Source organism: Hippoglossus stenolepis, chromosome 21, assembly GCF_022539355.2.
Source record: "Hippoglossus stenolepis isolate QCI-W04-F060 chromosome 21, HSTE1.2, whole genome shotgun sequence".
NCBI lineage: Eukaryota > Metazoa > Chordata > Actinopteri > Pleuronectiformes > Pleuronectidae > Hippoglossus > Hippoglossus stenolepis.
This window is the reverse complement of record NC_061503.1, coordinates 2295290-2439468: the sequence shown is the minus strand read 5'-3', so window position 1 is coordinate 2439468 and position 144179 is coordinate 2295290. Positions and strand designations below refer to the sequence as shown.

The following is a 144179-nucleotide window of genomic DNA, read 5'->3' as shown; positions in this document are numbered from 1 at the left end:
CTTCCTTTATATGTTACTCCAGATAAGGTCCGGACCAAATTCTGTGGAAATCCTCAGAAAACACCCCCGTTTACCTGATGGTAGTTTAGTGACCTCTAGTGGTCATTCACATTGTGTTTAATTTAAATATTACGATGCATGTGTAACCGAGTTGGATGTCTTAGAAAGAGATCTTACTTGACTACTACTAATACTACCAGGATAAACCTGACTGATCCCCACAATTAGACTAATCTCTTACAAGAGGGTCCCCCACAAACTCACAGATCAGCCCACAAGTGAATACAGAGACGTGTGTTTAAATGATAAAATAGAACAATTTCTATTTGGTCAGAAGTTCAATTTTAAGACAAATCTTTATTATTCCTTTTCTAGAAAAATAGACATTTCAATACCAGATATAAACAGTTGGAAAAATCAAAACCTTCTAGAGAAACATACACTACGTATTATTAAGTTGAGGTAGGTCAACAACAAGGGCTATTGCACGGCAAGTGGTCACAACCTCACTGCAAACCACACACACTGCAAACGGCAAAGGAAAAGGAGTAAAACATCTAAAGGAAGGTATAAATATAATATAATTAGGTCAGAATGTGGTTTTGTCAATGTAAAATAAAAGAACAAAGTTACAAATGATGTTAGTAATGGGTAAAAAGATGAAACACCGATATCATTATAATATAGTGGTCACAATTGAACATTATAACGTTTTCTATAGTCAACAGGTTACACTGAGAAATGCCAAAATGTCAGCCTGTGACTCCTGTTCTTTTTAACAACATTTTGGCATATAAATAAGATGTTTAGTTATGCTTACATGAGGCGGTTACCCATATCTCAGTTCAAACAAAAGGTGAAGGACGTCCTAGCCATCCTGACTTTTTTTTTACGTCCACGCCAGACTGACTTGATTCTCCTTTAATGTTAAACTCTATGTACTATAACTATGCACCTCACACTAAAGAAACAAATGCCTGACGGTTAAAGACACTGCTGCGTTTTTAAAAGAAGGTAGAAACCTCAGAGCCACATGAGAGGATTCGTCTCCCAGGACGGAATAGATGCCACGTGTAACAGAGAACATCAGAGAGATCAGAGTATTTACAGCTTTGATTAGAATAAACACTTTGTAGAATAACTGAAGGTCAATGAACTGATGGATTATTGTCAGTGATGGTCGAGTATCTGAGGAGACGTATTATATATCAAGCAGACACAACGGTGATTGGATAATTATTTACCTGACGCACACGAATAAGAAAAAGTGCATTTCCTTGTTACCAGCCGGTTACACATGAAATTCATGTTGTCATAGAAAAGAGAAAAACTGTGCAAATGTTGGCGTTGGAGTGTTAACATGCACAAAAAGAAATAAACACTCAAATCAGTTGTTCAACTTGGATTTATTTACTTATATATTTCTGTCAGAGATACTTGATGAAACTGCAAAACAATAACACAACTTCACCTTCAGGTTTTCCAAACATAAAAAGTTATAGAACACAAGCACAGATAAAACCAGCTGTGAGTAAAACACAGGTTCAAACCAAGCAAACTGACATTTGTTCCACTGTTTGTTTTATCATGTAATTCAGACATGAAACACATGTAAAGGCACAGATACGATATGGCCTACATCACACCAGTGAATTGACATTGTTGACATGGCTGTCATGTTAGCTCTCAGCTTTCGACTTTGACACAGAGCAACATTACTCTCACACAACGCGCTGTCATGCTGTGACTGAAAGTTGCATTTTGATGTGTAATTAAAATAAATACTTAATTGTTAATTAATCATCGCGCTGATGAAGAATCGTGAAGCAAAGAGGCAAAAAATGAAGGTGCAGGTGAATTTACGACCTCAAAATGAGCCTTTGCACTTAAAAGTGTAACTTGAGGCTTTGTGAGGGCGGTGGTGACGACCTGGTGGGCAGCCGACGGATGAGGTAGGAACTATTGTGGGGGGGTTGAAGTTTGTTGCCTCCCAGGCTGCGTCTTCATTCTGAAACACAGCCGCTCTGCTACAGTTTGGTCTGGTGTTCACACGAGTCACGAGTTTTAGAGACGTTAAAACAGACAAGTTTGGAAACACTGTTGGTCCCGTTTCAGTTTGAGAACTCCAGAAAACAACCTGCCTCAGCGTTCAACATTGCTGCTTTTCGTTTGTAGCTGAGCTCTTTTTTGCAACTAACAACAAATGCTTCCTGTTTACAACGGCACATGCATGTGTACGTGCATGGTCAGGTGATACGTGTTCACGTGCATGTTAGTATGGACGGGGATTAAAATGATATGGAGCCAAAACACTTGTAGACAGAGATGGTTTCGGTTTAAATGAAAATGTAGAAGTTTGGAAGACGCCTCAGTCCGTCTCTGTCGCAGGGTGAGCGACGTCTTGGTCTTGGTTGGCATCAGAATCGTCCTGGTCGTTGTTGGAATCAATGTCAGGGTCTGGGTCCTCAAAGCTTTGATTTGAATCCAGCTCCTGATCTTCATCTTGGTCCTGGTCTTCAGTGTTTACTTGGTCTTCGTCATTCTCATCTTGGTCCTGTTCGGCATCTCCCTTTTCATTGGTGGTATCAGTCGTGTCTTGGTCGGCACCGTCCTTCGTTGGACCTTGAAGAAAAGACTAGAAGTCACTGGATGAACTCTGGAGGAATTCTTCTCCTCTGTCCACTTTAGCCATGAACCTTTCTCTCATCTCTATCAGATAATGGACTCGTTTCATCCAGCCCGACTTGGCCTCAGCTTTCTCTCCTTCTATAAACATGTCGATGTACTCTGGGACAGTGGACAGAGGATTTGGCCTCAGTGTGATCGCTTTAAGTCTGTTTAGACACTTGGCAGATTCACCCATCACTTCCATCACCTCAGCCTGCATAATCTCATATTCCATTATGTACATCATTCTCTTCAAAGACCGCCCAGCCGTCTCTCTCCCCTCCAGCTTGTCAAACCCAATTTGAACCTGCTTCTGCAAACTCTGAACTGAGATCTCGAGCTGCTGTCTTTCTCTGAGGACGTCCATTGTCATCGACAAGCTTTTGGTCGTCATTACATTCAAAGCAGCGAAAAACCTCCTCATACTTTTTATCCCCATCTTCCAAAACATCTCATCTAAGTCTCCCTCGTCATCTTCCCCACTCGCGCTCTCTGCTGCACACAATTTGTTTTGGGCAAACAACGCTGAGTTATTGAACTTGAAGTGAGCCGGCAGTCCTTCTTTTGTTTTCGGACACGGGACACCTGCAGCGTTGATCGCCTCCAGAACTGGTGGACGTTGGCCGTCTGCAAATGTCACCAGAATCTGGATGTTTTCCGCCACGTCTTTGCCGAAGATGGAGAGCACTGAGTCAAACTGTGTTGGTGTGAGTCGTGCTAAAAAAGCCTGAGCTACGAAACACACAGCATCGATTTCACTGACACCAAACTTAGCAGAGAAGAGATTATGAAGCTGCTCTACGATCAACCTGTTTCTTACTATGACTCTTGTATCTCCTGGAATATCAACAATGGTCAGTGAGTAGTCGATTTTAAACCCCTCCTGATGGTTCAGTTTGTACACAGTGACTTGAGGAGTCTGGCTTTCAGCTTCTGATATTGACTGATCCTTGACTATTAATTTAAATCTGAAATTGTCGTCCCACTCTACACCTACAATGTAGTTGATCATTCCATTTATCAGAGTGGACTTTCCTGATCCAGACGCTCCAAAAAGAATCATGGTGCGATTTCTCTTCATGCTTTTTTTGCCAAAGTTAAACATCCGGCAGCCTCCTGTGTTCATGTCGCCTTGTGTCAGAGGCAGTTTGTAAACTGACAGGGGCTCAGAATTTATTCTTACGCTCGTACGAGTGAGGAATTCTGTGAGAGGTTTAAAATTCTTTGTGCAGACATTCACAGAGATGCTTTTCTTGCTTCTGCCAGCTACACCACAGTCACATCTGACCCTGACAACATACTCTGTCTCTGACCGAAGCTCTGCAATGATCACCTTTTCAGCTCCTGACATTGTTTGGTTCCACTGGAGATCTTCTCCTTTCACCACATTGTCTGCTTGGGTGTACTCCACGATGTAGCTCAGAACATGGACATCTTGTCCAAGCTCAGCAGGTCTCTGCCAGCTAACGGTTATCTCACTTGAGTTTGGTTCAACTCGAGGTTTTCCAGGAGGGCTGCAGGGCAGAGTTCTAATGGTTCCACTGACCTCGTTGACTGGTCCAACACCTACTGAGGTGACAGCTCTGCATCTGAACACATACTCTGTGTTAGGACTCAGGTCGCTCGCTGTGACGTCTCCATCCTTTGACGCCGTCTTTTGTTGCCATCCATCCTGTCCATGGACACAGTACTCAACAGAGTAGGAGGTGATGTTCTCGGCTCCAAATCTGGCTGGAGAGATCTTCAGTGTCACACTGTTGTGGTTTATGTCACTTGCTTTCACAGTTTCAGGCTTTGAAGGTGGTTCAAAGTTCTCACTGAGAGAAGAGCCTTCATCATAAAGGTAGATGCTTGAACCTTTTTGTGTCTCATTTGTCAAACCCGCTATGAGGAACTTTATGTTCATGTTCTCCTTGTTGGCCTCTGCAAAATCAATGAAGAGCTTTGCTTTTTTCCTCATTTCATAAGGAACTTTGTTTGAAAGGTACCACTGCTCCTTCTCTACATCATAGGTATGTGGATCTTGAGGGTCGTCAGGTGTTGTGGTTCCCTTTGAGTATTTTGATAAAGCTGAGAGGTACGACTCAGCATTTCCCAGTGAGGTGAAAACAAAACACATGACCTGCTCTGCACTGAGAATTTCCTCATGTAGACCATTCTGCGATGAGATGGTCTTTGTGTTTTTCATCATCTTGGTGAAAGACTTTAAAATGCAGATTTCTCTCTCTTTACAGTCCATCCACTCAGTCAGGTTTTTGCTGTTGAACGGAGATGAATGTCTCTTCATCAGTATCTCTGCAAGCACAGCCTCCTCTTCGCCTCCTCCTCGTATAGATGGAAGTTTCACTGATAAAGTTTGTTGGAATTCTAGTTTGAACACAGAGCACATTTCTTTAAAACGTGTAAGTTTTTTGCCAATCTGAGGAAACTGCTGTGCTGTTGTTGTTCTCATTGCATCGTTGCACCTCATTTCCAGCTCACTGAAGTCCTCCAGGACTTTCTGTGCCTCCTGAACTAATCCTATACTTATCTGACGAACAAGTTGAGCAGCAGAAGAATCTAAGATTGTCAATGGCAACAGCCAGACTTTCACTGGAACTGCTTTTTCTCCATTAGCTCCCAGCATCTTTGGCAGGCTTTGATAGACCTGTACGGCATCCTGAAAGGATGTTGGAGCTTTCTGAAGGGAAAAGTCTCCGTGGAACTTGCAGGAGAATTTCTCCACATTTGCGCTGTCCTGGGCATTCAGTTTCAGGGAACCTTCACCCTCTATAACGATGCTTGGGATCTTCTTGATCATCACTTTCAAGTTGCCTTGAACGTTCTGATGATCTTCAAATTCTGACATCTCACGATCAAACACAAAGAAGGCTTGTGCTCCATAAAGAATAGCTGTGACTACATGTGTTGCTATTCCTTTCTCAAAAACATACGGATGTTTCACGTTGCCTCTTCCGAGATGGTTCATGGACAGTTCCTGGACATTTGTGTTAGCCTTGTACTTCAGTGTTACTCTGGCCTGATTTCTGGATGTCTTATGATCATTCAGGTATTTGGCCGATCCCTCCAGCTCAACCAGTCCACTTAAGACACTGGCCTTCAGTGATGCTTCAACATTTAGTGCTGAAGATTTATCATCAATTGATTCAGATGCAACTATCTCAAAATCATTATAGTTCTGGGGTCTTTCTCCAATATGGTTTTTCAGGTCATCGTGGTCCCACAATGTCATTCCTACAAAAAGAAGCAAAAATCAAGTTGAGCTTCCAGAATCATCCAGAATGTGTTTTACTCATCTCAATTTAAAGGGAAAGGCTCAGCATCTATGGTTTATTAAGGCCATAAGGTGTAAACAAATTAGGAACCCAGGGGAAGGAGGACCTTTTCTGACATCAATCATTCATGAGAAACTCAGAAAGTCTGAGATTTAAGTCACAAATCTTCTAGAAAACACCTGAATTTTGGTCTGGACTTTCTCTGGAGTTTGTCTTTCGCACATTAACAACTCAGCAGGAGATTCTCCGCTCACACTCGTTCACAACAAGAACAAATCCTCCGGAGGATTCAGGTAAGAGGTGAGGCCGCCGGCAGAGACAGACGTGTGCGGCGCTGCTTTCTACCACGGCAATATTTGTTTTGTTTTTGTTTTTTAAGTTTTTGCATCTGTCACACGTTAGAAACCTCATCAACCCCCCCACTCTCTCGTGGCGATTCCTGCGGAGGATCCTCTGGACTTTCTGCTGACTTTATACCAGGGGGCCAGTTGGAGAAAGAGCACAGAAACTCCAGAGGCTGTCACTCGAACAGTTGCATGTGTGAACGCTGCTTTAGAGATTTCACGCAGATGCTGTGATATGCATCTGTCCACTGAGCAGATGCACAAAATCTCAAAAGAATTATGATTTTAATCCTGGAGTTTTTGTCATAGTTTCAGAGAAATGTTTAATTCTCATGAATTTATGACATTAATGTTAATGATGTTCACTATTGTCTAGTTGTATCTTTATCTATAAATCTGTGTATTTCATTGGTACCTGGTTTATATAGCAAAAAAAGACATGATAAATATTAACCTGTTCAACTGTTAAATATAATTTCTGTGTGTTTTGCTGCAGCACGAACCCGCGAGCTGAATTGCTTTCATGATTTGTTCCATGGATCATTGTTCCATGGACCACGGACAAACTTTAATTTCTTGTGTATTCGTCGTGTATCGTATCTTTATATGTGAGTCCTCACCGGGCACTAGTAAATCTCTGCGACAGTCGTACAGCATCCCCAGGCAGAAAGGCCGACCGAGCGCCGCCACCTCCATTGACCCGCCGAAGTCCATCGCTCAGCCTGAACTGGACAAAACAGCAAGTGAGTTCACTTCTCTGACGCGACCACGTTCAGGCATTTTATATGTTTATAAAACCTCCAGCTAGTCCTCTCTGCTACAGACGGACAACTGCAGCCACAAATGGAGGTCCTTCATCAGAGCACATTCTTATGCAGATGATAAACAATTATATGTTCTCATCAATCACACCGAGTTTGGCTTCACTCATGACTCTTTGATGAGGGTTAGTCTCACGTCATTATATTTAACAGGTGACACTAATGGAAAATGTCCCAGAACTATGGGAAGAATTAAATCAAATCTACATTTTGTAAACCAAATGTTTTACTTATTCTTCTTTTAATGTATTTTAAATATATTTAAATAAACAAATTGCAGCATCTCTATCTGCTGATGACTAAAGAAAATGACCTGTGTTTAAAAAAAACTATGAACGTTGTCATTTTCTGACCTTTTGATGACAAGGAATCATTTTCTGAATATAAACTTTACATTGTCTTTGTTATTAACACACACACACACACACACACACACACACACACACACACACACACACACACACACACACAGGGTGCGGTCTTCAGTCTGACAGGATGGTTGTTGGCATCTGAGTCAGAAACTATTTCCTCTGAATCTGACTGAAGCTGATAGACACACACACACATGCACCTGTACAGTAAATCATGTGTACAGTAGCTCACATGTGCAGTAAATCACATGTACAGTAAATCACATGTACAGTAAATCACATGAACAGTAAATCACATGAACGGTAAATCACCTGTACAGTAAATCACATGAACGGTAAATCACCTGTACAGTAAATCACATGAACGGTAAATCACATGAACAGTAAATCACATGTAAACTAACTCACATGTACAGTAACTCACATGTACAGTAAATCACCTGTACAGTAAATCACATGAACAGTAAATCACATGAACAGTAAATCATGTGTAAAGTAAATCGTGTGTACAGTAAATCGTGTGTACAGTAAATCGTGTGTACAGTAAATCACATGTACAGTAACTCACCTGTACAGTAAATCGCATGTACAGTAAATCATGTGCACAGTAAATCGCATGTACAGTAAATCACATGTACAGTAACTCACATGTACATTAAATCACCTGTACAGTAAATCACATGTACAGTAAATCACATGTACAGTAACTCACATGTACAGTAAATCACCTGTACAGTAAAGTTTCCTGACTGCTCCCTCGTGTTCAGAACAATGTTTCTGGCTCATGTTGTGTAGACTCATGAGTCTGTGAACTCTGGATTAAACTCAGTCTCTAAAGTTCCTGCTCATGTTGGTATTTCCTGTCGTCTCCGAGCAGCCGGTTGAAACTGCTGATGGGGAAGTGAGTTCACAAGTTACTCAAGTGTTGGGACATGGTTTTTCTGAGACCAAGGTTCGGCCTATATGGTAGTCAAAAGCCTGTCCCTTTGTCTGGAGAAAACCAGACCCTCCAGAACATCACACAGAGGTGTGAAAACCCCCCAGGGACACAAGTTTCATCTCCTATTGGTCACTCTGGGCCCCATGACCTGTGAGGTCACCGGGCCAATATAAGGCCTGTTCCCACTCTCTTCTACCTCTTTTCTACAATCCCTCCACGGAGAGAAGGCTGTCGAGCCTCTTTCTCTGCATCGCCGAGGGGGGAAGCCTGGTTTCTCCAGCTCACATCTTCTCTTTCCCTGCAACTTAATGGAGGAGAGTTGCAGCTTCCAGCTCATCTCACCAAGGAAACCTCCTCGCAATTCAAGCTCTACCAACCCTTCAAGCAGCGACGCAATGTCCTGCTGGAGAAACTGAGCCCAACAGAACCACAAAGGCAGGAGCCACAAACCAGCAAGACGACTTCACAAAACTGCGAACTGCACAGCAACTCTTTTTCCCCTTTCCACGGATGGGTAACACAACTGGGCTTAATAATTATACTAGGCTAAGCAAGACTGTTTATTCGATTCTGTGTGATGTTTATAAGTTTGATTTGTGGTGTTGTGATATTGTGGTTACAAGTTATGAGAAAGTCAATGTTAGTTATGCTCTTCAGTCTTTCGTGGCATCCAATCTAGTAACTTTCTCTAATTTGGCACACACACAGACACATGCATATCCCTTCACCTAATTATCTCTACATGTCGTAAACATTCCAATAGGGGGGTGAAGGGTGTTATCTCTTTGGCCAGCCGCACTTTGGAAGCACGCTGACTCACACAGACGCATACTCACATACCTATCTTTGAGTAAGTACACCGTTAGTAATTTGTGTTTTTTTTTATACTTTATTATATTCATAATAAATGTTTTTCTTTCACAAATGTTTTTTCATTAATGTTGCATAAGTGAATTTTGCCAACCTCTACACTGTCAAGAACTCCATATCCTTCAACTTAGCTAACTATCTATATGGTAATTTTGGTTATAGTTATTAATTAGTTTGTTTGTTGCCTGTTGTTTTTTAAATATGTGCAGATTAAACACAAACAAAAATCAACACACACACACACAGAACAACTGATTAGAACATTTAGAAGATTGTTAAACAATAAACAATAAGAATGAACAATACGACACAATATTCAAAAGCATCACGTCGCCACAGACACACACTTCTAATTATCATTATTATATTATAATTATTATAATAATTCAGAGAGAAACAGCTCAGAGCTTAGAAACTTACCGCTGGTCAGGAAGAGAGGTAGAGTGTGACTGCACACGCACACGCACGCACGGGTGCGGCTTCACTTGGTTGGGGAATGTAGAGACACACCTGTTAGACTTTATACTCCACTGGAAGTCACACCCTTTCCCAGAAACCTGCAAATCTGAAAGTGAAATTAAACCTCACATGACTCTGATAAATACTGCAAAGTACAAAATTATGGATAAATAACTGATGCAAACTAAATAAAAATAAATAACTGATGCAAAGGAAAAAGTAAAAGAAAGTAAATAACTGCTTTAAAATTCCAAACTGTGATTCATTCTAATAATCAGATTATATTTAAATTTACAGTCAGTATCTCTACATCTGATCAAAAGATAGAAACACCAAACAATTTGCTGAACCAATTTACAATAAATGAGACCATTTACCAGAATCACCTGAAGTGAAAGTGACATTATCTGTCAGGGTTTTGAACTTATCAATGTTTAGTTTCATAGGTTTCCAAAGTGTTTTCTGTTTATTAGTACATCCCTGTGTTTCATGTTTTCACACTCCGGGTTCTGTTTCCTGTCTTATTTTGTAGTCTGGGTTCTGGTGTCTCATATCTAGTTTTACTTCCTGTCTGTGATTGTCTGCACCAGTCCTCATGTGTTACACCTGTGTCGAATTGCCCCTGCCTTCCCTGTGTGTCTGTATTTAAGCCTCGGTTCTTCCCTTTGTCCTTGTCGGATCGTCGTCGTATGTCTCTTGTCGTATGTGTTCTCGTGTCTACCCGTATACCCGTCCTAATCTCCTGTCCTGTCCTCCTGTCCGGATCTCCTGCCCTGCTATCCCGGTACTTCTGTATCCCGTGTCTCCTGAGCCTCTGCACCTCTGCACCCCCCCGTGTAAGCTTCCTGTATTTTCTCCCTTTGTGCTCCCAGTTTTGTTTGTTAAAGACTCGTTTGGATTAAAATTATACCTTTTAAGTTTAAACTCTGTGTCTGGGTCCAACTGCCCCCCACACCGTGACATTATCTAGTATACGTACACACACACACACACACACACACACACACACACACACACACACACACACACACACACCCCAATATAAATGAAAAAAGTCTTAGGTCACACCTAACCTATTTAATGAATTAGCCTGATCCTGGTGAGACTAACCTTTCTCGTTCTGGGTTAAGTGTGGATAAAGGGACAGGGTGGCAGCCCTGTTGACCAGCTGATCGGTGTGTTAACCCTGGTAATCGTGCTGCGAAGGTTTCTCATCTCCTTCATCTGTGTGTGCGATCCATGTTTGAGAAAGAGGTCAGGAGAGTGAATGTAAATAGATGAGTATGGAGAGAACTATAGGCCCCAACGTACGTTCATCATGTACAAGTGAATGATGTTTATTCGCTTAAAGGGGACATAGCATGCCCATTTTACCACAAGTTGATATGGTTCCTTGGGGTCTTAATGAAATGTCTGTAACATACTTTGGTCAAAATACCACAAGGATCATTTAAAACAGCACCCTTTTTACCCTGTATAAAACAGCCCTCCACCGAGTGACCTGTTTTGAGTGCCTGTTCCTTTAAATGCTAGTGAGCCAGCTCCCCCCTCCCCCCTCTCCCCCCATGATTTTAAACGATATAAACTACATATTTTATATGATATAAATTATCAAATATGCTTCCCATACTTTATATTCCCCTTCTGTTGTCCTGGAGTTTTAATTTTCCCAATCACATAATTAAATGTCCCCCTCTGCCCATCCACTACAAGCACACAAGCAGATAGACAGAGAGAGAAAGAGAGGGTGGGGGGCTATGAAGACCATCATTTACCCCCGAACCCCGACATTCAACGGGTACAACAACAAGCGGAGAAAGCAGAATCGCGGGCTGACCAGCGGAGAAATGCGCGTCCCGTGTGAACAGCCAGGCGGCTGCGCGCCGAAGCAGCGCTGCGCTGCCTCGCAGCCTCGCTGCGTCCGGTGTAAACCCGGCGTAACGTGTGGTGAGGTGGGGTGGGCCAAGGCCATGTAGGGAGACTTCCAGTGTATTGTGACAACACAATACATAGGAAGCTCATTCCAGTCACTCAAGCATGACGTTTCTGACTTAGAGGAACCATAACAAAACGCGCAAGTGTTTTTTTTTCCAGAGTCTTTGGGTTGGTAGACATGCCAGATACCCAAATTAACGTGTAGAAGCACTAACAAAGTGGAATTTTCATGATATGTCCCCTTTAAAAGGTTCAGCACCAGTGCAAGTGTCAATAAATGTACATTATCGTCTGCTAATAACCATCACTCTGCCAGACTGCTGCAATGTGGCCGCTAACCACACAAACACCACAGCAGAATATTAGACAGGTTATGTAGCTTGGGACAAACAGCGCACTGAGACAAAGAAGGGGCTCTGAGTTATATTTACACCCTGCCTCACTGACGATGTGGGTTTAATGGCACTGCCTGACAAGATGTGCACTTAGCACACCATACCTTATAAGAAAGACAAAGACATGCAGTGTTCGATCTAAATGACTGGAGGTAATTCATTAGATTAATTCATCCCGGGCAACAAATTGCTGGGAGGATTGTTTAAACCCCTCAACAATCACCCATGTTGACTGAGGGAGCACTTGGAGCTTGTGGTTAAACTAAAACAAATATGCACAGAGAAATAGGCCGGCTGCTTTGAATAACGATGTGTATCATGCAAGCATCAGCCGCTTAGCTATGCTATAGTGTCTTAAATTAGGATACAGTTGCATTTACACTAACAAGCTGCAATTTAAACCCCCTGCAAGGAACTTTTCGTTGATTTTGGCACCTTGATTTTGGCTAAAAGCGTTAGTGTCTCCTGTCGTCAAAACATTGGTCTGGCCAGCATGTGCATTTGTTTCGAAAGGAGTGAAGAAAGACACAGCTGTTTGCAGGATGCATGAGGTAATGTATGTTTTTGTTGCTGTATGATTGATAATTGTAATAAGACAACGTTATAATTTTCACCGTTCAGACACTTTGGTTACATGTAAATCTACAATATGTGGTTGCTAGTTTATAGCAATTTCATCGTAAAGGCTAAAGTCAGCAACATTCCCTCGTAATAGTATGTCTTCACTAAGCCAACAGCAGATCGACATCGGTTGCAAGCCCGACGTAAATCGTTATATTACTACAAATTGCAACATAAAAGACCGGCTAGCGTGCTTCTCACTGTGAAAGTTTGCAGGCGAAAAGGTAAACATAGGCTTTTCCGGCCTAACTGCCATAAATTGTTTCATCTGACCTTGCCGGTTGTCCGACCCGGCCACAGACATTGAGAATAATTTATAGAAAAAAACTATTTTCTCCCTGATTGTCTCCTTTGCTGTTGTAGGTCATAAAGAGGCAGCAATATTGAAATGAGAACATTTCATAACCACTTAAAAACTCCTGGTGCAACATTTGAATCCAGAAACATTGCTCTGGAGGCTGATATTTTCTCATTTGTAGTATTGTGTGAAATACGCGGGTAGGAACCTTTTGTATGGAACACAGGGGACAAGGGGGAAGTAAATAAAAGAGGGAGGTAAATAAAATAGAGGGTGAACTGGTTAACAGTATAGTCATGTGCTTGAAGTCTCTCTGTTCCCTCTCCTCCTATGGTCAACTGAAGATGGTGGCAGAATGTGGAGAGAATGAAAAACTTGTAGACATAACATGTAGCGTGGCTAGCGGCTAGTCAATACGAGGCAGCTGCAATATGAATCAGGTTCAAGTCTCAACACCCGAGAAACCCAAGCAGTTTGTATAAGGTGGACTAAGACAAGGTGGATAAAGCGCTTTGAACGATTTTGCATTGCGATTGACTTGACGCGGATTCAAATCAGGTGCACTTGTTTATAGTATGGGAGGAGAAGGAAACTGGTTTCCCTGCACTTAAGCACAGAGGAAGCGAGTGATTATGAAACAGTTAAAAACAAAATTAGACGTTCACTTTGTAGCTCGGAGAAACTTGATTTTTGAGAGTTAAATCTAATCAGCGGCTACAAGAAGTAGGCGAGTCAGCCAACAGCTTTCATACAGCGCTGCATTGTCTCGCGGAGCCCTGCAGATTTGGTGTCCTGCACAATGCGATGGCGAGAGATAGACTTGTTGTGGGCCTGAGAGATAAACGATTGTCAGAACAATTGCAAACGGACCCCGAACTGACGTTTGAGAAGGCTATTACCGGAGCTCGACAAAGCGAGCAGGTGAAAAAGCAATTGGAACTGCTTAAGACTAACTTTAAAGCAGACGCTTGTAATGGCCAGCTCAATAGTGTGCACCGCGGCGCATGTTGAAAGCAAAGCAAAAGCACATGGCAAGGCACATGGCAAAGCAGACAGTTAAGAAAACACAGCAGGAAAGATAAACACAAACAAAATGCAGTAACACAAGACGGCATAATCTGCAACGATGTCCAGCGAGGGAGGCAGAGTCAAATCAAAACAAAAAAACATAATGAGTGACTGAGGACAGAGATGAGCATTCTTGTGCTCAGTGTCAGAAGATTCAGGGGACAAGGGGGAAGTAAGTGGTTAACAGTATGGTCATGTCCTTTAAGTCTCTCTGTTCCCACTACACCTGTGGCCAACTGAACATCATTGAATTAGTCACACTGTTCTGACCGTACAGGGACGTAGAACCCAATCTTTTATTCTGGGCCCTCTGAAATCAAGGCCCAATTCCAACAGCGACCCTTGCAGTGTGTGGACATTGTCAAGTGCCCACTTTGTATTTCTGCTGATTGCCACAATCCACAAGTACTCATCAAGAGTGTGGCATTCTATCCGAGCCCACAGGGACAGCTCAGCTAATGAGAACATCCAGTGGCTCTTCTCTTGCATGGCTTGATTTTATCCCACATGATGAACAAATAAGTAGGATTAACCACATGACATTACAATTACAGTGAGACGATGGTTTTATAAATGCAGATACAGAGCTAAGAGGACTAACACAGATAATAAAGCAGTCAAGTCAAGTTAAAATGATGTAGTGGTGAATTAAAGCGGTATTAGGAGAAGTCTGCATAAAGAATGGCTTTAGTGTAATGAGTGTTGGCATTTCTTCTAAAATTGGACTCCCCTGCCTACTGGTGCAGTTTTGGTTGCTCAAGACAAGATTTACAGTCGCTTGGGACAAACCCAGATTTCCTTGGAATGGGGGAAGAATGGATGTGTCAACAAAGCTTGATTTTCATAGAGGAGAATGCTGTTTGTTTCCTGTCTCCTAATGAGGATCACCACTTCTTTATGCACATTTTTACCCAAACCATAATCTTTTCTAGCTCTGGGCCCTGTACTCCAAGGCAAGATTTATGTTTGGTGAGGTCATGTCAGGATTAATTTATGTTTTTTTTTGTTTTGTTTCTTCAGTTTTTAACGACAGCCTTTCAATTCTTGCATTGCCATTCTAACTTATGCTGGAAATCTAACCTGCTGCAATGCAGGGTAGCATCATCAGACTCACCTGCCTGTTAATAGAGAAATGATCCACACACTGTTCAAAATTTCTCATCACTATAAATGAACATTTCAGTCAAACTGAGCTCATAACACACTATTACTTCATTTTGCTTAATTTATTTCAGTATAGCAGTTCTTAGAAAAAATCTTTTTTTCAATAGATGTACCTGCTATTCTTTGCAACATTTAACCCATCATTCCAGAACCGGCTTTGGTAACTGCAGGACCTGTCACTCCAATGAATTTACTGAAGAGGAGGCAGCTTTAGAACAGTCTTCAGCCGGAGAGACATACACTGCTGAAGCAGAGATGATAGTTAAGTTCGATGAGTTAAAGAGTGAGTCAAGGAAAAGGGGACTTCTAGCAGTTGTCAGTGCACATGCATGTTGTTTGTGGGATGTATCGGTTGCACAAAGTCTAGCCTGCTCACTAGATTTTCCAGGATTACCAACACCAGCTTTAATGTAGAGTTATTTAAACATAATGAAAGCAGTTTTGTGTTTCGTTGCACTAGTGCAGTGCCTGTTGGTCTGTGGTAAAGCTGGTTGCAGCTTTCTTTCTGATACTGTCAGAAAGACCTGCAGTAATTGAGCCGCGGCAAATAATGACAGCCTGCTGGACTCAGTCTGCAGAACCCTGAAGCTGGAACACCCCAGCTGCACAAAGAGCTGTTCACCTGTTTATTCAAGGTTTAGTGAAGCTCGACTCAGTCTGAAGAACCCTGAGCTGGTCAATCAGTTGTCATGATCAACAACATCACTCACATTAATGAGGCCCAGACACAGCGGCTACAGAGCACTTGTCACCTGTTTATTCAAATTTTACATTGTGTCCAAATATCACCAATACAATACACATGCAATGTGAGACGCTGATAAGATGAAGGGTTCCACAGATATGCATTTCAGATAAAGACAGACAGACAGAGATTTCTTGAAATATTAGATAGATAAGAATAGATCGACCCCAAAATTTGATGGGTTCTCTCTTGGCCTTTGTCCTTTTGTTTCACAAAGTTTCATGTTGTAGTTTTTGTTTAATCCAGATGACAAACAAACCAACTACTAGGGGTGAAAACATAACCTCCTGGGCGAAGGTAACTAAATCAAAACCTGCTAATAAAGTTAACACTTTCCACTATCGAGCATGACAGGTGCTGCAGGTGGAGGAGACATAAAAGGGCCTGTAATAGCAAACCAGGAAAAGGCCTGTTTAACTTGCAGTCACTTGAATATATTTGCTTGGGAAAGTATTGATGTCTCCCTCTCTGCCCCACATCTACAAATACCTCTAGTGGAGTGGTGGCAGTGCCAAGTGGGCGGGATTTAAATGCATCTGCTTTGCTTTCATCAACACTTTTCCTTTTTATCTTTCTGTCTACCTGCTGCTAGAAAAGAGCCCTCTTCCATTCTTTGTAAAATTATACTTCACACTATATATTTCTACAACATCATGAGAATGTATTCTACATTAACAGGCATCTAAACAGTGTCACTGTGCTTAGGTTAAATTATAAAAGTAAACAATATCACTGCAGCCCACACAACATATTCATTAACATGGCTCAGAGCGAACTGTAGTCTGTGCAACCTCAAATATGCATATCAACTATTTATGCAATTGCTGCATACATCTTGGTCCATGGTATTTATTATGCATGAGGACAGCTCTGTTGCTGGGAGTGTTGCAATGCAATGCTCTGGGAGAAGAAAATCACACTTACATTAAAAAGACATGCATGCAATGAAATAAAATTCCAATAAAATGTGTATTACAACAGTTGTGCAGACAGTGGGAGTTAAAAAAGGACAACACAGCTTGTTATGCGCGTGTCCATGCTGTGACCCGTTGACATTTACATTATCTCGTCTCCAGTGCCGCCTGCTGCACGAGCATCCGAGCGGATCGGCCTGTCACTCCTCTGGTGACAGGCCCTGCAGGGAGGCTTTATGGAGCTCACAGCAGCATGGTTTTGTGTACGTGTGTATGTGTTTCAGCCTATCTGGTAATCTAGTAAAGTCACGCCTCCTAACTAACACACACTAGCCTTACCAGCTTCAGCAAGCCCCACGAGGACATGGACAGCCCGATGCGGTTGTCAGTCTAACAGATGCAGACAATTACAAAGGCAGTATCATGATTAATTTAGTTAAAATGCTGATTATCAGTAGCTGTCACCTCTCACAAGTGATATTGTACTAACAATGTTTAAATGGATTAAAAAAGTTAAAATGTTGGTTTTACATGGATTTCGGAAATGTAATTATATATAAACATACATACATAATAAACATACATATATATACAGTATATACACACACACAGTATGTATACATATTCAGGGAAATAAAGCTTAAACCTTTGATACAATGTTGCCCTTAATTGTTCTAGCACTTTAGGTACTTAAAGTAAGTTTAAGACAGAAGCTAAGTTTAGAGCTAAAACGTGATTAAACACAATAGCCACCACTGCCTGTTATTATTAGAGAAGACATTAGCCAAGACCTCTGGTGTCCAACCCATCCGCCCTGAGCTTTACATCTTCTTTTACTGTTGCTAAATAAAAATCACACTAAAACTATATTGACTGTTGCGACTGAACGTAAATTGTGCACAGCAGAATCGTTCTCCCACAGCACACATAGGTGCTTTAATAAAGTCACTGCCCTGTAGGTATGAGCACCACAGGTCTGTTCTGAATGTGAGCTGCAACAGCAAGGTGATCAGAGAGGCGCCGTAAAAAAATTCTCATTCCCCCACAACAGCGTTGCATCACCAAGCAAACATTTTGATACAAAGTGCACCCCAGTGGAGTGTGGAGGGTCTGAGGCTCGGACCCAGTGCAAAGTCACTGAGTCCAATTCCAATTTGTCGTCCTAAAACAAAGGTTAAAGCCGAGCTGCTTGACATTTTGCCCTGACCTGGGATGAAACATGTCAGCATGAACAGATTCAACCCCCTCTTTATCCTCTTAATGGGTCAAATCCTCATCTAATTGCCTGTCAGGATTTTATAGCATGAAATCAAATATACGGCAGCATAAAGGGGGAGAAGAAAAGGATGGATGAAGGGATAAATGATGGAGGGAGAGTGGGAGGAGGGGAGATGGGTTAGAAATGGGCTGTAATGGTCCCATCTTGGTTGCAGATTAGGCGTACACACAGGCGCTCCTCTGATAGGCTGCCTAATAAAAGAGGACTAAATGGAGACACACTGTGAGGCTATATGGTGGATAATTGAAAATCAGTTACAGTCTCCTCTCTCTCCATATAACAACAGCTACTTCTAAAGATACTCATATGCACTTGCTGTCTTTGCCTCACTTCACCTCTCTCCTTTTCTTTTTGCACTGATATGAGCTATATGTCATCTTCGCCCTGTGTCTTTCTCACTCACACTGGCTTCATCAATCTAGACTTGATGACAAAGAGAAAATATGTTTTGAGAAAGCGCTTGTGAGTTTTATGGGTTTTTCCCTGACCCATACTGCATCCTTCCATTAAGTTTCATGGTAATCTGTTCGATAATCCTGCTAATTAACTGACAAACGCAGATGAAAATATAACCTCCTTGGCTTGGATATTCCTAGGAAGTGGAATATGATGTTATTACCCTGTCTTTTAAAATGACCGATTCTTCCAAAATCTTCACAGACAACCTGCACTAAAAGCTTGCCCCCTAAAAGCAGAGAGAGAGAGAGAGAGAGATTTGGTCTTCTCAGTTTGTTGTTTGTGTTTGGGTGCGCCTCCGCCTCCCTTTTCTCCCTTCCCTTCTCCCAACTGTATCCCCCCTCTCCCTCATTCTGAAGCAGAGTGGAGCACAACGGAGGCAACAGGGGCTTGGCCTGATTTTCGCTTACTGCATTGTAATACCACTAAGTCCCAGAGAGCAGTCTCTTCATGTCATCACTTATTCATGACAGCCTCCAAACACAGCGCCTGGATCCCTGCATCCCAAAACACACACACCCACACACACACACACACACTTGCACATACAGGTTGCTTGGGCGTTCAGGTTCATGACACAACAGCAGAGTAATGCTTATTACATAACAACAGACTGACAGCTGAAGAGGGGAGAGCACAGTGGGGTTTTTGATTTTACAAACAGCTGTTGGACTCAGAGCTGCTCCTGAAAATCTTGTTTGCTGAGGTAGAATTCAGTGGGTGGAGCCAAATAAACAGGTGGGGTACAGGTAAGGTTATCTAAAGATGCACTGGACTCTGGATAACCTAATAAAGATAAGCAACAAACCCTCATATGTTGCAGAGCCGCACGATGTGAGGACACAACATGTTGTTACTTTTTTTTAAATCGCATTGATCTGATGCTTTCTCAGTCTTAATTCTGCTCCACCTAATATTGTAAATGGTCCCATCACTTCTCAAAATGTAATGTGACACTGTGAGCACTGTCAGGCATTTCAGGAATTAAACTCGGCTGAGAAACTGCAGACAAAGATTTGAAAAAAGCTTCATGCCATTAAAAAGCTGAAGTCCGAAGGTTAACATGTGTCCTGCTGCCTTCATATATGGCTGCATGGTTTTAATGACCTAAAGGATAAACTTGTCATACAGTGTAAAGCAGCTGTGGACAACAGACACATCAGATATATTAATTTAGAAATCATTGAAGACAACTTTAATGATTCAACCACATTGTAAATGCTCTAAATTATTGATGACCTATGGCATTTTCGGACGGAGAATTGGATCCGGACGAAATTCTCTGCTCAGACTCGCTCACGATGACACAGAAATCTCCGGAGCGTTCAGCTAAGTGGTGGAGCAGCAGGCAGAGGCAGGATGTAATGTATTGATTCTGCTGGGGCGATCACGTGTTTTTGTTGACAGCACATCAACACCAGCGTCGGATCTTATCACCAACAGCTCTCCTGACATCTTCGTCGGTGTCTTCTACGTGTACGACACCGCACTTTAATCTGGAGATATTTGTTTTCTGCTCTATCTGCTTCGCTCTAAGTCGAAAAAGTTGTTCCTCATCTTCTCAACCAGCTTAAGTCTTTTTGCCTTTGCCCACTTCACGTTCATATTCTACAAATAATCCAATAGTCGCACACTCACCTAATATCTGGACAACAGTAAGAACGCTTTTTTCTTTGGCATCCTGTCACTGCTGCATTCATACTCCATCCGTCTCCGGTGATTTTCTTTTCAGTTGTAGCATTGGAGAGACATTCACTCCTTCAAATAGCTTTTTAATGACGGTTATATTAGGTATAATTTATAAAGTTACAAAGTCAATTCAATTGCATTTTCTTCAGGCACGCAACTTTGTCAAACATAATATTCCAAATAGTTCACCAATGGAATTTGTTGTTCTTCTCCTCTGATTAAATGAGGCACTTCCATTATTTACCACACTCACAATTAGATTGCACCACCTCATTAGATCACCTAAAAACAGCCTGAGCAAATGATTTAGGAGTATCACAGAAGAATCATTGACAACCATGGTACACTCCTCAGTCTGTGCTAGACACAGGCTTTTGCCTTTATACATTTTCTTTTGAACCTGTTGAAAATGTTGAGCCAAAAGGGCTAAAGAATCTGACCCATAGACTATATAAAGATGGAGGGCATGACAGCTGCCCAAAAGATACGCCAAAGCATCTCAATTGCCCCCTGGAGGCTGGCTGCAGTATAGGTCATAAACCCCACCTCCTCCATGTTAGTGGGTGGGACATGGACCAAACTAAAAGTCAAAGTACACTTCAAATAAAATTTCTCCAAAGATGGTTTCTGTCATTTATTTATTGTGCTAAAAAAACGAGATGAAACTTCATGATTGACAGCTGAGACTGACTCGCAGTTGGTGTAGCACATCCCCGATTGCTACAGTGCAGACTATACAGTCTATCATCTGACCCTGTGATAACCAGCCTTCAATATAGAAGAAAATAGAAATTTTATAAAATATAATAAATAATAATAATATAAAGATATACAATTTGTTACCCTTCTATCAAAGAGACTGATGATATTAAACCGGAAGCAAACAAAGGCTCCAATCTTCTTTGCCCTTATGAAACATGTTATGCTTCATCTGCATTTGGAAGAAATCTGGCAGCCCTTTATAGACCACTTTACCACTCACCACATATTAGGCCTGAAGTAAATATCAAATCATAAATGCACAATTGTCATATTTGACATGCGATTTAACTTTTCTCCTTGTCTTCGAATTTCTTTATTCCCCATTTAATTCTGGTCATGTATATACTGTATATTATGTATATTATATCTGTTTATTTTCCATTTATTTAACTTGTGGATACATTTCTCTGTTTATATATTTATCTGACCTGAATATGCAATAAATATATACATTGCAAATAATGTGTAATAGGGACTGACTTCTGCACCGACTCACTACTGTGATAGAAATGAGAGTGAAAATTGGCTCAAGGAAATGCATTATATATTCCTGCTCTCCCCATGAGTATGTCAGTTCATGTTGATAAGAATCTTTGTCATGTCTGTTTGTCTCTATTTTATTTATTATTTGTATTATTTTTGTCTTTGTTTTCTCTGTATCTGTAACAGAAATATATATTATTTTATTTTCAATCGACTATAAAATGCTAAAAACCTCAATAAACAGGTGGGAGGGAAATAAGCAGACTGCATATTAAATTATAGATTGTCTGGAAATGTCAGATCAGATCAACCAACACACAGACAGAAGCCCTCGCATGGTGGCATGGAAATTAAAACTGAACGAGGTTCGAGATGCATTAACATGGAGAGAGCAAAAAGGCTGCAAATTAGGCTGAAAGAAAGTCTTTATTTTGGTTTGACCTTCCTCCTCTCCACATCCCAATAAAATCTCAAAGTACACCTGAGCTCATTCAAGGACAAACACTTAAAAGAAAGGAAGACGAGGAAAAAAAACCCACAGCGCTATAAATCTCCTGCCTTTCCTTGAAGTCTCATGCTTTGACAACAAGAGAGCATGCATTCCAAGCTCCCTTTTAAAAGGGGGAGAGGGCTGGTAAACATTGTGCTTGGCTTTGTTTCAATGCATCCATCTCTCCTCTCAGCTGTCTCACTAGTTGTTGTAGGTGTAAGGAGACTCCAGTCAATGAGCTGAGGGTCTAATAAGCAGAGTATGTCAGAGGAGAGCACAGTGGTCAGTACATACCTATACCTCACAACTACTGGGCTCCAGCCCTCCATGATTCCTACTCCAAGGAGACACATGGTCAGGTTTCAATCGTTTTGGACATTCACACAAGACTCAAGCAGCCCGTCACTGTTACCCATATGTTTTTTTTTCCTCGGAGTGTCTTCAATCATCACAAATCAGGTAAATGTATAAGAGAAAACCCTCAGTGCACCAAGAAGCCCTCTCCAATCCAACACTGCCACCCGTTGTTCAGCTCACGCAAGTACATGGACTCAGGATTGGTATGCGTTTCATGTAAATAATAAAACACTGTAATACCTTCAGTCACAAAGTGTAAAGAATGGCTATGTTGCACATTTTATAATGACAATCTTTTCTCATAAGTCCACTGATTAACATTTGGATCACGGTGAATCTTCCTCTGGGTGTGAAAGGCGCAGGCTCGGGAAACAGCGCAGAATGCCAATGTGCAGCAGGCTGCGGCCGCATGGGAGCTTTGGTGGGTGTATGTGTGCAAGTCAACAGGGGGTCAATGCGATTGTACCGCCGGTCCCTCCGCACACTCCGCAGCTGCATGCAAACATCACACATTTGAAGTATGTACATGAAGGACATGAATAAAACAGCAGCCTGGCAGGAAATTAACAAATGACGGGGGCCCACTCAGGCTTCCACATAACATATTCATCTGAGGCAACTTAACATTTCTGTCTGATTCTATCACTGGCTTTCTTCTATAGCACCTCCTGGGCTTTAAGCATATACAGTATGTGTGTACTCATCACCCACTGCTCTGTGTGCCGAAGCCTGCGGGGGGGTTAACCGGACACATGCCTGTTGAGGAAAATTAGAGAGCAAGCAGCTGAGGAAACAGAAAACAGTCATTAAAAAAAGAGGGGAAGAGGAGGAGAGAAAGTTTGTAAGTGAATGAGCAGCAGAGGCAGTCGAGCTCCGCAGGAATTATTGAGGAGCGTCTGTTGGTTCGTGCCTGCATCCTAAATAATGGATGAGATCCTCCAATGAGATAAAAAACAAAATTCCACGCCGTTACAAGGACATAGGCCGCCATGAATACTAACGACTCCTGTGCGTTTTCATTTCGTTTACTGTGTGATCATGCGAGGCCCTCGAAGCCATCCGAGTGTCAGGCGCTCATAAAGTTGTGTATCATCACCTTCCTGGTGTAAGGGATCTCCTGCACTCTAATGAGGTGGCTGCTGCTCCGGCTGTCACATAATAAGATGCTTTCATTCTTCATTCTCCTCTGTTCTCATGAACACCATCCTGTTTCTGTGTCCTATGCTACATATCCTTCCTCTGGTTTTTTCTTTTTTACATAAAAATTATGAGGGATACATGTTGATCTGCCAGATACAGCCTGTCATCGTTCTGGCCATCGGCGAAACGTGTCAGATCAGCAGAATTTGGTAGTGGGGGCTCAAAATTATAGACTCTATAAAGATAGATGACATGCCAGCTCCCCAAAACACCTGGATCGCCCCCTGGTGGCTGGCTGCAGTATAGGTCATAAACTCCTCCTCCATGTTAGCAGATTGGCTAAACTAAAAAGTCACAGTACACATCAAATGAATTTTCCGAAGACCTGTAGCTCTGATGTATGTTTAAGGGATGATGCTGTAAAAACAGGGTGAAATGCCATAAGTGACAGCTGAGATTGGCTCATGATTGGATGAGAGTGAATCAGCGGGACCTCGATACTGTGGCTGCACACCACGATCATGACTGCACAGACTCTGGCTCCAAATTACGTCGAAAGTGCAAGATGGCAGCATCCGCATCCGAGATCTTGTGGCATAATTTTATATAGTGAGAGGAAGAGGAGACATGTCGTCCGTGTTAATTTGCAGCCCATGGTCAAGACAAGGGGATTGCATGTCCTGTGACTTCATGATTACCTCCTCTTTAATTGAACATTTTCTCACATATCAGTTTGATTAAAACTACAATCAACGGCTGCATACAACCAAACAAAATAAGCTATATAACAAATAATTTAAGATCTAATGTTAGCATATTTCACAGTCAGATCAGTGTTTGAGAGGCAATACATCTATAATAAGACAGAAGAGAGGCTTAACTACAACTGTATCTGGCTGAATATAACTGCAGAAATTCTGATAAATTACTAAAGTGAATTCATTGAAAGTGGGTGTGCTCCAGTGGCTGATCACTAACAACCGTCATGATTTCATCTCTCTTTTTTTCACCTGTCCACCAGATTTCCTCAGCCTTTGTTCCTGCTCCCAGATCCACCTACATATATTTCCCTTTCCCCCCAAACTAGTGCTGCGGCCCAAAAGTCCAAAGAATCTCATTTCTTACCCACTATTCCTTGATTGGGATTGAAAAGATGTGAAGGAGAAGTCGTAAGGAGTTAGGAAAGGAGGGTCGTGGTGCTGAGGAAATCCACTCCAATTACATTGGGTTAGGGTTAAACTAACTTTATTTATAACAGAAGATATACGTACAGATTGTACAGTAATCTGTACTGTAGGCTGTGCACCGACACTTACAGTAAAGTTCTGAGAAAAGATGCTTTCAGTTCATACAGAGGGAACATTTACTCACAGGAAGTGACAACAATATTGATTTAATTGAAAATGAAAGTAAAACAAACGGGACTGAAATGTTGAAATAATAATATAATTGCGTGAGGAATATACATGGAGAAAACATAAAGTAGAGGAAAATCTTGTTTGTGTGCATTCCACAATCTGGGGATTGAAATGACTTTTGTATTATGTTTTAATGATGTTCTGAAGGTGATATTGATCTGTTTCTCACTGGACAGATGTGACAGAAGAAATGAGGGGCTCAGCTGATCATGTCGGGATTTACATCATTTCTGAATCCTGTCACGAGAATAAAATAGCTCCTCGTTTTTTAAAATATATTTATATAATGTCTGCTCAGGTGAAACTACGATGTTGCATCACTTTAAATGTTGCTGCCACAAAGAATAATGGAATAGAACGAATAATGGCATTTTCTCCTTTCCCAAATGTTAAAGGAGTAAAGATAGGAAGCATTGAAGATCCTTTCCTGATCACTGAGAGAATTCGAACAGCTCTTATTATGGCGGCTGCTGAAATACTTCCGGGTCATTTCACTCATTTAAGAACCTTCCTAACCAAACTGGTCAATTCGAACGCACCCTAGAACTTCCCCACAACCCTCACTATGCTAACAACACTTACTACAACCTTGGTCACATTACTGACTGACACTGACCTGTTAACTCTGAGGATATGTCCATACTACATTCCCAAGGAGCTTTCAAATGCCATGTTGGTTGTTTACACCGCCTTCCACAAACTGCATGTGATGTCCTCCACTGTTACTGCAGGACTCAACACCCCAGTGTTTTCTTCATGATCTCCAGGGACTTCAGTCACATGAAACTGGGCCAAACTCTCCCCAGCTTCACATAGCTTGTGTGTTGCATTAAGAGAGGAGACAGGAGCAGTAGAATCCATCCCACCTGGTTCCCGATGAAGGCCCATCCCAGAGGTATACCGGTGACCTCACATATCATTTACCAACCAGATAAATCTATACCACTGTTCCAATAAACCTGTACCACCTGGAGGCTGGGGGGTGCAACATGAATCATGTTTCCCTAATTTCTCCATTGGGGAGGACTGCGATGCAGGTGGATGCTCCTCTGGTGTCCTGCATCATGGACTACATTACCAGAATACATCAACAAAGCAAAGAAGCTGGTGGTGACTTTACCCATACCTTCTGCTACTCTCCCGTCTAGTATCTTGTATAGTATAGTACCTTTATCTTTCTGATGTTCTCCTTTACACTTGACATCTATTGCACTTCTGTCCGTCCTGGGAGAGGGATCCCTCACATGTGGCTCTCTCTGAGGTTTCTACCTTCTTTTTACCCTGTTAAAAGGGTTTTTAGTAGTTTTTCCTTACTCTTGTTGAGGGTTAAGGGCAGAGGATGTCACACCTTGTTAAAGCCCTATGAGACAAATTGTGATTTGTGAATATGGGCTATACAAATAAAATTTGATTGATTGATTGATTGATAGTAGGAGAGAACTGGGGCGTTGTACAGCTACTATCAGCTGACATACTGGATTGTATCTGACCTTAGTTTTGTGAACAAACGCTATGCTCAGTTTGACCAATGGCTGCCTAGAAGGGACGTTATTCATATGTTATGTTGCCTCTAGGGGTGGAAGAGACACAACACGAGCTCCCCATCTTCCCTAAGTCCTAAGTAGCCACAGGGAACAATTCTTATATCATCCAGTGATGTATTTATAAACAAAATGCTTGGTAAAAAAACAAAAGCAGCCTTTTGGCTCCACCCTGAAGCCAAAAGGCTGCTTTTGATTTTGATAAGGCCAAAATATCCGGTCTATACAGCTCTTCCTCTCGCTTCTGATGTTCCTCCATTGAACATCCGCACCTCACAGTAAGTCTGACTGACTGTTTCATCATCTGTGGCTGACCACCACAAAGGCGAACTCCGACTCAAACACAGTCACTTTATATTTCATATGTTTATTACTTATTTATGTTCCAAGATCCTAATCAACTTTATCGTTGTTCTTTTCCTCAGTTTTAACACAGCAGAAATTCATGCTCTCTCTCTCTGTTTTTTCCCTGAGACAGAGAAAGCCAGATCAGCCAGCCAGATCAAGACAGAAGGCTGTAGGTCAAGAAGCCGCCAAACGCTTTCATGATTTTCCCGAAGGAGCAGAGGGCAAAAGTTGTGGCAGAGCTCAGAAACTCAGACTGTGCGGCTGTCTACAAAATCATTGGACAGAGAGTAGGGGCCCTTGTTCTATATATTTGAGACTCTCTGTGTCAAATAAACTTTACCACAGTTCGGTAAAAGATATATAAGCTTAGTGCCGTCATCCATCGAGCAGTGTCTAAGACAACACTTCTAAAATGATCCTTCGAACTTTAATTATTGACATCTTGTATAGCGTGTGAGTATTTCCGTGTGCACCCTAATGTGACGTTTGCACTCTCTGGTTAGTTTGTTGCAATAAACTCATTCAAACCAACAAGTCGCAGTTTCAGTCTCTTCTTTATATCACTCACCATTTACATATTTATGTAAAGTAGTAGAGAGATATGTGTTTGCATAAAGCTCAGTTTTATTAAGTGAGCAGTCTGGGACCACAGGGCCTCTGCTCCCTGTGTGATCGGCAGACATGCTGGCAGTGTGGCCCGGGCGTTAGAGTAAGTTAACTTTCACCGTATATATATACGAATGAGCAAAATAGCCAAAGTCAGGTATGCAGTATACTCAGTCCCAACGTTTGTACTTTACTTGATATTCAACTGGCTGAAAAGAGGCAATGTCCACAACCTGTCAAAATACGCAGCTCCAGTTTATGCCCGTAAAATAAAGTAAACATTTTCTATGATATCATCACTGTTTGGGTAGCATCGGAAAATGGATAAATAAATGTCTATATATTCCTTTTTTCACTTCTCATTGAGGTCAGAAAGTACAGTTATGCCTAGGCCGCAAGAGGAGGTGAAGTGTGGGGGAAAAGTATAAAAAAAAATTTAAAAAGCGATGAGGATAGAATGTCCCAGCCAAGCAAAGGGCGCTCGAACTTAATGGAAAAATCTGTTCTCATGGGTAAAATAGGTCGCCGCAATCGGGTATGTATAAAAAACAAATAACATAGTACGTTGTACATCGATAAGGTTTTATTCTTATTATGGAGAAAAGTTTTATTTTTGTTATATTGTAGATAAGTTTGAGTTTTTTGTTGTATTCTACATAAGTTTTAACAATTTTTGTACATCGATAAGTTTACATTTTTGAGAAAAGTTTTATTTTTGTTATATATTGAATATAGGTTTTAGTTCTTTGTTATATTCTAGATAAGATTATACTATGTTTGTACATAGATATGTTTTGAATCTTGTTTTGTAGATAAGCATTAATTCTTACTTTGTACATTAGTACTATTTTTCTCGATTTTTATCTTCACTGATGAATTCATTTTAATTTGGTTTTATCTCAGTATATGAACTGATGAGCAATAAAAATGGTTGGACGCTGTAGATTCCTGTTTGAAAGATGGTTATACTGCATCACTGTATGAGCAATAGGAAACAAAATGAGAGTTGCTCTGTGTTGTAACAGTTGTAATGACTTCATAACAGAGGTGAAGAGCTCCTGGAGAACCTACTGGTCATATGCAGTGTGTTTTTTATTTTTCCCCAACAGTTTATGTCAGTAAAATAAGTGAAAATATCTGAAATAATTCTATTTTGATAGTTTCTTCTTTTCAAATGTGTTTTTATCTTATTGATCTGTGTCTGTTTCCCTCTTCCAGGTCCTCCCTGTTCCCTCTGCTGCTCCCCTGTCGCTGAGGGACGGCCTTCACCTGCTCAGGAGTCTATTTATAAGATATTATATACACAATATTTAATCACTGTTGATTGACATAGATTTAGCTAAAACGGACGTGTTCTGTCCTAATTTGATGACAGATCCTTTGACACCTTTGAGCATGTAACAGAGGTTAGAAGATGACCTGATCCTCATAAAACTGTGATGTTACTGTGTACTTTCACAGGCTCTGGCATTTAACAATATTTTCTTTCCCTGCCTCTGATTCCTGTTCTAGCTCCTTCCCACCTCATTGAGGTTCGACCCTCACCATTCGAGATGAGCTGGTTTTCATCCAAGATGGATTTCCCTCTTCCAAGGTTAAAGGTTAAAGTTTTGACTTGTTGTGTTCACTTTATGCTTTGTTCAGGACAAACATGCTTTGCTCATTCTAAGTTATTAATACATTGTTTGATTGAGTCGCCTTTTATAGATTTTTTGTGTTCAACAGTATTCAAAGTGGGTGACTGCAAAGCCAAGTTGTCTGACAGCTTATTATTTGTTTTAATTTCCAGGTACGGAAAAATGGTATATATTATATTATATAAAGTATATATATATATATATATATATACTTTCCCCACCTTTGGTGGATGGATATATTGAGCAGAAAATCTGAATTCTTAATTCTTAGATCTAAATTCTTAGAATAAAAACATAAGATACGTTTTGCATGTCAGTGAAGCCTTCAGCCAATCAGAGCAGAATTGTGACATCACAGTCACAAACACCTCAAGGTGCTGCAGCTGGAAGAGAACATCTGTATGGTCTGCAGCCGGCTCGCTCCCATGATGTTTTAAGGTCATGTGACCTGGTGATGTATTGCAGCCCTAGATAAACTCGGACAAATATCTAACCAGCATGCATTGTGTTAGGACCAGCATGCATCTCTTTAAGTCAGCGTTGCAGAGTGCCGCATCAGGTCGAACGCACCTCATGGATTGCTATGCAGATGACACCCAGCTCTACCTTTCCAACAAACCTACCTCCATCCTCCCGCCTACCTCCCTCTCTGATTGCCTTCAGGAAATCAAATCCTAGTTCTCCTACAACTTCCTCACACTCAACAGTGGTAAAACCAAGGTTGTCCTTATTTGCACCAAATCCACCGTGTCAAAATCAGACCGTTTTTCCTTCACCATTGACAATTCTCTAGTTTCTCCCTCCTCTCAGGTTAAATATGGGTGTCTTCCTTGACAGCATCTTTCAAAGCTCACATCAATAATGTTACTCGGTCCGCAAACTTCCATCTACGTAACATGAATCACCTCTGCCTCTCCTTCACATCCAACAGTGGCGTCATTCTCTTTCACACCCTGGTTACATCCCGCATCGATAACTGTAACTCCCTTCCTTTTGGTCTCCCTCACAAATTCCTTCATAAACTTCAACTAGTCCAGAACTCTGCCGCTCGCAACATTTCCAGACCCCCCTCCATTAATCACATCACTCCTGTCCTTCAGCAGCTTCATCGGCTGCCGGTCAAACTTTGCATAAAACCAAAAATTGGGCCTTTTTAAAATGTGGTTCTTTTCGTGTCTTGGTTTTTAATCATACGCTAATTTCGCTTTACTTTTTTCCCTGCATAACCTCCTGAGTGACACTCCAGTCCAGCAGGAGGCGGTAATGCGTCGATGAGCTGGTCTGTGCACCGCCAGTAAACACGGAAGAAGCGGAAGAAGAAGAAGGAGAAGAGGCAGTCGCCACGGAAGAAGGAGGAGGAAGAGAAGGTCGAGTCTGAAGAAAGGGAGAGTTTGCCTGTGAGTGTCACGCTTCATAACATCATGTTGAGTTAGAATAACCTGCAAATGGTGTCTTGTTTGAGGACGCGTGCATTGCAATGAGGTTTGATTCATTTCACTGGATCCCCGAGTCGCCTGCGTCAGCCAGCAGCGAGCTAACGGTAGCCTGACACACTGGAGGAGAAAGTGTCGTTCTGACAGGTCATCAGGTATAAAACTGTTCATTTGAGATGGAGTAAATATACATGAACACTGGTTCGCTGCTTTGAAAGGACAACTGGGTCAAGTCATTGTTAGAGTAGTGGTTCGCTTGATGTGAAGAGATAAACTTCATGTGAAGCTGCTGTTCTTTTGATCAGTTATAGCTTCGATATATAAACGTACCCGAGGAGAGTGAAAACAGTGCACGTGTTCATAGGGAAACTCTACTGCTACTTTGTTCATTTTCCTAACCAGCTATTCTTCACACAGGGATGACAGGTCACCATGTGATATAAGATCAACGTGTCACTGACCTCAGGAGATTTCTCTTTTTTTGACTTTTGGAAACCTTGAAATAGTATTTGTTTTGCTAATGCAGAAAGTGGCTTATATATTGATTACTCACAATAGCTCTGTTTGGGAGATGATCCAACTTTTGTGACTTGTTAGTTACTTATTTCTGTTTTAAGACCAAGTATAATTTAATTCCATTTGTTGCAAACTGTCCTGAAAACATTGCTAAAGTAGCCCTTTTAGTCTGCGCTCATTAGTTTTTGTTAATTGGAGCAGATGATGACTTGAGTAGGACTGTGATTTATTATCCACTGTGTGCATAAAAAGAACAATGTTATAATGTGTTCTGATCCAATCGAAGTTGAAATCTCAGTGTGAATAACCTGTTTGCTAACATCTTCAACGCAGGGCCAAACTCAGTCACCGCCTCCAAATGTCCATATGTCCAAATAATTCACTCTAAATATACAAATGTAATGTTTTGCATGTTTTACAAATAATTATGATGGTTTCACTAACTTATTGAACAACAGAACAACATGCTGCTTGCTGGATCTTTCCAAAACACTTGAGCAATTTCAGAAAGTCGGACGTTTCTGTGAAGATATTTGTAAATTTTTCAGAAAGAAAGATTGAATTTTTGCGAAAATTCAAGACAGCGATTAGTTGTCCTGTTGTGTTATGCTAGGCCTTTATCGGCGGCTTCAGTAAAGAACTGTATTAAGTAAGTCAGTCTTAATGGTTTCTTCTGAAATGTGCATCCCAGTGTAATGTGACCATTTCCTGTCCTGCAGTGAGTTGAAATGATGCCACTTTGTTCCCCTTCTCTCTGTCAGTAGTCTTGAACTTGGATGTTCACAAAAAACAGAGCCTGGATCGGAGAAGACTTGAGTCTTACTGTCGCGATTCTTTTGAGATGGACGTTGGTGTGTCCAGGTCCCAGGTGTTTCTCAACTACAGCCCCAGAGCCCTCTTTTCCCAGTGAGACACGCATCTGCATGGTGGTGCTGTGTGCTCCCCGGTATATAGCCCCAATACTCTTTGCTGTTGGCTTCCTCCACTGCATTCTGTTTCTGCGTGTAAGGTGTAGCTTTTGGTAGTTTCACGTGAAAAGCCTCAGAAAGAATTTGGTGCAAGTATTCAGTGATCAGTGGAATGGCTGGAGGTCGCCCAAATACAGTAAACAGTATTCAAGTGTTTGCAGCAGCAGCTTACAGTGCATTACGCCCTGCTGCCAGGGTCAGGACAGATGCTTTGTGCATTTATAACAGGCGCAGTGCTGTTTGGGTATGTACAGTATACACTAAATGTTTAAGCATTTAGAGGACTATACTGTGTATGTGACTGCTTGTGCATGTTTCTTTTTTGAATGTCCGACAATCTTGCAAATGATACTGTCTGAGATAGTGAGGCCATGCTGTAAGAATCTCCTGCAGTCTGGGGAATTTGGGACAATGATTTAGTTTAGTGAATTGTCTCAGTTACAGAATCACAAATGTAACAGTCAGTTTCGTTCTCACCAATGAGTTTTAATTTCATCACAAGGTTTTTATCAAATCACACAAAGATGGTTACTCCACAGCTGCTTCAAAGATCACGAGTGAACTTTGGATCTCGGCAACATGGACATTAAGAACTTATCAGTGCTCAGAATATTGTATAACTTAAATATCTACAATTCTGTGACAGCTGAGCAAATTCCATCTGCTGATGAAGCTCATGAAACTCGATCAAGAGCCTCAGATAAGCTACTAAATGGACCACTGATTGAAATTGTTTTCAAGATCAAGAAAAAACGAAATTCTCAAGGTAAAGAATGACTCTATATAAACATGGACAACCTGACAGCCCCCTAAAGTGAAGCCAGAACAACTGGATCCCTGTAGTGTAGGTGTGACTGTAGTATTTATCATAAACCCCGTCCCCTCCCTGTCAGCAAATGGGACATGGACCAAACCAAAGAAAATCAAAGTACATGTAAAAAGAAAAAATCTGAAAGATGGTTTCTGTCATTTTAAGTGGCTCTCATCACACTTAAGTATGTTTAAGTGTTTGTGTGTCTGATAAGTTTGGTCAATAAGTGATTTGATGCCAATATTGGGTTGAAAAATCCCAATTTACATCTGAAACTGACCTTCAATATGTCGAGCACATCTAAGACGTAGATATTGTGGCTCCAAATGACGTCACCAGCACAAGATGGCAGCACCAGTAACCGAAATATTTTCTTAATGTGGAAAGAAGTGGGAACGTGTAGTCTATCTTTATATACAGTCTATAGTTTATACATGACACAGTTACGGGTTCATGAAATAAAAACAATACATTGTCTAATTAGTTGGGGTTCCACAGAGAAACCTAATCAATTAGTGGTCTTATAATGAAAATGTTTTGGAACGCCTGATTTACAGTTTTTAATTTTAGGCTTGCTAATGCTTAAGTTTGTTGTGCTGCATGATTGTACAGCTGCCCATCCAGCCAACAAAACACATGAATTGTTCATGACACCACGAGGTTCATCTGGATGCTGTGATGTTCATTTTTCCTTTTTTCAAAAGGTATAAAAGACAGCTGACTTCCTGTAAAGACTTGACAGTCAGAAGTTGATAAAACAGGACATAGAAAGACAATGTGCAGGACATTCGTAGTCCTAACACCAGCAATGGAAGGAGACATGTGTCATGTCTGTGTTTAGGTGGAGCGTCCCGCTGGGTGTACAGCGCGTCATGGATGCAGTGAAGGAAGGTCACAAGAGCTCCCTAAGCTCCGGGAAAATGGTGGCTCTGGCTGCGGGGCTCTCTGTTGGGGCGACGGTGGGCTACATCGTCTATCGCCATTTAAGCAGCACCAGCAACAGTGGGTATCTGCTGCTAAGAACTATTGTTAGAACCCTAATTTGTGTATAAATGATAAATGACTTCATGAGTGAATGTTGTTTCACAGGTAAGGAGCCCGAAGTTGAGACGTCAAAGATGACACTTCCTGTAGAAGTTTACAGGAACATGTCGAGATACCAAGCCAAGTTCTTGGAAATGGTGAGTACTTCAATACCTGATGAAGATTTTTCATCTTCTCAGTTAAAAGCGGTGGACAATTTTACAATAGCTTCTAGAATCGATTTAAACATTGAATTAGGAAGCTGTACATCTGTGCCAGGTTTCTGGCCTGAGTTCATTCCGAAACATTGGTAAAACAATTTTAAAACTTATTTTGTAGTTTCATTCATTTTTTTAGAGCTACTCTTTTTGACAAAGTAAAAAAAAATGAATGTAATATTGAACTATTTGGGTCTCCATACAGAGTGTCACTTAAAGATTGTCGTCTATGACATTTTGAGAGACCCTAATGTGATGTTCAAATTATTTGTTTAGTCCAACAACTATCTAATACTAGAAGATATGAAATTGACTGTGATACGCGACAAGGAAAAACATCTAATCCTCACAGCTGAGAAGCCAAAACTATCAAATGTCTGGAATTTTGATCGAAAAATTTGTAAATGAATAATTTTATGTAGACACTGATTCTTGAGACATGGGACAAAACACATCCAGCAGTTGAACCTGCCATTCGGTTTTAAAATTAAAATATTTTCAAATGTAGATGTTATTATTGTGATGTGATTATTCTGTTAATAATAGAATGTATTCAACACAATATTCCAGTTGAATTTAATTTAATAATTATTATATCAAATCAAAGACACTGTCTTCCCACTACATCTAAAACAGCATCTCCACAGAGAAGGGATCAATCATTCATGTGCAATGAAATGGATACAAATATATAATAATATCTCATCAGAGCAAAGTTGTCTTTCAATGACGCATGCATATTTCATAAGATTTCAAAGTTGTGTCCCCACTTTTTGTCAACACCGTCAGACATTCATTAAAATGTAATAAAATCTGACAACATTAGGGGCAGCAGTCACTCCGATGGACCCATTTTCACATTCCACCTATGCAGAGTGCATCCATGGCAGACAGGGTCAAATAAGTTTTATAGTTTTATAATGTTTTAAATCTTAATGTTAATATGTCCTGTGTCATAACCATGGTATGTCAACACCATCTTGATTAATAATATTGAGTGTTGTTTTTATGTGTTTTTGTCCGGCATGGCTAGGCAACATCTGTCACTGGAGAAATGTAGAATGATGAACAGAGAGTATCAAAAAGCGGAGAGAGAATCAGTACACAGCCAGAATTTTAAAAAGAATTTCTGAGGCAGGAGAGACAGAGATGGAGACAGAGAGTTAGTGAAGGTAAATAAAGCAAATACAGGATTGGACTGAAGGAGAACAGAGGAAAAACAGAGAGAATTGGAGGCATAGCCAAAACCGGCTGCTGAACCAAATGAAGCAATTTGGTCTGACACACAAACCGCTGAGGCCAAAGGAATCCAAATTCAAAATAAAACACACATTTGTTTATAAACAACCTATTCATAGTTTGGTTTGTTTGTTTTCATGCTGTAATCGGATGATTCAATATATTTGAGAGCTAAAATGACGACAAATTCAAGTTTTTGTCACCACCGTCAGATGTGGGTCAACTCCGTCAGGTCTATGTCACCACTGTCGGATAAATATTTTGATAATATTTCCGCATGATATTTCCTATTTTTGAGGAATTGTTGGGCATATGTGAAAATGTAATCTGTCTCCTAACATGAGAATGTGTTTTTAAATCTTAACAATATTTTGATTGCTGTTTAACCTAACGTTGAAATTATAGACTTTAAAATACAGTCAAAAACAACACAGACAAAAGTCATGTTTTAGTTTTTGTAGGTCTAGCTGCATAATGTGAGTGAAAATGAATCTGTGTCTGATGGTGTTGACACAAAATAAGTGATGGCAAGGCAAAAAAGAAAAAAGTTGGGAGGTTTTATCAAAGCATAGCTCAGTGGCTTATGGTAGAGACATACATGTAGTTTCATTTGTCTGAGCTTAAGGTTTTATTTTTTCAATATTGGATCCTATTTTGTCCCACTTCTCAAGAATCAGTGCTGACCAAATAATTGTTTAATTAACTAGTCATCTAAGTTTGTTAACATAGAAAAATAGAATGGCGCTCTGAGAGCACGTCCCTCCGCCAGGGCTAATGCCCTATCTCACATGTCAAAGCAGCCATTAATTATCTAGTCTATGGCACCTGCCATGTTCTAATCTGTCCTGGGACAGTTTCATGATAGTGTTATTTGCCAGACACGTGCTCAGGCTATCGTGCAAAAAGAAAAAATCTGTCTACGTCCAATTTCAGTCGTAACAGTTCCAGCTGTAGTTGTTTGTACCTTCAAGTGGCATGCAGATCTTTCATTCGTTAGTCTGTGTGCCTGTCACTCGGAATCTGTTGTGTGTGTGAGAGCAATGTTGGTGCGCCTGCATGTGTAACCACCCCTGCTATGGCTAAATATTTAAATAAGTCTGTGGGAACCACTGCAGAGAAATGTTAGAAAATTCCTGGAGCCATCAATTTATTCCGTTTTTTTCTCCTGACCCATCCTGCATCATTCCACCGAGTTTCATGGTAATCTGTCATGTAGTTTTTCTGTAATCCTACAAAATGAAAACATAACCTCCTCAGTGGAGGTGAAAATGGCTCAAACGTAATATCTCTGACATTCAACACCCGCTATCCTTTCCTGGTGGAGTTCAAAGTTAGATCGAATTTTATCATGATGGAGATTTCATGTTATCTTGTGTTGTGCTTATCTAGATGAGATCATGTCCTCAAAGGAAAATCTTCAGTTTTGCATCCTTGTTTAAAGGAATTCATCGATACTTACTATTTCAATTTAATTGATTGACAGTGAGTCTCATAGGATATGAAGACTTGCAACTCCCCAAATGAGTCTTACAAAAAACTTCTTCTTAAAATCTCACACAATAAAATATGACATTATATGTAATTTCCATCAGCTCTCTCTGTCTGTTTCAGGTGACCCAGAAGTCTGGAGCCCAGGTGAGGGTCTTGTCAGATTCGGGGGCTGTATGCTTCCTGCTGCAGGGCTCTAAGGAACAGATCTTTCTGGCTCGCTGTGTCCTGGAGAACCTGGTCACAGACTGTGAACCAGTCACTGAGGCTCTGGAGGTTCCTCAGACGGCCTTCGGACGTATAATAGGTAGCTGCTAAATGTTTAAGTGGATACGATTGATTGTTGCTGCTATCCTTTCCATTAGCTTGCGTCCATCAATATTTTATATGATCTGTGCATCAGTTGACTTACTGCAATGTGGAAGCTGTCACTTGTCCATGTAGTTTCACGAAGAATCCACGGATCATTATCATCAGCTCAGTAACTGAGCCTTTTAGCCCAGTTTTTATCTGGGCTGAAAACTTTTATCTACAGTGTTCCAGCTGCTGCAAGCAACCAGCGTACACTACCAAGCAAACATTTCAACATCTAAAATCCACAAAATACAGTAAATCGCCAAAATGTCAATTTCATCTTCACATGCATTGAATAACTATGGTTTATTACATCCGAAACTCACCCATGATTCATTAAGGGACTACATACAACTCTTTTAACCGTGCACCTTGTCCAACTAGCCACAAGGGATTTAGAGAGGGACTAAATGCACTTTGTCCATGCTCTTATACCATGTCCTTAGATTGGTTGTTAAAATATCTGAGTATCTGAGACTGGAGGGTAGAAGGGTTGCTTATGTCTTGCCTGTGCTGCAGGTCGTGGTGGAGAGAGTCTGAAACTGATCACCAGGACCACAGGGGCCAAAGTGGCTTGTTCCAAAGAGAAGACACAAGGTCCGTCGACAAAGGGCAACATTACAATCACTGGGACCAAAGAGGAAGTGAAACAGGCCAAGGCGAGTAGAAACATACATAGCCAGTAATCCAGTAAAAATAAGAAAGAAACATAGTCTGTAAAACTGCACCAAATTGTACAAGCTCATAGATTTCAACACCATAAATATTTTTTACAAAACTTGCTAATGAACATACAAACAGACACCTCCTTGCCTGAGGTAGCAAATGTAACTCCTACGACTGTGATCTGTTTGCAGGAGCTGATTCTAGAAAAGGTCAGAGAGGACATGATGGTGAGGACGAAGATCTCACAGTCATCTGCTCTACGCCACAAACGTGGCCACACTGGTATACATCAGCAGGCCGACATCACAGAGACAGAAGAGCCAGTGGGTTTAAACAACAATGGTCCCTACCCCCAGACAGAGAAGAATGGGATCATTCATGCCAGTGGAACCACAGGAGAACCAGAAAGTAATGTTGACAAGATGGAGGAGCTAAAAATCAGCAACACAGACAACAAGGAAGAGGAAAAGGAAGAGGAGGAGGAGGAGGAGAGTATTTCCACAGACTCACTGTCTGAAGTCTCCAAGTTTGAAAGTTAGTAATGGAGTCCTGAAAAGACTTTTCATTCACTATAACGTCCCCACTATTATCTGTCCTTGAACATGATCATATCATACAAAGAATATATATTTTATTTTCTCTGTGCATTGTCAAGTTCCCAGCCCAGACCTGAGCTTCCAGCCTGACGAACATCTAGAAGTTTATGTTTCTGCGTCGGAGAACCCAAACCACTTCTGGATCCAGATCCTGGGGGTTCGCTCCCTCCAGCTCGACAAACTGACAGAGGAGATGAACCGCTTCTACAACAGCGGCAACCCCACAGTGAGGACATGTCCTATGCCATTTTTTTACTTTTTGATACAGATCATGTAATAAGTTCTAGGATTTAACAAAGTGTGGAACTGCTGTCTTTTTCTGTTCTACAGGAGCAGAGGGTAGAGACCATTGTGGTGGGGGACATTGTGGCTTCTCCATACCAGGACCACGGTACATGGAACAGGGCCAGGGTGCTGGGAGTTCTGAGCTCTGGACTAGTGGACCTTTACTTTGTTGACTTTGGGGACAACGGAGAGCTGCCCAGAGACAGCCTCCGCCATATGAGGTAAGAAGATCCTGGACATCACAGTAACTGCATTGTAAATTTATCTGAACTCAGAACCGTGAAGAATGCATTATTGTGTTGTATATTAGGTGTAGACCAGACCATAAGTATTTAATGTAGAAGATGATTGGTGCTGTGAGTACACACTATAACTGGCATGTAGATGTCTTCAGCGTGGGACTATTAAACGTGAAGTTTGGGGCAGGCTGAACAATGTCTATGTGAGTTTCACCAACTTCCTGCATCAAATTACAACATGCTACCAAAAGCACGCCAAAAAGTATTTTTGATCACACAGACTATCTTCAAAGTGGATCTGATTACTTCTCTAGAAGATATAATGTGTGTTAATTGCAATGAATACTGTAGACTAATTTCAAACTTCCTGTTCGGTTTAAGTTATGCCTACAAGGGGCTTTTTTTTTTATCCAAATATGATATGGATGTCTACCGGTGGGTGGAACAGTGGTCAGCACTCACAACAAAAAGGTTCTTGGATTGAACCTGTTGGCTGGCCGGGGCCTTTCTGTGTGGAGTTAGTATGTTCAGTATCTGTGTCTCAATTCGGGGCCACATCCTGTGGTGGCTGTATTTGAAGGCCGATTGTGTCACAGCGGCATGACGAGACGGTCCCAATTCGAAGGCTACTTTAAATGTAGCTGACAAGTGTGTCCTCCCGCCCGCGAGCAAAGAAGCCTCCACCGGGTGGATCCCTCCCGGCCCAGCCTATCCCATAACTCATTGGGCTTCAGTGACAAAATGTTTTTCAAAGAGGTAATGTGGCAGCAAGCGAGGCAAAAACATCATTTTTTTAAAAGTACTACCCAAGCAACAGTGCACATGTTAAAGAGTTTTTATAGAAGAACTAAGCGACATTGCTAGGCGATGGCTGTAAAGGCGGGACAAGCTGGTAAGAAGACCACACCGTCTCATTTCGGTTCAGATGACGAAGGATGCAGCTGACGTCCGCTGCGTAGACCGGGTCCGCCGAAGGATGCGGCCCCTGAAGTGAGACACAGTGGTTGTGTCTGCTGGGTTTTCTCGCTGTACTCCAGCCTTCTCCCACAGTCCAAGACATGCAGCTCAGGTTGATTGGAGACCTACTTTTTCAAGGCGTGTGTCAGCTCAAACTTGGAAACAAGTGTTCATCTCCACCGCTCCATATAACTGTGTACACACACTTGCAGGAGTGAGGGTTCTGATGTACTATCATGCATCTGCAGAGAGCATATTATTGTTCATGGCATCAGAGAAAATTGCAAGAGCTAAATTATTAACAGCTTTTGCTTTTGCTACATTAACCTTTCAGGAGTGATTTCCTCAGCTTACCTTTCCAAGCTATTGAGTGCAACTTAGCAGGAGTGAGACCAAAAGGTAAAACCATCATCTTAATACGGTACCTTCATCCTACATGCATTTGATTAAATACAATAAATTATTCAAGTTTATAAAAGGCTTAATTCTGAATTTCAAGTGATACCCCTTTTAACCCCCCCAAAGCTTTTTTAACAATATATATTTTCTGATCTGTCTTGTTGTTTAGGGGAGATGTGGACTGAGGCTGCCCTGGATGAGTTTGATCAACTGACTTACTGTGCTTCCTGGAAACCCCTGCAGGCCAAACTGTGCAGCTACTCGCACTCTGAGCTGTCCTCCTGGCCCAGTGTTAAGCTCTATGTCAACAGCGAGGGCAAGGTCAGATTGGTTTCTATTACTGGTCATATCTGTGTTTATTTGTTGGAATGTCTCTCACCCTGGTCGCTCTTTTTTTTCACACAACATGTAATAAAACAATTTAAAAAACATTCATCCTAGACTGTAGATATAGGCGAGGAGCTGATTCGGCGGGACCATGCTGTCAGCTTCAAGGAGCTGGCGAATGGGAAGACGGAGGGGGACAATCTGGGCTGCCTGCAGAGGATGCTGGTGAGCCACTGAACCAAGTGGATTCTTATTAGTGACCAAAACTGTGTTGTCTGTTGTACTTTGTGTTTTATAGAATAAGGTTTTGTGTTTAACTTGAGGTCAGTTTTTTTTATGCCCATGTCAAATATCTTCAGTGTATAATTTCATGGCAAAAAGTAAGATAATTATAGAATTTATTCTTGTCCGACGGAAAAGGGTTTCTTCCTTCAGATCTTTAGAAATGCCAAAGCTTTCTACAAAGTGTAAAACTGAGCAATTCTGAAATAAGTATGTGATCAGTGTAAGTTGTTCGTTGTAATTCATGAAATTAGCAGGTGGACAAACCTTAACCTTAGGGTCTAGTTAATACCTTTTCCTCTGGTTCAGTAGTTCCTGGAATATTTGGTCCAAAAGGGGTTTTGCAGCAAACCTTTTGTTGGTGCAAACCATGAGATGCAGTTGAATGTTTGGAAAAAGACAATACGTGGACCTGAAATGAAGATTATTTTGTCAAAGTGACATCAATTATATCAGAAGGCTGGGGACAAAGGCCTCAATATTGGTCTCGTCATTGACTGAGGAGTTAAAATATATCTTCCACTTGCTTAAACACTTTGACAGCTTCATTTCTTTTGGTTTTACAGGATGATGTGATAGGAGCATCATCAGAGCTTAGTCTCTCCTGTATTAGCTTGTCAGGTGAGTACAGACTCTAATAATGAGACAGTTTAGTCATCTGCCCGATGATGGGGCCACTGTCACCACACATGCTCGCTGCAGTAGTTAAGATACTAAAAAGCCGGGACAAATAGCGACCTAAAGGGAGCTGCAACGAATGGATAAAGATAAAATAAATATTGGATAAAGATAAAATGGCAGTTTGTAGGATGTCAACCGGTTAAGTGTATCACATAAAACTAGAAGAGGAAATGGACTGTTCGCGGTCATGAAGAGTATGACCTGACATCCAGCCAAGGCTCAGACAAACAGAGAAGTTTAACAAAAATGTGGAACACGAATAGAAGTTTCCATTAACCCTTGCAACAAATACAGCAAAACTGCACAGTCACAGGCGAAGGCTGAGTTTGAACTCCGTCATTCACATGTTTTGAGTTAGTAGACATAGATATGTCTTTCACACATGTGGTCTGGGAATATTGTCAAGCAGATATGCCTCTAATCCCTCCACATGGGTGACACTGGCAGTCAAATACTCTACTGCACCCTGACAATTCATCTGGGTAATCTGGAATACAGTCAAATAAAACCGAACTGCAAGTTTGCTTGTATCAGTTTATTTAATCATACCTATTCATACCTAGTTATCTACAATTTAATTCTGACTGGTGATAAGTCAAGTTCATGATATCCACAACACCATACTGACTAGTTCAAACTTAATTTAAGGATCTTGAATTGAGGTGAATCAAAGACATCTTGAACTTAAGTCAGAATTAAATTGTAGATACCTGAAACTGGATTTGTCATCATAGTTAAGTTGCAGATGTCTTTTAATAGATATAGAAACAGCACTGTACAAGAAGATGAAGTTGCTTTTCAAATAAACTGCTGGAAAGGGTAAAATGTAGCTTTTTTCTTTTATCCAATTAACAATTGGTTAATCGAGAAAAATAATCGTTAGTTGCAGCCCTACTGCAGAGCATTTCAGACATTTAGTATCTTATCGTTTTCATTTCATTCTTTTGTTCAGTCTCATGGTTCTCACTTTCCAGCAAGCAAAAAAGAAAAGAAACTCACCGTACACCACCTGATCACCACTTCAGAGCAGACAGACAAAGTTGATGACCGGCTGGTGAATGAAGTGGGGCAGTTGGCAGCTAAAGGGCCGAAAGAGCAGAACTAATCTAAATGCAGAGCAAGCACTGGACTTGCTTTTGTGGTTCGACGTCACACATATCAATTTACAAGGTCATAAATAATACTGTATTTTAAACGTCTGATTTCTAATACGTTGTGAAGTTGTGCCCCCATGTGGCAAAAACCGCAGCTTTGATAAAACCAACTTTTTCAAGTGTTCAATCAAATGATAAATAAAAAGATTGAGAGTCTGAGAAGTTCGGAAGATGCTTGATGCTACAGACACATGGTCATTCCATAAAAAGAAAATAATTTCGATATCCAGCTCAATTAGTAGTTCAACCGTTGCTGTCAAATTAGATGGACCTCACTTATCTATATATTAAGTTATTTTATTCAATTCTCTGTCAACCATCTGCACTGCAGTAAAAAAAAGAAAGTCTAGTTGTTCAAGTTGTTTGCGTGATGATTGCTGATTGACCTGGAACTCACACGTTTTCTTTTTGCACCTTTTAGAAGTTGCCTCTATCTCAGGAAGTGTCGATGATGTCCTAGATGACGAGCTGCTCTGAGACCAAAGACGTACCTACATATCAAGGTATTGTTCCCTGAGTTAAATGAAGTGTTCTCTGGAGATCGAATGTTTGAACCATTATATCTATAACTATCATAACCCCACTCTCAATCTTCCAGCACTGACCATCCATTCCTCTGCACCAGTTCTAGTGAGATGAAGGGGATTCCTTGTCCAACCCAACCTCATATTTTCTTCTTGTGGAGCCTTACCGACGTGACAAGCGTGCAGCACTTGTTCCAGCCATATTCACTTTATTGTTGTTTCGTCAGGACACAATGAATCTTTTGTTTCGCCATTTTGTGCTGTTCCGTTGCACCTTATTCAGCTTTGCTTAAATGTGTCATTACTATAGTTTGTGTTCAAATGAAGACAGGCACAAAACCAATATCGGTATTATTTGTGAAAAGCACTGTGATACAAGTCAGAGGAAACTGAGGGCAGCTGTTTTTTTTTCCTCCTCTTGTTTGCAAAGGATTTAATTGACTATATATTAGGCTTCAAGTCATATTCAATTGAAAACGCACAGTATCGAATGTGGCCCATGCTCTCGTGTACGATGTGAAAATGTGACATCTACTGTATCATCAGCCAAGAACTGAAGGTGTAATAGATTGCATTATATATTATAAAGGATTTATTTTATGTGAATGAAATTGTCTGCCTTTTACTTTGAAGTGTTGATTGTGCTGTAAATGTCTGTTTAAACAAATCTCTGAATGATGAGTTGAGGATGTGTTTAAAGAGTTGAAGACATTTCACACACTGTCTTCACTTAGAGGAGGGGGGGAGGGGGGGGTTGTGACCTCAGCATAAATGTCACTTTAACTAAATGCTCTGCAGAGACACAGTTGAATTAAATGAACAACAGGTCATATAAAGGATCTTCCCTCTGTTTCTCCTGGCGATGGTTCGCTACAGGAAGTGAAGTAAAGAAATGTGACTCTCTTCTTCTCTAACTTCACACCTGAAAACGGAAGAGGCCATTCATTCATTCCCACCGCGGACTCCACTGTTTTGTTTCTGTAGTGGTGGCTGACCTCCATTCCCGAACGGACCAATCGCGTGGAAGCAGGTTACGCTCGCACATGCGCAGGAGCAGCAGAGTAATTTGTTGATACCCTGCCTGGTAGTATTTATATAGTTGTTGCTATTTCAAAGGCTGAAATCACCCCTCGCGTGGGGAGTTGCACCAGCACGCGAGCACAGTGAACTAGCAGCTTCTCTATATGAAGGGCTGATGGAAGACGCACGGGATCTGGTGAGTGAATTAGCATCCTTTTAGGGCCGCGAGCCTCCGATTACTGGGGATTTGCTAAAGCTAACGCTCCTCCTTTGTTGTTATCTGTAAATCGCAGCTAGCTGGTGGACAGCTAGAGTTAAATATTAGGAGGCTCTCCACAGCGGTAGAAATAAAATGACCCCGGGTTTCATTTAATTGCGCGTGAGCAGATGTGAATTTGCAGTGCGAATGAGAAGTGCGCTGTGCGTCTGTGAATAAAAACTGGGAAAAACATATTTCCGCTAGCTAGCTGTGCTAACACCAGTTAGCATTGAGAGCTATTTCCAGTAGGGCCGCCCCCTATTCCAGCTTGTATGTTAGTTATCTCTTCTGTTTTGTACATTTCATATTTCGCCCAGAGAGTCTTTACTGGCTGGTAGAGTTTGTTTTATTATTATTTCAGTATTGTTCCTGTGAAATAATAAATATTAGCGCAGTTAGCCAGTATGTCACCTGTTATACCGAAAGGAGGAAGTAAACAGGCTGTGACAACAATACATGTTTCAATGCTGTCAGGCAGCAAATATTGAATCTTCAGGTTCTCCCCGCAGTGTTCACACCTCCATTTAAATTCATAGTTGTTTGTACATGTCCTTCACAGGTCGGATCTCACAGCAGATGATCCTTTAGAAATACTGAAATATGCTCTATGCAAAGGATGAGCATGTACCGTGCTACTGTAATTTTACACCAGCACTCAATCCTAATGTGTTAAATGAGTAAGAAAATGAATTTACAATTTTGACATTCGATTAATAGCTTTTGAAAATACATTTTAACTTCAAAATGACCAACAAGTCACTGCTTTCAGCTTGAATGCAAATATGTGCTATTATATTTTCGTGTCTTCTCTGACAATTCCCTCTAATCTGTGGACTCAATCAGACATTTTAAGATACCACCTTGAATTTTGGAGAACTGAAGGAAATTTTTACTCTGTAACCTGAATTTGCGGGGGTACTGCAGATAATGACCATCAATATTTATAAAGGAATACATGGTTAGTTGCAGCTATACCATTTTTCCATTCTCTATACAGTTTCCAATACCTGTGTATCGGCCGATACTGAGTTTGATCCGATACCAGTGCATTTAAAAAAATATACATAAAAAACGAATGTTACATATTTTAACAGCTGTATGCTACTAACCCTGTATTGAAGCGATGCTGTCATTGTTTTATGGCCTGGCTCAGGTTTGTTTGAAAAACAAACAGAGAGAATAAATGCCGTAGATATTCTTTTATTGCAGTTTTACAGTCATGCCTGAAAAAGAACACAAAGGAATACATTTAGGAATAATTTTATTTTCCTTTAAATAGCTTGAAATTTAAGTCTTACAAAACATCACTGTTTTACTTGTAGGACTTTCCAGTGTGGAATATTGTCAGATTTCTGACATTTTAGTGAGCTCTACACTACCAGGCATCACCTATTCACTGCTCTATAAACAGTCAGTTCTGGAGGTATTTGAGGCAATTTAATATGTTACTAATTTAGAGGCCTTTGTCTTTTTCTCAACTGTGAAGGCTGAACGCACCCCACGTTCAGAGCGTAAGCGGAGAGACTCGTTCGGGATGTTTGATGGCTATGACAGCTGCAGTGAAGAGTCCACCAGCAGCTCCAGTTCCGAGGACAGTGAGGATGAGGTGGTACCTTCCATCCCTGTCAGCCTGCCCATCATCAAGAACAATGGTCAAGTCTACACTTACCCCGATGGCAAGGCTGGAATGGGTCAGTAAATATGTTTGGAAGTTTGTGTGGACCTTTTGGAAAATAATCCTGTGCATAAAAAACAAAGAATTAGCCATCATGTACCAGTTTGATGATTTTAACAGATCTTGCTTCTGTTTTGTGGACTCTTCTTCACAGCCACTTGTGAGATGTGTGGGATGGTCGGAGTACGAGATGCTTTTTACTCCAAAACCAAGCGCTTCTGCAGTGTGTCGTGTTCGAGGAGTTATTCCTCTAATTCCAAAAAAGCTAGCATCTTGGCTCGACTACAGGTAAATGCTTCCAAATGTCTTTTTTTTTAACACATTTATTCAGATAAAGTGTATATAGTTAGAGAAATGATCATTTCCGCTTTATTTTGAAAGGGCAAACCACCAACGAAAAAGGCAAAAGTCTTACAGAAACAGCCTCTCATGGCAAAATTGGCAGCTTACGCCCAGTACCAAGCCAGTCAACAGAACCAGGCGAAACCAAAAGCAGGTATGTTGTCAACAAGCAGTCATAATTATTAATAAGGTCAAAGTGATTCCATGTTAAAACATACTCCATCTTTACACTGTACATTGTTTCTGCCAGTGGTCCCAGCAGAGATTTTTGACTGGGGTCGGTACATCTGTAGCAATAACACAGTCGGAGCTCCAGTCAGCTGTTTCAAGCATGTAAGTAAAAGCTACAGCTGATTTGAGACTGAAAAATTATTTGTTTCTTTGTCATCTGTGTAACTTTACTGCCGCTTCTGTGTTTCAGGCCCCTATGGGGACATGCTGGGGAGACATAGAAGAAGGTGTTAGGATTGAAGTGCTCAACTCTGACACCAATCTCTCCACCAAGGTATACTGGATAGCAGAAATCATTAAGCTAGCAGGTAAGACATTTTCTACAACTAGTTCAAAGACAATCAACACCATCGGATAATCTGAATGAAATTATCCACATCATAACCATAAAAATGTTGCATTTCACATCATGTTCAATACTTGAAAATGCTCAGGGATGAAGCTTTGCAGACAGTTACTCATTCAGGAAAAGGTATTCGACCGTAAGATTACTGGTTTTGTGTTTTGCCATGTAAAAACAACAGAGTGGCATTCTATTTTACTCTCTCCACTGTAAAATAAAGTTAATCTTGATTAACCCCTTTTTACATTACGTGAAAAAGTTTTCCTCTTCTCTTTTGCCCTGAAACAATCCTTTTCAGATGGCACATTGTCTATGTGTCACATCCACCTGCGTGCTGATTCACTGAATGATACTTAACATATCAGTTCTTTGACTTCATTAACAAGACAGACCAGTGTTTCCAGCTTCAGGATTGAAATTCAGCAGAAACTCACCAGTGTCAACATTCTGCAGGGTTCAAGGCTCTCCTGCGCTATGAGGGTTTTGACAACGACACCAGTAAGGACTTCTGGTGTAATCTCTGTATCCCTGAGGTTCACCCAGTGGGATGGTGCGCCTCAAGTGGAAAACCCCTTGTACCGCCAAAAAGTGAGCCTCATGCCAAACCTGTTCTACTCTTTTTTTTTTTTCTTTTTTTTTTGTGAATGCCTGTGTTCTCGGACGGCTCATGGTAACTGGCTGTTATTTGTTTTATCTCTCTAACAGGCATACAGCATAAATATTCTAACTGGAAAGCCTTTCTTGTAAAGCGTCTTACTGGAGCTAAAACACTGCCACCTGACTTTAATACCAAGGTGAGAGAAACTAATGGAGAATAAATTGAATGACACTGTTGTTGGTTGCCAGTGCCTATATCTTTGAATTAAAATGAGCCAAGAACCTATGTTATTCTCTATGTTGATTAAACATCTCTTACTTTGATGATATTTTCAAATGTAATACTTAGTGTTGCCTCATTTTGTGAAATGTGAAACTTAAAGGACGATACACAACAATGAATGGGTTTACCTTTGTTAAATCCATGTATAACATTTCGCTGTAGGTACATGAGAACACGCAGTTCCCCTTTAAAAAGCTGATGCGGGTGGAGGTGGTGGATAAAAACTACCTGTGCCGGACGCGGGTGGCGCTGGTGGAGCAGGTCACTGGAGGTCGCCTCAGGCTGGTCTACGAAGAGAGCCAGGACGGCTCTGATGACTTCTGGTGCCACATGTACAGCCCCCTCATCCATCATATAGGCTGGTCGCGAAGCATTGGACACCGCTTCAAACGATCGGGTGGGTTTGGAAAGTTCCAGTAACACCTTTTTGTTTAAGTGGTGCCTTTTTAAGGTGTTGAAAATTACAGTCAAGACCACAAGTATTTGGGAAGTCACACATGTTGTCCTTCAGGCCGAGATAGGGTGTTAGCCTTGGTGGAGGAATGCACTCTCTGAGTCCTCTTCTAATTTGAAATAAAATAATGGATACTACAGTTAAGTGCCACATCTTAGCTTTCGAGTAACCAATACACAATGCCACAAGACTGTTCTGCAGAAAAGAGGCAAAATAAAAAAATAATCTCTTTTATATATACTGCCAAGAAGATAGATTCTCTTGGTGCTTGGATTATGTTCTCCCAGTTCAGTCATGGATCTAGTTTTTGTCCACTAGACCATCAAGTGGCATTTAATTTCATAATTTTAAAAAGGCAGTTCCGATTTATCTGACGTTGTTGTACATAATCATCCTGCGACAATGACGTACAACAATGTCGGCCGGTGGAAAATCCCACAACAGATTCTAAGTATTAATATTTGTATGTCGAAAGCAAGTTGAATGACCATATTTAAAGTTTGCTGCAGATTGCACTTCAAAATGGCAAATTCACTATGTATTGGGCTATATAGTGATGTGTGTGTGTGTGTGTAATCTCGGACACAGCCCAAATACTTATGATCTGTAGTATATATATGAAATATGTATTGTTAATAATACATGTTGTTTTCTGCTATTTGTAGATCACTCAGTTTGTAACAATAGTAAACCATTACATGACACAAGCTGTAAGGGGTAAGGTGGCGTTCGGTATCTTTGCCAACAAAGTTCTGTAGATCACTTCTTGGTTGTTCCTAAAAAGGAAAAGTCATCATTGATTGTGGTTATAACAGCGGAGGTTTACGTAACTTTATGAAATGCTGCTTTTTGTATGAATAGAAGTGACTTCATGCTAAGTGAATCCCTGAAGTCCAGCTCGTCCTCCGCTCCAACTCTCACCAGTTTCATCTCTCCTTTCAGATCATGTAATGCTTGTGAAGCTCTTTTTGTGACTACATTGCTGAAACATCTCAGGCATGATGAGTCCTTTTAATCCGTCAATATATTTTTCAGATATTGCAAAGAAAATTGAGGGTCAAGTTGATGCTCCTGCTCAGTTCTTCCAGAAGGTAATGCAAAATAAAACCTTTCTATTAATATTATTATTATCTGTACTGTCCAAAATGTCCTGGTTTGAATTAACGTGACAGTGTTTAATGACCAGCCATTGTAGAGGTGTATGGTTGTATTCATAAACCATACACCTAGTACAAAGTTACTCCTGGTCATGAAATTCTAAGAAAACTCCATTTACACTTGTGACTAGATCCTGGTAAAGATGTAAGTTATTCACAAAGCATCTTCAGCCCCTAAAAAAGCTGCAGAAAAACATTTTCCATTGGCTTTGTGGTTTGACAATAATATACTGATCTGCCATATTATTAAAACAACCAGTCTTAATGTTGAAGGTGGGTGGTGTATGTCCAACTGATGTCATTATTGTGAACTGCATTAATATGTAATATCTAATGTTTGATTTCTGCATGCGAATATCAGGTAAAAGATGTGGACCAGAGTGGCGACTGGTTCAAAGATGGGATGAAGTTAGAAGCCATTGACCCCCTCAATCTCTCAGCTATATGTGTAGCCACTGTAAGAAAGGTTAGTGTGCGTCTATACTGCACATTATATCAGGTGGTGCTTGTCAGGAATAGAAGATCAATTTGTTTTTTGATTTTATTTGAAATAATTCACTGAACCGCTCCAGACCCACCTCATGCATTCTCTGCCGTTTTAGGTTTTGGCAGACGGGTACCTCATGATCGGGATTGACGGTTCGGAGGCCGTGGACGGATCAGACTGGTTCTGTTACCATGGCGCCTCCCCCTCCATCTTTCCTGCCGGCTTCTGTGAAATCAACAACATTGAACTCACGCCCCCTAGAGGTACAGCACTCGTAGTTTGTCTCTAAATAGACAGTTGCATCCTTGAGGAGCCCATGTTATATTAAATGTTGAATAAAAGTAGTTTGGTAGCTTCTTCGTGCATTTGGTTTATGTTCCGGACTCAATGCCGACTATCTTCCCCAGGGTATACTAAACTACCATTTAAATGGTTTGACTACCTCAGAGAATCAGGATCAATAGCTGCTCCTGTCAAGCTTTTTAACAAGGTAAACTTTATTATGGTTTCTCCTTCATATTTGTGTTAAAGGTATAATGATGTTTTCTGGTAATATTTTTCTGGCTATTGAGTTATGGTGACAGTGATGTGAAATAATGGGATTCAGGAATTATCAGTGATTCATATGTGTTTTGTCATTGTATAAGAAGTCAAATTTATTTCTCTAGTTAATTGAATTTGCTGCGTCACATTTCCTAGGAGGTTCCCAATCATGGTTTTCGACCAGGCATGAAGCTAGAGGCTGTTGACCTGATGGAGCCGCGGCTGGTGTGCGTTGCCACAGTGACGAGAATAGTGCACCGGCTACTGAGGATCCACTTTGACGGCTGGGAGGACGAGTATGACCAGTGGGTGGACTGCAAGTCACCTGACCTCTACCCTGTGGGCTGGTGTCAGCTGACAGGCTACCAGCTCCAACCCCCTGCTTCTCAGAGTAAGAATCCCTTTCAACTCTGTTACCACTGAGGGCTCATGTGTGCCGTCTGTCTGATCCTTCTGCTAGTGACACCATGAGGCCAAACTATCTTCTTTGGAAACAAGATATCTCATCGTCTAAATAAAAGATTTCCTCTGACATGAGCCAGAATAGCTTAGTTTGTTATGATCAATAGTTCAGGTTTTTAATGGTTGTGTGATTTTTTTTTTTTTAACATACATTCAAAAGCTTATGCACTGTTGTATTACATATGTTGATAATACACTTTCAAGGAAGGAAAATGATGTATTAAAAGCAATCAGTAGCCTAAGGATTGGCATCTCTGATTAAAACAGCTCACTGCTGTGTTTTACTTATTAACTACTCTGTGTACTTTGGCCCCTTTTTTAAAAAGTGTGTCACAGTGATCCCAACGACATCTTTCCATGATACTGACAGGACAGGTTTTCTGCCTCCATCAGTTATTACTCATGTCATGTGGTTGCTTTGCTATGATAACACTAATAAGGCTCATATTCTGCTCTTTCTTTACGAACCCGTAGTGACAGCAGATACATTGATAAGACACACAAGGTATTGACTTGAAGTAGTGATATAAATACTCGGGGAGAGTTCAGTGAATCATTTGAGTTCATTCCAGTAGTTTAGGAGTACAGTAGCAGAGAGATGGTTCAGGGCTCACCTGAGCTGGCACTGGTACTAACTCTAACCTTCCCAAACTGTGAGCTGGACTAGTTTCTCTGCATTCTTTTGAGACAGGATGTGTCAAATTCTCATAATATTGCTCAGGTGGAAGACGGCTGTTCTTGAAACTTTGTGTGAGTCACTGTGCATGTCCAGGCCAAATATAACGACATGGTTCATTCACGTAGACCTAGAGGCCAAGGCAATACCATCCAGTGTAATTATACGATCAAATTATGTTTTTCTGAGGATTTTAGAAATGAATGGGAAGTTTGATATATATATCTCAAACTGTTGAAGCAAAGCAGTCTAAATATAGATCAGGTGTTAAAGTTGTGTTGTGATTTGTGAATATGGGCTAAACACATCAAATTTGACTGACAGAGTTGATTCTAAAGTTCCTGCAGTAGTGGCAAGATGGTGGTTGGAGCTGTTTTAGATAGTTGTAATGTTATTTGTAATGAAGCTCATGAAATGATTACTGCTGAGAGATAAATTAATAGATGGTTCAGTAGATCTGACTAACAGTATGAGTCTGGCTACAGTGCTAAAGAGGAACAAGGGGTTGTTCTTCTTTTTTTTTTCTTCTCAATGAATAAATGGAGGTTCTGACATAACTTCATGTTGACGGCTCTTTGTTTGCAAACAGTTAGTGTGAAAGGGACCACAGCTAAAAGGCCACCATGGATCATTCTTTTGAGCAGATCAGAGTTAAATATTATTAAAGATGGATTGTTTGCCATGTTTGAATACCTTTTGTTTGATAGTTTATTAAAAATCATGCTGTGTGCTTGCATGCTAAAAAGCCACCACTAATGAACTCAGCAATGTTACAGATTCCATGTCTGAAGAGGGCTTAACATTTGAATATAGATGGTGGAATACATCTTGAATATTGTACTGTATCTTTATACTCTTTACATCATGCATTGTGTAATAGTTTCTGTTTGTCTTTACTACTGCCGGCTCATATTCTGTATACTTGGTGGATGCTGAGCTAATTGAAAATGTCTCCAGGTTGTCTGGACGTCCGTCCCTCACATTCTTGTGAACACGATATGTCAGAAATATGTTGAGGGGATTTCTTCAGATTTCAAATTTTCACTTGGACTCAAAAATGTACTGACTAGATTTTGGTGGTCTAAGGTAATTATGCCCTCACATAAAACCCTTTGGCTATAACTCAAGAATTCATGCACTTATTATGATAAAATACCTTTTTATTCATTTCCTTTCAAAGTCTTCACTACATGTATTACATAGGCCTGAACAGACATGGCTGTAAAGTGTAGCTTGACTGGAGGTTATTCTCATTACTTTTATGTAATCTAGCAATTAGGCCAGGGATTGCTGTGGCACTAAAAAGTGAGTTTATCATTCATTGAGTGTAGTAGACATCAGAAACCTAGAACTGTGTAATGACACTGAGAGAGGAACTGTGTTAACATGTCATTCTCCATACACTGATATTGATCAGACACACCCTACATGCAGCTTGTGCTACTTTATATTCAAACCATAATGCTGTGGTAATGATGGTATTGTGTTTTGTACCTCACTCTTAAACTGAACTGTACCTCACTGTCCACAACCATCCCATGTTGTTCTGACAGGTAACAGAGACATGCCTCAGTCTGTGCCCAAGCAGAAGAAAAAGGCCCAGCAGTACAAAGGCCAAAAGAAAAGTGAGTAATCCTTCATCGACTGTAAATAAGTGTCTCTCCACTCTTTCCTCCACCTTCTCCTTTCGCTGTTCTTCTTACTGTCACTGGCTACACTTGTGGTGGCAACGCTGCTGCTCTGTTGTTGGTCACCCGCTCGGTGTGTCAGGAATATTGTCATTGGACCCCTTTTGTCACACTGCCGGATGCTTGAAAAGATTTGTCTCCCTTTTGGAGTGGGACACTTATTAACACACTTGGACTTTGTAGTTTTTGAGGTGGTGTTTCTGCAGGTGTTTGAGAGCAGGAGCCTGGTGTTGCACCCTCATTTAGCTCCAGAGTTTCAGATCAATAAAGATAAGAAGGAATACACTTTAATGTGGAAGTCTGTGGCCACCAGTATTAAAACTAAATCTTTCAATCAAATGTATTTTCCATTTCTGTGAAAACGATACATTACAGAATGAAAATTAATATAGGAAAAACAATTTTTCAAAATCCACAATTAAAACCGTCCTCTGGAGCATAACATTGCATGAAATTCCATGGGGAATGTATTTATTTTCTGGGTGGCAACCTAAACTTAATTTACCTTTCACAGTGCTTAACAGATTTAAAGAGGATTTAAAGATTACAGAGTGGACTTTTATATTTATTATATATATATATATATATATATATATATATATATTTTTAGCTTGTTTGTAAAAACGCCTGCGTATGTATTCTTCCATCCTTGTTTTATTATGGCAGTGTAACACTAACTTTTTACTTTCCAGTCTATAACTAAATTCTAACTAATTGTGAATTACATACATCAAATCATAGAGTCGATTTTGAAATACACATATTTTAAATGGTAAGGGAAATAATTAAATCTTTTTATTTGATTTCATTTTAATATTGGCAGCCACAGTCTCCCATTCATATGCTGCTCCATTTCATGTAGCTTTGCTCTTGGTAGCTAACGGTGCGTCTGCTTACTGGGGTCTAGCAGTCTGAGTGCAGCTTACCAGGGGCTTAGTCAGATTGGCATATCAAGTGGCAACAGTTTGAGGATAAATTATGAATTTCAACTTCAACTTTAACCTGTTTAACCTTCTTCCTAATACTTAATCTGAACACTGAGACCGTGCTCCAGATGAATTGACTCCCTGTGTGAAATAAGCCCCTGGTAGCTTACCTGAGTCTGGCTTGGTGTTTAGAGAGGAAGATTCCGGTTGGTCGACGGCCCTTCAGTCAGGCAGGCAGGAGGAGGAGCAGCTTCTCAGGGGACGAAGAGCAGAGTCCGCCCCCTTACCCTGCCCAGGGGCCAGCTCGGCCCCGGCCCCGAACCCACCTCCACCAAACCCACAAATCAGGTAACGTCCCATTAAGATAAAACCAGCACAGCAATGCGCATTCTGAGGCTCAGCAGGGTTTTAACAGGAGAGAGGCCCCTGACCGGCCCCGCTGTGGAGCTGGATGCTGCCGATGCTGCATGTTCTACTGTCCAATCAGCCTTTGTTTCTATTCATTCTCATTGTCACGTTTTCTCTTGTCAGCAAAGACCTAGAGTGGAGTTAGTTTGGGCATTACTAGTGTTTTGTCTCCACTTGGAAGCAGTCATAAGGCATGTGTGATTCATACGATAAGTCCTCATGCATGTAGAGTTCACGCTAGCACCTGGAACAAAGACAGACCGGCACCTCCTGTGCTTTTCTGACAGTGCATGAACACACGTGGCTCATCGGTGCTGCTGTTCTCTCTCTCTTATCTGTGTTTGTGCCATCTGTAGAGTCTCTCCTGCGCATGAAGGAGGAGGCAGCCGAGGTGGACGAGTTCACCTTCTCACAGGGCACATCCGACCAGGAAAGCAACGGCTCGGGCAGCTACTACATCAAACAGGAGCCCTGAGGTCACATGGTCGGGACAGAGCGGGACAAACTGGGAACAGGACGGACGTCTGGAAAAACCTCAGCAGGATCAGGAACAAGTCAAACTAGCCTCAAATCACACTCGTAGACCAATGCCAGCAGGCCTTCTATGGAGTCAGTACAGGAGATGATAAAGAGCAGAAGACGGCTGGTCATGCTTCTGAAAAGTCCTGAAAGAATGTCCCGCTTAGACAGTCTTCTAACATTGTAGCTGTGTGTGCAAGTAATATCCCATGGAACCCGTTTCAGGGGTTGGAAAGCAACTGGGGGGGTCACAAATATTTGGGCATTTTCTTTCGTGCCAGCGTTGGGTGCCGCAACATCGACTTTCTCTCCTCTCCTGTCTGAAACGTCCAACCACGCGAGATATATTTGGATGGATTCAAAATCAGCCTTTTCTCCCACAGAGATGGAGGGTCGACATGCGCCCGTCCTGCCTTCGCCACAATCTGGGCCACGCACAGAGACCTGTAGAAACTGTGAGAACCATTTATTGAGCCAGGTCTTTTGTTTAATTTTTGTTTTTTTGTATATAAATACACACACACACACACACACTTATAGGACAGCACATATATACATATACATATAAATATATATAATTTGGTTGGGTTTGGTTGGTTTTCAGGTTTATAAAATGCAGTTGGTGAGCGTCACCCACTGAGCAGCCTGAGGAGATAAGAAAAGAGAGGCTGGCAGAGACAGGAGCAGAGTTGTGTATATTTTGATTATTTTCAAATTGCCAGGTGGACTTTAACTTCATTGAAAGTACTTGAAGTTTTCTTTATTTTGTCCTTTTTTTTTTTTGTAATGATGTGTGTCTTAATGTTCCTATTTTTGCATTTACATTTTTGGTGGTTGTGTGGGAAATGTAACGTGCGTTGTTTCACAGAAGTGATTATATTCAAATAGTATGTGAAGACCTATTAAAATAGAATTATAGATCAAGGATTGTGATTGGAGGACAGATCCCAGTACACCGCTGCTTAGCATTACTGATGTTGAAGATTTCTGCAGCTACATTTATTTCCGAGTTCAAACATTACAGAACCAAAGTCTGATTCAAGATACATGATATTACTCATAGCAGAGTTTGAGCTCACAGGTTTCATCAAATTCACCAAAACCATTCAGATAACGCAAAACTCAACCTAGGGCTTGTGACGAGCATATTGTCATTATGTAATTTATTTATTTATTCACATTTTTTGATGAATCCTTTAGAAAACAATGAAAATGCTCTTCACTGTTTTCCTTCCTTTCTTAGATCAGTCTCCAGATGTTTTGTTTTCTGCCGCTAACCTTCCCAAATCGTTCACACTGAGCCATATTCTTACATTTGAAAAGTACAAACAATGGCTTGTATTGGCTTTTGAAATAATTTATTTAAAAGTTTTGTTATTGAATTTTTTTGTTACTCCTATTAAATCTCAATTTACAAATTGTCACCATTTATAACACCCGCATAAAAGCCACACCCGGAACCCTTAGGAGGGTTAATTTTTTTTATATTAATTACATTGCATTGCAAGTTTGACGGAAAGTTAAATAACATATCTTATGCAGTTATTGCAGACACTCATTCTTACCATTGTTTCTTATAAGTTAGGTATTGAATACAGAAATCCTCCTTCACATTCCACTTCTCTTTCATTAAATCTGTACAGTCTGTAGATGTTGTTATTCCTAAGCTACACAAAGTGGGTATTGTGGGGAAAATCTGTTATTTTTGTATTACTACATTTTTGAGCAACTGTAAATCATCTGTAAACACAACTTCACACAACCTCTCCTTCTCCGTGCAGCTGCTAAACCTGCCTGTTTGTTACAGTAGATCACAAGAGGCAACATAAGCTAAATCAAGCAAAAAATGATCTCATCATGTTCTGTGATGTCAAGCAGCTTTGAGGAGCTTCAGGGACTTATCACAGTAAATCCCACAATACCACTGACTGTGGGTTCGTGACTGCTTGTAGCAAGAATTCAGCCGTGCTAATGAGCCTGGGCTTCTTCCTCTATATTCTTTACAAAACTCAAATCTAGCATAAATGTATCATTTATCATTTTTGAATAATTCAGGGTCTTTGTGCTGTAATGTTGAACAGAAATGATGAAGCTGTGGAGATGAAAAGCTTTTTCCATTTAAACAAACAAAAAAAAAACTAAGTCACCGTGGTTTAGAAGAAAGAATAAATGAGAAACAACTTAGCGTAGTGTGACTGTCAGTGAACAGCAGGGTATGTTGTCTAAAAGAGAAACCTTACTGGTATGATGAGGGTCATTCTCACTGCCCAACCCGACAATGTGTACTTTGACCTTCACAGTTTTTGATATCGCTGCTGTTAGAGGCCGACCATTGTTGGCCTCGTGTGTCAGCCAGACTGTGCAGCATATTACAGTGTAGTGTTGTGGTGGTTCATCTTCTCTTACTGTCACAGGTTGCACTACACCAGTGATTCATATTGGAGATGCACCTGTTTTCTGTTGTGTTCTGGACCATTTCTGCTGTGTGTTACCCTGTCTGTCTGGAACTCCTTGTGCTTATGGAGTCTCGGGTGTGCCACCGGAATAATTCTAAACTTATCCACTGTTTAATTGTAATCATTTAACACATTACTAAATAAAAACATATGGATATATAATTTTAATACGTATTTAGATAGATAGATAGAAAACCTTAAACAATTCAAATGTAAAATGGGACATTATCTAACGTTAATTTTGATTAATAATAAAAAAAAATATTTAAATGCTGAACCCACAAAGAGGCAACTGGAGCTCCAATTAGCCAGTTAGCATGTGACACTGGCCAATTACATGGACCCTTTGCCTCAGTGTGGGTTGAACTGTGTGATATTTAGATAAAATATTATATTACATGAGTTAAGTTCTAATAAATAAATGGATATAATGGGGAGAGAAATGCAAAAAATATTTTAAAATGTATTTATTTACAATTAAATAGAAGTATTAATTAGTAGATGTAATTAGTTTATCCCACTTTGAGTTTTTTTGCATTATTTAAATGTAAATTCGTTTAATAGCTTTGTAACTTTTCTGAACATTAGTGAAATATGATTAAACACTCAAATATGGCACACTCGAGGCTCCATACTTACGCGTTTGTAGCATCAAACTTTGCTTTCTGTCAGAGAATATGAAGTTGGGCTGTTATGTTCAGAGAACAACAGGAAAATCTGCCTCACTTCAACAGTCAACATCATCGAGCAATTTTGTCCATATACGAAAAAAGAATATGTAGAATATTTCATTAGCGTAATATGCAAAACATGAGGGTTATTTTGTATCGCTGCGGTTGTCATGTCAGAGCCTAATGTATGCAAGCTAGTTTATGATTCACCTGAGCCACAGAATAACAGGTTTGACTTTAATGGAACATGAACGATGATGCGCTGCTTTTCCAACAGTCTCTGAAGGCAGCATTCACTTAAAACAAGAGCTGGCAAAAAAAAATTAGATTATCTATATATATATCAATATATGTATGTATATGCTCGACTATGATGGTATGGAGTAACAAATCCTGAATAGTCAGTAATTATCGCTTGGCCGTGGAAATGACGAGACTCCTCTCTTTCATTCTTCTTAGAGCTAGACTTCTGCAGCTGTTTATCTACTACCTCCTGATGCTAGCCACATTTAGCTAAAAGTGTGTGAAATATGTGTTAGCATATGCAAATGAAAAATGATTACCTAAAACTATCCACTTGAAGACTAGACACCAAACAAGGAAGAAACTTTTTATCATAGCACATGAGGTAGTCTTCTAATTTGAATGATATGCAATAGCGATAGATCCAATATTATTTTGCTATGTTGAATAAAAAACGTATAGCACCCACAAATGTTATGATCACTACATTAATATAATTAACAGATGAGATAATTTAACAAAATGGTATTATATAGCTGTGGTTTTTGTGAGCAAAGGTGCATACACAGAAAAGTGACTGTATGGCCAAGGTGGTAATGACATGAAGAGCAGATCTAAACTTTTTCACTGAAACGATCCATAATTTCTCTTTCTACCGGTAAGGTTCATAATTCAGTTCTCAGGAAGTTGTTATTTCGTTTCTGTGTTGTAAATGTTGTAGCAAGTCTGAATCAGCTCAATGGTCTTCTCATAATGTGCATCTGTTGTGTGGAAGCAAACAAGAGCCAGAATCACCACAATGTTGAAAGCAACGGAAAATTGTGGAGTTCAACCACAACTTGATTCTTAATGTTTGAAATGTAGTCACCACTGAATTTCTAGCATTGAAATATTTTACTGTAATAACCAGGGGACTGAACTTTTGTGAAATTTCTACCAGACTATTAAAAAAAATTTGTTTCATTGAATGTTTTAGGATTCAGATAGAAAATGTGTGTTCAGTTTTTTAAAACTCATGTTTTGAATTTTAAATTTTGTGCCCACAAGTGATCATCTTGATCAAGATGATTGCAAAAATTGGCACTTCAGGGACACCCTACAGTTGAATTTGTGTAACTTTAAAATAGTTTTCCTGACAGTTTGTATTTGAATTTGTGAGAAAACTTTTCAAAACCTATTTTCATAGAAGTTCAAATCGATGAAATATTTGAAGAATACAAATTCAGTGGCATTTCAAATTGAAGTGCTAAGTAATGGTTAAATTTCACAATAAGGTGTTAAGTTGCGTAAAAAAGATTCTATTTATCAAGGTGCTTGTTTGTTTCTGTGCCGTTCAAACAACAAAGGTCTTATCTCACTTTCCATTTCACGTGTTCATGATAAATTCTCCATTTGTGTGACGACAAAAAAAAAACACGGATGCTGTTTGCCTTTTGGTTTAATCTGCTTTTTGTAGCTTGTTTTCCTCTAATTTCCTAACAGAATATGAAATTTATTTCTACTAATTTCTTCTTAATTTGTCTCCTGATCTGATTGAATACAAAGCTCGGCTGAAACGCTGAGCTCCTAAGACCAAATGAGCAATAAAAGACATTTTACTCACAATCATTAGGAGGAGGTTAGCTTAAAGCTAGGATCTGGAGTTACTTATAACTGATGTCAGAGGGCAGAAGGAAACATTAAAGTACTTCATGACAAAACTGCATTAATAGCTTAGATAAATAAATAAAAAAACGACTGTTGTATGGACTAACTGCTGCTACCCTTCCCCAGACTCTCCCTAAATAATCAAATGCACAATCAGCACCATTTTGGATCTTCTGTTTCTCACTTTCCCTTGTAGATATTCTTGTTTCCCCATTGATCCCCAAATCTATCAGTGGAACATGTTTGACCTTTATCCACGGGTACCTGTGTATTTAAGGTGTTTGCTCATCAGTAGCTGGACATGGAAGCAATTGTGGATCCTTTTTTGTATGTGGAATTGGGTGCACTGATCAACTGAATGCATGTAGAACAGAGCTCATTGTGCTGAACTTGTTATTTTGTCGTGACCATTTATTTGTTGGACTTGAGTTTGTCTCCTTGTTTCCTCTTCCGCTGTAAACAAGAAGCTCTGGAAGCCTTTTACCACCAAGAGAGGGAAGGTCAAGATTGTGAGATACAAAAGTCAAAATTGAACTCACAAAAGCAAAATTATTGTAGTTAATCAAAATATTTATTGTAATGATTTTGACTTAATATTGCATATTAACATAATTTTGACCTATATCATAATTTTGGCTTAAATTAAAAGCGATTATTGTTCAAATTTTGACCAGCTATCACTACAATCATTTTGGCTTGTTATCTCTTAATTCTGGGTTATTAAGTCAAGACATTGACGTATGTTAAAGTTTTGGCTTTAATTTGGTTTTCTCGTGATCTGAAAAAGTTTGAATCACTATAATAATTTTGGTTCAATTACACCAGATTTGAACGCATCCCATAGATGACTTAAATTTTAATTTACGATGCCCTTACTTTGAATTACCATGAATAATCTTATTTTTACCCACCATTCAATTGAATCCCCTCCCCCTGGTGGTGATAGGCTTCCATCAGCAGGACTCAGTTGTAGTCGCAGGGTTGCGGCTCTGTCGGATGGGGGCAGTGATGAGGAGCAAACTGAAGTTAATATTAGTTTTTTCTTGGATACTAACACGGGTCTTTTGTATGTGATGGTCCCCCTCTAATTATATTAAACCATTATATTGTGGTGCTATATATATTTGATAAAAACGACTTAATGTATTGGGATTACTATTGTCTGAAAATACTTGTGAATTGAGAGGGTTATGGTGCAAAATTTATTTTGGATACAAATGAAAAATAATCTATGTTAATAGTTATAAATCTATTGATATTAACACTGACCCTTGAGGTACATTAGATTGCAGTTTAAAGTTTGTACATCTTTTTGATAGTGTGTACTAGTTTCCTTTCATATGGTAATATTTGTGCTGTGATCAAGCTTTGATAGACTTTGTAAATAAAGCCAAATGTTTGGATCATAGTATTGGTTGTAATGGATGGCTTCTTTGTTTACAAGCGTTGCAAACAGTTTCCGCATGGCTGTGAAAGTTTATCTGGTGATTTTTGTAAGATCTGACTTTTACACTGAATAAAAAAGGCTTATGACTACAAACACTGTGGGGTTTCTTTGTCAGAGTTTCAGCACTCGAGTCTTTCAGGAGCACTCTGAGGCAGTACGTATAAATGGCAGACACTTAAAGGAGCAGAGCAGTGGGTCAGCAAGGGTTTTATGAGAAGTCAAATTCACAAATCACTATTTTCCTTATAAGGTGTAACAAGGAGCAAATCCTCTACTTAACAGGGGAAAGAAAACCTAGAAAGCCACATGCAAGCACGGTGATACACCGGGGCACGGGGGGGCTATAGCCATCTATAAAGTCAAGCCCCCTCAGGCATTTTAGTATTCTGCATTTTTATTTTTTAATAATGAATATATAAATAATAAAGTCTACTTAAAAGTTAATAACCATACAGCGGCCCGCTCCTAACTCAATCCCAGACTGCGTGCTCAGGCTGCAATTGTACCGTGTGTGTGTGTAATGCAGTTCATGTGGCCGCACTGATGATATTTTACATCTAAGGTTGCCAGACATTTATTCTGTAACATTGTAACCAAGGCATTGCAGTGCAGCATATATATTCATATACTTGTGATAACTAGTTTACCGGTATCTTAAAAACATGTGTGCACAGTTGTCGTGGATGCACTTTTGATATTCTTTATTAAATTTCAAATTTTGTGATAGCCTTTTTTGTCCAGAAACATTACAATTGCAGAGTTGTCTTGTTATGCATATTGCATTTATTTTTGTTGTGCTGTTGAATGTTATGAATTGAAGCTGCCTGGTGCTGAAAGACGTTTGTCATTTCCTTGTGGTCATATCTAGTTTGTTGAATATTCCACAAATTCAGTTAAGAACAATGTCTATATTGAATGTTTTGTGCACCATGTGTTTTTATAGGGAATAATGAGAACTTCCTTTTAAGGTTACAGAACTCTAAGAGATGCTGGGTGAATGAGAGCACATCAAGTATAGTAGGTATTGCCAGTAATGTAGTATTAGAGTACACATATGATATGTCTAAGCAATGTAGTTGTAATCATAACCCATGATCAGCTACATAAATCTGATTTATGGTATAAATAATGTTGGAATTTTAGTAATATTTACAAAAATAGATTTCTAATATAGTTGAAGCTTTTTAGGATCATCTTGCATCCAACGGCAACATTGGTTCTCATATTTGTTTTTCTGCAGTTCTGAGAAATGTTGTCACAAGTCCTCTAAATGATTATCAAGTATTCAATTTACTGAAGGTGTGTAGCAGTGCAGTTGAACAGATGGGTGTCTACCTGTAATGTGCAAGTTCAGAAGTTATTTGATTTAACATTTTACAGTCTACGTTTAAAAAGGCCTCCTGTGAGGCTTCATCAGTTCAAGTTAAACAAACTGACATCTTCACAGTCTGCCGAGGATCCTGCATGATCCACATCACATACATTTCAGATTTATAGGATCATCTGTACATCAGTGTTTAATCTGAAGGACGAGACAGTTGGTATTGTGAGCGTTTTATTGAAAAGCAGATCACCTTTAAACAACAGTCAAAGACAAGTTTCAAATCGTTCACTACTGTCAAGGAGAAGGTGGAATGTCACTAAATGGAATGAGCTCAGGAATGTACAGACTAGACCGCCGCAGAGACCAGATCCCAGTACAGTATGACAATGGGCTGAGTGAATGAGGAATGTGGGGACCATGAAGAACTTGACAGTTCTTCCCTCTGCTACAGATGAAAAACTGGAAATCTGAGGCAAAAGTTTCAGTGGTCTCTGACCAGTGAGGGAACTGCTGCAGAAGCCAGGACAGCTCAGTAGAGCCAGCTGGCGGCACAGCTATCGTACTTGACCAGCTCTTCATCTGTGAACCACAGGGAGATCTCCTTGTTGGCACTCTCCACCGAGTCGCTGCCATGGATAATGTTCCTGTGAAAAGGAAAAAATTTAATCCCAGTCAGCGTTTTACATACGGTATTGGGATGTTTACAGCCGTCACATTCAGCACTTACTTGCTGACATCGATGCAGAAGTCTCCTCTGATGGTTCCAGGCTTGGAATCAGCAGGGTTGGTCTCACCGAGCATCACCCTGCCTGTCTTCACTGCACCTTTGCCTTCCCACGCCTGTAAACATTGATGGTGAGATAAATTCACTTTGCTTGTGTCTTCAAAATAAAACACATTTCTGTAGCAGCAGTCAAACCGGACGATCATTTGCACAGCAGCCTGGTAGCAGAGCTCCTCTCCAGGGTTTAGCCTTTTCGTTTATTGTATAACGTAACATACTATCATCTCTTCTTACCATGGCAACCACTGGTCCAGAGCTCATGTAGTTGATGAGGGTAGGGAAGAAAGGTCTGTCCTTCAGGTCGATGTAGTGCTTGTTCAGGAGGTCCTTGGAGGCCTGCAGCAGGGGAACAAGTAGACACGACGTCAGAGTCCAACTTTACTTACGCCGGGTTTACACCGGACGTGGAAGCGCCGCGCCAAGAAAAGCCAGGCGCCTCCTTTCTGCCCCCGTTACACAATTGTGCTGTTCACATCGGCTGCGATGCACCTCGCACCCTGCACCGATGGTTTTGGCGTCAAGTCTATTTTTTCCGCTCGCCGCGAGCGTATCGCGCCAGGAAACACTGAAAAATGATTTTTAAAAAAAGGATATAAATGACATATTTTATATGATATAAATGATCAAATATGCATCCCATACTTTGGATTTCCCTTCTGTTGTCCTGGAGTTAGAATTTCCCCTCTCATTATTAAATTTCCCCATCTGCCCATCCACTACAAGCACACAAGCAGACAGACAGAAAGAGAGGGGTGGGGCGGCTACGAAGACCATCACCCCTGACATTGAACTGGTTACATACAACAGGCGGAGAAAGCAGAATCGCGGGCTGACCGGCGCGGAGAAATTGGTGTCCGGTGTGAACAGTGGTGTCACAATGACAACATTTGCTTAAACGGTGTAAATGATGTCGTTGAATATAAATTCCAGGGCTTGCAGATACCACACGAGCAGTATGAAGGCATGTTATGTTTTTTCAATACGTCTGAAGTGTAGGTCGCCATTGACTAGAGCTGGGCGATATGGAAAAAACCTTCACTATTTCTTTTCATATCAGTTGATAGATATAATGTACATACGCAGCATTTTCTTTTCTCAATTTGAATTTATATTGCCTTTCCTGTGTCTACCTAACTCTGACCTGCCTTCTGCTGTAACAGAATTTCCCCAGTGTGTGATTTAATAAAGTTTTATCTTAAATCAGCACCACTGCACTGAGGCGCATTTCTCCGCTGGTCAGCAAGCGACTCTGCTCCTGATGTTTTCTAATCACAGATGCCGAATTCATATTTATGTTCCTGGATAAACGGGGCGTCGCTTCGTCTGCATATATGAAGTTAAAACACTGAGTTACGCCGTAATTTGCGAGAGGAACTTCTGTCTGCAGGAGTGTGTGAGAGTGTTGTGTCTTCATCCCCCTCCTCGTCTCCGTCCCTCTACACACATTAACTGATAGTCACATGGGATATTCACCATCTAGTCCTATAATTCAGCAGTGGAAACCTGCTGAAACTATGAACATAGCTCAAAACATTATGTTCAGTCACTGCATCGATGCTGAATCGTCCACCTCTGTGCAGGAGCCCAAACATTAACGTGTGCTGCTGCTCCTACACTCTGTGCGTCAAACCAACCTGATGTGGGCGTAACTCTATTCCAGCCACATGATTGGTTCGGCGCTATGCTCATTGGCTGTTTGTGTTTTCCGTCAAAACATGGACATACGAGTTCTCGCTACGTTATATCGACATACAATTTCTATCGAGGAAAAGTTATATCGCGATAATTATCGATATCGTTTTATCGCTCAGCCCTACCATTGACTTCAATAGTATTGGATTCAGCTGCTACAAAGTTTACCCCGAGATTCCAGAAGTGTTTCGTGGACTCAAACACTTCACCCACCCCTCCATCAGCATAGTGGTGAGTAGATAATGAATGTTCATTTTTCAGTGAACCATCCCTTTAAGAGATGTCACTGTGGGCCGCATCCCACTTGAGCTGCACTTGAAGGTGTGTGTAGATTAGAAGTGTGGCCTCCAGATGCTGCCACCCTCGAGAATACAGGTTATTTTAGCTGAGGATGTTCATCTTGGATGTCTTCCACAGTGAGTCTGGTTCTAGAAGTTTCTTCCAGTTAAGAGTTTCTCTCCACAGAAAATCTAATTTTATTTGTGTAGCCCATATTAACAAATCAGTTTGACCATAGGGCTTTAACAAGGTGGGACATCCTCCGCCCTTAACCCTCAAATAGAGTAAGGAAAAACTACTAAAAAGTCACCTATGTGTTTGCGTGTTGTGGAAATTGTTGAGTTTCTCAAGAAAGATCTCAACCTTAGCAGTGCCTTGAGATGATGCACGTTGTGATTTGGCACAATACACATAAGACAAATCAACCTCACTTCTCAGCAGAGGACAGCTTGTACTTTTTAATTCAGAAACTGGAACATGTCAACATGCTGTGGGGTTCTTAGGTCTTTTAATTCATGTATTCCACTGTAAAAATAAAACTGTTGGATAAAAGGTTAATTACTAAACGTGTTCAATGTATAAAGGAAATCCTCCACCATGTCGATCAACTCCCATTACATCGGGCTCATTTCTGACTAACATCAGACCAAGTATTAATAGCACCTCACAAGGTGGAGTTTGTCTAAATAAAAAAGTGGGTGAGTTATGTAATCCATGTTTGTGCCTGAGGACAACAACTGTGGCAACATACAATACATCCCACTCTAATGTCAAAGTGTATAACCACAAATCCTGTAAGCAGATGTCTCAACCAATCAAAAAGAGCAAACATCCAGCAAAAGAGGCCAAATAATAACACTAGTGATGTCAAATCTACAAAATTCAGTCTGCAATTTATTCAACCACGATTCTCTTTCAGAATAAGGCTGAGCTCAAAATGACTCATAACTGAGAAGGAAACATTTCAGTGGGATGACTAGTTGAAAATATTACATGCAACTCTAAATTCAATAAGCTCCACCTCTTCTGGACACTGTTCAGTGATACTTAGTCAGAATGTACTTGGCTCCCACTTACATGTCACTTCCTGCTGAATTGCAGACAGCAGGATTAATTAGAATTAATCTTGCCCTCAGTGACAGTCATTTGTATCACTACCCAGAAAAATACAGGTCATTTTAAAAAACTGAAATTCTGTTAAAATGAACCACTCAGCATGGTAAAGAAAACATCCCCATCTGTCACAGCTCAGATGTTCAAGGATCAGGGGACGCTGGTCGTGCTACAGTCAGGAATAGACAAGAGCAGGCTAATCAGCTCACCGGAGGTCTTAAGGGTTACTCTGCACACTTACATGATCATGTGCACATCCTATAGCAGTTAAAAATATCACCCAGTGACCTTCACGAAAGGAGCCACTGTAACATCCCTCACCCTACAGGTGAATGCAAGCATATTACATTCTGTTTACTTACATGAACCATCTTCATGGCCACAAGTTTGAAGCCCTTAGCCTCAAACCTCTTGATGATATCTCCAACGATGCCCCTCTGCACACCATCGGGCTTGATGGCAATAAAGGTACGCTCCTTAAGCTCGGCCATGATTCTGAAAACAAAGCAAAGGGGGGAAAAAAGGATTGAAGACAATTAAAAAAAGTGTAAACTCCTGGAGGAGGAAGCCTGAGTGTCACTCACACCACTTGGTTGCATTTGGCACAGGCGGGGCCGGCTGCCGAGGGCCCCGACCCCATGGTACAGGGAACGCACAGACGATGTGAAGGTTAGTGCCGATCTGACTACTGAGCCACTGTGACTTGTTGCCAGCCCCGCCCACTGAGGAAACAACTTTATCCCTGCACTGTCAGGTACACCGGACAGAGTACAGGTTTAGCTGCTCACACCTCATGCACGTAAGCAAGTCCCTGAAGAATGAAGTTACTAATAATTTCTAGAATTCAATTAACACTATTTTACCATTCTTATTTCTTTTCCATGTGCAAACTTGTGCACGTCAAAGATCAAATGCAAATGTAGGGGTCCTTTGAAGGACCCAACCCATATGGATCCAATTCAGTTCTTTGTTAGATTTATTGGCAGGTGGCCAAAAAAAAAGACGCATTACTGCCATCTACTGGGTCTTCATCAATCAGACAAAATTGAGTAAGAAACAGGACAAAGAATAAACACTGAACCCAGGTAATCTATGGAAAAGCAATACGATCAAAATGTGTTTTGAGCATAGATTTTAAAAGAGGCCACAGACGAATTTCCTCAGGCAAGGCGATCCAAAGCCTTGGGGCACATAGCAGACCCCTGCCCGAGGATGGGTTACACGGGGAAAAGAGATCTGAAATATATTGTAAGCCCATGTAGTGATTTGTAGGTAATTAAAAGTACCTTAAAAAAAAGAAAAAAAACTGTGTAGCCTAGTAGTCTATAGTTTCGCCATTTAAACATGTAAAAAAGGCTGATGCAGTAATCCAGGCGTGATGAGCTAAAATGTTAAATGATCTCAGTATCTTTAAAAACTTAACACAGGTCAGAACACTAGAGACATCTCTCATAAAACCATGTCTGTGCAAGTTCGGTGATGTGCAGTCTGAAGCAAGCTGCAGGCAAACACAAGGCTTAGATTTTAGAACAGGCTTGATGTGTTCCCACATTAGGGAGAGACACTTTTTGTCGATACCCATTTATTTGCCAATATAAAATGTTAAAAAAGAATTTGGCAATCATTCTAAGGTGTTATTATTAAACCTTTATGACAAAGAAATGTAATTGCAAAAAGGCGGGGGTGGGTGGGGTCTGTCTATTTCACAGTCAGGATGAACGGCTGGTCAGACAACAAAAGAAAGGTCAGGACACCTGCTCGAGCGACATTATAATTTCACTTTTCACAACAATTAACTCAGATAAGCAACACACACACACACTAGATGAACAGTATGCGATCAGGTCTGTACAGCTCACTGAGCTCACTACTACAGGAAGTGGATGTGATGACTGGTGTAAAACGTCTGGGAGCTGCTGGCCGCACTTTGACAGTTCTTCAGTCTGTCGGAGGTTCGAGCTTCCGGCTGAAACTCATTCAAACCTGACCACAGCCCCCCCCCCCAGCAGCAGAGACCCATCCAGGAGACCTGGGAACAGCCAGCACAGGCCCGGGCCTCCGCCAACAGCCACATGGCCTTTTGTTCGCGGCGCCGCAGACAAATCACCTCCAGCCCCGTCAGCCGGTGAACGCCTCGCTGCGCCACGACCGCACCGGAGCAACGTGTCCTTCACTTCCGTCTTCCACATAACGTTTCCCTTTACTTTTAAATAAATGAGGATTTAACTGAGCTGGAAGCAAGTTAGTGTTTGTACGTAACGTGCCGGTATAAGCCGGCTTCTTCAGATAAGTATCAAAATGAGGAGCGCCGGCCTCTAACCGCTTCCTTTAAACCACAGGGTTGATACGGAACGTGTGCGACGTGCAGGTGGATATTAAACATGGGTAAAGAAGCTTAACGGGACGTTACCTGAGAGTAGAGAGATCCGGTGACAGCAGCTGACAGCCTGGTTAACGTGGGAGAGGAGCACAGAGGCTGCGCGGGCCGCTTTTATATGCGAGGAGGCGGCTGATCTACGGCAAGTCGGAGGAGCCACAAGGGCAGAGCGCGGAACGGGGCGGGTTACGTGTGGGTGAAGCCCCGATGGAGAAAATCTCCTCGAGCTAAAGTCCGGAGCATAATCATGTCTAACTACTCGTGTTATGATTAAGTGCAATATGTATAGAGAGATTGTCTATTGAAATATTACACTGTCAAATCAAAGACAGTATTGAACTGGAGGGATTATAGATAATAGAAATAATTACATCATTTTATAATTAAAAAAATATATTTTCTTATGTCAAGTAAAAAACAAAATACATATACAGAAAGCCTTTTTTTTATGTGTCTTAAAATAACATGCTTCATTTTGGAAAAAAAGTAATATAAAAAAATTCTAATCGAGTTTACGATTTTCTTGTCTTGTAAATTTTAGTCACGTGAGATGATTAACAGAACATGAAATTGATTTGAGTTTCCTGAGCTGCTAAACCACTGCAGTAAAGGCTAGGAAATATGCGATGGTTAAAATAGAAACGTTTAGTCAAAATGTTAAAATTCTCAATGATTTATCAGATATAGATTTGGGTCCGGATTGGATGACGGCCCACGCTCTGCCTGTTAGTGACCCCTGCCATAGACTGCATATATAAGATAACATCTTTGACTACATTTCACGTTGCACTCATTAGATTTTACACATGTTCATTTTACTATAATTTACCATCACTTTAGTAACATAGCATCACTTTCTATAGTGTGAATATGTTACAGTCAAGGTACATTAAAGATTGTCGATTGAAGTAAGCACACACCCATCAGTTAGTTCAGTTACCTTTTTATTTTGTTGCAGTTTGGAACATTGTTGTGTTATACTTACCATGTGCTCCTATGTTCTGTCCCTCCATGTAGTAGTGGTATTTGTTGTGTTTCCTTTTTTTCCCTTTAAAAGAGCCATTTAGTGGTTGGGAATGAGCCTCTGTAGTGGGAAATAAGGTGAGAGGATCCTGTTTGCAGGAAGTATAGTGTGTCTTACCTGCTCTTGATGGTCAAGGCTCAAGGCTGAAGGGTGGAATTGCACACCCAATTTAAAATGGAGAAATCATATGCCCTCCTTTACCTGACATCAGAATTTATGTCCCTAAATATGCACTCTTAGAAAATATTAAGAATTTCTTTATTCGTATTTCTACATTCCTATTGGTTTGAATTATGCCTCTTTTGTCCTTGCTCCTTATTATATTTATTTATTTCTAAATTATGCCAAATGTTGTATCATGACTGTATACAGCATATACCTGTATATTTATTTCTTAAGATTCCCGATGTCTTTTTCTTGTAAGAATACTTTCCTTGCACAGTGCTGTGTTTGTTCTCAACCATTTCTATTATAAATGTTTTAAAATGCTTCAATAAAAAAGGAAAAAACATACAGCATCAGTAAAAAGGTTGTAGGTAAGTAAACATGCAATAGAAACATTAGGACATATAAAAATAGCAATACAGTGTAAACAGAATATTTACAGTGTGAACAGGATTGCAGGATTCAGACAGAAAATGAGTATTGTGCCATTCAATTAGGTGAATTTGTTGTGTAGTCCCAGAGTTTGGTGCATACTGGGAGCAGTGGTGGTTGTACACTCTGACAGCAGCAGGAAGGAAGGACCTGCTACTTCTCTTTCACTCAAATTATACGTTCTTATACACAATCACTCTTTGTTGTATTGATTATACGTCATGTTGTGTTTGCTGAAACAAAAAGAATCAGCTCTCAGATAAAGACCACCCTAAACTTCTCAGACTGTACCATTTCAGTACCTTCAAACTATTTTACAATCCAAGCCCACAGTGGGGTGGTTCAAAGTATGCCTGACAAAAGACTTTAGAAATCTGAAAAATCTTAAGTCTGGTAAGAATAAGATAATCAATCTTGCTGTGTAAAAAAAACTGAAGTTAGTTTCATTTCAAATAAAATGTTCCTGTTTGATTAGGCAAAAAATAAACTGAAGCTGGGCTAATTTGTAATATAATTTAACATAGAAAAGTGAAACAAATTTTTAAGTTATCATTTAATCAGACTTTATTGATCATCATTACATTACATTATGACTACCTATCAAGGAGGTTATGTTTTTAGCAGAGCTACTCCATCAGTTGTATTGAAACTTGGTGGAAGGATGGGGTATGTGGCAAGGAAGAGCAGATACAGTGTTGGGGTGGATCTGGAGAAAGAGGCGGATTCAGGAAACTTTTTTATCACCCTTTTCTTTTGTTGGTTTTGCCATTTTCACCAATTTCCCACGGTGTAATTCATGGATTTTGATGAAAAAACGAAGCAAACATTTAGGGGATGTTGCCATGGATGTGAGGTCCATGCAACAAATGTTTTGTCAAATGTTTTTGAGACTAGGGCCATGTGGTTGAAAGCTTTGCTGGGTAATGTTGACAGATATGTCATGATACTGATTCATTCATGTTTTACAATGCGAATATGATTCCTGACTGACTCCCCTCCAGTCTCTCCTCTGCAGTTTGAGACAAAGTGTTGAGAGTACTCCAGGGAGGCTGGTTGGGTGGGCTACACTATTTTGCACCTTTAGTAAGGGGCCAGAGGGACTGCAGAAGTCCCCACTGTTTTTTACTCAAAGTTCAGCCTCTCTGAAGATATATTTGTTCATTTTAAAATTTACATATAGCAGCTAGTACATAGAAATATAAATGCTGGGAGTCGTGACATTCTCTGCTCCTCCGCACACCCTTGAATGCTTAACCTTCAGGCTGTTTTGTATTAAAGTCTGTGTTTGCAATCCTAGGTTACCCATTATGACCACCATGATAAGATGATTTGACTCACACAGATGTGTTTATTTGAAAACATTTGTGCACACATGTTCTGTATAGTTTATTTACTGATTTATATAGTATGTAAGTATTCTATATCCTCGGGCTTGTAGCCTACGAATAAAGCTTTTAAGAGGAATTAAAGATTAAAATCTGCAGTTATTATATTTTATGGAAAGAGCTGCACGATAGCCATAAAGTCACTGCTCTTTACATCATATTCTAGGAAATAATCTTGATACATCCTGTGGGTTACGGCCTTACTCTCAATACCTTATGTAGATTAATGGAGTTTTCTGAGCCTCGCTTCCTAGGAGTATGAAAACATTACGTATGTCGGGCCTTATCAAACCTCTGAGATTGAATCTGCTTTGAAATATCCAGTTTACATACGTTGCTTCCTCAGCTGGCTGCCACTGGCTTTAATAGAAGCAGCAGCAGAGCGTGAGACCCAGAGATGAGTGTATCCTTCACACTGGGAGTGTTTGTGGCTCCGCTGCCTCTGATCAACTCTGATTGTTAGATGGATGGAAGACATACTGGAATACACAAAGCCTCAGGTTGAGATCCCTTTTCCTGAGGTGAAATGTACAGCCCTGCACACATGCACATGCATAGAATTACAACTGCCCATATTATATGCTCTCTCTCTCCCACACACACACACAGACACACACACACGTTTCATTGACACTCGCAATCATTCATTGCAAAATTGAGTTTTCTGAGACATGGTTTGCAACAGTGTCTCTCACACACATACATCAGATGGTTATATGCACATACACTTGCAATCAGTGATTTACTACTGTATGCTGCAGCGTTTTGATACTAGACCCCCCATCAGGCAAAACTATTATGCCCTATATTTAGGGGACTGAAATTCGGTGCTGCCTGATTCAAATTAAGGGGCCTTAGTAGAGGTGTGTGCTCTACTGAGTATCATTATTTTCCTCTGTTCATTTTCTCTCCCTGCATGGGCTCTTTCTCCTCTCCTCTCCTCTGAATTACTTTCGTCCTGCACCTCCAGCAGTGAATGCTCCTATAAACAAATAGAGAGTTAATCTCTTGTTCTAATCTCCTCCTCTCTAGTCCTAGTCCTATTTTTACCAGGGTTTAAGGTCAGGATTAGACCATGCTTCTCTCACTCTCTCTACCTCTCCATTACACTTTGCTGTGTATATAAGGGATGAAATTATTGACAGTTAAGTACACCACTCCAAAGCTTTGCAGTCAGGTGAGGGTATGTGTTTTGTCGTGGCCTGTTGTGCTTCTGGCAGAGAGGCAGATGCAAAACAGGATGCAAACTAAGTAATCCAAACTCGGGAGAAACAGAACAGACCAACTGACACAAAGTGAGAAGAAGCACAGTGCGGAGGCAAAGAGACACAGGGGAAACATGGGTGCACTGGAGCAGGAGGTAAAACAACTGCAGACACATGAGGAAGGACATGTCTCCAAATAAAACTGAAAATAAGAAAACAAAATCCATACATGGAGTCACTCAAGAGGCAGATCCTAACAGAGACAGCAGAGGAAAGCATTCGTTTTTTCATACAAAGTTCGGGCTTACAATAGATTTGAATAAAACTTTGAATAAAAAAAATATTCAAAGAAGAGCAAATTTCATTCCATTTATATATACAGTATATAAGTGTGTGTGTGTGTGTGTGTGTGTGTGTGTGTGTGTGTGTGTGTGTGTGTGTGTGTGTGTTTATTTTGTTTCTGTTCTATATCTTTGGCTCCAGGTTTTTATCTATAATTCCTCTTAAAGTTTATAAGAAGAATTATAGATTAAGACCTGCAGTGTCTTTTATGAGCCACACTAGTCATTAAGTCACTCGGAATTATATTATTATTAATACTACATGTATATTATTATTACATAACATTAATGGAAATACAGCCTGTGATATTCAAGTAAAACCAAGCGGTGTATCCCTCTGAGAAGGGATATAGGTGCCAGTGGACACTGAGCAGAGGAATGAGGTTGGGGATCTCAGCAGAACAGCAGGAGGACTGGGCACATATCCCAGAGGCTTGGAAGACACATGGCCTGGAGGCTGGACGGTACAGGTGGTACCTCTCAGGATGGTGGCAAGTAGGCCAGACAGACAGGCAGAGCCACTCCACAGGGCCAAGATGAAAGCAAGGATGAAGGCCAGACCACTCCATAGGGCATTAGCAAAGTGATGGGAATGGTGACGAGGCTGGAAAGTCTGGAAAGATGGATGTCACTTTAAGATTTTGCTGGAGGCTGGAAGCAGGAGTGCAGACCCGCAGGAGATCAGCTGGAGATCAAGCTGGGTGTCAGGAAAGAAGCCTACCGAGGATCTGGCAGTGTGTCAGTGGGGGCTGCCTACTGGGGGTCAGGAAAGGTATGGCCAACCAGGAACCAGGAGCAGGTGTCGGCTGGACCACAGACTAGGGTTCAGGAGTAGGAGTTGGATGGGCCACCAAAAGGTGATCAGAAGCAGACTTGGTGTTGGCCGACTCAAGAACAGACAAGACGTCAGCTCGAACCCCTGACTCTGGGTCAGACTCAGGAGCATTTGTGATGTCACTGGGAGATATTTGTTATTTTTTTCATTTTTACGTCTGTCGTGATACAAATCGCTGCAGAGCAGGTCATCACAATGCGAGAAACACATTGTGGCAAGTCACTCAATTGGCAGATCATGTCCTGCTGTTACCTCACAGGCCTCCAGGCACATTCAGGACATAACCGGCATTGCCTTAGTTTGATGATTTGCTCTTTACTGTGCTTAAAAACAAAAGGCAGGACACATCGTCTGCAGAAAATATCAAGCAGTTTACTCTGTCATAGAAAATTGTCATTTTGCCTTTAGTAAATGTTGATAAAAATATTCTTGCAGTCAAAATGTTTGTTGATAGCCTCAGACTGCCTATAGAAAGATGCAAATAAGTGATTTAATGCAACATCAAGGGTCCCTGGTTATGCTTTAAAATGGGGGAGCAAAATTGGAAAGAAATGAATATCGGTGGGTCCACCCCGAGATTAAAAAAGTAATCTAAAGCAAATTTCCTGTATTTCCACGCAACCTAAGCTCTTGGATTAGGTCAAGAAAGAGCCACCTGCACAAGTCGACAGTAAAAACCAATAATGTATCAATCTGTGTATATACCTGGGTGGATCAGGACCTGAAATTGTTTCACATTTAAAATTATATTTCTAAAAACATTATATATTGTTTAGGTTGCAGACTATGAGATCATCTTCAAAATGAAACAAGGACAAGCATGAAATGAAATGATAACACATCACAATGTGGTTTGGATAACTTGGTTCAACGATGTTAAACCTGAGCGCTGCTATTCTCAATACCCACAGGGCTTCTTCATACAACAGACACACAGTACAATAAACTTGGACGAGTGAAATGACCTCACGTAATTCCAATGGCACCTGTTTATTTGACACACATGTTTTGGTGGTATGGCTGCTCCCACAGCTCCACTAACTGGCGTAGTTGTAATGTTCTACAGGAATTACTGATCATAACTTCAACAATAGATCATTTTAACCTACATCAAGAACTATTTTAATGCACAACGCAGAAGACGACTTCTGCTCCTCAAGATTTAAAAGAATCATTTTAGTGGAGGACTAGACATCACTGTGAAACAATAAACCTATACACATCTCAAATGACAGAATAACCATGATAATGACAACTCAGTACAGAGCAGCTGGGTTACATGGAGATATGTAACCTTGTATTTCGAAATAATTGCATCCAAAGTCAAAATTAAAAATGAAATTAAAGAAAAGTAGTCCGTCCAAAAATGAAATACGTTTTGCTCCAATCGATTTGTGATGAGTTGGACTGAACCAACTCAAAGGGTGGTCCAAAAATGTATGTTTTTTAAAATCTTGTTTTGGTCAGTTGCTGCAACTCAAGAATTTTTTTATAAAAACAAAAAAGTAGAGTAGCAAAAGCTTTCTCCACCTAATAATAATTTATGGGGATGCATTTGCTCCATACTCAGGTAGCTATTGGTGTCATACTAAGGTTTTTTGTCGCTGGCAGCGTGGAGTGTGTCTGGAGTGTGTATGGATGAGGCTGAACACATGCATGAACACACAACTGCAGCACCACCTGCGAGCCTTATCTGTCCATCACCCACAAGTGCAGAGATGCACCAGAGTTCACTGACACTGATGCAGAAGTTGTTTTTGTTTTTGCTGGATTCGTTTTTTATGAAGACCGTAGATCTCTGCAGCATCCTCCTGCCCCGAAGACGATTATTACACAGCAGAGAATCATTACTGTAATATAACCCACATTGCTTTGGGATGGAAGTTATGATGAGCCAAAACGGCCACAGTCCATTGCCTCTGACTGTGTTACTGCACAAGGAACTGGCGTTAATTCAAAAGGGCAAGAGGCCTCTTTTGAAACTGTTTCATGAATGCATAATTTAAAGTAATACTGAACTACCCTCTTCCACGATTATTTTCTTATCAGATAAAAGGGGTTTTACAGACATGACCTTGCATAAGTACATAGCCACTCCACTTACCGCTTACACACACACACACACACACACACACACACACACACACACACACACACACACACACACACACACACACACACACACACACACACACACACAACCTTGTATTTCTATCTTAGTGAGGACACTCTTTGGCATAAAGCATTCCCTTGCCCCTAACCTTAACCATCACAACTAAATGCATACCCCTAATCCTTACCCTAACTAGTAAACCTACACCTAAATGTAAACCTAATTCTAATCCTAAAACCAAGTCTTAACCCTCAAACAGCCCATTGGAAGTGGGACCTGACCAAATGTCCTCCTCACTTCGTAGTTTCTAAGTTAAAAATGGTCCTCACAAAGATATCCGTACAAGTACACACACACACACACACACACACACACACACACACACACACACACACACACACACACACACACACACACACACACACACACACACAATTTCCCACCGTTCCATGTATATAAGCTGTTGAGCTTTTGTCAGAGAATCTGCGCAGGAATTTGATCACATTATTTCACAGACCTGAACTCATGATTCAGACCTTTAAGCTGCGGCTCCTGAAACACACACAAACACACACAGAGCAGCGAAATAACTGATGGTGTCTCCGTCAGTTTAAGCCCTGAATAAAACCATCTCTGATACTCAGAAATCCTTTTGAGGATAAAAAGCTTCACAGCTTAATCCAGTCCATTGCCTCCACAGCAGAGGTAGCCGTGCAGGACCCCAACCAAGACTGGGCGAGTCAAGCAAGTGCACAGTTATGTAATGTGATATAATCGGCTGTTTTATATGATTTACTGCACAGTGAGAGCTCTTTCTTTTCAGCCACACCAGTGACATGATAAAAAAGTGATAGCAATGTCAGTCTGTCGCTTGCTCATCCTTCTAACTTATAACAACACATACTGTTTTTATTTATTTATTGCTGTTGGTTATTCATTTATCAATTTTTTTTTATTCCATTTATTCTATTTATGAATGGGACAGACTGTAAAATGAATTGCCCTTTTTGGAATAGATAACGTTTTCTTAATTTGAATCTGAGCTCCACCACTTTGGTCTCGATTGAAATGTCTCAACAACTTTTCCAAGATGAAAAGATCTGAAGAATGAATGGAGAGGGCTCTGTTTTGAAACTGTACAGGACAGAGCAGGGCAGAGCAGTCCCCAGATCAGCTGGCTGATGCTTTGTTAAACTGTCTGAAGTTGTACAGCAATGTTGCAGAGTGGTAAAGGTGCTGCTTTGCATTAAGACCAGTTGAATTCAGATGCGTGGTGCATTGTGTATATCTCTTGGTTAGTTAACAGAATATTGTAAATATCTAAACTGTGGTGAAAACATGAACAAATTGATACTGAATGTTGAAAACTGGGACATTTTAGTGTTTCATATTGGTTGGGACTCTGGAGATTCAGACTTCTTCTGACTTTATCCAGTCAAATAAGCCCAATGCAGCTCGGAGCTCCTGACGAGCAGCATTATGACTCTATGCACAACCAGCGCTGGGATGTTCAGTGTGAGTATATTCCTGAAAGATTATAGGCCCATCCATGTAATCCTGGTATTAACTCCAGATGAAAACAAATCTACATATTATTATTATTATGCCTCATACAGTGAATTTGCACACTTTCTTAACTGTCACTAAATGGCAAAGTACAGCAAAGATATCTGCATCATTTGAATCCAAATTGTAAAGTTATTACATAAAGTTACCAAACGTTTGCTTGATGTGATGAACTTTGAACAACTTTTATTATGATTTACATTTTACTAATATTTGCAGGACATTGGAAAAGTAATTGCAATACAGAATAAAAAAAAAAAGCATAAATGTGCTTGACAGTTAATTGTGTATCAAACAGTATGTTTGCATCAGAGATGAAGATGGTAAGTAAGACCGGAGTAGCTTCTCTTCTTCCAGAGACAAATGTTTCAGGATGAAAGTCTCACCTGAAAAGAGACTGTGGACTAATACCAACACACTGTACTATACAATCTATCAACACGTGTACAGATGTCAGAAGCTAGACAAGCTAGTCTGGTGGCAGGCCTATGCTTCCCTCTGCTGGACAACACTGGAATGCAAAACACCTCTCGACTTGTTTTCTGGGTTCTGATTTGATTTTACTGTGGCATAGATAACTCATGTTACATTGAAGAACAATTACACCAGTTATTTCAAAAAAGGCTGAATAGTTGTAGTTTAACATGTGTTTTTTATTTAAATAAGACACTGTACACAAACATAACAATGTCTTGTACTTCACTTTTTTCTGCGATTTCTTAGAATGTATCATATGGAGGGACCCTGATTATGACCATATAAACAAAAGCTTTTTTTTTTTACTGTACAGTATTAAAGGGAAAGTCATGAGTAAACTCAAAACGCATTGTAACAGATACCAAGGCAAAAGTCTAAATACAAAAAAAAGACTATAAACGAATCCTGTACAGATTGACTCTGACGTTGATCATATAACAATTTGAACTTATTTATTATGCTGTTTTTGACCAAATTACAGTTGTAAAAGTAAAAGTAAATCCACTTAAGAAGAGCACAGATACATGAAAAATGTATTTTGTTACATCCTATCATCACTGATAAGAATTTCTTATTTTCACTGTATGACCTCCATGAATGTATCTTTGTTAAATATAATCTACTCTTTGTTGGCCACATTAATCATTTGTATTACGTTACAGGTTTTGGAATGATGTCAAATCTATGTTTGTGTTGTGTCATGAGGTAAATGGTAAATGGTTTTGTATTTATATAGCACTTTTCTAGTCTTGATGACCACTCAAAGCTCTTTACAGTACAGTTTTACATTCACCCATTCACACACACATTCATACAGTGCATCTATAAGCAGCACTTTGTTGTTCTATGAGGGGCAATTCGGGGTTCAGCATCTGGCCCAAGGACACTTCGGCATGCAGATGGGGAAGACTGGGGATCGAACTGCTGACCTTCAGGTTGGAGGACGACCGCTCTACCCATCAGCCACAGGTAAAAGGCAGATGTCAGATTTTTTCATGTAAAGAAACACAAAGAAAACAAAACTAACACCTCTCTCTTAACTCTTTGGAGGAAAAGACTGTTGAAGTAATTTTCTAATGCACAAGTGCAGCTTCCACTCACATCTGAACATGTGAATACTAATGGCTGCAAGATCATAACTGATCTCAGAACACTGGAATCTTTCAGGACAGCATGACAAGCACATTTCTCTGTAACCAGTTACAGTCAGTCACATGTCAGAGATCCCAGGTTTGATCCTCAATGACACAAAACGACACAGAAAACTGTTTCAAGACGATCCAAACACATAGGTTCAAGAATATATATCCACTTAAAAAGTCAACGTTGACGCACACCTAATGACATTCAAGTGGCAAATTGTAAATAAATACAGATTTACAAATACAAATCTGACATAACGTGACATTTCCCAAGTCACAGGCTTGAGGATTTAGTCTAGTAAATACACAGAAAACCAGAAAGCCAATCAGAGAGCGCATATCCTCCAAGGCCCAACAATTGCCTTCAATTCAATCAAGCGGCACCAAATTCCGGACACTTGTAGATATCAAATATATATATATATCCCCAAATATGCCAGATTTTTTCATCAAGATCTTTATATTACTTCTTTAGAAATTCAAAAAATGTAATGTTAAAGAAAATGAAAAAGAATTGCTGGATCCGCCCCATGATCAGGATCCGCACCAAATTTTAACGGATTCTTTTCCGACATATACTGTGTCCTCCCACCAAGTTCTGTGGAACGCCATTCTGTAGTTTTTGCGTCACCTTGCTTCTAAACTAACCAACACACAAATGGATAGGGGTGGAAACATAACCTTATAATAAAATAACTTTAAGAAAACATGTAGAGCATTTTTTGATGCATGCTTACTGTGGTAGTGTGTGGTGTCTGTGCTGTTGTGTCTGTTAAGTGTCTATCTATCTATCTGAGAGAAAACTGTTCAATGACAGTTCAATGACAGGACATGACACAACTCAAATATCTACAAGTTGATTTTGATATTGTATTTGATGAATAACTAGACTTGGACCAGGATGAGACCGGAGGAATCATTTCATTTATTTTCTTTATAGGTAAAAAACTGTTCTGTCGGACGACCCTCACTCCCTGGAGTTCAAATTGCTGCCTCTCGGTGGACACAACAACACACACACAAGCGTAAACACACACAGATCCACATTAACAGGTGCAATGAAACTTTCCAGTGTGTTTGTGACAGGAAATGCTAGAAATCCTCTTTTCACTGGTCACATGTCAGTAAATAAAAATGATTCCCAAGAACAACACTTACTGTCAAGTGTCTCCGATGATTGAAATAAAGAAGACGCTCTTTCATAACGGCCACTTGTGGATTTGAATCAATTTATTGCAACAAACTAACCAGATGAGAATAATTGCAATATTTATAGAGAAGCTGTATCACCAATTAATGCAGAGTCAGGGTGAGGCAGGAAAGAGGAGGCGCAAATGACTTGACTCAGAATAGGACACAGAGGAAACATTTACCTCAAAGGAAGGACATGATAGAGGGAATGAAGACAGCAGGACTAACAGGAGTGATACTGGAGTGTGGTGGAAGAGGTCAAGGCAGGAAACCTCTGGTTAACTTTCTAAAGAGAACAGGACTGATTAACAAAAATCTGACAAACAAGACACTGTAGGAGTTCACTAACTCCAGAAGATGGCAGCGATGCAACAGACAGCAAGGATGCAAGCTGCCGTTAAACCCCGAAGAAGAAGAAGAAGAAGAAGAAGAAGATGAAGAAGAAGAAGAAGAAGAAGAAGAAGAAGAAGAAGAAGAAGATGATGTTGTTGTTGTTGTTGTTGTTGTTGCCGGGATTTGAAGCAGCTGTAACAGTTGCCACAGCTGTTTAAGGATAACTATCGCTATTTGTGACTTATTCCCTGAGATGTATACGTAGTTTATGAATGTTTATCAGCGTGTTACTGTTCTGAGCACCAAGTATAAGTGATCTGTATTTCTCCACTTGTATTGTGAAACATGCTCGTTTATATGGCTCATTTCTTTGTCATATTTGTACCGATTGTGTTTAAATGCTGTTAATGCTTTGCCTATGTTTTGTGTCATTGAACTGAAGCCCGAAATCCCACTGCTGCCAGGCTGCATTAGGCCTGTATATTTGCAGAATTTGATAGCACTCGGAGTTTAGACAAACATGGAAGGGGTGGGTACTTTTCTAACAACAACATCAAGCAGTCCGATGTGCACGAAACAGTAGGAGTGTACCTGGATCACAGTGCAGGTGTTCTGTCCTTCTCCAGAGTCTCTTACCCCATGACTCTCCTCCACAGAGTCCAGACCACATTCACTCAGCCTCTCTTTGCTGGACCTTTGGTTTGTTCTGGATCAGTAGCTGAGTTCTGTCATCACAAACGGACTCAAGTCCTTTAAAGAGCAGTGATTTAGATTCTGTGTTCAAATCTTTAACTTATTTTGTCTCCATGTTTGTTGCTCAAGTTTGTTGTCGTGACATTTCCACTCCACACAGAGATCAGCTGTCAATCAATCACGACGGGCGGCACTTTGACGTCCTCTCATTGGTCGTTGTGTTGATGTTTGAGTTTGTTGAGCTGGAGCCCTGTTGCTCACTACTTGTTGCTTTAAGATGCCAAAGCTTGAGTGAATCTTTCACATTTCTCCCGGCAGAACAAGTGCAATCTGAAAACTGATGCACATCTTGGAATTGTGATGGAAATTTGACCTGGTGAGACTTCTGAAATAAAGAGACTAGAGATTCATAGTCTTTTAAGTATACTTTATTCATTGCAAGGAAGGTCAGACAATCATACAGCATGCAAAGAGCATTCTGCAGAGGGAATGACAAAGAAACAGTTGCAGGCGTATGCTTTTTATGCAGATGCAATGAAGAGATGTGTGTGTGTGAAGAGTTGAACTGTGTATGTGTGTGTGTGTGTGTGAACTATGTGTTGTGAGTTTGTAATTTTCCATTACAGAATTATACCACGGAGCTAATTTACTATGTTTTACATGTGTCTTTTTTAGAGGCGCTATTGAGTCTAATGTTAATCGTAACGACTTTACAGAGCTATCGACAAGATGGTCAATCTCAGTGGAGCTAGGGTTTTTCAAGAATTTGTTGGTTATATCGACGGATAATACGGGTTTAAATGTAATTGGAATTATTTCCTTAAATTTAGCTACAGCACAACGCCACAGCTGTTGACAGTGTTCCAGTTGCACAGGAACAATGTTTATGTTAGCCAACAAGGCATTGTTAGCCTAAACAGTTCACAATAACGCATTATGCTGCATTTCACGCATACTAACACCGTAGTAAAGAGTCCACAATCAGTAATTAGACTGTGTGTACGACACATTTAACGACAATGTGCTAATAAACAGTAAAAATTACAGCTTTCGGTACTGTTGGTATACAGAGGGGTCATCTTGGATTTCGAAGTCAGGAAATAAACTTTCACCCCCGACTTCTGCGTTCACACCATAGACTGTATATTAAAGCTTCAAACGTCAAGTCAGGATGCACATTATGGAACGCACCTGCTATTTCCTTTGTCCCTCTAATGATCCTGTAGAAAGAGGACTCTAGTTTTCCAGTGATCTGATTAGTCAGTAGTTGGGCTGTGGACAGGTCCGGAGCAAAGGTTAGAGGTGCTGCATAGGTTAACATTAAGATGTAACCCGGTAAGAAGAAGAACCACCTTCACAAAGTTAAATATGTATCAACAGCTCATTCTGCCCTGTAGCAGCAGACCTGGGGCTTCCAGACACGGCAGTGCACAATGAATCACAACACCTCGCACTGTGACGGATCATAGTTGACACTTAGGACGGGTAGTTCTTTAAAAGTCTATTTTAACCTCGTATATTGGCATCAACACGTCACTGAACTGTGGTTTCCTATTTCAAAATACAACTGCCGCACAGCGCTGCCACACCGGTCCGCCCACTCCCCTCTGAGCCAATCGGAGCACAGAGCACCGTGGAGCCGTCCAATCACAACACAGCATGCCCAGCTCGGGCAGAACGCTCCCCAACATGGCCGCCGCTGCACGGTGAAGGACCTGGAGTAGATGCATTTGTGTTTTGAGGGAGAAAGGAAAAAACACACAATACTCAGAGGAGATCAACGACGAACTGAAAACAGGAAGAGGTGAGCTCGCAGGCTTGAGTGTGTGCGCGTGGTCAGGTGGGAGCCGCTGTTGTGTGCGCGTCTGTCTTTGGCGTGAAGGACAGGGGACGTTCAGCTGCGATCCCAGCCACTGTATGAGCAGCACGGTAGAACCAGCGTTACACTCAGTGTTGTCAACGCCGGTGTAGCCATCATTACATGTGTTGTTTATACACCCAATCGTAACAACAACGTAACCATCCGGCGTATGGACAGTGGTAAAAATACAACACAGTGCTGTGGCGCTGCTGTGGTGTGTGTAGTTCCCTATGACCCAAGGGACACTCCTTAGAGCTGACAGCTATTATATCCTGACATTGAGGGAACACATCACTGAAGTCGACATGGCACAACTGGAAAAACAGGGATGTGAAACAACTGATTTCTTTGAGCTGCTTTAGTACCAGGGCTGGTGCTGTCAGTGCTGGCTTTCACTGGCATGGATCGGCAGGGACACTTGAATGGAACATTGCCATTGTTTTTGTTATTTGTAACATCTCTGTTCCTACTATATTCCTACTATGATCAGTCAAAATGTGAAAAGGATTCTTTTGGATTATTGTTGTAGAAAACTTGTGTTTGTGCAATGTTCATGCTGAAAGTGGCCATGCTCTGTATCTTTCTGCTTGACTTTGCTTGCACTGCCTACACTTTTACAGTCTGGTCCCTCAGGAGGACTTGTGGATCCTCCTCGGACAGTCTTGCGATGTAGTCAGCGCACCTGCTCACCTTTCAGTGTGTCTGCCGCCTTTTGTTTGGCTGATCACTCTCAACTCTTTGCCAATGGAGACTGCTGACTCTGGAGTTTTTTTGTGCCAGAGGAACCTGCTTATGTGGTCAGAGTGAGCGGGCCTGGTGTCAGATTCAGGGCCTCAGTCTGCTTTTCAGTTGTGCTGCTGTGCGCAACTCCATTTAACTATTGTGTTAAAGTCTAACCCCAGACTTGCAGTCCTTAAAACTTTTTTTCCCTCGAAATTACATATTCAAAATATGTATCGAGAAAAAACTTCCCTCACTGCCTTAAATGGCATAAATGTAACTACACCTTCCTTCCTTAGTTTGTGATTGGGAATATACTGAATATGCTAATATGGCTCAAGCTCTGCTCGTATTCGCCCAACCCTCACAGCTCACTGCTACTGAGACCCACCCTCAAGTTAACGGGATTGTGAAATCACAAACCCTGGCTGGAGCAGTGTTAAGGGGGAAATACTCTCGGAGATACTCACTACTTATTTGACTCAAAATATGTCCTTGAAAGAGATGCAACGCAAGATTCACCCTTGGCTTTACTCTGGCTCCCCCTACAGGTGGGATGCGTAATTCGCTTTTGGTAATTGGAGTGGCGGTCTGAGCCCCCCTATGCTCACGGATGTACACACCTGCGTTTGTTGACAAGCTGACAGAGATAAAACTGGCAGCCACAGAAGCCAAAAACATGTTCTACAAATACAACGTTTTTTGTTTCTCCTATAGCTAGCTGCTAGCTCTAGCTCTGGTGGTTCATGTGTGAGGTATGCCTTAAAGCAGGTAGTAACGTTCTAGGATGGTACACCAGAGTTACATAGTGCAGTTCTAGGCATCCAGGGAGCGCTGTAGCAATGATAGAAATGCCATTCTTCCTAAGTATGTGTACCATCAAAATGATTTTAGGCCATAAACATTACCTAGTGTTGCTTTAAAGTCACAGTGGGGACATGCTAATATGTTTTTAAAAATGTGATGTGAGGAGGTCTCTAATTAAACTTGGCCTACACTGCAGTGAAATACTGCAGTGTAGGCCGATGTAGATGTAATTACACATGCTTATTAATTGATTTGTGTTTTGTAATTTATCCATAGGCCCCTACGTGACTGCTGTGAGGACGACCCATATGCTGCACCTGAGAAACGGTTCACCCCCCAAACAAAAACTCCATATCTGAAAGTACCCTGCTTCTCTACCGATCCCTGCAGGTGTGGGCGTGCCTCCTGTCACACTGGCAGGAAAGACAAGGGGGGAGGTGTTGCAGGGTGGGGTATCAGGGCTGCACCCACCTGCCTTCTCCATCTTCCTTGAGCTTCAGCTTCCATTGGCGGTGGGCTGAGAGGGTTTCGGCCAAGAGCCTTGAGCGTGTGGCCTTTGACAGGGTCTGCCAGGTGGCATTGGCTGGTTGAGGAGCAGAGCATGTTGAGTGGTTGTGGTTGCCATGGAGCTGCAGGATAAGAAGCAGGTAAGTCTAGTTGCTTAGCACAGTATGTGTCAATGCTACCTAAATGCCCCTGAGGTGCAGAATTGTTTACCGAACAGGTAGGGCACTGTGATTAAGGTTGGTGTTAATTTTGTCAGCTATTTTTAGAACTAGTCTTAGTTTTAATCCTGAGATCAGAAGTTCTATTTCGTATTAGTCAACTTCCTCTATTTTCAACCTCATCCTCAGTTTTTTGTAATTTGTTTAGTGAACTAAAACTCTGTACATTTTAACCTTATCTTAGTCAAAGAAAGAAAGCCATAGACATTTAAGTCCGTATTTACCTGCAGAAAACACAAAATAAGAAGCAGAGATACCTTATCTTTTTTATTATGTAATATAACTTTGAAAATGAGAATAATGAGCTGGGGAAGAAATGAAATAATCATGGTATAATTAAAGAAATCTCTGTATATTTCATATATTTAAAACTTTATAATCTTTATTTATTTATTTATATATATATGCTCATACCTTTTTTATTGGTCCGAGCCAAAAAATGTTCTACCAAAGCAAGTGTTTATAATAGGTTATAAAAAAAATTGATTGAATTCTAGTGTAAAATCTACAAAATCATTTTTTAGTAAAGGAACATTTTAAGAGCTATTGATGTTTCTCCTTTATGATCCTCAGTGTTGCACACCACATCATTGCACATTCTCCTGTTTCACAAGAACACAAGAAACATCGTCCTTAATAACTTTCAGGCATTTTAGTTTCGCCATCTGAAGGGTCGAAAGCTCAAACTTCCTCAGTTAAACATATAGAGGCGTTTCACCACCAGGCAATGCTGGTTTAACGTAATGAGAGTAGGACATGAAATGTGCCTGCCACTGACCTTACTGTATGCTCAACAAGCAGGAGGAAGAGCTTTTTGATCCTCTTTTATCTTAGAGTTCCCACCTATGTGCTGTGTTGTGTTATATAACCATTCATTCATAACAGTACAGTCCGAAAACTTGTAATCCACTTTTTGTTTTTACTGTGTTACTGACAAGACTCTATTTAAGCAACCCGCCATTGTGGTATCTAATGGTGTTGAATAATTGCATCATGATTGTGAAGGCCTCAGTTTGTTAATAGAAAAGTTCAGTAATTGCATCTGCTCATCATCTCATTCAAATCACTGCCTCTCTGGTTTGTATGTCAAAGTTAAATTCAAATTTTTTTACATGAGGCAACATCAACAAAAATAGACGTTTAAGCCAAAAAGGCAAACATTAAATGGCTCCAACTTATTTTAATGCCATTTAGTCCCAGCTGATCATGATGTAGTTCAGCTTTAACTCTATGTCATCACCTAACTCTTATTTAAACTCCTTTAACACAGTTCCTGCTTTTCCAAATTTCCCACTTTTCCAACTTATTCTTCTTTACCTATATTCAAATGTAAGCCAACACTACAGCACAGCTTCTTCAGCATCCTCACTTCAGAGTCTTCAGTCAGTTATTTACTGATGCTTTAATGTGTAAGTAACTGCAGTAGCTAAGGGTTGAAATGTAACTAATTTTAACCACTTTCTATAGTGATATTTTATTCTGTACTACTTGTAATGTTTAAATTTACTTTTGCATACAAATTAACAAAATATAAAGTAACAAATAAGTAAAGCTGTGATATAAAAATGTAAGGGATAGTTGACTCATTATCTACTAAGCAGTTGGAGGGGTGGGTGAAGTGTTAGAGTCCACAAAACACTTCTGGAGTCTCAGGGGTAAACAGCGTTGCAGCCAAATCCAATACAATTGAAGTAACTGGTGATCAATTCTTCAAATGTTAACAACAACAGAAAAAAGAAACATAAAATGCCTCCATACTGCTCCTGTGGTGTCATCCAGGTGTTCGTAAATATGAAAAAATAAGCTACCGGAAGTAGCGATGCTAACACACAACCCGCGCGTGCCCATGGGCGTGCCCAGTTTTTTTTCCTGTTGTTTTTTGACATTTGAAAAATGTCTCACCAGTTACTTCTATTATATCTGATTTGGCTGCAACGCTGTTTACTCCTGAAACTCAAGTGTTTAGTGGAGTGAAACACTTAACCCACCCCTCCATCGGCATAGTGGTGAGTAGATAATGAGTGAATTACATTTTTTGGTAAACTATTTATTTAAGGAAAGAGAAAAGAGTTTCCTCTTATAATACAAGCACACCACACCACTGAATTTGCTATAGCCTGTCAGAAAAACAGTGTTAGTCTTGTTGTCTGCACTGTCCTCTCCACCATTTCTCTGTATATATGCCTCCATCATTGCAAAAATATGCTAAGCTGGAGATAATGAAAAGGCCAACAGGGTTAAACAGGCCTGGTTGGCATGGTTCCTCACATCAAAAGAGCTTCTCATCCTCCCTCTATTATATACCCGCCGCACCCCGAATGAAAATGAACTGAATGAGACCTGGTCCATGCCAGAGAGTAGGCCAAACGGGGCATTTTTGAATGAAAGTCCAGCTGGCAGTGAGCAGCGCGGTGACGCTGGGCTCTTGTTTTCTGCATCACAGCCACAGAGGAAGGCTGGGTGAGGTTTTGCAGCATCACCATCTCAGCAGGCAGCGTTCTCCAGTTAGTTCACTCGCATGTCGAGAACTTGTTACTGCAGTGTAATAATTGTCATCATGTAGCACAGCTGCGGTTGCACATCGCCCTGTGAGCTCAGCTGGAGTGTTACAGATTTGAAAGAAGCAGCGCAGGGCTGTCATCGTGTTGAAGATGAGAGAGGGGATCTGTCTGTGGAAGTGTCGCGTAAGTTGTCTCTTGCTTGTTTCTGTTCGGTCTGTTGCTGAGCACATTTCCCTCAGTGGGTAAACGGATGTTTGTTGTTTGTGTGGGTGAGCAAGTGGGTGATCAATTGGTGAGCCTCCACAGTTAATGTAGAACCTTCCCAGGTTGTAGACATACTCTGCTTTACTCAGGCTGCTCAGGCTCCTCGTCTCTCTGCGCATTGACGCATGTCTGGAGGGTTTTTGTTGAGGCACTGTTACTCAGGGGAAATGAGAAGATATTTATAGCTTGGCTGTGTGGGATGTACCGCCTGAAAGCAGAATCCCTTGTGTGTGATTTCACATTTGTGTATTTCTCTCAGTTTGTGTATGTGTGGGCCTTTTGTACACACAGATCCTCACAGTGACATGGAGTGTGGGAAAGGTTACTTTCCCATTAACAACAGAAATGTCTCTGTTTCCCTTTTCTATTATAAACGGATTAATTTCCTCTTGACACATCCGCTTTATTATAAGTATGGTCTATGTATATTGTTATATTATGGGTCAATGTAAACAATCACTTGAATAATCGATTAGTTCATTAACAGAATTGAATGATAGCAATTTTGACAGCTGGCTCCAGTTCTGCTACTATTTATTTTTATATATGGTCTCTCTCCAAAAAGGATTTGATCATTGTTGTGTCCCTCTGTTTAATCCCTGTCCAATTCATTGGTTAAATCTGCATGCGTACGATAAGGTGGGGGCTTCCTCGCCAGCAGAGAGCTGTTGTCATGGCTTTCCCTGTTGAGGTGCTTACTATCATATCTGGCGTAGGGGTGTGCAGCACTTTCAACATTATTGGCTACTGTAAATGACAATCAATATCCAGGACTATACCTCCCTAGTGCTTGCTCATTGTGGGAACTGTTAGGTTTCTCTATAAAACATTGTAAGGTCTTGACCTTCAATTTAAAGTGCCTTGAGATAATGTATATTATGATTTGGCGCTATACAAATAAAATTGAATTGAATAGCCTTTTACTTTATCCGGAAACATGACAATATGCAGTATCATGACATTCGGTTCCCGTGGTCTTTAATTGTACCTACTGCAACTATGGAGTGAGCTCAGAAATGAATTGTTTTCCGTAGAATAAAAAATATATTTTGCATTTCATGCTGTTGTAAATTTAAGATAGGACTGCCTGTTTTTGAGTGTGAGGTGTGTGGTTGGGTTTTTCTGATCACACCACCTGCCTTAAGATAATTATATGTGCTGAGGCTTCCTTGCCTTTAAATTGCTACCTCGGCGTGATGCTGAGCAAGTTAAAATATTATAATTAAAATAAATTTGTTTAGGTTAGAAGCATGGTCGGTTGTTGCTGACTTAGAATACTCCTGTAGGTGTGAATGGTTGTCTGTCTTTGTGACTACATCCACATTAATAAGTTAAAAAAAATACTGTTCTAAAATTTGAGCTTGATATCACAGGTAGTCTCTGTCCATAGTAACACACCTGAAAAAGCATATTGCCTAACCATTCACCTACACTGTCCTCGTTCCTGTCAACTGCAAGCAGATTGTCTACACTGCAGTTCATTGCTTGGTTTTCAGAAAATAACAAGGAACACCAATTTTAAGCATTAAGAGCAGTTATTTCTTTGCTTGGACCGACAGAGAGGTGAAACTGACAGTATTTGTGAGAAATGCTTTGCCCTCACCGCTGGTAGTTGAGTTGGACTGATAAGAACCAATCAGAAAGAAAAAAAATTGTAAATACTAAAACATGTTTGTCAGTCTTCTGATTGACTTGAAACCCCTGTGTACACTCCCTATTGCCCAATGTCAGCTGGGAAAGGCTCCAACCAACATGACTCATGGATTTATAAGCAGACGTAGCGGATGGATGGATGGAAATGTATTTAAAAGTATAGCCTATTAAGTAGGATTTGGTGGTAGCATTCACAAAATATTTAGCATAAGGCTGCAACATTAACAAAATGTAACAAAAGTGAAGGATTCTGAATACCTTGTGAGTCAACCAGTTTATGAAGGGGTTGTTCTATGTGTTGTTGCAGGAGGAGGATGCTGTTACTTTTGGCCTGTCGACTGGCCAGGCTCTGGGGAAGCTCCGGGACCAGCTCAGCAACTTACTGGAGCAGCACCAGAGGGCTGCAAACAGACGAACCTCTGCACAGGTATACATTACACACCACACCACACCACACCACACCACACCACACACCACACACACACACACACACACACACATTAGATCTGTCAGTTTTTCCAAAAGCTCAAATGAAGTTGACAAGACACAAATTCACAAAAACTTATTCAAATATATTTAACCGTCAACCCATCTACTAAAAGCAACACAGTTCCTTGATCATTCGTCAAATGTGTTTAATGACAGATACATATTGTTTAGCTAATGCCTTGTTTTGCCATGTTTTCATAGGAAAAGTGGGTGAATAGCTTCCTTTACCATGGCAACCGTCATTCCTGCCTTCATTGGTCCGGAGCTGCCCTCACTCTAATGGTGGTGTTGGGACTCATATGTTGCTATGGTAGCCAGCCAAAGGGCAGGTAGGTAACCTCTCTTTGATTGAACTGTAATATTCTGGAATGTGTCTGATTCTATGAATTAGGGGCGGGGACTCTACACTGCAATTCATACTCATTAGGCATTTCGTAAAAACAAAAAAGAAGCAACTCAGAAATTCAAAAAAAATCTCATGACAGCATTAACATTTTCTCTCTGATCAAATTAAAACATAAGATAGTAGAATTACATGTCCCTCGGGGTGGTCCCTTTTGCCTGTATGTCTGCAAGGTCATGGTCAGGGAGAAGGAATGTCATTGCTGAGAAACATCATTGCAACTGTCAAGAAAAGAACAGCAGTTTTGGAAAGTTGGTAAAGACAAGCCAGCGGTCTAGTGATGAAAAAGACCAATCTCATCATAATTACAGCTGGAGAAATGCAGCCAAACAGGAACAATTTTATGACAATGTTCTTAGATAAAGTTTATGCTGTTCATTCGAGTTTCACGAGACCACACTCAGGGCACTGGCATGAAGTAGACAAAACACAGGGTTTGGGACCAGAGTACCAGGTCTGGGGCCTCATTTATAAAACAGTGCGTAGGATTCATACTAAAAGTCGACGTGCGCACAAAAGCCGAAAATGGCGTACGCAAAAAAGATTCAGATTCATAAAACTGTGGGCACGCACACCTGAAGGCAATTTCCCCTTTATAAATCACAGTCCACCTGGAAACGTGCTTACCTGAATCTGCCTGGAAGTCCGGCCTCTACACGCCCACATTCAGCCATAAATGGTCCATGCAAAGCACCTCATGAAAATTCAATTATCCTGCTGACCCCGTTTTGTGCGTACGGAATGGTTATAAATGAGCCCCCTGGTCTTAGGGTGGTGGTGACAATTTAATGTTTTATAAAACTGTCTGTCATCTGCATAGAAATAAAATGGAATGCTGTAACTAAGTGGGAGCATAGACAGTGAGAATATCATCAGTCCCAGGATGTGTCCTCGGAGGACAACCTTTGCAGGGTGAAAGTTAAAATGCTGTCACTATTGTAAACAAAACAACTTCTGTTCGATACAGGTCAAAACAATTCATGGCTGTCCCAGATATCCCAACCCACTTTTGAAATATATGTCTTTCAGTAATACAGACTAATGTATTTGCTTTAGAAGTTATGTATTCACTGTGGTCATTTCCATATTGTGCTGGGAAGGGGTAGGGAACTAGGTCCTGTCAGGTCTGGGTCTTGAGAGCTAGTTTGTTTTACAGAATAATTTTGTAATATTACAAGTGATAAGTTGCAAGAATATATTCATAATTTAATGAGAAAAAAGTAACAATATCACGAGAAAGAGATAATTGTTTTTCAGGAAATGAGCATCAAGGACAACTTATGCTCCCTGGAGTTCCACTCCCTCTAGATCCAAAATCTTAAACCAATCATCTATTGTAAACAAAACAACTTCTGTTCGATACAAATTCATGGCTGTCCCAGATATCCCAACCCACTTTTGAAGTATGTCTTTCAGTAATACAGACTAATGTATTTGCTTTAGAAGTTATGTTTTCACTCTGGTCATTTCCATATTGTGCTGGACTAACTGAAGACTGAATTCCATTTTTTCTCTACTTGATTTGTCGCATGTCGTTAATGTGTCATTCTGCTTTTTACGTCCACAGTTCTGGTATAGAGCTGATGAACGCTGCAGCCCTCCTTCTCCTCTTTGTGCTGAACCTGCTGCTGGTCGGACGTCAGGAGAGGCTTAAGCGCAGTGAGATGGTCCGGCGCCTCAAGGGCATTATAACACAGCTCAGTGGTGAGTCAGGCGCGTTGCCTCACCACTGTAAATGTAGAATTATGGCAATTGAAAAGAAAATATGGTTTACTGTAATTTTTGTCGTACTCAGCTACTTGTTACTCATTATTGGCAGCATTCACAATCAAAGTGTTGGAAACACAGACTAGTGGTAATCATCAGAATCCACAGATGGGACATTGTCCCATATTACATTTTTTTTACTGTTTTACTATGATATCAAACTGGTATATAAATTGACTTACTGTCTTTTGATTACTTGTTGTGTCTTCATCACTGGTAAATGTTGTTGCTCTTAAGGAAATAGGCATCATTGTCACTGTTCCGAGTACAATGTTAACCACATTTTGATTTGAGTTTCAAAGTTCTCTGCTGTTCTCATTCCTTAGTCTACTCGCTCATTTATTAAACAGTTTTTGAATCCATCACTATTAAGGACCAGACTTAAAGGGGCATCCCTACACTACAAGTAATTGCCTATTTGAAATAATCAATATCAGTTAATAATAGAATTTGCATCAGGTCATGGTTGGATCAAGTGATGTTATCGATTGGAATCAATGACATGTTGACTTTACTAATGATGGCTGAAACATAGCTCTGGATACCTCATGACATGTTAGCTGTATTCCTGCAGGTTTCCCTTGCCCATCCCCTCCCTCTAACGACATCCTCACTGTCTTTCCCTGTATTCCAGACTACCTGTCGGGGTGTGAGGGGGATGTGCGCTGGTCTCTGTCACTGTACCCTGACCTCTACACACCTTCATCTCCTTCGTGGTCCCTTCACTGGACCTACCGTGACTCCCAGCTCGTCAATCTGCCTGTGAGTCTGCTGGTGGAAGGAGACATCATCGCTCTGAGACCTGGTCAAGAAGCATTTGTATCACTCAGAGGCATTAAGGTGAGTAGATACACACATAGGATCTATATGCACACTCTTGTTTTCTTTGATTATACAGTATACAAAAGTGTCAAACTGTTCCTTTTAAAACTAAGCTAGATCTTTTCCCTCCTCAGGATGATGAGCACATTGTGTTGGAGCCAGGAGATTTATTTCCCCCATTCTCCCCTCCTCCTTCCCCACGGGCCAATGAGAAGAGAGGACCCCAGAACCCCCAGCAACACCGCCACTTCAGAGTGGTCCGGACTCCTGTGCTGGACACAGTCAGGTAGGGAACTAGGTCCTGTCGGGTCCGGGTCTTGAGAGCTAGTTTGTTTTACAGAATAATTTTGTAATATGACAAGTGATAAGTTGCAAGAATATATTCATAATTTAATGAGAAAAAAGTAGCAATATTACGAGAAAGAGAGAATTGTTTTTTAGGAAAAGAGCATCAAGGAGAACTTATGCTCCCTGGAGTTCCACTCCCTCTAGAACCAAAATCTTAAACCAATCATTTCTTGAGCAACTATGAAACACCTTTGAATATCACACAGATGTAACCAACGATAGCTTTGCAGTCGACCACTACCAAACATTTCCACTAAGTCTGTGTGGTTCTTTCTTCAGAATAGATAGTTTTTTTTTGCCCAATCTTTTCAAAGTCCCACTTATATTAATGTGGTTCTGACGAGCCAAAAGATTGAGCATATTGTTATTTTTGAAACTTATACTCAATTATAATTTAACAAAGTGCTCTACGTTAGTCATTTTAATGGAGGTGACAAGCTGATTTTCTGATATTCCCCCTCGAACATAGCACTTAGTCTAAGATCATTGCTTTATTCTCTCATACAATTATGACTTTTTTTCTCATAATGTTAAGAATGTTTTTGAAATGTCAGATTTTCTTTTCCCTTTCAGTGGCTCTAATACTCCGTTGTACTTTTGACAGTCTGAAAAAACATAACTTTTCTGAGTTCTCTGTGATGGAGAAAGAAAATTTGTTTGTTTTTTGATATTTTAGTCTTTTTATCTTTCTATGTTTTCAACAGGAACAGTTTGGAGTTGGCGCTGTCTCGGCCGATCACGGTTCTAGATAATGAGAGGTTTACAGTGCAGTCGGTCATCACCAAGATAGTCTCTCCTGTGGTGCTGGTGAGCATTTAACACAATTATCAGTTTGTGAAAGTGTATTTGTAATCACTTGCTCTCTACGGAAAACAACACGGATGCAATTTGTGCCACCTTACCCTCACTGGTATGTTTACGATCTGTGCCTTCAGGTGGCGTTCCTGCTAGTGAACACTGTCCGCTATTTTTGTGACACACCCAGCCTCACCCCGGGCTGCTACAATTTCTTTCAACTTCAGGTACAATCATTAAAAACCACGGACTCACACTTAACAGAGACTTGAGTGTGTGCAGAATTTTGACAGTAATTTTCTTGCTGTACATAAGCAGATTGTGCAAACATGTCAACTTGCCTGAATCAGAATCACATAAAAAGCTTGTGTCAATTATTTATGGAAATATATACTGTTCATAATATTGTAATACACCATATACAAATAAGTGAATTAGACATTTATAAACAATTTAGTGTAAAGAGGTCCTAACTAAAAACAGATGAAATGATGTGTTAATTGTGTGACATTGTATTTGCAGTTGATGGGTGTTCTGCCCATCTTGCCGCTGCTCTTCCCTGTCATGTGGGTGCTGGTCAACGCCTTCGGAGAGGCCAGGGTCCTCGCAGAGTTCAACCGGTTGTCACCAGCTGGTCTGGTGAGTGATAAACGCATAAATGCACAAAGTTCTCATATTGTGATGTGCACTGGCAGTAGAGACAGCTTCAGGTGCTAATATAGGGTTTTGTGTTTGTGAGTATGAGCCAATATCTACACACACAGACACAGACACACTCACACTCACACACAGACACACTCACACACAGACACACTCGCATGCACACACACTCACACACGCTGTAGGGTTAGAATGATACCTTGGTTTAAATCCCAATGACAAGGTCCATACCAACAGTCAGTAGCCCTACCTGTGATATGCTGAACAATAATAAAATATATAATATAATTATTTATTGATTACTTTTATATAAAGACCACGCAGGAATCGGGCCATAAGAAAAATTGTGCTATGCATAAGGTCAACAAAATGAGCTACAATTCCGAGACTGTCTGACCACTAATGTGGCTGTGAGCATATGGAAGTAAATCAGTCTCATCAGATTTTGAAATTTTAAAGCCTTCGAATTTCTAGCACTGAATTTTTTTTTACGTGGAAATTATGCATTTGTATATTTTGCCACTGAATTTCAGTCTTAAAATGTTCAAAGTATAATATTCAACTGCTAAAATTCAGTTGCAAAAATTCGGATTAAACATCCGGGATACCAGGAAAAGCAATCGATAGTCTCACATCGAACGTGCTGCCTCGCCTGCCTCGCCGAATATTACTGCCTCACGAATATTACTTAGACCACAGTGTTCTTCTCTGGTATTTTACAGATCGTTAGAGTTCGTCTTTATCGCTTCCCATTTGTGGTTGTTTTTGTGTTCTCGTCTGGACAGAGATATTTTGTAAAATGAGGGTCGTGTCGACAGAGATTTCAATTTAAAAAACGGAGGGGAAATTATCGATTCAAAAATACATCTGCAGATGTGAAGACAAGGCTCTAGTTTTCTAGTTCCTGGAAACACAGCTATTGACAGCCTTCATGAATACAGAGCCAAATGCCAAATTTTGTTATTGTCTGATTACTTATATACAAAAAAATCGAATCAGTCTAACCCTAACACACACACACACACACACACACACACACACACACACACACACACACACACACAGAGAGGAGACACACACACAGAGGAGACACAGCGAGGGTCTCCCTCTGTGTTTTAACTAGACTCTTCTCTCGCCCCAGCTTGCTAAGTTCTCTGAGGACACTCTAAGCAGCTACACCGAAGTGGTTTCCTCCCAGGTATAACCTCTCACTATCTCACTCCTTCCCTACCCTCCTCCACTTGCTTGGCTCCCAACTCCACTCGATCCCACCTGTCTTCGAATCGCTCGATGTCCTCGCCCTTTGCAACTCCCTCTAAAGCTGTTTTCAGACATGAACTGTGGAAAATGGGGTCCGGACAGTCTCGCATATGTAGAACGCAGCAGGAGATTTCTGGGTCAGAAGAGACAGCAGGAAAAGTGTTCCGGATATTCGGGTGAGGGATGGTGCCTGGGTAGATTACGCAGGAGACAGGACATGATGTCTAAATTTCACTGTGGAGGGCTCAGTGTTTTACAGCACATTGACGCCATTGTTAGCCTTAATTGCCAAAAGGTCTTGAATCTTGAGGCCTTCTACCTGAACGGCAGATATTTGTATTCTTAAATTGTTGCATCTGTCACGTGTTAGAAACATGTTCAAATCGCTCACTGGCTCGCTGGGAATTTTTCAGACGTTTTCCTGCTGTATTCTCACATGGCCTCACCTGGACATTTTACCATATGGCTGGCCGGAAAACCTTCGGAAAATGAACAGAGCGATTGACTTGGACATTTGCGTTCTTACATGCAGCCCCTCCGGAAAATGTCCGGCCTTCAGTGCATGTCTGAAAGCAGTTTATGTAAACCAGTACACAACAGTCATTACCCTCCCACTTCCACCCTCCTCAACCTGAATCTTCAATCACATCCTCAATTTCTTCGCCATTTCTTCATGAACATCTTCTGATTCAGGCCACCTCTATGATTTTCCATGTCTTCACTAGCTCTTTAACTTCAGTATGAGCACTTAACTTTGCTTTTTGTGTGCAACATGTTATCTCCTCTGCTCTTTTTTTTTTGACAATCAACCCTGCCTTTTTATGATCATTTTCACATCTCATGGATACAGAATCTTTCTCCTCCACCTCTCACAGTTTATTTCTAAATCCTGCCATTGCCTTCCCTGGTTGCTGGGCTGTCGGTCTCAAAGAAACACAAAATGAATCAACAGTCCTCATTAGATTACCACCGATCTGAAACCATCAGTGTTTTTTGTCTGGCTTTGGCATTGCTCCAAATGAACTCATAGCCATTGTCAAATAAAGAGGAGAGATTATGCTGAGATACTTTCTCATGAATTTGTCCATGAGCTTTCACCTCTGCCTGTCTGCCTACACTGCATGACTGAAAATGAGCCCCAATATGGGCCTGTGCTTGGAATTCTGTCTTTGTGTTCTTTCCTTGATATATAGGCTACTGGCTGAGAGGCAAGTATTTTGGGTGCTTTGGATTTGTACAGATTTCTTTTGTCTGTAACTGTTTTAAAATATCAACGCTGCAGGCCGATCTGTCTGTTAGCCAATCACATCAGTCAGTATGTTTCAGGATGGGTACAGGAACTTGCATGAACTTAATAAAAAATGTAAACAACAGGGAAAACAACATAAACATTACCCTTGCAGACAGAGCAGTATGTCAACCCTGTCACCAATTAAAATGCACAAAACCCTTGCAGACAACATTCAAATTGGATTATTTCCAATATATGTGCATGGTTGCTACTGTGCATTTGTGACTTTTCTCATAAACTGCAAAAGTCAAGTTTAGCCTTCTTGGTGGAGATGCTTGGAGCTGGTCCCTTTTTTGAGTTGGATCCAAAAGGGCTTTGGTGCTGACTCCACTCACAGCTTCCCAACAATATGAGGCTCTCTAAGATGCAGCAGTCGTTGAGGAACAACAGTCTGGAATCAGGCCTGCTCAGCTGGAAATCTTATTTCAGCGGATGAAAGATCAGAGATATTTGGCTCGTAGACAGGAGGTTTGAATTCTCTCTGCTGTTTCCTGGGCCTGTTGAAGTTTGTGTTGGATAAATTAGATAATTTCACTTTCCTGAACAAGAACCATTGTATACTCAATCGTTTTTGTAACACATGTGAGAAAAGTAATTGCCCCTAAAACTTAATAACTGGTTTTGACCTTGGCAGCAACAAGTCAATGAAGTCAATTGTGGATAGTACCTGAAGAGAGAGGGCAAGGAAGGGAGTTTGTGTTAAAGAGTGTTTCCCTATGCAAGTTGTGATTGTTTGTTTCCCTGCTGAAAACTCATCATGGATTTCATCCAAAAAGAATCAAAATCTGCATGGATGATTTGGATCACTCACAAAAATGCTGCCACTTGTTGTAGGCTTCATGTCTCACCTTGTGCCACTAGCACTGTAGCTCTGTACCTTTTCTTTCGTTAGGATGTTGTCCAATCACAAAGCTGATCAAGTTATCTATCTGTTTTAGTGCTGATAGCGTTGTGATTTCTATATATTTATTTATTGACTAATATACATTCTGTTTTTATTGTGTGGTGGAAATCTGTCCTCTAACTTTGTGTGTGTGTGTGTGTGTGTGTGTGTGTGTGTGTGTGTGTGTGTGTGTGTGTGTGTGTGTGTGTGTGTGTGTGTGTGTGTGTGTGTGTGTGTGTGTGTGTGTGTGTGTGTGTGTGTGTGTGTGTGTAGGAGATGCTGCGTTGTGTGTGGAGACACCTGGTCGGCGTCCTAAAGGGAGAGTCTCAGACACTGTGCTTCACTTCCAGCCTCTTACACACTCTGGGATCGGTTACTGTGAGTATTACAGGGTTGAACTGGAGCATATACATCTGAGCTGACCAATGTTAAAATAAAACATCTATTGTTGATCTATTGATAGTATATTAGTCAAAATAAGCTTGTTCAGTTTGCTCAGAGAAATCCAATACAATTATGGAATTATTTGTTTGTAAGATCCTGACAGGGTTTGTTTTCAAACTAGTTATTCAGGGGAAACAGCTTTCTAAGTCAAGTGTAAAGTAAAAAGTTCTAAAACAAACACAGGGTAAATATTATATCATCCTAACATTCAGAAGTGCCATGATGCATATTAATGACAGCCACATAATTGCCCTTTATGGTTATATTGCCACCTGCTGGCAAGTTATAGTAAGTCTGACAATGTAAAATGATGATACAGGTTGTAAATAGACATCACTCTACTTGAGCTGCCAGAGCTGCCATTAGTTTTTTTTACAAGCCAGATAGTCTAGGTAAGGGATGTTCAGATGTTTCTGTCTCCTTTCCTTACAATAGGTACAAAGTTGTAGGACTTGCAATGCTATAACATTACATGTAAAATAGATTCAGCAGCAACATTTTATCCAGTAAGTGTCCTTATTGAACCAAATTCTAATGGGGTTGACATTACAGGGAGATAGGATTGAGTGTTAATAAGTTAGTGCAGTATCCTGGGATATTTGAAAATGGAAACAATGTCAACAGAACCTTTTGCAAACAATATAATTTGGTTAATAAATAACCTTTCAAAAAGACTTAAGATTTAGAAGTGAAGGCTTCTCCTCAGAAGGAAGAATAAAAACACAACACAACATTTAACTTGCTATTCTGTTTTTGATGTTCAGAGAATAAAATTGAAATATGTATTACATTATATTAATTACATTAGTGCACTGCAGCCTTGTGGTGGGAAAGGGTAGAAACAGCTATTAGGAGCTACAATGTGACATTGAATCATTTACCAATACTCTGTACTGCAGGGATATTTGTTTCAAAATTTGTTCACACTTGGTGAACATACGTTGACAGGTGATCTTAACACAAGTGGACAATGTGAATACTAAGTCATTGTATGTGAAACACTAGAAGTGTGAAAGTACTTTTGGTTCATTATGACACTGTTGCAGGTCAGAGGACGTCAGATGAGTGGGTGGTCGTTCACTGAGGCCGGGACATAGTCATGTTCACACTGATAAAAGAATGTGGCCTCATGCATCTCGTGATTGGACCTTTTAAATGCATCCTCAATGTGTCTTGGGTGTGTTCACCCCTGTACTTAGAGCTGTTGACATGTGATCAGATCACCTGAGACCAATCTTAATACCACATCTGGACCGGGCCTTTCAGACAAAAACATGATCCTTAAAGCTAAACATAATTACACATATTTTATGATTCAGTTATTTTCAGTTCCTGATGACATCATTGTCTCTAATGTCTGTTGTGAACATACATCTTTAAAACAACTTAAAAATTCAGCATCTACAGTAATCCAATAATCTGTATCTGTACAGTTATGGTTACATTGCAAACATGAACTGCTGTTAGCAATTTAAAAACAGTTTACACTTCAACGCAGTTATTAATCTTTTACATGATCTTGCGTGTTTCTTTGTTTTCATTTGGGTTTCCTTCTGTGGAGTCTCTCCAATGTTTGGTGAAGCCTTAGGCCTCATTTACATAATAAATGGCCCTCATTATACCCATGTACTCAGAAACCGTATTGAAGACTTGTTGGTGAGTGTTCAGTATGTGTTTAAGTTGTAAATGGTTTGTGTGTATGTGTAGGTGCTGTGTTGTGTGGACAAACAGGGTATCCTGTCATGGCCTAATCCCAGTCCGGAGACTGTGCTGTTCTTCAGTGGGCGCGTTGAACCGCCTCACAACAGCCAGGACGATCTCAGAGACGACCTGTCTGTCAACTCCTACTGCCGAGGGGAGACGGAGGATGACAGGGATGAGGTGAGTTTGTGTTTTCAATGTCACCAGCAACCTAACTCTAGAGATTGTTACTAAAAATGTGAGAAAAGCAAAGCAAAAGATTTGAATTAATTGCATCATAATGTACGGTTTTGTATCTACCCCTGACCCCTGTCATTGATGTGCAGGTTGGGGAGGTGCAGGCCCTGCTCTGTCTTCCTGCAGAGTCCTCCACTCAGCTTGGCGAGGGGCTCGAGCTGATCGAGACCTCACATGACAATATTTGCTCATCTGAAACTCTCCGGCTTCGGCGTTCCTGCCAGCCCGCACACAGCCGAACCAAACACCACTCTGGATCCAACGTTAGCTTCAGCCATGACACTGAGGGAGGCGAGGACGACCAGGCTCTGGTAAAAAAAAATGAATGAACGACATGATTTTGTACAAGTGGTTGTGAATGTAGGAAAAATATTAATGAATCAGTAAATTCTCTGTATTGTGAACATGTTTGTCTTCTCATTTCGATTCCTTTTTTTTCTCCAGGACTTCGCAATGGGCTGCCCGGAGACAGAGGCAGATGACTTTGTGTGCGACTACCACCTGGAGATGCTGAGCCTATCGCAGGACCAGCAGAACCCAGCCAGCATCCAGTTCGATGACCTCTCCTGGCAGTGCCACCTCCCCTCCCTCAAGCCGCTGGGCCTCAACATTATGCTGAACCTCTGCAACGTCAGCGTCACCCAGCAGCTCTGCCGCTTCTCTGACCACCTGTCCAACCTGGCTCTGCAGGAGAGCCACGGCACCGTGCTGCCAGTCTACGTACCCTGGGGGCTCTGTGAACTCTCCCGGCTCATAGGTGAGGTGGCGATGGTGTCTGTTCATTTTACATCTAGTTGGTTTAGAGAAACCTTTTCATACCATGACCTGGGTTGCCCTGTAGTACTGATTGTTGTTAGGTCATATGAAAACCCAGTGATCACACAGATCACTGTTGATGGTCGGTGGATGAATCCACTATTGTTTCGGGAAAAAATGATTTACTGCAAGAGAACCAGAATTTGAAAAGGTCACATGGAAGCTGAACATTTCTTCACCAGTCAGACAGGACAATTCCAACTGAAACTTTTCAGATGAAGAGATGTGGACCTATGGAAGAGTGTATAAAAATCATCCATACCTCAAGCACTAGACAACCAAAAGAGAGAAAACCTGCTTTACAGGTGCTCCACAAGGAAGTGCTTAACAAAACTGAAATGTGTTCTCAATATCACCAACGAATGGTGAATTCTAACGCTCTAAATTCAGTACAATGTCCTCACCTTTCTTCTACTAAATATTTATAGCTAGATTTGTTCAGCTCATTTAATTTCCCGTCAGTAGTGACTGTGAGCAGCAGCCACAGCAGTCACATGCATTTTCTTCAGGATACTGTAATATATCAGTTCTGGGGGGAGCTTTCCAAACTATGAGCATTAGAGAGGGCAAATAAAAGAGTTTTAAGCAGTTGAGAGTAAATCTCTTGAGCAGATTACGGCCCTTGAGGTGTGGTGTTGTTGTTTTAGCCATTCCCCGGTGTTCAGGTGTTTCCCTGTGGGCACACTATGCACACCATTTTGAGACACGACCTGAAAATGCTCCACTGACACTGACATGTAGGTTTAGAAAATGGCACACATGTGTAAAGGACCTTTTCTGAAATAGAAGCTTTTTAATCATTTATGTTTTGATATAATCTAAAAAAAAAACCTTGGCAGTATTTTTGAATGTGAAAATAAATGACTAATTGTGATTTCAGTTCCACTTAAAGACTCTGGACTGATGTGAAAGATCATCAGTATCTTAAAGTCTGTTGTACAGTTACTCATTACCCTTGTCTTTTTGCGTTATGCGTTTGTGTGTCAGGCTTCACTCCTGGTGCGAGGGAGCTGTTTAAACAGGAGAACCACTTGGCTCTGTACCAGCTGCCAACTGGAGAGAAAACCAAAGAGTTTACCTCCCGCCACCTTCATTACTTCACCAAACGCCAGCCCCCCATGTCGCACCTCATCTCTCTGTTCGTACGAGACTCCTCCTCCCGTGAGTCCATACACACTTCAGTCTGCCCATGTTATTCTACTGCTCAGATTTTTTTGATAAAACAGTTTGTATGGGAAATGGATAACTATTTTTTCTTACTGTGTATTTCTTTTTATCTTGATGCCTTATGCTAATGTTGTTGAGGTCTCTGTTGTAGATAATGTCCAGATGCTGTCACATGGCTCAGCTGACCTCATCTTGGAGGCCTGCACTGACTTCTGGGATGGAACTGATATCTATCCTTTATCAGGTTCAGACAGGTGCAGTCTCTCATCACTCATACGGGGTTAAACAGCCAGTGTCAACAATTGCTTAGTTGCACTTATCTAATACAACAGTCTTGTGATAAGCCCTACCTCCTCGAAGGTTAGAACTCCTGGATCCGCACCAAAATGTAATGGGTTCTTCTGTGACCGATACTGCATCCTTCCACCAGGTTTTGTGGTAATACGTCTTGTACGTTTTTGTGGAACACTGCTAACTAAAACAACAAATGTAGACGAACAACATGACTTCCAGTGGTAAGAGCTTGTCAGCACAACACAATAGCACCACAAACTACATCCTCCAAAATTACAATACGATATAGTTGAAAGAGAACCTTTCTGAAATGGATTCAACAAAAGACTATGAATATAAACTTCCTGAAGGTAGGATTTATCATAGAACTGTTATGTTGGTTTGTGTTAGTTTATATCCAACTAACTGCCAGCTGAGTGTATGACTAATATCCTATTTGAAACTGTGTTATTTGTGTTACAGAAAGAAGGTTCTGGACTTCTACCAACGTGCCTGTTTGTCAGGTTACTGCTCAGCCTTTGCCTACAAACCCATGCAAGTGTCACTGTCAAGCCAACTGAGTGGGAAATGTGTCGAGCTGGCCCCCGGTCCCTGCCTCTTCTCTGGAGTGGAACTGCCCTCCACCACCCCTATCAAACAGAACTCCTACAGGAACAGCTGGAGCTCGGATGGTACGAGTCAGTGACAGAGGGAAGGACGGTTGAGATGATAATGTAAATCTCTAATTATTTCTCTCTTTCTTTTTTTCCGTCTGTGCTCATCTTGTCTGCAGAGGGTATCGGTGAGGGGGTGGAGCGTGAGGACTGTGTTCAGGCCCTGAGCGGTCAGATCTTCATGGGAATGGTGTCGTCTCAGTTCCAGGCGCGGCTCGATACAGTTCGGCTTATTGATGCCTTGGTCACTGCTTGCATCCGCTTTGTTTACTTTTCTATGGAGGATGAGCTCCGCAGCAAGGTGAACACACACACAAGCTCATATGAACATTTTCTAGTATCTAGTTTATGTTTATGATAGTTTGTAGTTAATGCATTTGTCTTATTAGGCCTTGTCCACACTACTGCAGAGTATATTATATTGTTTACCCCTCTATTAAAAAAACTAATCAAATCTCTGTCCACACAAAATTTGTTGTACAAAATATCTTCGTCCAGACAAGAACACAAATTCGACTACAAACACTCATATAAGCATGCTGGGCCCCTAGGTGGCGATAAAGTCTGCATCATCGATCCATCAAATACTAGAGAAGAATACTGTCAGCATGCTTTGAGGGCTTATTCTCCTTTGGTAGTAACCAAAACAATACTAGCTAATAATTTTTGACCTTATATCTTTGCATATATATTGGGTGATGCAGATACTCGTAAAAGTCGATAATGTGGTGCAGTAACGTTAAATTTAGCTGCAGACATGTTATTAGACCTTTTAGTGCTAACCAAACATAGAGAAACTGGTGTATAGGCCCCATTGCTGTTGTTTCTGCTGCATGCTCATTACACAAAACACCAGTGGGTATACCCTGGGGCTGCATGATATTAGGAAAACATGCGATATGTGATAACGATAGATTTTCGATATATCGTGCATCCCTACCATGCACAAAGTTAAATGTGACGTCATCATTTCCCAAACTCTCCATTTTACATGCATACACAGAAACCACAATTTTTGAAAATCTGCACTTTGGAAGGGCTTAGTAATAATCTTAAATTTAGTGCCTTAAAACCTGCAGATGAGATCGAGGCTCAAACAGAGTGGGACAAGTTTGTTTTTAGTGAGAAATTGAAAAAACTTATGTGTTGTAGCAGCCTCAGTTTTTTTAACAACAAATAATTCCAAAGATAAAAAGAGCAGAAGAAATTAAATAATGGTTAATTAATAGTATATAGTTTGTGTTCATGTGTAATGAAATGTATCTAATATATATGCAGAATGCTGTGGACCATCTATACAGTGTCAAGAGCAGTACACAGTAGAGAAGTGTCAGTATACGTGCTGTGCATGAGAGTGTGTATATATGTGGCCGCTCTTGTGTCCGTGCAGGTGTTTGCTGAGAAGATGGGTTTAGAGACAGGCTGGAACTGTCACATCTCTCTGACTCCAAACGGAGAAAGTCCCTGTGACGGAGCTCCATCCAGCCCCATTCATGGCTCCCTACATGAAGACCTGAACCAAGGTAGCAAACCTGTGTTTTCACACAGTGACAGTATTAATCATTTTGATACAGTTACTGTCTGGATGCAATTCCTGACTCTTCTACTGTCTGCCGGTTTGACTTAACCATCATTGTGGATGGACAAGTTTTCAGCTGAAATGTTAAATCTGCTGCTTCTATCAGTACATTGTTTTTATTGGCCGCTGTAGGTTAGCATGTGGTAAAACACCCTGATCCATTTGGTGATTCTTTTTAAGTTAAACATATAGTTGTAACAATTTAAAACTTAAACCCACATAATTTGTCCTGTACTGTGATCAGTTTTTATTGAATTTATTTAAATTAAACTTAGAGCTACTTGTACTTTATTTATATATTTCCATTATGTGTTGCTTTGTGCTTATATTTTCTATTCTATGGTATTTTAGAGGAAATACTATACTTGTTATGCCCCAGCGCCAGTGGCCGGAGGCATTATGTTTTCATGTTGTCCGTCCATCCGCACGATTTTTGCCTCGTGAATGCGATATCTCCAGAACACCTTGAGGGAATTCTTTCACATTTGGTATAAACTATTAGTCTGAAGACGTGATAAAAATCTATCTATTAATCTATGATTGTTTAGTCTCTGTGTTAATTTAATGACTTTAATGACTCCATAAGCAAACTTTCACATAGGTTCCAAGCTCATGCTCCCTAAATTCAGCCTCAATGTGAGAAGAAAAGGCAAAAAGAAACCATTGAAAGCACGTTCTGAAATGTGTGATGTCCGTTCATTTGCGTTTTAGACAGGCTCTCTAACTTTAAAGAACTCGCTTCGTATGTTTCACAGATGAAGCAGAAGGTCCGTTGTTGCCAGAGGAGGAAGGCCACTCTGACCTCGCCAGTTTCCAGCCCACAGACAGTGATGTGCCCAGCTTCCTGGAGGACTGCAACAGAGTAACAATATGTTTATTTAAACCAATTAAGCTACTGCTCACATCTCCCTAAAGTGGAGAAAGTATCAGTATCTGTTTATCTTGTCAGCCTTTTATATAGACTGATAGACAGTTTTCTTTATTGCATCAGTTGATAACATGTCAGCTAAATATTTGAAGCTATAACTAAATCTAGCAGAAAGAGCCATGAGCTCAAACTAACAAAAAGTTAACAATGAAAGAAAGATATACAAATACAAATCTGACTGACAGAGCTTGTGTTCACATAAGTTATACAAAGTTGACCACAGCTCAGTTGTCTAGAAATATCTAAATGATAGTCATTATTTCTCTTGGTCTGTGCATTTTCTTTTATTGTATTGGGGCGGCTGTGGCTGAGTGGTAGAGCGTTCGTCCTCCAAACAGAAGGTCGGCAGTTCAATCCCCAGTCTTCCCCATCTGCATGCCGAAGTGTCCTTGGGCAAGATGCTGAACCCCGAATTGCCCCTCATAGAACAAAAAGTGCTGCTAATAGATTCACTGTATGAATGAATGGGTGAATGATAAACTGTACTGTAAAGCGCTTTGAGTGGTCATCAAAACTAGAAAAGCGCTATATATAATACAAACCATTTAACAATTTATTGTTAATTAGTTGTATGCACTTGGGGTGGGGATTTCATGCATAGGAACTATGTGGACTATTCACATGTGCGCACACACACACACACTCTCTCTCGCTGGACATACCTAGACGTGCTAAATTTACCTACCAGAATTTGCACAAACACCCTATTTTTGTTTATAAGGATTTCCACACAGATATTTTTGACAACTGTAGCGCTAATAGTCTGTGCATGTCTCTTCTGTCTATTCTCACTTCACCACACATACCTCCACTTTCTGATGTCCTTAGGTCCGTACGTACATCCCATTCTCGTGAACACCTTGACAGAATTCAAATTTGGCACAAATGTTCATAAACTGATTTACACAAAAAACATTTCATAGTTTTTATTGGATTCCTTCAAAGTCTTCATAACAAATATTATAAGTCTGGACATAGATTTGAACTATAACTTGACTGGTTGGCAGAGGAAGACAACTGCAAGGTTGTGACTGGTTTCAGTCTTATTTGACTGTTCCTGTTTTGTATCCCTGCTCTTTGCCAGGCCAAGCTACCTCGTGGTATCCACCAGGTCCGTCCTCATTTGAAGAACATCGATAATGTGCCTCTTTTGGTGCCACTCTTCACTGACTGCACCCCTGAGAGTGAGTATTCCTCATGTGTTCTGTGTCGTCCTCATTATGTGTACTACCGCTTTCTTTTGAACATACGTTCTCTTACCATCAGGATACCATTGTAATGTGCAGGGTGCATTGAGCATTCCATTGATATACTTTATATATAGTTTTGTTAATTGTAAATCCATTTCTAAACATCTTCTTGACATGGAAATTGACCTGAATACATGTCAGAATAAAGGCAGACTCAGCCTTTTGAGATCATTTGTTTTCAAAAAGTCAAAGACTATGTTTTTATTGCAAATAATTATTATTCATAAATACATTTTATAATTAATAACTAATTAAAACCAGACTTATAAGAAAAGCGGAAAACAAACATCAGTGTGATAGGAATTACCGATAATGACAGACACCAAACAGGTTGTCCCTAAAAAAGGATTATGTGTATATATATATATATTCCCTTTTTAATGATAATTAAATAAATAAAAAACAAGTATTGAGAATTGGGAGAGAAAATGTGACAGTGTTTAGTTTAAAAAGACACAGAGGTAATGATGTCTGATCTACTGAGTAGGCCACATGGCTTTAACTCAGGGTAAATAGTTCAATTCAGTTTTATTTGTATGGCACCAAATCACAACGTACATTATCTCAAGGCTCTTTACGTAGGAAGGTTGAGACATTACAATGAGGATTAATTCAAGAAAAGAGTTGATGACCCTGTGTCTGTGTTCTAGATCCACTCAATGTTTGACTTACAGTAATTAATACACTTACACTGGTGTTTTCTTCACAGCCATGTGTGAGATGATGAAGATCATGCAGGAAAACAGGGAGGTTACATGTTGTCTGGGAAGCGCTGCCAACTTCCGCAACAGCTGTCTATTCTTACAGAGTGATCTCAGGTATACACACATCAACATACTACATCCCTCCCAGTTGTAAACTGATGTTACTGTGGGGCTTGACCAGTGTTTGTTTGTAATTGAGATAGTTGATTTTAATTATTTTCACAATTAGAACCACAGTTTTGAAGACTCAGAAGTTGTCACGATTAAAACTCCTGCATTCCTTAGAATGTGTGGAATACAGATGAAATGTCGCATTGCACACGCAAATTCTGGAAAACAAATATCTCTGTTACCTCTATTACTATTTAGTTATTCAAAGATTTTAATCTTGTTTTTTTTCTGCTACTGCTACCTCCATTCCAATACAATGGATATCGAAATAATACAAGTTCAGAAAGCAACATGAAGTAAAGTGAATAAAGTACAGTGAGTTTCCCAGACTTGTAGCTACAATCACACCTCCTTCACCTTTCCAATTTTATACCTTTGCACTGCTTTACATCATTTATCTGTCATTTTTCGGTAGAAATTTAATTTCATTCACTTCTATTGTACTAATATGACTAAAGGTATATGAGAAAATGGTTTTATTGTAATTTGGATGGACTGACACTTTACAGACGTGCATAGATGATACTAATACTGCTCGTTAGATTATGGTACAATAAATAAACACAAACTAATTCACATTCATTTCCGTCCTGATTGGCCCATGTGTGACTTTTCACCCACGTACCTCCACAGCATCGCTCTGGACCCTCTGTACCCGTCTCAATGTTCATGGGAAACGTTTGGCTACGCCACCGGAGGAGGGTTTAATGGAGAAGTTGAAGGTCTGTCTCCTCTGAGGCTCTCTGGACAGCTCAACAGTCTGGGCTGCTCCGTCACCTTCCACCAAGGAGAGAGCGTCAGCATGATCAAGCTCATAGAGCAGGTAAGACACACACATGCAGTCACACACTAATACTGGGGTCAGACGACTTGATGTTAGCCCGAGGACAGCCCTTAAACTAGGAAGACGTATGGCAGTGGGCGGGTTCAGAAGTAATCAGTGGGTATCGGGGATGACAATCAATCATTTTATAACATGTAATCTGTCAAAATGGATGGCAACTGAAAAAGAGGAATTTTCTTCGGTGTCACAAGGTGGAAGTGTGGACCTGAGGAAAGGTTTTAAGGCTTTCCCAAACACACACCACCTCAGATGCCATGTTTGTTTACATCACTGTCCCTGGAAGTCAGTCACAAGTGCCTCCTTTCTGGTGATACTGTATCATGCACAATGTAAGAAACAGCTAACATGATTGGTTGGGGAGCAACCTGTGGTCTGTCCTGTCTCTCGGCCACGACACAGCAATATCCTAATCTGACAAAGTGACCATTAACACACAATTCTATGTTGTATTATATGACCCCAGTACAAACGAGTCAAAGAGAACTAGAAGTTACTTTTATTCATGGTTTTTCATTTGGGTGAATCTTTTCCAGGCACGACACACAACCTATGGCATCCGCAAATGCTTCCTTTTCCTGCTACAGTGCCAGCTCAGTCTGGTCATCCTCCAGGTGAGAGAGAATGCGTCACAAACACAGAACACAAGGATCTTCACACCGTGCTGTACTGAGTGTAAACTTTATTTAATCACTCAAATAAAATGGTGGTGTACGGCCACAAGTTGAATCAAATAAAGAAGGAATATTTCAGAACAATAGAGCAAACACTGCTCTGACGAAACAGGACCAGTAACCTTGACTGACTCTCCTCCATGTAAGATCGAGGAGAGTCATTCTGAATTCTAACAGTTCAGAATTCCAACTGTTATAATTGACAGTATTGAGGCAGATTTGTGTAAATGAAAAGACATGATATTAAATTAAATTAACAGATGTTGTATATCTGGTATTTGCCTGTAGTTCTTGGCCTGTCTTGCTCAGCTTCCCCCTCCAATGAACACCACTGACATCCTCTGGCTGTCCTGCTTCAGCTGCCCACTTCTAAGGTACACACACACACACACACACACACACACCCTGTTGTGAGGACACTAATTGACATAATGCATTCCCTAGACCCTTACCCTAACCTTAACCATCACAACTAAATGCCTAACCCTAACACTGACCTAAACCTAATTCTAACCCTAACCCTAAAACCAAGTCTTAACCCTCACCCAGCCAGAATGCCCTCACGACGTCAAAATGTCTTCACAATGATGGTATTGAACCAAAATTGGCCCTCATAACTATAGAGAGACTTGCCCGCACACACACACACACACACTCTGTAAACAATTTAACTGTTTTGTGCAGAATGTCATAATAATGATTCGTCATGGTTCATTTGTGTTGTGTTGACAGTGTTTCACTTCTGGGGAAACCTCCAGACTTTTCCGTCATGGCAGTTGCCACAGGGAAGAACCTAGACGCCATTCCAAGAAAGGTGTGATCCCACCACTGAAATTTTTCAAACCTAGTGTATTTATGAATCCTAAGTTACTGGATTATTACTGCTAAAGCTTAAGGAAACATATTCATATACTATAAACCAGTATGTTATAGTATTCATACTGTGACGTGATAGTGGAAAAACACTTTCCTCATAGCAGTAATGATAAATTCCACAGACAACAAACCTTCTCTGCACTTTGTGGTTACTCCACCTGAGGCTAAATAAATGGCTATGTGCTTTTTCTCTCCTTAAACTTTTCATTTAAACGCTCTCTTTATTTTCTACATCAATCCACACATCTGTTGTACACTTTTACATTTCTATTGCCTCGTACTAAATCTGAAAAATCTGTCTGACTTGGCTTAAATACAACATTTAGACAACTGCTCTGTCTCCTCTCTCTCTCCCTCTCTTTCTCCTCTCCTCTCTCTATAGTATTGTAAGGTCTCGACCTTACTTTGTGAAGTATACAAAATGTATATTGTGATTTAGCACCATACTAATACAATTGAATTGAAATTCAATTCTGTGTTCCATTGAGATTTTTCATTTTCACCCTGTACTACTACTAAGAGAGGCTCTTTACATTGTGTCTCAAAATAGAAATGATTGACTTGTCAGACTCTCATCATGTTTTCATCTTTAAACAGACCCAGAACTACTTCCTTGGCTGCTTCCTGTTGAAGTTTGGTCTGACAGTGTGCGCCTACCTGTTGGCCTTTGGGTTTACCCTGCAGGAGGTTTGCCTCAGAAGCAGCAACTTCACCTTAGTTGAAAACAGCACTGTCAACTGCCTTCACATATTCACAGCCAGGTAAGAGAAGCTTGATCTCCAAATGCACCAAAAGTTCCATTCAGCTCTATTCAGAATGGTGCTAAACGTTATAGACTGGTCGTGAACTGCTCACTGAAAGTCACGTGTTGGAGAACAGATACTGGAGAAAAAGACAGACCTCTGAAATCATCATGAAACTGATGAGTCAATGGATTGAACTGTTGTCTTCTTTATGACTGCAGCTCTTCAGACGAGGCCCCTCAGTGGTTCAGTGAGCTGTCAAACAGCCTGCTGCTCACTCAGAAGGTCATGGCAGGGTTCCTCGTTTTACACACAGGTAAGGTCAACCCTGCTAATGCCTTTTCATTATTATTAGAATTATTGTGGATTTTGTTTTTGTCGTCAATTCTTCAACAGATGGTATCAAACATTCACGTCCAGGTTCATAAGAGTAGCGTTACAACATTATTTTGATTTCAGGGTATACCATGGTATGCAAATGTATATTATAACATCTACATTTTCTTATTACTGGTATTGAAAGGAAATGTGAACGAACAAGAATATCACCTGTGTGTGCATTTCCTTTTCTCCTCAAACATATATAAGCTGAACATTTTAAGTCCCAATACACTGACATCTCATTTACCCCCGTCGTCATCATCAGTGGTTACTTCCACAGTGGCAAAGATCTCTCATCCATTCTTGTTTCAGATTTCAAGTATAAAAATGCATTTGTTTCATCAAAAAACAACAACTTTTGTTTTCACTCCTTAAAGGGTCATTATAACCAGTAATGTTAAATGGTCTGTATTTATATAGTGCTTTTCTAGTCTTGATGACCTCTCAAAGTGCTTTACAGTACAGTTGTTCTTTGCCATTCACACACACATTCATACTGTGCATCTACGGGCAGCACTTTTTCTATAAGAACAGCTGTCAGGGGCAATTTGGAGTTCAGTATCTTTCCCAAGGACACTTGGATTGAACCACTGACCCTTAATCTTATACTGAATCACACAACTGTTACAACGAAGAGAACAAAGAACAAATGTGGCATGCAGGGGCGGTTTGCAGAAATCCACAGTCCCTGTCACTCCATGGTGGAGACTCTCAGAGATGAACATTACACAGGACTGTTCTAATTCCAAAATATTGTCATGTCACACTTGCACAGGACTCTCTGATTGGTTTAATGATAAAGATATGGCAGTGTCACAGACAGGATTCTCTGATTGGTGTTACAAAATATTGTTGAATCCTCATTGTAGCAGTAGGTAGGAAAACACATGCACTTGGCTTCACTATCCCCAGGTAACCTTGACAGATTTGACTCCTTTGCAGGTCAACATGATCCTTCCCTTTTCCACTGCTCTGTGCATACGTGTAATTAAATGTAGTATTTATATCTCCCTATATTTCACTTTCTCCTGTTTGTCGATGTTTATCTCATTTTCCAGCGGTGATCTCCCTCAGCTACGTCCACCGCTCTCAGCCTCTGTGGAGAAAGAGTCCGTTCAGCAACACCTGGTGGTGTCTCACTGTACCTGTGGTGTAAGCTATTACATCATATGTATGCTCTACAGATTTATAGAGTTAATCTGAGTTTCTGTATGAAGTTGCGGGTTTCCCTTTTAATGAAATGCACCAAACACAGATCAATACAAATCAAACAGTCTTTTCTTTTGAGCCTCTCCCTATAGACCGCACACTGAATTGTTAACCCTCACTCTCTTCTCTCCTCCAGTCTGCTCAGCCAGATTGTTCAGGCCTCGGTGGATTACCAGCTGTGGCGCGACCGGGGCAGCTCCCTGACCTTTAACCTGGGTGACATACCGCTGCTAGCCTGGGTGCTGGTGTCTCTGTCACCGCTGCTAGTGGTGGTGGTCAACGAAGTGGTGAAGCTACACGAGATACGGTATGAAGCTAATCCCAGCAAGGAGGACAGTTGTAATATCGTCAGTCAATGAGAGACCTCTGCATGTAGCTTGTTTCATGACTTTGAGAGAAATGACGTGAAGAATAGGAATAGCTAGAATCTATGAGAAAGAGTTATTTCTATTGTATTGGATTTGGCTGCAACACTGTTAACCCCTGAAACTCCAAAAGTGTGTTGTGGACTCAAACACTTCACCCACCCCTCCATCATTATAGTAGTTAGTAGATAATGAGGGGATTTTCATTTTTGGGTGAACTATCCCTTTAATGGTCAGATCAGTCTTCGATCCTCTCTCATCTTCCTCAGAACAGGGATGTGTCATGAAGCCGGAAATGTTGAGCAGATTGTTTCCTCGTCTTGATCACAAGCTCCGGTCTGTCCATTTCAGGGTGCGGGTTCGCTACCAGAAGAGACAGAAGCTTCAGTTTGAAACCAAGCTGGGAATGAACTCTCCGTTCTGATGGCTCTCCGGCTGAGGAAGCTGACGTCAGGGTGATTACTGGGAACAGGTCAGGAAACTGGGGAAGGGCAGGGTGCAAACACTGCAGTGCCCACCATTATCACTTCAGCCCAGCAGCACTGCAACCAGCAGGTGGAGCAGAGCAACCATCCACTCTACTGTTTCTGGAGAGCAGGTAAAGGATCATTTCAAAGAAGTCAGTGCCACTGAACACAACAGACCCGGAGACTTTATTGTCTGCTTCTAGTTTATTTTAAAGGCATGAGGAGTGTTTCAAAGAATGTTGTATGCTTCCTCACTATCACCTCTTTTTTAAATCTCTCAGAGACCAATGAATGGTCCCTTCTCATCTCTAGGAATGTTCCAGATTCCAAACAGTTTACTAAAAGCTCGTTCTAGTGTCGTCCAGTCTGACACACTGAATCGTGGCAAATCAATCATTCGGTTTAACATAGTGTGAGTGTATTTAAATTCAAACCAAAAATCAGGGTTGAACAGAACTCTGGGGCCGTTTATGATCTGAATATATATATATGAAATAATCTTTCAGCTAAAATGTGTAAAGTATATTAATGAAACAACAATTTGTGGTTCCTAATATAACACATTGACTGAATGTGTTGTAATACAAACTGTGGAAACATTGTGGGGCTCTGGAACTTTCTGGATCAATGCATTTCTGCCTTTGAGACGCATTTTAATCTTCACTCTGGTCCCCTGCAAGACATCGTTCTGTCTCTATTGTGTCTTGTGACAAAAGCTCAGTTTCTGAGTGAAGCCGATGTCCGAGCTGCTGTAACTACAATGGAGGATGAGGATACACTTGCAGTATATTTAAGTATAAATATGTGTAGACGTGTCGAACTGAACAATGTGCCAGCATGCTGCTCTGAATTCTTGCAGTGTGCGGTGATCTTTGCAAGTTCTCTCCCAAGGGATGAATTGACTGCGTGTGTGTGTGTGTGTGTGTGTGTGTATAGCAACATTCACAGTGGCGTCCCACCCATAGGGGTCCCACCACACCAGACTCATCTGAAAGGTGCTTCATATTATTCAGTTGCCTTCCTCTGCCACCTCTTTCTGTTCCATCTCTCAACTGCTCCACACATCTGTCACCCTTACCCCAGGTTTCATATTTCACCTGCGACTCCGTAGATCAAGATTTCTTTAAATCTCACGTAGCCCTGTTAATCAGCAGCCGTCTACATGTTTAACACATTTGACATTTTCATGGGTTTTTTTCGTCTTTATTCAAGACCGTGGTTTAAAGGCATGAATTATTGATTTCACGTTCAGAATTTGTAATGCTCTCCCTTAAAACCCTGCACAGGAAGTCTAAGCACAAGCAGGGTATAATCGAGGTCGAGTGCAGGGTTTTGAGTGAGAGCATTACAAAGATGGAACATGAAATCAATAAGTCCTGCTCTCGAACTGAAAGACCACACTCTTGAATAAAGATTGGAAAAGACCCCCCCCCCCATACATTTCCCTGTGTAATTAATGAATCCAGTTCACGTGGACCCTCAGCAGCAGACGTCTGTATCACTGTTGGTGTTTTTTTCAATCCGACCAGCCGTCTCCTGTGGTGCTGTCGTTGTTTCAGATGGACAGGAATTTCATATTGCTACTGTACACAAGTGGGCTGGCAGTATTTATTGGTTATACATTAGAATACCAGCTGTTTACACATGTGGAATAAAGAAGGTCATTTTGGTCAGTGCCAGATGAACCTAAGGGCTCGGGTACTAAACGGGGGGGGGGGCCCAAAGTGATCACTCTCTCAATTTAGTTACAGAAAATGTATTATATCCCAACATATAACAATACTGTGTCACAAAACTCTATATACTGTAATATAGTTTTTATTTTTTCTTTAAAAAAAACAAACAAACACTTATTATGCTGGAATGAAATGGCATTTACATATTAGGTGTCACAAGTTTACCTCAGTTTTTAAAATATTATTCCTTGAAAAAAAACTTGTCCAGGAGGATTTGATCCGTATCACAGTTCCAGCTGTTTCTGAGCAGCACTGCAGCTAATGAAATGACGAGTGGCCCCCGGGGGCCCCCGCTGACGTCTGATCAGCCTGGATTGTTGACCACTCGTAGTGAAGGTCAATCTAAAGCTGGTTTAATGAAGGGTCGTATGAACACTGAGGACACCGAGGTCACGTTCTATGTTCTTTTCACTGGGAACTTTGTCTTGGAATTCATCATTTAAAAACCACCTCTTTATGGATATTTCACTCCTCTTTATGGATTCTAGATTTCATATATTTACATTTGACTACTTTTTTGGCCCAAAACAAAGAAATGAAGAAATTAGCATTTCCTTACCAGAATTTGATTTCTGGTTGTGTGGCAAAGGTTTTGAAATCCAAAATTTACAGACAATATAAATCAGGAAATATTTATTTTTAAAATTAAATAATTACGACATTTTTAGCTTTCTTTTATGGTTTGTGGTGGGGACTTGGACTTCTGACCTCAGATGAACCTGTTTAACCTGTGTGCTCACTCCTCTGGGACTGTTGTAATTATTCCATGGCTGCAAACGATGTTTTAAGTTATACATTAGAGTGGGGCTGTGTGTGAACAGGTACAGCTCCACATGTTTTTACAGAGGTTAAGTACTCGTGGATGTGGACTGGCATGAATCCACTGATGATGGTTGTGAGACAATCACGACGATGCAAGAAAACAGTTCTGATTTAAAATTTTGGGATTTCTTTCAACTTTATTGGTTATATCATGACAAACATGATCTTTGCTGCATGAATTAGATCCATGGGAATGCTCTGTCTTAACCAGTGTACATGTAATCTATTGTTCTACTGTTTGGTTCAAAACAAAGCATGCACTTCACACTGTATGTGACCAGGCCCCCCCGCTGCAACATTTTGATAACATCACCATGCGGAGGCTCGGAGCTGATGCCTGTGTCAGTTCATTTTTATGACAGGGTATTGGTGGATGGACAATGATATGTAGTTGTTCACAAGACACACAAATGTATATTTTGTATTTTTTTAAATTTCCTATGTTCAGGACTTTTGGCAAATTTGTTTGTATATTGATTGTGTCATGTCAATAAATCTGTTCTTTTATTTACAAGATTGTGGCGTCAAAACATTGTTTCACAACACACATGGATTGGAGGAAAAATACATGTTCATCAATTTGGGCAAAATTCTGATTTGGTACGAGAAAGTTCTGTGTTTTCAAGATACAAAAACAAAGTTCTGAAATCGATTGTAATCAAACTTTTTGAGTGCAATCCATAGATTTACTTTAATAAATGTTCCTTTGTTTTTGCTAAATCTGTATCGATCCATACATCCATGCATCCATCATCTATTCTGCTCAGACCCTTTAAGGGTTGCAGAGGTGCTGGAGCAAATCTCAGCTGACGTTGGACACCATCACATCTCATGCAGTTTAATAGTATTTGATCTTTAAATAATTATTTGCTTCCAAGTAAACATACCAAACAGTTTTACTTATGAATTTCACTTAACATCCTAATTTAACTAGGGCAGAGAAAAGTTGTAGGGCAAATTCAAAGATATTCTGTAGAGGGACCAATAACAAAGTCATCTTACAGTGAGCTGACACATGGTGTATGCACTGGAATAAGAGGAGTCGTAGTTGACCCAGAAGGAAAAAATTATTAGTCACACCGCAAGAATACGTGAATCCCACAGACTGCCCCCTGTAGGCCAGTAGCACTCACACACAGCCAAGATCTTGTCCTCGATATCTCCAACAGAATTGGAGACGACTGTCACAACTGTCTACGCAGACAAACAACAGCGTTGCATGCAGATGTTTTTGTCCGAGGTGACACCTCACTTCTAGATGGCGGCGCACACAGATGCAGCAGCATTATTCTAATGGGCATCTATGGGATGGCTTCGAAGAGAATCTCACTGTACTGGTACAGGGACAATTAAGTTAAAGAAGCTGTACTACACCCAAGTCTACAAAACTCATAGAAGGGGGAAAACTGCATTTCAAGATATGAATATATATATATATATATACACAGTATAATAATGAATGCATTTTTATTCATTCACTAACCCTAACCCCACAATAACAAAATATCCTACAGGCCTGCAAGTGTGAGGCAGTGATGGTGAGAGCATTGAAATCACCCTCAACCAGTAACATCAGTAATTGGAGGAAAGTGTAAACACTGACTCCAACAGTTAAACTGGGAAATCTAAATGTAAGATCTTTATCTTTTGTTTATAGCAATGATACAATGACCACAAAGGAAAATGCAATGCTGGACCTTCACTTTTATTTTCACTGTAAAATACATTTCAGTAATAAACACTTAATTTAGTTAAAAACCAGAGTTGATCTGATATCATGAGGTTCTTCAGTCCGATCATGTTACATTTCTATTCTATCACTGTGAATACATTTATTACCTGGCTACATAAATAATATCAGAATTATTAGCAAACAGCTGGTGCAGCACAAACACAAACAGTTACAAAAAAAACAAGAACAAAGTCAAAATATGAACTTGTATGCAGTTTTTTTTTTTACATATGTATTTATCTTTCACTTTCAGTTCTTCATACATGTAAGTGCAATATTGACACAAACAGATTTGGTTTGTTACATACTGGCAGCAGCTTCTAATTCCAATTTCAACACAATGTAATACAACTTCCTGATTAAATTATTGATTTATTTGTGGCCACTGTCACAAAATATCTTTAATAAAAAGTAAAAATCTGTTGTCATTGCGGAGCTGCACAAAGCACATTGATTCCCACGGCCCTGCTTTCTCTCTACTTCAAGGCCTGGGCTGAGAAGCAACAGACACACGTGCCACAGTCAGACTAAAAACTGGCTAAAAAACAACATCATTTGGTCGCTTTGGATGAAAGTGTCAGCTAAATGAAATGTAAAAAGGACGCACGTGTTTATTTGCATGTAGAGCGGGGAAGTGAGATCTGATCACAGGTGGTCACTGGAGACGCCTTCTAACCAGGGGCGTTGCTAAAGGGTCGGCAAAGCAGAGGCCTCGGAGAACGACCGATTTTGTAATCTCTCTAATGTGCTATCTACAGGAGATGCAATTAACCCATGAAACACGCAAACTCAAGGTCCTTGCCGCTAACCTTCATACTTTGAGAGGTTTGGCTGAAGACTAATCCATGTGTATGGGATGTTGGTGGGGGTTTGCACTTAAAGCTACGGTTGGTAATCCTTGAAAAACTAGCAAGTGTAGACTACACTTAAAAAATATGCATACTCCCCCAAAACACATGAACGTGCACTGACTGCTAGAGGCCGACTTTTTCGTTACTCGCTCGCTGGCTGTCGTCCCTCAGGCTAAAAACAAAAACACTCCTGATTCGAATGCCAGGTGCAAACAGATGTTTCACACTTTCTCAGGACAGATGTTGAGACCAGGTCCGAGTCGGCACTGTTCATCTTCCTGCACCCACTGCTAATTGAAAACCTGCTTCAAGTCAAAGGATTCTTTATGATGTACAGACATCATGACATTATTCATAGTACTCCTTGTTGTAAATAAACAATATGAATGTTCGTAAACAAATCCTACAATTTCCTTTTTTTTAATAAAAACACCGTATAAAACCTTTTCTTTAGCACAATAATCTACAATGGATACCTTCACAGAGTGATGTCTACCAAAGAAATGTGGTGAGTAGTCAGCTCAAACACTGACAGTATATAAAGGGTGCAGTTTGTGTGTTCTGCACTCAACAGAAAGACAACAGCTCAGTCGCCCAAAATTAAAGCAGCGAGCAGCAGCGTGTTTGTTGTAAGATGTACGGTTCTGCAGCTGCTGTAGCACTTTGGCCCAAGACAAATTTCCCAATGGGACAATAAAGTATATCTGATTTGATTTGATTTGAAAGCAGCAGGAGATTCTCCGTTCAAAAGCGTTCACAACAACACAGAAATCTGTTGTTCCCTTCAGACGAGGGGTGGTGCATCAGGCAGATGATGTTTTTTTTTTCATTGTTGCGTCTGTCGCATGTTAGAAACGTCATCAACACACCCACCCGCTCACGGTGAACCTTGTGGAGGATCTCCTGCAGTTTCGTCACATTGGCCTGCTCGGGGATTGGCCCCAGAAAGGCTGCAGAAAGTCCGGGGGCTCTCGCTCGGAAAGCTGCATTCGCACTTGAGGCCCCTCCAGAGGATCTCCGGAGTGCAGTGCATGTCTGAATGTGGCCGTTGTCACTGCGGCCAATTAAACTCTGGCCTCACACTTTGTTTTGTCGTCACTGTGTGTGCTGCACAATAAAGTCTAATAATATACTGTTAAAAAAAAAGGATCATCAGTCAGGTTGACTCTGGAGACACACAACATACATGTATCTGAACACTGAGTAAACAATGGCAAAGCAATACACAACAAGGATTTTAACTATGGAGCAAATCTGCATAGGTCTAAAAAGCTAACAATAAGGCAGCAGCTGTATCTAGTCACCACCATCATCTTGCTATGGCATAACTGAGCTAATTCTATCATATAAAAACTAAAGCCTGTTAAGCATTGAACATGCACTAGGCTACATTATAAAAGTACTGGATGGGATCATTTCTATGCACATCTTGGACAAGCAGCAACAAGAGCTACTGTTTGTTTGTTTTTTTAAACGAAGATAAAGCTATTTTATTTTGCATATAGCTTTTGATATGTACAGAGGTATTGGGGACATTGCCCAAATAGATTAGAATTACAATTCATACCGAGAGCTGCATTCAAACCTGAACATCTCTACGATGAAGTCAAAAGGACATTTTCTTTTTCCTAATACATGCGCATAGAGATTCATGACCTTCTGAACACTTTGGGATCTGTGGAAAAGGTTTCTGAATGAGCTTTTCCCTGAGTTTTCAGTCATATCCTAAAGTGTCATCATGAGTCCTCCTGAACGTCAGTTTGGACAATGAGGACAGGATAGTAACAGAGAAGAAAGAGACCTGGAGAGACTTTGTTACCCCAGATGTGTCTGGGACACGTCCATGTTCAGCTGCTGTTCCCATGGAACCTTCAACCCCTTCAGCCTGCAAAGTTCTCATTTGAATATTTGAATGAGAGGAAGAGGCTTCGGTATGTGGAGGTGGCATCTGAGGCAGAACAACATGCCTAGAAAACAACAGTTCGCCCATTGGAGGTGGACTGCACAGGTTTTATTACATCCATGGACAAGCCCTGTGCCAGACCATAAAAGAAACATGATGGGCTGCAGAACGCTGAAGCCAATGGCTCTGGATCAGGAGGAAACTGGGCCCCAAGATGTTTAGGACATGCACCCAGGTCTGATCAGCCTGTGGTGGTCCTGCCTAAGAAGAAGGGGTCTTGTGATTAAAAGGCCGAAGAACCTGTTGACACTCAGGCCCACAACTGAAGATATGTCCCTAGCATCCGCTGGTGGCTGATCACCAAGATCTGCACCAGTAGACCTGCAGACCCACAGGTAAAGACAGCAGAGCAGGTGGACGCAAGAAATCAGAGAGAGATATGTCCCTGTGATTTAAATTCCAAATCCGAAGTAAGAGTAACATCAGTTTGACTGGAAATGTCAAATGTTCGAGGAGAACCCCGTCTGTACTGTCTCCCTGCAGCACTAATGGTCAGTTGCTGCATGAATTGAAGTCGGATTGATTTCAGAAAATGGAAAAAAAAATTATTACAGTGACCAACTGCTCTTCAAGTGAATGTATCACATGTGAGGGACTTGGTTATGTCACACTTCATAGAGGACGGCTGCTTCACATACCATAAATAAAGTCTATACTTTCTGAGTAATCTTCAGATCACATACCAGCAGGCTTTTCTATTCAAATAACAACCGACTCTAAAATAAGATAAATATAAAATAAATAAAAAAGATGTGAGAAACTAGTCTTCAAGACTAAATCTGGCACCACACTTTGGAGTTGGTCTCATATAGATTCTCTGGACTCATGCAGGCTGGATTGACAGGTTGTCCTGCTCCAAGAATCAAACCCTGATCAAATGAGGAATTACAGCGCAACTATCCACCACATCACAGTGAGGGGTAGATTCTGTATAAAGGAATGAGGCTTGAAGTGCAGTTAAATCACTCAACGCTCAAAACTGACATTTGGTTCATCAGCGATGTCACTTCCCTCCCTGATAGTTTCTAAACTTTATCTTTTGGATGTCTTAGTCTTCCCTTAGTCAGATCAGGGACCTGATCAGAAAACTCAGCACCACGATCAGTGTATTCATCGAACTGTAAGAACGGCCTTTACCGTCCTCGCTAGAAATTTTAAGTATTGGTCAGAAACTTCTCACCAACATTACAGGTTGTGGATACAGCTACATACTTTATACCCAGTTTGATGAGTTTGGGGCCAGATCTTTTATCGCCTGGATCCAGGAAGATGTGATCTGAGCTCTTCCCTTAGCGGCGTCCATGCTTCTTGTTGCCAGGACGGAGGGAGGGGATTAGGGTCCTTTGGCTAAAGACTTGGTCGGTGACCTGGCCGGGGATTTGGCTGATGATTTGTTGGGACTGCTCTCACAGGGGCCGACCGTGACGTGGACGAAGAGCGATGCAGGGGAAAGGGTGGAGCCGTCCAGCTTCAGCAGTCGGACGTGGCGATAGCCTGCAGAGGTCAGAGAGACAAGGCAACGGCAGCAACGGGTTATCCACAGTGTAGGTCTTACAGCCGCCATATTAGCCATCATACAACAGCGCTGTCTTTAACCACACCTGTGCGGAGACTGGTGAAAGGCAGGGTGTATTGCCCCAGGAAGTCATTGCTGGACGTGAAGTCATGGTCTTCCACCATGAAGCGAACCAGGGCCAAGTCCGGGGCATGGACGGTGAAGTTAAATGTACAGTCCCACTGCGGATTAAAGCCTGAAACAGAGAAACAAGACTTTCATCTGCGTTTCTTTGTTCGTTAGTTATCAGAATTATGTGAAAACTCCTGGACGGATTACCATGACACTACATTTACAATGAAAATATCTGAAAATAATGAATATTATTTTTCAAAATATTAATATGAAATAACAACTTTTATTGATATTACAGTAACCTTGGGGCACCACCCTTTAAGCAAGGGAAAAGATAAGCCAATTCCCAATGAACTATCAATTTGAAACTCGTATTAACAATTGAATTAATAAGTATAACCAAAATGACGACATCAGTAGCTAGCAAAGGTTGAAGGACTTGGAGCAAAATTAATAAATACTTTGGCCAGTGGGAGATTCATTATCCTATTTCATATGATGTGTCAGGTCAATTCACAGACCCAAACGTGTAGCCACAGGTGAGCCAAGGCGGCCCTCGCCTCACCCAATCACAGGACTTCAGAGGTGGCCAAAATGTCAAATCTAAACTCATCTATACTATTGATTAAATATTCCTAATTGCTCTCCAGAATGAATGAGTTTGGATCTTAGTTATAATTGTGCATAATTAAATATTCTGTTTCTGAATGGCAGCAGCAACAGGTCAATTAGCACATTGCTGAAGCTTGTCCTTTACTTTCAACCCACACGAATTATGTTCAGGCGTTACAGCTGATTCAATATTTAGAAATCATTATTCATATTATTGTAAATTAGTCGAATTATAAATGGGCAATATTAATACAGAGCTTTTCCAGTCTTATCGACACATTCACCCACACCTGCCAAAACTCTATAATTCTCCACATTACCCCCCCACCGCTGACAAATATCCCTGGGCAGGAGTCCCTACTCTTTGCTGTCATTGTCATCCCTAAGAAACGTCAAAGTTCAGTGGTCATTTCATTGCTGTCACTTACAACTCATACAGTTAATCTGAAAATCCTTTTTTCACCCACAATCCACTTCTTTCCTGGGGCTTTAGCCACAGTCTTCATTGGCTACAACATTAACTGATTGACAGTCTAAATCGATGTAAAATCCACGTACTGCTGCTGCCACTGAAGCTGTTTAACTGCTGAGAGCTCTTTTGCCACCAGGGTATTTACCGTTGTTGTCAATATACTGAGTCTTCTTCTTATTGTTGTCGATGGGAGCTCCATGAATCTCCACCCACACCTGAGGGTCCACAATGGAGCTGGGCTTGTCCCACTCTGGCTTGGGAAGCTGCTGAGCTGAAATAATCTGCAATTACAATAAAGAAACTCTTCAGTTCACTATCATTACAGAATAAGAGGCTGTCTAACATAATGGTATTCTTTGAGTATATGTGTGTCTTTGTGGTTGTGGTGTGTCATTGTGGGGCCATTTCAATCAGAAACATCAATGCAGGGGCGGATCCAAGGGTGGATCCAGGGGGGGGCACTGGCCCCAGCTGAAATCTGAAGTGGCCCTGTCCTGTCAGTGGTCTTTTTTTTAAAACTAACTAGTCACTAACAATACTAACAAGTAATATCAGATTTTTTTTTTGCAGTGCACATTGTGCTTGAACAAGAAACCATTTTCATAATATATTTAATGACATGAGGCTTTTCTCTAAGCTATAGAGCTAACATTAAACAAGGACTGACTTAAATGTGCCCCTTATGGAATCAGGAATTGTGCAGGGACGTTGGACATATCATCGGCCCCTCTGTGTAAATTGAATGCAAACTGAAAGTGAAGAAAGCGCCTCTGGTCTGCTACTTGCTCCTTGGTTAGAAGACAGTCTTACCCGGACGGTGAACAGCACAGGTCTGTGGCCAGGACCTCCACCAACATTCTCTGGGTTGAAGGTGGTGCCGGGCTGGCACAAGAAGGGAGGTTTCAGCATGTACCCACACTGACCGTTTTGCAGGAACCTCCCTTGGTTTAGGTCCATCTGCTCACCAGGCGTCTGGAAGTTCAGAGCAACTGCAGCACAGTGCGTGTTATGGGTTATGACAGTTAAGACAGGTTTTATTCTGAGTCTGTTTGCTTCTTTTGATCATTGAATAACATAAAATAACCCCTCACCAATCTGACAGCCTCCATTCCACATCTCCTGAGGGTTGTAGTTGGACGACTGGAGGCGCTGACCTGAGGGGTAGATCCTGCTGAGCTGATGACTGTTGTGACGCACAAAATACATCCCTGGATGTGAAGGACAAAGACAAGGACCGTCCAATCAGTCCATTACTCCAGAGGTGAAAGACTCTATTGTTTTCATTTCTGTATCCACACAGGTAGGCTACAGGTTAATGTCCCACAGACACACATCGTACCTGAGTCCTTAATGTGTCTGAGAGCGTCACTCTCAGAGAAGGAGGACAGCTCAGTTGCTGGGTTTCTTGCAGCGTGTTCAAAGCTTTGAAAGGAAACGCTGCAGGTGTATACAACCAGCTCTGACAGCTCGGGACTCAGCTTAGACACACTTGGCTAGGATGACACACACACACACACACACACACACAAAGACAGAGAGAGAGACACAGAGAAATCCATCACTTTCTTTTCTTAACTAGAACAGCACTCAGTAGAGCACATACAAATGCCAAGGCCCAACAGTCCCCTTAAATTCAATCAAGGAGCCAAATTGCAAAGCCACAGACTCAAATATACGTTCTCTAAGAACTGACTGACTTTTTTGCTTCATGATCTCTGAATTATTTCTTGAGTAATTCACAAAAATGTTAAAGAAATGTCCAATTCTTTGCTCTATACCCCATCCTTACACCAAATTTTAACAAAATTGGTTCAGTAGCTTTTGTTTAATCCTGCTAACACACAAACAAACAAACAAACAACAATGAAAACATAACCTCCTTGGTGGTTACAGACAATACTGGTAAACAACTGGTCTGTCCGTACACTACCCCACCACCCACCTACACTCGAAATAGAGGTATACCGACCTTTTGGTCCCCTTTTTTGGAGGGATGTTTTCCTTCGGTCCTGCTGGCCTCCTCATCCGAGGAGCTGAGGTCTGAAGTGCTCGATGAGCCCTCCCCCGCCCCGTGCTCCTTCTTTCCCTTCACAAGGATTTTCCCTTTGAGATCCTGCATAGACACAACCAGCAAACACACACACATTTACCACACATAAGCAGTTTGCTTGATAATGATATCCATAGTAAGAATATGAAAGAGAAACTACTTGCTACTTCATGACTGACACTATTACTCCAGTTAATACTGTACTCCAATTCCAACCAGAATGGCACCCGGAGAGCACATACCTCCACTAAAGCCCAACAGTCCCATTATGAAACCACATTAAAATAACTAGATCCAGATTTGTATTTGGATCTGCACCAAATTGCACATTTCAGTCACCTAAACACAGAGGAGCAGATGGCCCCAGGTCTTAAGTGTAAAACAAACAGTTAAGATGGACAAAATGTCTGACGTATATGACAGAGTAATAAAGGTCCTGCCACACAGTGTGACACAGTCTTGATATAAGTGCGTCAGAGTGAAATCCTGGCTGAGGAGTTTGATTAAGTGGGTTACGGTCTATTTTTAACCATGTCCAGATTCCACTGAAAAGTGGCAACCACACTACGAACCTCTCGGTTGACAAATCATTTATCCATTTGTTATTGTTTCTGTTAAATATTCAATTTTGCAAGTGATCCTTTGTGAAATGACAGTGACTTTGTCCTAAACAATTCTGCCAGACCTACAGAGATTCCCTCAAGGCATTCTTGATATATTATGCTCAGAAGAATGGGACCGACGGACAGAAAACCTAATGCCTCTGGCTCACTAAAAACACCATTACTCTCAATAGTCATATGAATTCTTTTGGGAACTGATCTTTCTGAACTGGAAAAAGTGTCCCTACCTCTGGAGAGGGCAGGCTGTGAGGATCCAGACCTCCGAGAGGCTTGGTGAGGAGCTTGTCTCCCAGGATGGATCGCAGTTGTTGAGCCATGACTGTCTGCTGCTCCACGGAGCAGTGGTTCTCCAGGGACAGGATCAGAGGGTAAGGAGATGCCTGGGAGAAGAGGGTGAAGGCAGCACGTCAGGGGGTTTGCCCCTTCACAAACACTCTCACTGAAACAATAACTAATATATGCACTACATTTATATTAAGCCTTTTAAAGTCTTAACTAGACAAAGAGCTTCACACTACAAGTCACAGTCTCCCATTCACACAGCACCTCTACATCTAGCACTTGGTTGTGGCTCATACAGCCCAATTACACACTGACAGCACAGTGACATTGCCCCATTAGGAGTGATATGGTTAGCGTCTTGCCGGGGATCAAACAACCAATCTTCCTATTTTTGGACAACCCACTCAACCTCCTGCACCACAGTAGAGATTTAGAAGTATATCATCTTTGTCCACACACACTTATCAAAGTAATCAGTTCACAGAGCTCATGTGTCTAAACTGTAAATATGTGACCAAGCCAAAATACTGTACCCCTGTATTTATTTGTATCTGACGAGTGAAATGTTTCTGATTTAAATTTAAAATAGTGCACTCACTTTAAAAGCGTACTCATTGATAACCTCAATGACTTGGACAAACGGTATCTTGGAGGTGAGTGTGTGTCCGTGGTAGATGACCGGCTCTCCTTTATCTCCATCCCAGCAGTCCAGCTCCACGCAGCGACAACCGTGATTCAGAGCTCTGAGACAAAAACAGCATCACGAGGAATTACTACTAGAAAAGAACAGAATTTTTTTCTTAAATGTTTCTTGTGTCCCACTATTTTATGTATATAATAAACCACAACAATTAGCATAACACAAAACACTTCCAACATATTGCAGTATAGCATATTGTTCCTTGTCCAGTTTGTGGGTTCAAGAACAGAAAATCGACAGACAGACAGTTATGCCCTTTGATGCAAATTTGTGATTTGCTATATAAATACAATTTGACTTATTTGGACTACATCACACATTGTCAATAAGATGAAGTCACCCTGATTACTAATTTTCACATTCAGTCTATATCCCTTCAACAATTTAGGAACCAAAGATCTCTTTAACCTATTCGGTCTCACCCTTGGGACTCTACCTCTTCTATGTGATGTCGAAAGCTTCTATTTTTTCAAATATATTAGGAGTGTGGTCAGATGCAATATTACCAGTCAGAGACAATATTCTTTTAGTATGAGCTCAACTCAAGACACAAATTCTGAGCTAAGCTAAGCTTTAAGCCGACCTGAGACACAACTGTATGTACATGTATCATGATCTGCCCCTCTCAGTGGACTTTTATTATTTCCTGTGTGTTGGTTGTTTTAGTTCCTGTTATTGTCTTGTATTCCCAATTCTGGGATTATATGCTTGAAATGGTCACACAAAACCCAGCCCTCCAGTCAACAAGCCTTTAACCTACACCCTGGCCTGTTAGCCCCCCCCAGCCTGTTTCCCAGCCTGCAGCCCACTGGAGTTCTTTCCCCTGCAGCCATCTTCCACATCCACAGCCTCTACTAGTCTCCAGTCTGTTTCCTAGTCAGCTAGTATTGAGTCCACAGTCCTCCGACCTGCTTCCATGTTGCTAGCATCCTGTCAGACTCAGACCTGATAGTGGAAGCTGGAAGTTTAGTGGAACTTGATTGGCCATCTTTGGGTGAAAGGGACATTATGGGTCCCAACACCAATAGAAGATTTAATTTCCCAGTTCAACAGAGACTCAGATGTTCAGCCAGCCCAAACCTCAGCCCCAGTTTCCCAGAAATCAGCTTAAGCATCAGCCTCAGGTTTCCAAGCCTCCCAGCAACACTATCGATGCCAAGGCAGATCCTGAGCCAGGTCCTGAGTTGGTTGTCTCCATGGACATGCCTTGTGATCATGCACTGACAGATGTCTGGGTCTCAGTCAATGTCTCATCTATTTCTGCATTGGGGGTCTCAGCCGACATCCTGCCATCTTCTCTGTCAGATCCTGGTCATCGGGCTGACATCTGCCCCTGATCCTGCATTGGCCATCCAGTTGACATCTGCCTGATTCCAAATCAACTCTCCCTGACCATCCCTATATTTACCTCCAGTCTCTTTGCCAGTCTTGAGACAGTCCACTCTCCCGCCTCCAAGTCTTTCCCCCCGAGGGGCTGTGACACACCTGGCCGGCCTCCTGAGGGGACCCACCCACGCCTAGCTCCATTGTTCTGATCCCTGTCGTGAGGCCCTGGATTCTCTGTCTGTGTACGCCTGCACTACACACTCCTCCTCAAACTCTGCACACTGGTCAAGGGTCCATGAGCCCCGCAAAACCACACCATCTACAAATAGCAGAGCTGCAATCCTGAAGACATCATACTGGGCACCTTCATTTATTTTTGGTCAGCTAATAGTAGGATTCACTACAATGACCTTTGGGACTGCTAAGTGTTTAGAGAAAGTGTGTATGAACAGTATGTGTGGTGCCCTGCTGATTCTTACCGTATGTATGGCTCTATGCTGCTGTCCCCAGTAAGCTGGTCCTTGGTGAGGTATGTGTTGTGGGAGGAGGAGATGAAGTAGTGCGCCAGTGGGTGTTTCATGTCTTGGTAAACCCTTGCATGTTCCGGGTTAAAGACACAGTTCTCCTTAGACAGCATGTACATGGTGAAGCCATTGGGGGTCATGAACTGGTTCTTCTGAGCTGTACTGGGCAAAAGGCAGAAACAAAAGTTGAACACAAGCACTGGTGGTTGCAGTTATAGTACAGTTTCTACAATACACCTAAATACTTAGCAATCAGATTTTTAGATGCTTAATAATTCTGTTAATCGCAGCAGCCAGTTGCTCAGTTTGTCCAATGGATTTTTTTATCAAAGATGTTTTGCTAAACATAACATATAAACTTTTGTATTTGTCAGTGTATTGTTACTTAGCATCGTACCCCATTCATTAAGTTCATATGTGAGTATGAGGCTTTGGGCATGGATGAGTGAAGCATCCTCCCCCTGGTCCTTCAAGAAATCCCTCAGGTCCACAGTGGAAAGTACACTGTCATTTGCAGAGTAGCGGAGAAACACAGTGTCCAGCTCCGGTCTCCGTAACAACTCCCTGCAGAAAATTTCAATCTCCCCGTGGTCCAGACGACTGTCAGCTGACCGGTCGCATTTCTAAAAATAAATTCGAAAAACACAGTTAGACACAGTTGATCACTCTTCGACATCAATTTTAATAACTGGCTTAAATTTGCCACAAGCAAAGCAATATAGTGATGGTCTGTCATTTATCAGGTGAAATATATATATATATATATATATATATAGAATACATATTAGCATAGAATGCTAATATGCTAAATATAATAATTTACATAATTTACAACTTTTGTGGCTGCATCCGTTATAAAGTGCAATAATTTCAATGTATGATGTATGAACTAATCCACAAGTATTTCTGTTTAGATTACATAATATATTATATTACTAATAATTTGTATTCTGTAACTAAAGATCTAATTAATTTGACCCAAACAAATTAGTTTAAACCCTATATAAGGGTATCAGGTTTAAATATATTTGTGTGTGTCTGTCCACCTGGAACAGGCTGCGGGCATATTGATCACTCAGATCAATATTGATCATCTGTAGCAGAGTCTGGACTTCTTCATAGCTCATCTTATCATCGTGGTTCTGGTCAGCCCGACTCAGGTAAGCATGAATCCAGGTGACACCGAAATTAAGGAAACAACAAGATGACACAATAGTACACACAATAATGTTAAAGTGTTCCAGTTTGGGACTAAAGGATCAATGTATGGGGCTCATGGGGCGTCCAATACAAAATCTTAATATATTTTCATTCTTCCAAATGAATATGGAAGTATCTTGTGTCCTTATTGTTGTAACTGCTGTATATTTTCTCCCAGTTACAGTGTAATTCCAAATGAACATCAGTTAGGATATTGGTCGAGTTTGTCCTTCTGGCTCATATTCTCCACTCTCCCTTGCAGCTTCCGGATGCCGCGGGCCCAGTGTTGAGCCTCCTCCTGGCTCTGGCAGAGGAGATCCAGGCTCTTTCGGGGCCCTTTGAAGACCACCGTCAGACCCCGGCCCTCAGGTACCGAGCCACCCAGCTGCCGCAACATCTCGGACTGGCAACCCTCCCGAACGCACTCCACCTCCAAGACAGAGACTGAGAAGGGGTGAGAAGAAGAGAGAGCAGCTGATTTAAATATCCACCTGGCAATTGTGTGTGATGTTCAATCCAAGAGGAATGTTGTTTGTAATGGAACAGTCTTTCTGAGGTATAATATCATATGGATCCTTGACCTCTATTAACACAATGGAAATATAAGCATAATACATAAAAAAAACACAATACAAACATGTTAATTAAGAGGCCATTATTCTGGGAAGATGGATCAGTAAATTGAAGAAGTCTGTCTGCTGTGGGTATCCGGAACAGGAAACAACACAGCCATGTTTCTCCTTTCAGTCATTAAGACCTTAAAGATCGATATAGAAAATCCTTTCACTAAGCCTCTATATTGACGAGAGGTCTGTTTGTCTCTATACTTCCTATAAAACCCTTAAGATCTGAAATAAAGCCCCTTTCATGGCAAGAATAAGTTACAAAGAATAAACAGTATACCTGCAGTGGTACAGCAGACCTTCATCGTCATGGCTACCATAATAAACAAGAACCTTTGGTTCACTGTTTGGGTAAAGATAAGCACTTCTTCCAGGTTAGAGGATCACCGTAATCATGGTTACAATAATAATGTTCAACCAATCTCCAATCCATCCACCCCAACTTCATCATGGAGAATTAGGTACTGCGTCACCTGACTTCCTCCTTTGCTCCCACCATAATTACTAAGGCCACAAGAGGTCGCCTGACAAGAAAACCTAACTATGGATCATATTAAGATGCCTGCCTATAGGACTGATGGGATATTATATGGGCTGTTTGAAAAGGTTGGACAATTCGTACAAACTCGTTACACAGCCCTAACATTATCAAACTAATGCATCCATTACACAATCATAGGTGACTTACTTACAGGCTTAATCTTATTTTTATAACAGAAACTCCCAGTCGGTATGGTTTTCAGTTCACATTCCCTGAAATCTCAATTTAGCAGAAGTAAAACACAACATAAGGTAAATATAACATCATGATCTGGTGTTTATATTGTATTTTGTTGTACACCATTTAGAATTCATAATATTGCCATGGAGTATTGAGTGTAGATTGATGGGCAACATTGTAAATTTGATATATTTAAATTTTAAAAAGACTGGAAAAGTATATTTGTGGTGTGAATAATTTCTAATAACACTGTCTGTCCTCTTTGCTCTGTGTATATGTAGAGTATATATTGTAGCAACAAAGCAGCTCACAGCAACAGCTCATTTTCTATGCTTGTTTTAATAATCCTGCTTTTTGATTCCAGAGACTTTCCAGTTTTTCTGGGTTTCTGTATACTGCTAATATACTCTATTTCTAAAATATACAGTTTTTTCCGTGTCAATGTTAACTGTGTTGGATCCCAGTTTGAATCTAGTGTGTACTATCCAAACACACTTCTGTGTGTGTCAACAAGGGTCTGTGTCTCAGCCAAGGACCAAAACAACGTCCATGAATGCTCGTAGTGTATCGTACTAGTGCTTTGGCCTGGAAACTAAAAACACGGATGAAAGTGCAGTACTTGTCTTCAGTTGACCTTATCTTATTTCTATTTCAGCTCACTGATGATGACATCCACAGATGCTCCAAATGTCCCTCTGTAGCTCTGCCTTTGGTGAAGATGTCAACACTGCGACTCTTCCAATGACAAGACACTACTATACGAAGGGGGGGGGACTTAACTCATACTTTGTATATTACAAGTTGTTCTGACTGTTCACCTGCTACAGTTCAGACGAGACAAGAGAGAACTATTAAGTCGGATTACTGCATGAACAATTCAACAAAGGTTTACTATAGTTTACATAGTTCTATTTTTTTTGGGGTATACTACCATTATTACATCATGTGGTTAATGGGATTAAAGGGACAAATGTTGACACAGATTATTTCTCTTCGGGATTTTAATATTTTTTTTAATAAAACTAAAACCTTTTTTTTGAGGGGGGGGGGAACTCACTCTCTTAATGAACTGCTCCCAACTCCAGTCCAAACTAAGGAAATAACCTGCAATTGGAGACCTTACTTAATTTCAAGGGTCACAAACCAGATTGGTAACCATAGCAGTAGACCACCCAGTGAGGAAATAGTTAACACATTTGATCTAAAACCAGTGGGGGGAAATAACTGGGTGACGCTTCTGCTCTTAAATGTAAAGTCAAGTTACATCAACTTCAGAGTTTGGAGGTGCAGAGAAGTGAAGGGAAAGAAAACTCATAAATTCTCTGATATAGAGGATACGTACTAATCCAGGGGGTCACGAAAGCAGGGGACGCAGTGCGCGTGCACACACACACACACACACACACACACACACACACACACACACACACACACACACACACACACACAGAGTGCCACATCACAAGGAAATCTAATGTTGTGGCAATTAAAGGCCTTGTCCTGCAGCTGGGAGGCTCACGTTGTGGTTGAGTCAAGTGGTAGCCATACAGCGCCAAGCCACAAGCTCCAGGGCCAACTCCCACCACCATGTAACGTCCTATAATCTCACTGTTTGAACAAGAGCAGCGTCGGCTGCCATCTTGGGCTGAAAATAGATGAGCTCTGTAATCACGGCGCTGTGTGCGACCCTCAGATAGCAGAGGAGACGCAGAGCAGCCGGTGTCTGTGCAGAGCAGTAAGTAGCATTTAAAGTTCACAAAAATAGACAAAGTAAATTCATGTTTCACCTCACACACCCAGTCAGTGCTGAGCTCTTCTGGAACTGAAGGGGAAAGGACAGGGCTGCTTGTTACCAATTATAATCCAAACATGGTTCTTAACCTCTGGGTGGAGCCCCCGATGGAGGACTTCAATGGTTTATGGAACTGACTCTGCTGTGTTTCATGTATGGTAGAGGTCTTCACATGTCCTTGCTACTTAACACTGAGGCTGAGACTCTGGGTCCAATATAGTCCAATCCTGTGTAGTAGGGTGCTGTTGTATGGCCCTAGGTCTTGAGTCTGTGTCAATATTTCTAACACCGTGTCTACACTGCAGGTGTCAGCGTGAAGAGCATGTTAGCAGAGCAGCAGCTACAGAGAAAGCCTGCAATGTGGAAGCACCCTGAGCCCAATACACAATCACTGTAGTTACTCTTTAGCTGTTTTCAAAGTTTTCGAAGTTTCCCTTCCACACATGAACAACGCAGCGGGAGATTCTCCGGTCAGACGCGTTCACAGCAACACAGGAATCTCCAGAGCGTTCAGGTGAGGGCTGGCACATCATACCGAAGGCTGGATATAACATATTAATTCTGCTGCCGAGATCACGTGTTTTTGTTTACAGCACATCAACACTGGCATCAGCCCTTATCACCACAAGCTCTCTTACCATCTTCATCAGCGTCTTCTTCGTGTCTGGCACCACTATTTCATCCTGAGGCAGTATTCTTTTTGTTTTTTTCATTTTTGCGTCTGTCGCATGTTTAAAAATGACTTGTGACTTGTGTTGACAGCTGGACTGATTAAAATAAAAGATGTCCGCTCCATCCATTTAGTGCAACACTGTGTAGCAGACATTATTCGGAACCATAAACCAAACTGTGTGACTATTAAAGAAACTGAGCTTCTTACAGTCGTGTGTTCCCGCAGTGGCTGCCATTACAAATTCCTGTGCTCCAACAGAAGGATTGTGATTTACATTCCGGGAAAAGAACATAAACACTTACATGACTGTTGCTCCTTGGCGCGGGAGGACGTTTTTTGGGACTGACACCACACAGTGACTCCATCTTCCAGCAGCTTTAGAGTTCGTCGCTTCTGCCAGCGAGGCGAGCGGACCTTCACACATGAGCGGTCCATTAGATATCATGTCCTACTAGCTATACTACCAATGACTAACATGGACAAATAGTTGAAATTATTTACCTTCACCATACTGGAGCCCTGCAACATCCGCTTCACATCTTCGTCCTCACTAACTCCTTGAAAGGAAACAGACAAAAAGGTTGAAGAAAGACAGACAGTACACATGAAGTCATTATCTGAGCTCGGGTCAGTAGCACTGAAAGAGGGGAGGGGAGAAACGGCCGAAAGAACTGAGAGAAAATTTGTCAATCACACTTTATAGATGGTATATTCTGTCTAGACTGTAAGTCTGGTCCAAATTTAAATACAGACCCCTTTAAAGCTCACTGATTAGCATTATGTATCTTGTGTGTTTAATCTATGCAAATACAGAAATGTGAAAACAAGTTGTGGTTTTATTTTGCTGGAACTAGTTTAAGGATAAAGTGGCTTTAAACATAAGGACTGTGGACAAAGCCAGAATAACTGTTTCCTTTCTTTATGCAAAACTAAAGTAATCGCCTCTAGGCTCTCTATACTATAGAGCACAGACATGAACATGATCATAATGTTTGAGACTGTGAAAACGACCCTGTAGGTCGCCTGTGCAAGCAGCTTATAATAATAAGCTGCGTAAGAGTAAGTAAAGACTGAAACAGTACAACTATAAGGAGTTTTGAAACTATTTCATCGCTAGTCTGTGTGTTTATTGTTTTTCCCCCCCCACAGCCTCCCAGTGGCCAAATAAAGTTGTTTCTGTGTAATAGCAACTGATAAAGACAGAGTCAGCAGCGGTTTAATCCATGACTGTCTAGTAAATACATTGACTTATAGAATGTGTGGAATGTAGACTGTGTCATATTCAGGTCAGTCATGTATATCTAATCCGCAATGCTGCAAATAACAGCTTCAAATAACTCTTCAAACACCACCTGTTCACTACGGCCCTTGGCCTCAGCTCACGCTCCACCCGGCCATCAGTGCTGTTGATTTCTGTCCTGTTTTGTGCGAATTACTTTCTTTTCTCTTGTTGCCCCCACAGACACATGTAAAGTGTCCTCTGGTCTCTTGAAAGGCGCTATATAAATTCAAGTTATTATTATTATTATTATGTGTGCCTGCAGGTTATATTAGAGAAGTTATTAACTTTCAATATGATTAAAGTACAGTGAGGTTGCCTGTAGGCTGCTGAGTCCTCAGCTGAGTCAGCAGGAATCTAACACAAGTGTCACTGTGGTTTGGGAAGGGCTGGGTCACTACACTCACAGAAGCATTTTGATACTGGAAGGAAACACACACACACAAACACACACACACACACTGCCCTCTCTGTACAGCAGTACAGAATTCAGTGGGTGTGTGGCTTTCTGTGCTTGGGGAGGAAATGAGACAAAGCGTCTGAGTGTGGCTTAGAAACAGACTGACCTCATTAGAGTGATTGACCTGGACTGTGATGAAACCATGTGGTTTGATTAATGATGCAGGCTGCTCCATGTAACGTGCAACAGCTGCTGTACTGTACATATACAATGTGCTCCTATTTCAGTCAATCAAGACATTTGAGATAAGAGCCAAACACAAATAAAAGCCCTTCTGCTGCACTAATACACACAATAACAAGGTGTGTGTGTGCGTGTGTGTGTGTGCCAGTAACCATTTAGTAACTGAATAACTAAACTAACAACACTGACATTACTTGGAGGACGTAGGCTTAATTTGTCGGTGCATGTTTTACAGAGCGGAGAACCTGAGATGTGACAGGTTACAGACTTAATGTTTATGTTGAAAAACACTATTGAGTTGACTTGAGGGATGATGGTGCTGGACTTCATAACCTCAGGCCAGTGTCCTGTCCCTGATCATACCCAACCCCCACTATCCCTGATCTGCATTTTTTCACGAAAATAAATAAAAATATCAATGAATAAATGAATGAAAACAAACTTCAATAATTATCTTAAAATAGGCAATACATTGGTGCATGCTTTACTAAAAATCATATTCAGTTTTATTTGATAAAAACATATACATCCTCACTAAAAGCAGAACTGTCATGTTCTATGATATGGTATTTGACTGATCTAATTTGCATATTTAACTGCGTATTAAAAATACAGATGAAATGTTTTGTGGTGGGAAGGGTCCCTGTGAACTGAATACAGTCTGAGAGAGAGGAGAGTAGGAGAGGTCATATATAATCTACACATCTGACCTGATAATAGTTTAAACTGAGACTGTTTTACGTGAATCTTCGCTAAGCCAACACTACAAAACTTGACAGCAGAATGTTTTGATGAGAATGTTGTGCTACATGACCACATAGTATCAGGTAGGTTACAACACTTAGATATTCTTTACCATGTCTCAAATGCATGAACATTTCTACCAAGTCGTAAACAAACATATTTCTCCGAGTGTTCGTATATAAAAAGTCACTGACAAAGGATTCACAGTTATATTGAACATATTGTTTGGTTTCAGCTGATTTACAGATTTCACTTCACTCGCGAAGGCATCAGTTGAAATGGGGCAACTTGATTTAGTTAATCAGTAGTTTGAATCTGACTAGTTACTTAGAATTGATGCAGGAGTCTAAACTTGAATAGCTGGTACGTCCCAGTCCTTAGTTTACTAAAGTATAACAACTGCACTTATAGTCAGAGGTCCCTGCTCAGAAAAAACAATAATTCCATTTCCTGCTAATTGACAAACAGTAAATATTCAAAATGTAATGCTTATATTATTATATAACTTCACTAAAACAGTTTTTTTTATTCTGTGAACTTTATATCATGGTAAAAATGTGTATGAATGGGCTTATTATATGTGTATTTAATTAGACATTTTCATGTTAATGTAAATGTACCTAAACTCGCTTAGTTTCATGACATATACTTATTCACTCACTACTTCACTCACACAAATTAAGAGGCATAAATTCACATAAAAGACCACTGTATAACCTCAATGCAAATTAATTCAGAGAGCATAGATGAGAGTAACCTACTAACGTGGTTACAGCTGTACTTTCCAAACACAAACCACAGGAAGCAGCATGAGGACAGCTCGCACTGAGGTGACATTACTAACCATAAGCTGGTCACCTATTTTCAAACCGCTCAGCCACAGAACAATTAACACGCTGACCTAGTATATACGACCTGTACGCTTTGATAACGCTTGAGATCATGTATGTTGTGATTTTGCGCTTTACAAATAAAATTGAATTGAATGTTTAAGTTTGTACCTGTTGCTTTAAAAGGAATAGTTTGATATTTTAGGGAAGATCACTTTCAGATGATGGTATCACTTTCATTGTCAGAGTTATAAAGTCTGGGGAAAGAGGAATCAACTCCTCTTAAACCGTTCACGGTGAAACCTGGATCCGTTACAGGAGCGAGTCCGCGGCCATGGATCTAATGACTCCTACCAAAGGACTTTGTTAAAAATATATAAAACTCACATTGAGGCTGGTTTGAGTTCCTGTAGCTGGACACAGGAAGAAGAAGATTGAAGAAGATTGAAGAAGGAGAAGAAGAAGAAACTTCCTTCAGATTTGTTTCTTCGTCTTCGATAAAAAAAAACAAGCCGAGACGCGTTTTGTGCCACGAAACTTCCCAAAATGTCGGCGAATTCGTGGTTTTCGGCCATTTTCTGGTTCACAACAGGGGTTTTGCCCTCTTACGCCCAAGAATGTGACCGACCACCGTTAATGGAGAACAGGATCGTGGGGGGCATGGACACCGAGGATGGGGCTTGGCCCTGGCAGGTGGATGTGCAGACAGTCCGGGACGGTCATATCTGCGGAGGCTCCATCATCACGGAGAGCTGGGTCCTATCAGCCGCTCATTGTTCCCCCAATCCATCGGACGTGAGCTCTTACATCATCTACGCTGGCCGGTACCAGCTGAATGGCTATAACCAGCACGAGTCATCGCATCGCGTGAGACAGGTGGTGATCCCATCCGGTTACAACGAGCCTCACAACGTTTTCTGTCACATCCCTGTTTCGGTCAGTAGCCTACCCACTGCAGAACATCTCTTGCTCCATAGACTGCTTCCACTTTAAACCTCCAGCACATTATAGTGTGTAAAAAGAGAAGGGATGTGAATATTCTCTGAAGGATCTGTATGGTGACCCCTGGTTGTACCTCACATTATACAAGGCTAATGACAGTATAACATACACAAAGCATTTGATTGAATATGTTAATGCTCAGAGAACTAAACCAAAACACAGGTCAACAAATGGAGATTCAGATTATTGTAATTATAAGTTTGACAATTTTCATTTTTGGGTGAACTATCCCTTTAAGGTCTTAATGACTGAAAGGAGAAAAATGTCTGTGTTGTTTCCTGTTCAGGATGCCCACAGCAGACAGACTTCCTCAATTTACTGATCCACCTTCCAAGAATAATGGCCTCTTAATTACCATGTTTGTATTGTGTTTTTTTTTATGTATAATGCATTTCCTTTTTTGGAGAGCTATCCCTTTAAATACTTTGTGGAAGCCCCTTGGGCAGAAAGCTCTGTCAGGTCAGATGAGAAGCATCTGTGAACTGACATCTTCAGGGTCTCTCCTCAGATGCTCTATGGAGTTTAAATCTGGACTTTGGCAGGGTCTCTCAGGGACAAAGACAGACTTGTCCTAAGGACAAACCGATTTGTCCTGAAAACAATCATACGGAGATTAATCTTGAAGACACTCCGGTTTTGTCTCGGCTGTTTGCTTCAGGTCATTTTCGAGCTGAAAGGTGAACTAGTGAACAGTCTCAGGTCCTTGACTCTTTGCAGGTTCATTTGGCTGCTTTCATCCTCCTCTCAGTTCTGACTAGTCTCTCTGCTCCTGCTGCCGAAGAAAAACCCACAACATGATGCTGCATCCGCTATTCGACACCATACATGGTGTTCACCAGAGATAGTAGTTCTGCTTTAATACATTTCTAATGTATCAGAGAATCTTTGTTCTCTCAGACCTTTAAATGCTGATTGAGAAACTCAGCAGAACCTCTCACGTCTTAAACTCATGATGTCTTCAGTCTGTCCTCTCTAACATGAAGGCCTGATAGATGGAGAGCTGCTGAGATGGTCATACTTCCAGCAGGTTCTCCATCTCTACAGAGAGCTGAAGCTCAGTCAAAGACTGATGGGTCCTTGACCCCCTCACTGACCAAGGCTCTTACTCAGTTTGTCTGGATGGTCAACCAGGGAGAATCCTGCAGCTTCGAAACTGCTTCTATTACACAGTTATTGATGCCTCAAAGCTTTGGAAATGGTCTTACACCTTTTTCCTCTTCTAAACCTCACCACAGTTTAATCAGAGGTCCACACAGAGCTCCTTTGACTCATGTTTGATTTTTCCTAAACAGTATTAACTGTTTGACCTTAAATACACAGTGGGTGTCTTTCTTGACTATGCCCAGTCAGTTCAGTTTGCCACAGGGGAACTACAGTCAAGTTCTAGACTCATCTCAAGCAAAAAAGGACGCACATAAGCACAGTTTGGATCCACAGCAAAGGGTCCAAACATTTTTGTATGAGTTGGAAAATCCAAAACATGTTTTTTCTTTATGATTATAGCTTTTTGAATGTAGGCTGATTGGTCAATAATTCTTATCAAATTATAATTAAATCTACAAAACAACCAGATGACAAACAAATCTTTCAGATCATAAAATACTGAAGCAGATAGTAAATCAGAGAAAAGCAGCAGCGAGGATAAGGTTTGAGCTGCACAGTGTGCTAACATAGTGACCTGCTTTCACTGGCCAACCCCCAAAACACTGTCATGAGGAGGAAAGCAGGGAAATCACAGGCTAGCAGAATTTGTGCAGTGCATGTCTGTCATTAAAGGGCCTCACTGTCTATAACCTTGTTCTTACTGTAAACCTGCTGCCATAAATATCTCCTCTGGTTGTAGAGGAGAGTTTTCCTGAGGACAGCTGGTAAATGACGTTTTGTTCCCATGCAGCACACCAGAGTGTAAAATCAGTCTGGACAAACAGTTGGGACATCACCACAGAGCAGTGATGGAGTCCAACTCACACCCTCCACTTTAATTATCCTACCTGACACACACGCGCTACGGAATGAGTCAAATGTACCAGTGATGCTTCAGAGTGGTTTGCTCTGTATGATTGAAGGTGTAGATCAATCAATTCAGGCAGCATCAGCAAGCTCACACACAACACACACACACACACACACACACACACACACACACACACACACACACACACACACACACACACACACACATACATAATGCATTCCCTAGCCCTTTACCCAAACACTTTCACCAAAAATGCCTACCCCTAACCATAACCTAAACCTAAACCTAAACCTAAACCTAACTCTAACCCTTAAACCAAGTCTTACTCCTCAAACAGTCCATTGAAAAAGTGACGACTGGTCAAAATTTTCACTTTCACATTTCTCAACCATTCTCGCCATATTCATCTGTCTGTGCAATATAAATGGTACATGTGCTATCCATTCACTGTACATATTCTCTCACATAATATATTTCTTTACACTGTATATATTAGTTTAGTTCCATTCATATTTTTCTATATTTTTCTATATTTCTTTTATATTTCTACTTATTACTGCTGATGTAATTTTGCTGCTGTAATATTGCTTCTTATCTTATCTTAAATGTCCTCACTTTCCCAAAATCTCATCACTCTGTGTATGTACAAGTACACACGCTTACACGCATGAACGCACACACACACACACACAGCCACACAGAGTGAATTCTTCCATTGATCGATCATCCTTGCAGTCCTTCTGTAGTCTTTCCAATTTAAATACACTGGGTTTATTAATGCTAACAATAAGTCATTTGACAGGACGTTAATTCTGAACAGGTTTCATTGCTGTATTTGTTTTATGAAACAGAAAGCAAAACAATTTTGGTCGGACACAACAAGTAATTTGAAGATCTAGGTCTCTGAGAAATTTGTGATGGACATTTTTCACCATTTTCTGACATTTTATATACGATATTCAGTGCAACAATGAATAATAACTGATGTTATTGTATACATTTATATAATTTCATCTTACTTTTACTTACTGTAGTCCAAGTTTATATAATAATAATAATAATAATAATAATAATAATAATAATTGTTGTTGTTGTTATAACATGTAATTCACCCTCAACTCTTTCTTATGAGATTGTATATAATATGAAAAATAGAAAGTTAAATGTGTGTGTGAACTTGCAGTGTTTTTTTCTGCAGAGGAGCATATATGTTTAGCGTCAGTCCACAGAACAGTCTATGACCATAGACTGACCTACACATGAGTAACTGACTAGTTAGTGATGGCTGTTTTGACCTTCGGGGATTCATTCCCACTCTGTGTTGATACATTTCCTCCTCATATCCGAGGGGGGCGGTGGAGACCATCAGCGCTGACACGGACAAGCCTCTGACCATTGATCCTTGATCATTGAATACATTCAGACAGTATCGGCTGTGCAGCAACACAAACACTCACCGAGGTTCCTCAGAGGATCGATGGCCTTTAACCTGGACGTCCCGGCTCCGTTCTTCCCCGCCGGGGCCGCTTTCTTTCTGTGGCCCAGCATAACGTCAAGAAGCAGCGCCCGGTGCTCTGCTCTGCTTCCCCCGCGTCCTCCGCGTCCCCTGTCCCGGATCACGAGATGTTTCTCGGGCTGCAGATCAGCGCTCTGCTCCGTGGAGCTCCACGGTGCTCCGCATGCTTTTTATGCAGGAGGAGGATAACAGGAGTCAGGCCAGACCTTCCCCCTGCTGATTGGTCTTAACCACAGACCTGTCCCAGTCTCACACACACACACACACAGACACACAGACACACAAACACACGCACACGTACACGCACGCACACATACACAATCACGCGCGCACACACATGCACGCACGTCAATACCCACAAGACACACACACACACTTCCTGAAAAGATTTTCAGAATAAAGCTCTTCGTGTTAGGTATAGGTAAAAATAATTCACATTTTCATTTGATCTAATCACTTTTTTATTAATTTTACTTTTGAACCGTCTCACTCATGATTTTTGTGTATTAAGATTGAATAAATAAATACATTAAAAAAAACATACCAGTAAAATGTGGATCATGTAAACTCAAGGCTTGACACACAGAAACGTGTTTTGTAATACAACCATGACTCTCGCTAATATATTCTGTCTTAAATTCCTACTTAAGATATTTAGCTACTGTTGTTTATCATTATATAATTTTATCATAACTGGGCAAAACTTGAAATAGAAATATTTGAATCAACATATATTAAGTACCACAAGTAAAACATTTGTATGCAGAATGACCCATTTCAAGATAATGTACAATAAATAATTGATAATGATACAGCTGGTGGAGATAATTTAAATTGGTTTGAACAGTTAG

At 40.8% G+C, this 144179-nt stretch overlaps 6 protein-coding genes across 14 annotated transcripts; 3 read left to right on the top strand and 3 right to left on the bottom strand.

Annotated features, from left to right (window-relative positions):
• Positions 1 to 2376: 2376 nt before the first annotated feature.
• LOC118100161 (neoverrucotoxin subunit alpha) lies at positions 2377 to 9746 on the bottom strand. The gene is made up of 4 exons (XM_035144934.2): positions 9709 to 9746; positions 6907 to 7008; positions 4001 to 5901; positions 2377 to 2622 (listed from the first exon to the last, which is right to left on the bottom strand). The coding sequence occupies exons 2-4, from the start codon at positions 6998 to 7000 to the stop codon at positions 2524 to 2526; spliced, it is 2094 nt and encodes a 697-aa protein (XP_035000825.2). The 5' UTR covers positions 7001 to 7008; positions 9709 to 9746; the 3' UTR covers positions 2377 to 2523.
• Positions 9747 to 30374: 20628 nt separating this feature from the next.
• tdrkh (tudor and KH domain containing) lies at positions 30375 to 43859 on the top strand. Of its 7 annotated transcripts, none has more exons than XM_035146367.2 (15): positions 30412 to 30490; positions 31804 to 31948; positions 33663 to 33823; positions 33911 to 34002; positions 36913 to 37096; positions 37663 to 37802; positions 38001 to 38343; positions 38465 to 38631; positions 38736 to 38911; positions 40221 to 40285; positions 40455 to 40606; positions 40727 to 40837; positions 41461 to 41515; positions 43151 to 43232; positions 43355 to 43859. In XM_035146367.2, exons 2-14 carry the CDS (start codon positions 31884 to 31886, stop codon positions 43204 to 43206), a joined length of 1767 nt encoding a protein of 588 aa, XP_035002258.1. In that variant the 5' UTR covers positions 30412 to 30490; positions 31804 to 31883; the 3' UTR covers positions 43207 to 43232; positions 43355 to 43859. The 7 variants fall into 7 exon arrangements, with proteins under 7 accessions (XP_035002261.1, XP_035002258.1, XP_035002256.1 ...); XM_035146365.2 differs by having other exon boundaries at positions 43328 to 43859; XM_035146366.2 differs by having other exon boundaries at positions 30429 to 30490; positions 31807 to 31948; positions 43328 to 43859.
• Positions 43860 to 44183: 324 nt separating this feature from the next.
• Positions 44184 to 61880, top strand: mbtd1 (mbt domain containing 1). Of its 2 annotated transcripts, XM_035145386.2 has the most exons (17): positions 44200 to 44469; positions 46019 to 46223; positions 46362 to 46495; positions 46589 to 46703; positions 46800 to 46882; positions 46971 to 47088; positions 47577 to 47711; positions 47829 to 47917; positions 48166 to 48400; positions 49493 to 49548; positions 49976 to 50080; positions 50217 to 50364; positions 50509 to 50591; positions 50801 to 51035; positions 53336 to 53407; positions 54589 to 54744; positions 55161 to 61880. In XM_035145386.2, the coding sequence occupies exons 1-17, from the start codon at positions 44449 to 44451 to the stop codon at positions 55277 to 55279; spliced, it is 2109 nt and encodes a 702-aa protein (XP_035001277.1). In that variant the 5' UTR covers positions 44200 to 44448; the 3' UTR covers positions 55280 to 61880. The 2 variants fall into 2 exon arrangements, with proteins under 2 accessions (XP_035001278.1, XP_035001277.1); XM_035145387.2 differs by lacking the exon at positions 54589 to 54744 and having other exon boundaries at positions 44184 to 44469.
• Positions 61881 to 63329: 1449 nt separating this feature from the next.
• LOC118100978 (nucleoside diphosphate kinase A1) lies at positions 63330 to 69526 on the bottom strand. Its single transcript, XM_035146549.2, has 5 exons — positions 69390 to 69526; positions 67342 to 67474; positions 64130 to 64231; positions 63839 to 63951; positions 63330 to 63755 (listed from the first exon to the last, which is right to left on the bottom strand). Exons 2-5 carry the CDS (start codon positions 67468 to 67470, stop codon positions 63641 to 63643), a joined length of 459 nt encoding a protein of 152 aa, XP_035002440.1. The 5' UTR covers positions 67471 to 67474; positions 69390 to 69526; the 3' UTR covers positions 63330 to 63640.
• Positions 69527 to 83908: 14382 nt separating this feature from the next.
• tmem94 (transmembrane protein 94) lies at positions 83909 to 118076 on the top strand. Of its 2 annotated transcripts, XM_035145331.2 has the most exons (32): positions 83909 to 84062; positions 85923 to 86293; positions 91097 to 91216; positions 91480 to 91607; positions 93249 to 93385; positions 94083 to 94288; positions 94405 to 94556; positions 95323 to 95425; positions 95554 to 95640; positions 95936 to 96052; positions 97215 to 97271; positions 99781 to 99885; positions 101659 to 101832; positions 101979 to 102200; positions 102334 to 102646; positions 103693 to 103866; positions 104024 to 104126; positions 104629 to 104837; positions 104939 to 105120; positions 106210 to 106342; positions 107154 to 107260; positions 108411 to 108510; positions 109286 to 109394; positions 110085 to 110274; positions 110829 to 110906; positions 111255 to 111340; positions 111699 to 111780; positions 112440 to 112603; positions 112807 to 112901; positions 114025 to 114118; positions 114312 to 114482; positions 114892 to 118076. In XM_035145331.2, exons 2-32 carry the CDS (start codon positions 86270 to 86272, stop codon positions 114962 to 114964), a joined length of 4095 nt encoding a protein of 1364 aa, XP_035001222.1. In that variant the 5' UTR covers positions 83909 to 84062; positions 85923 to 86269; the 3' UTR covers positions 114965 to 118076. The 2 variants fall into 2 exon arrangements, with proteins under 2 accessions (XP_035001222.1, XP_035001223.1); XM_035145332.2 differs by lacking the exon at positions 97215 to 97271.
• A 2560-nt stretch (positions 118077 to 120636) lies between these two features.
• Positions 120637 to 143639, bottom strand: LOC118100891 (1-phosphatidylinositol 4,5-bisphosphate phosphodiesterase delta-3-A). The gene is made up of 16 exons (XM_035146417.2): positions 143270 to 143639; positions 135841 to 135896; positions 135642 to 135753; positions 131746 to 131974; positions 131377 to 131506; positions 130728 to 130953; positions 130286 to 130487; positions 128379 to 128523; positions 127726 to 127878; positions 126795 to 126938; positions 126165 to 126318; positions 125917 to 126033; positions 125636 to 125814; positions 124971 to 125106; positions 123713 to 123862; positions 120637 to 123605 (listed from the first exon to the last, which is right to left on the bottom strand). Exons 1-16 carry the CDS (start codon positions 143358 to 143360, stop codon positions 123445 to 123447), a joined length of 2385 nt encoding a protein of 794 aa, XP_035002308.2. The 5' UTR covers positions 143361 to 143639; the 3' UTR covers positions 120637 to 123444.
• Positions 143640 to 144179: the final 540 nt, after the last annotated feature.

What these genes read in the sequence shown, in the direction of transcription:
- LOC118100978 (XM_035146549.2), bottom strand. Translation starts at nt 67,470, where the DNA reads ATGGCCGAGCTTAAGGAGCGTACCTTTATTGCCATCAAGCCCGATGGT. An exon ending in TGGCCATGAAGATGGTTCAT is followed by an intron (nt 64,232 to 67,341) that starts GTAAGTAAACAG and finishes CCCCTGCTGCAG; the next exon opens with GCCTCCAAGGACCTCCTGAA. An exon ending in CTGGACCAGTGGTTGCCATG is followed by an intron (nt 63,952 to 64,129) that starts GTAAGAAGAGAT and finishes CAATGTTTACAG; the next exon opens with GCGTGGGAAGGCAAAGGTGC.
- tmem94 (XM_035145331.2), top strand. Translation starts at nt 86,270, where the DNA reads ATGGAGCTGCAGGATAAGAAGCAG. An exon ending in TGAACTCTCCCGGCTCATAG is followed by an intron (nt 102,647 to 103,692) that starts GTGAGGTGGCGA and finishes TTTGTGTGTCAG; the next exon opens with GCTTCACTCCTGGTGCGAGG. An exon ending in TAGACGCCATTCCAAGAAAG is followed by an intron (nt 111,781 to 112,439) that starts GTGTGATCCCAC and finishes ATCTTTAAACAG; the next exon opens with ACCCAGAACTACTTCCTTGG.
- LOC118100891 (XM_035146417.2), bottom strand. Translation starts at nt 143,360, where the DNA reads ATGCTGGGCCACAGAAAGAAAGCGGCCCCGGCGGGGAAGAACGGAGCC. An exon ending in CGATCCTCTGAGGAACCTCG is followed by an intron (nt 135,897 to 143,269) that starts GTGAGTGTTTGT and finishes TTTCCTTTCAAG; the next exon opens with GAGTTAGTGAGGACGAAGAT. An exon ending in AGGGCTCCAGTATGGTGAAG is followed by an intron (nt 135,754 to 135,840) that starts GTAAATAATTTC and finishes TCATGTGTGAAG; the next exon opens with GTCCGCTCGCCTCGCTGGCA.
- tdrkh (XM_035146367.2), top strand. Translation starts at nt 31,884, where the DNA reads ATGGACGTTGGTGTGTCCAGGTCCCAGGTGTTTCTCAACTACAGCCCC. An exon ending in GGCCTTCGGACGTATAATAG is followed by an intron (nt 37,097 to 37,662) that starts GTAGCTGCTAAA and finishes CCTGTGCTGCAG; the next exon opens with GTCGTGGTGGAGAGAGTCTG. An exon ending in ACAACAGCGGCAACCCCACA is followed by an intron (nt 38,632 to 38,735) that starts GTGAGGACATGT and finishes TCTGTTCTACAG; the next exon opens with GAGCAGAGGGTAGAGACCAT.
- mbtd1 (XM_035145386.2), top strand. Translation starts at nt 44,449, where the DNA reads ATGGAAGACGCACGGGATCTG. An exon ending in GTGTAGCCACTGTAAGAAAG is followed by an intron (nt 50,081 to 50,216) that starts GTTAGTGTGCGT and finishes CTGCCGTTTTAG; the next exon opens with GTTTTGGCAGACGGGTACCT. An exon ending in CTGTCAAGCTTTTTAACAAG is followed by an intron (nt 50,592 to 50,800) that starts GTAAACTTTATT and finishes CACATTTCCTAG; the next exon opens with GAGGTTCCCAATCATGGTTT.
- LOC118100161 (XM_035144934.2), bottom strand. Translation starts at nt 7,000, where the DNA reads ATGGACTTCGGCGGGTCAATGGAGGTGGCGGCGCTCGGTCGGCCTTTC. An exon ending in CAGAGATTTACTAGTGCCCG is followed by an intron (nt 5,902 to 6,906) that starts GTGAGGACTCAC and finishes TTCTTTTTGTAG; the next exon opens with GAATGACATTGTGGGACCAC. An exon ending in CAATGTCAGGAGCTGAAAAG is followed by an intron (nt 2,623 to 4,000) that starts GTGATCATTGCA and finishes CTTTTCTTCAAG; the next exon opens with GTCCAACGAAGGACGGTGCC.